The sequence below is a fragment of the Scyliorhinus torazame genome, chromosome 1, assembly GCF_047496885.1.
Source record: "Scyliorhinus torazame isolate Kashiwa2021f chromosome 1, sScyTor2.1, whole genome shotgun sequence".
Classification (NCBI taxonomy): domain Eukaryota; kingdom Metazoa; phylum Chordata; class Chondrichthyes; order Carcharhiniformes; family Scyliorhinidae; genus Scyliorhinus; species Scyliorhinus torazame.
The window spans coordinates 286,938,603-287,062,632 of NC_092707.1; the positions used below are offsets into that span (position 1 = coordinate 286,938,603).

Here is a 124,030-nt window from a genome sequence, read left to right on the forward strand (position 1 = left end):
ACACAAAGATGATTAATCTCCTCCAGACTTCTGAAGATCCTATGGGTCTTCACAGAAGCAAACGGCTCCCAGAGTTAGTTTAGTAAATATTGTGGCAATTTACACGATCAAGAACACACTGATTCAAAACTGCCAATACTAAAATACTTGCCAGGTTTCAAGCAACGCATCAAGATTTAATCATACTGATGCACAGGAAACATTAGCTTAAAATTTTTAAAAAGTAAAACAATTTTGGGGAATTAAAAAGGCATTGGCTTCTAGAGAGGGTATTAAAATGCATTCCAAATTGGATGACATTTCTTGGTGAATTAAGGTGAATGGCAGAGACAGACTTTCATTCATAGTGCATTGCAGAACTGTTAAGACATCTCAACATACATCACAACGACTCAAGTACTTTTGAAGTGTAGGCATTGCGGAAACGTAGGAAACAGAATCCTGGAATCCCTACAGTGCAGAATGAGGCCATTCAGCCCATTGGGTCCTCACTGAACCTTCTACCCATGTCCATCCACCCTGTAACCCCATAACCTAACCTCTACATTCCCTGGACACAGAAATTTAGCATGGCCAATCCATCTGGCCTGCACCTTTGGATTATGGGAGGTAACCAGAACATGCAGAGGAAACCCACGCAGACACGGGGAGAACGTACAAACTCTACAGAGTGACCCACGGCTGAAATTGAAACTGGGTTTCTGGAGCTGATGCAGCAGTGCTAACCACCGTGCCACTCTACATGTCCAGCAATGTGGATGCAGTAAGCTCCGACAAACAGTAATGCGATAATGACCAGTTATCTTTGTAATGTAACTTGAGGGATAAATATTGGCCAGGTTTCCGGGGATAGAGCCCCTAAATAAAACACCGTTGCTCCTGGAGGAGCAAAGGGAACCTCAGTTTAACATGTCAACCAAAGGACAGCACACCTCCAAACAATGCAGCGCTCCTGTACTGCACCGGAGTATCAGCTTAGATTTGTCCTCAAGTCTCTAGGGGAAGCTGCCAGAATCCAAGGCCAGACTGGTGCAAATTAGAAATGCTGTTCTATTTGCTGTGTTGACATTTTTCAACTAACACAAATTTTTTTTTAATGCAATTGCACAGCATTTCAAACTTCACACTTGAATATGTACCATTTTCCTTCCGAAATATCATTTCAGCTTCTTCAGTTCTTGTTTAATTTTCTAATAGAGGTAACAATTGAGAACACATGGCACTATACTAGTTAAAAGGTTATTCGAGGTGAAGGAGTGTGGTGGCTTGAAGGCACTCTTCAGTAAACATGCCAGCATTGCATTGCAGACTAACTCAGTGCAAAGCCTGGGAGTTCATCCCACTTACCGCACTCGCTTTGCTGCAGCGGGAGAGACAACCTTAAACTGATAGCATATTCATATTTTCACAGGTATCTTATGGAGTTAGTTCTTTAAACATCACATTATTTACACAGTGGACAGCCAAGTGTTCATCCATCATCAGATGTTAGGGGCTGGTTTAGCAGTGGGCTAAAACAGCTGGCTTGTAATGCAGAACAAGGCCTGCAGCGCGGGTTCAATTCCCGTACCAGATTCCCCGAACAGGCGCCGGAATGTGGCGACTAAGGGCTTTTCACAGTGACTTCATTTAAGCTTACTCGTGACAATAAGCGATTATTATTATTATGTTATGTGGAGATGTTTAACGTTTCAGTACCAGCAGAAGCCAGAAAATTGATCTGGCTGGAAATCCCATTTTTTCATCTCCATTTTTTAATTCTTGAATTCTCCATTAGCCTCAACTAACCTGGGCTGTACACATACACCCAAATCTACCAAGCAAAGGCCTAATGGGACATGTGGGGATGAGGTCAACAAATGTGAAACATTTAGGGCCAGGCGCCTGGTTAGCAGATTTCACTGGGAAAACAGATTTAAACCAAGTGTCGATGACATTCGCTACCACTGAACAGTTAATTAGTGATCAATGAAAATGGTGTAATATTAAGTTGCAAGTAGTGAAGAAATGCAATTCGTGTCAGACTCATTGATCTCATTTCTGGTGGTAAGACTCATCACCGGGAGACAGGCAGTGACTGCAGCGACTATCTGAGATTCACCGAGCCAATAGCCCGAGGAAATAGAGGGCAATCAAATCACACATTCAATCAGATTGAACTAGTTCTCATTCTGGTCATTGAATTCACCTCAGGTGGAAAAAGATTCATGATTTTAAAAAAAGGAGTTTAGACAGAAGACTGCAACTCCTGACTTGGAAGGTCTATTTAGATAGCTAGTAGCATTGTTGCGAGTAAACAAATCCCTGTCCACAGGCAGTTTTCTAATTTGATTGTCCAGCAGCGAGCATGCCCCCGTAGTTAAATGTGAATTTCTCAGGTGCTCTAAGCAGCCTCACGTACAAAAGACATCGGATTAATTTTTGGTGGCCAACTTTGCACTATTTTAATAACAACCGCTTACACAAGTTGTTCGTTCAACCTTTGGTTCTGAAAGTTGCACAATACATTTTTAAGAAACAGAGCAACCATTAGAAACGGAAGTTCACACAACACTCTCGCCAGTTTACTCATTCTTAAACACAGTGCTGGATCAAGCAAGGAGGATAATGAAAGTAACCCATAATGAAACTTTATTAAAGATCCAAGATAATTATGCAGGTACGGACCTTGCTAATTCAGCCATTTAGTGCTGCCACGTCAGATAGCATCACCTTAAAATAAGCTGAAGGGGACTTTGAATGGCTTCGAGTTTACCTACAGACTTCCAAATAGCTTGTAAATAAGATCACACATCCTCTCACATTAGGTTGTATACTACAGACAGACCAAGCTTTTCAACATATTTGATAGAGATCAGTGGTTGCAACTTTTATAATCGAAATTTGGCAGATAACAAATTGAGAAGTTTGGCACCAACATTTACACTATTCAGTTCTATAGAAATTTAGCAGAAAGGATCTCTTCCCCCACACAATAAGGTCATTAGAAGATGGAATGCATTTTACAGTAACTGCTGAAACCAAGTTGATCGCATTTGAGAGGCAGTTGGATAAGCAACTAGAAGAAAAACAAACATTAAAAGTTACAGGTAAAGTGCAGTGGATAGTTCAGATCAGCAGATTAGTACCAGCAGAAGCACGATGGTCCGAGTGACCTCCATCTGCACCCAAGATCCCAATTCTATGACTGTCTGAAACATTACGCGTCCCAACTCACCCGACACAATGACACCAATCTAAACAATGTATGCACAATTATCTACAAATCACTTTGCTTTATTTTGATTTATGCAGTTTATATGAAAAAGAGATCCAGTTATAATGACTCTTCTGGCACTGGGTAACCTTATATGCTGCAATTGTTAAAATATTTTAAAAAATATTTTATGAGTTCCAACATGAAGCGCTTCAGACACAATTGAGCGCTGATCAACTTAAATATCAGCTCTATCAATTTATAACTTCTAGTTTTTCATATTTTATATATATTTATATAATATAGGTTTAATTTTAGTTAACACAGCTACAAACTTTAAACCTAACACAAGGGAACCCAGTCCCTTTTGATTTGACAAGTTTTTGTTTTGTTGTAGCCTTGTGCCAAACGAAGAGTATTTTGTACGTCCATTGCCACATTACATCTCTTCATAGTATCAGAAATGTGCATCACTGCATACCACTATTTCAAAGAGGAAGCAACATACATAATTAAATCAGGCAAGCTGTCTTTTACTGTTTAAACACCCCACAACAGAAAAACCTCAGAACCGAAAGTAATAATTCCCCAACACAGCCCATCCCTGGACACTACAATGAAGGCTTGTTTAAAAAAAAAGAGAAAACACTAACATCATACTCTGGCCCCACTCCCTGAAGGTGAACCTACGTTAAAAATCATTAAGTCAATAGTGATATCCACTGCAATATAGTGGTGATGAAAGCTGCTTTCTTTCTTTAAATGAATGCAGTAGTTCCTCTTAGCCAGAACAGCGAACCACCGGGTGTTCTACAGACATGGTTAGCAGTCCAATGTTACTGCTGCAAATAAAAGGATAGGAGTTCTCCAAGTGCCGACAGGGCTGTCGATGCGGCAGACGAGACCTTTTCCCCAACCCAACCTGGCCCCCCCACTTTGCCTTTTTTTTTGTTTGTAAGGAAATGGTCAAGTTAAATGCTTTTAAATGTAGGGCGGTTGACAAACATTAAACAAAGCTCTCCCAGGAAACCAGCAGTACCAATGAACAAAAGCTGACCCCAGGAGTCAAAGGGCAGAAGCCTATTCATGTCAGACAGTCAAATGATTTAAAGATGAGCAAGAAAAAAAAAGCAGCAAGAACCGTTGGAACGAATGTGTTATTCTATCGAACAGTCACTCCAAGTTTCTCTAGCACACGCACACCCTTCTCCTGATACTCCTGTCGAGTCAACCAGAAGCTATCCTTATCCTTCATGATGTCTGCTAGGACAGCTCCACCCAAAAACACCATGTGTTTGCGCCGAGGTGGGTCTTCGATGCGGATCTTGAATTTCTGCATAAGGAGAAAAATATTCAGCAATGTTAAAAACTGCCAAATAACAAAGGAAATTTTTTAAACAAATTTAATTTCTCCTTCCAGACCAACATAAAAATACAATCCTGCTGGATCATTGGAACTATCCCCTTAAATACAGCTGGGTAACAGATTCCAATGTTTGCTTCTCACTTTGGTAAAAGTTGTGGCAATTATTTTGGGGTCTAACAGACTACTCCCACATTTGACTTGGATATTAATTAGTAGCATCAGTCCAATGCAAGTTTGCTCCAACAAAACATTCAAACAGCCGTCTGTTCGCATTTCATTTTTATGTAACAGAAGATATCAGAAGATATTAGAACACCTTCTGAAGGCCTCCCACATCGGAGTAAACCTTTGATCACCTTTTTTAGAAATGTATTTTATTACAAACATGTATCAAAATAGGTTACAGTGAACAAACACGCTGGGAAACATGCTTCCATACAATCAACTACACAGTCTGGGGGCGAGCAGTGGCGCAGTGGGCTGCCCTGCTGCCTCACGGCACCGAGGTCCCAGGTTCTATCCCGGCTCTGGGTCACTGTCCGTGTGGAGTTTGCACATTCTCCTCATGTCTGCGTGGGTTTCGCCCCCACAACCCAAAGATGTGCAGACTAGGTGGATTGGCCACGCTAAATTGTCCCTTAATTTGAAAAAATGAATTGGGTACTCGAAATTTATTTTAAAAAACTATACATCTGTACAGATTTTTCCTCTCCCCCCGCACCCCCCCCCCCCCCCCCCCCCCAACCCCCAATAACGAACAGCCCCTCAGAGTCACAAACATGCCCCATATTTTCTAACTGAGCCCCTTAACTCATACTTTATCTTCTCTAATTGCAGGAATTCGTACAGGTCACCCAACCGTGCTGCTATCTCGGGTGGCGATGCCGACGGCCACTCCAGCAAAATTCACCGCCATGCAACCAGAGAGGCCAAGACATCGGCCTTCCTCCTCTCCATCAGGTCCGGCTTCTGTGAGACCCCAAATATCACAACCAAAAGGGTCCGGATCCAACTCCTCCTCCACTATCCTGGCTAAGACCGCGAACACTCCCACCCAGAAACTTCCCAATTTTTTGCAACTCCAAAACATGTGCGCATGATTCACTGGCCCCCGCCCACACCTCTCACACTCCTCTGCTTCCCCCCCCCCCCCCCCCCACCTTAAACTGCATCAGGCTCATCCTTGCACGAGGAGGTCCCGTTTACTCTACGTAGTGCCTCACTCCATGCTCCCCCAATTGATCTTCCCTCCCAACTCCGCCTCCCATTTCTCCTTCATCTTCAGCACCTGCTCTCCTCCCTGCTCCCCCAGCCACTTGTATATATCCCCAATTCTTCCCTCCCCTTCCACATCAGGGAGCAGCAGTTGCTGCAGCAGGGTGTATCCCGGCAATCTAGGGAACCCCTTCCAGACCTTTCGCGCAAAGACCCTAACCTGCAGATACCTGAACTCACTCCCCCTCGGCAGCTCTACCCTCTCCCTTAGCTCCTCCAGACTGGCAAGCCCTTCCTCCAAATACAGATCCCTCACCTTGACCAGCTCCACCTCCTGTATACACTATCCATCCCCCCTGGCTCAAACCCATGATTCTCGCACAGCGGCGTTAGCACAGACATCCCTTCCACCCCAAAATGCCTCCTCAGCTGATTCCATATCTTCACTGTGGACTGCACCACCGGGCTCCCTGAATACCTACTTGGAGCCATTGGCAACGCTGCCGTCACCATAGCCCTCAAACTAGACCCCTTACAAGATTCCTCCTCCATCCTAACCCACTCTACCCCTTCTCCTTCCCACCACCGCCGCACCTTGTCCACATTTGCCGCCCAATAATAATGAAGCAAGTTTGGCAACACCAACCCGCCTGCTGCCTCTGTAGCAGGGTCCTCCCCACCCTCGGCACCTTCCCCGCCCATACAAAGTCAGAAATGATAGTGTCCACTTTCCGAAAAAAGGCCTTGGGTATAAAGATCGGGAGAGCTTGAAAGATAAACAAGAACCCCGGCAGAATATTCATTTTCACCACTTGGACCCTCCCTGCCAGCATTAAATGCAGTGTATCCCACCTCTTTAAGATCCTCCCTAGCCTCCTCCACCAGCTTCATTAAGTTCCACTTATGGAGCCCCGTCCATTCCCTCGCTACCCGAATCCCCTATTACCTAAACTTATCCCTCGCTACCGTAAATGGCATCCCGCTTAAATTAGCCCACTGAACCTTTGATCACTTAACCATTATCGCTCAGGAGAAACGCACAAAGTGCTGAATCAGCCAGGCTTCCCACTCGCAGAAATTCCACAGGAACTTCACGCAGAGACACAATCAGGGTCAGTGAAGTCCAGAGGCTTGCAAACACTCAGTCAAGGGTCACTTAGTGTTCACTTCGGCCAAGTCTTCACCACAGTCCATGGAACTGCATCACACAACAATGTAGAGAATACAATGACTGAAGGAAGTGGATTTGAAGAATCCATTCGGGAAATTATTTCATACTCGCCAAAGATTTTAGCCATTTTGCTGCTGATTGAGGAACAATCTCCCTATGTCTCCGTCTCTCTCACCACAATTGCTTCCCTGCAATCTCTGCTGTTCTAGACTGCATGTGCCTGGGTTTAATGGCATCCAAAGGACAGCGCCTCCTCAGCATTGCATCAAAGCAAAGATTAAACCCATTAATTTCTCACTCCCAGACAGACACTGCCCAGTAATGCACAGAGCAGTTTGCAATTCGGGGATAGGTGCATGGCATTTGTTTAAAAGGAACTATTTTAATTATTCATTTGTTTTTGGGAGCCGCTTTCAAGGTGGGCATATATTATCACCCATACCTTGCTGCCCTGAACTAACTGGGCTGCTAGGCAACTTCAAAGGCAAGCTGTAGTTGGTGTGGGACTGCAGTCACATAAGCACCTAGGCCAATAACGATGATAAAATTCCTTCTCTACAAGAGCAGGGATTCAGTCATGTTTTTATATCATGTTGACCGTTTATTTACTGCAAGATTATAATTTCCAGATTTTGTTCAAAAAAGTGAAATCGAGCCCAGGTTCAAACTAGAGTTCTCAGGTGGTTAGTAATATAGCTGCTGCTCCATCACACCGTGTACAGGACAGGGTCTCTGGGTGAGGTCAGTAATATAGCTGCTGCTCTATCACACCGTGTACAAGACAGGAGTTCTCTGGGTGAGGTCAGTAATATAGCTGCTGCTCTATCATACAGTGTACAAGACAGGAGTTCTCTGGGTGAGGTCAGTAATATAGCTGCTGCTCTATCACACCGTGTACAAGACAGGAGTTCTCTGGGTGAGGTCAGTAATATAGCTGCTGCTCTATCACACCATGTACAGGACAGGGTCTCTGGGTATTCAGCAATATAGTTGTTGCTCCATCACACCGTATACAGGACAGGGGTCTAGGTGAGGTCAGTAATATAGCCGCTGCTCTATCACACCGTGTACAAGACAGGAGTTCTCTGGGTGAGGTCAGTAACATAGGGAGGGGGAGAAAGAGAGAGAGAGTTTTTCTGGATATTGGATTAAAATAAATTGTACTGTATCATTTCACTAACTCCAGGCTCTTATCAACGTCCTGAGTGGAGAACTGGCGACAATATTTCTAACAACATCGCTTGACTTACAGAAAGTTTCTCCACGTCTCCTTTCAGTACACGCTCAAGATAGAGCTGCTTGAGCTCGCGCTCCAGGCGGGAAGGTAAACCCGGGTACATCGTGGAGCCACCTGAGAGGACAATGTGTTTGTAGAACTCTGATCTGAGGGTGAACAATCAGGCAGCAATGAATCACCAGGGCAACATGTGCAAAAACACAATACGTTGAAGTAATGTTTGACTGTTACTTGGTACAAATGTAAAAACTAAAATTTGTTGCAAATGTTGGAAAGGCAAACCGATTGTAGTAGAATGTAATATGTGAAGTCACTGTAGCGCACAAAGACTTACGAGAGAGACGAGAAGTGATGAAGTCGATTCAGGCTTTATTAAGCAAGACTTGACCCCAGCAGTTCAGCAACAGAATGAAGCGGCGGGGAGAAGCTCGGGTTCTTATACTCCGCCTTCAGGGCGGAGCCAGGAGTCAGCAGCCAACCAGGACCCGGGATCTGTCAGCCAATAGCATCACGGCTTCACAGTCCCACATGACCCCTAATACATACCACCACATTCACCCCTTGTTAAAAAGGAACCCGGCGGGGTGGTGGTTCGCATGGTGGTAGGGGTTTACAAGGCTGGCCCTGGAAGGAAAATTTCGGACATGTTACTACAGTTTTAGCCCTACACTGGGCTATGTACAAGTTTGTGAAACTATTTACAATATTAGCAAGAAAAAGAACATTTTCTTTGTTACAATACAACAACATTCTTGGTGTCACAAGGATTCCACGAGTCGAGCGGGCGGTCTGGTCTTCCTCGTCGATCGCCTCAGCCCCGGTGGTGGTGCAGGTGCTTGTTCAGGCGTTGTCGTCTCCGGGAGCGTTTCCGTGTTTGTTCCCGTTTTATCCCTGGGCGGGCACGGGAGGAGGACCGATCCCCCCGGGAAGGGGGCGGTCGCAGGGTGCGCCGGTGGCAGGGAGGGGATGATCGGTGTCGCGGGGGTGTGTGTGTTGCCGGCGGGCGCCAGGTCCCGCAGGGAGACCGTGTCCTGTCGGCCGTTGGGATACGCCACGTAGGCGTACTGCGGGTTCACGTGGAGAAGGTGAACCCTCTCGACCAACGGGTCCGACTTGTACGACCGCACATGTTTCCGGAGCAAGATGGGTCCTGGGGCCACCAGCCAGGTCGGCAGCGACATGGGGCGTTTGGTTAGTGGTACACAGCAGCGACCGGATGGAGTGGAGAGCATCCGGGAGGACCTCCTGCCACCGGGAAACTGGGAGATCCCTGGACCGTAGGGCCAGCAGGACGGTCTTCCAGACCGTGCCGTTCTCCCTCTCTACTTGCCCGTTCCCCCGGGGGTTGTAGCTGGTCGTCCTGCTCGAGGCTATGCCCTTGCTGAGCAGGAACTGGCGCAGCTCGTCACTCATGAAGGAGGACCCCCTGTCGCTATGGATATATGCGGGGCAACCGAACAGTGTGAATATGGTGCCAAGGGCTTTAATGACTGTGGCCGCTGTCATGTCGGGGCAGGGGATGGCGAAGGGGAAACGAGAGTACTCGTCCACCACGTTCAGGAAGTATGCGCTGCGGTCAGTGGAGGGGAGGGGCCCTTTGAAATCCAGACTAAGGCGTTCAAAGGGGCGGGAAGCCTTGATCAGGTGCGCTGTATCCGGCCTGAAAAAGTGCGGTTTGCACTCTGCGCAGATGTGGCAGTTCCTGGTGACTGTACGGACCTCCTCCACAGAGTAGGGGAGGTTGCGGGACTTTACAAAATGGTAGAATAGAGTGACCCCCAGGTGGCAGAGGTCCTCGTGGAGGGCTTGGAGGCGGTCTATTTGTGCGTTGGCACATGTGCCGCGGGATAGGGCATCGGACGGCTCGTTCAGCTTTCCGGGACGGTACAAGATCTCATAGTTGAAGGTGGAGAGCTCGATCCTCCACCTTAAGATCTTGTCATTTTTAATTTTGCCCCGCTGTGCGTTAACGAACATGAAGGCTACCGACCGTTGGTCGGTGAGGAGAGTGAATCTCCTGCCGGCCAGGTAATGCCTCCAATGTCGCACAGCTTCCACTATGGCTTGGGCTTCCTTTTCCACTGAGGAGTGGCGGATTTCTGAGGCGTGGAGGGTCCGGGAGAAAAAGGCCACGGGTCTGCCCGCTTGGTTAAGGGCGGCCGCCAGAGCTACGTCGGATGCGTCGCTCTCGACCTGGAAGGGGGGGTACTCGTCGATGGAGCGCATCGTGGCCTTTGCGATATCCGCTTTGATGCGGCTGAAGGCCTGGCGAGCCTCTGTCAACAGGGGGAAGGTCGTGGTCTGTATTAGCGGGCGGGCCTTGTCTGCGTACTGGGGGACCCACTGGGCGTAGTATGAAAAGAAACCCAGGCAACGTTTCAGGGCTTTGGAGCAGTGGGGGAGGGGAAATTCCATAAGGGGGCGCATGCGTTCGGGCCGGGGCCTATTATCCCATTGCGCACTACGTATCCCAGGATGGCCAACCGATTTGTGCTAAAAACGCACTCCTCCTCGTTGTCTGTCAGGTTCAGGGCGGTAGCGGTCTGGAGGAACTTTTGGAGGTTGGCGTCGTGGTCCTGCTGATCGTGGCCGCAGATGGTTACGTTGTCGAGATACGGGAACGTGGCCTGCAACCCGTGCTGGTCAACCATTCGGTCCATCTCCCATTGGAAGACCGAGACCCCGTTTGTGACACCAAATGGGACCCTTAGGAAGTGGTATAGATGCCCGTCTGCCTCGAAGGCTGTGTACTTGCGGTCACCTGGGCGGATGGGGGAGCTGGTGGTAGGCGGACTTGAGGTCCACGGTGGAAAAAACCTTATACTGGGCAATCCGATTGACCATGTCGGATATGCGGGGGAGAGGGTACGCATCTAGCTGCGTGTACCTGTTGATGGTCTGACTATAGTCTACGACCATCCTTTGCTTCTCCCCGGTCTTTACTACTACCACCTGGGCTCTCCAGGGACTATCGCTGGCCTGGATTATGCCTTCCTTCAGCAACCGCTGGACTTCAGACCGAATAAATTTCCGGTCCTGGGCGCTGTACCGTCTGCTCCTAGTGGCGACGGGTTTGCAATCCGGGGTGAGGTTTGCAAACAAGGACGGCGGTTCAACCTTGAGAGTTGCGAGGCCGCAGATAGTGAGTGGGGGTATTGGGCCGCCGAATTGAAATGTTAGGCTCTGCAGGTTACACTGGACATCTAATCCCAGTAATGTGGGCGCGCAGAGTTGGGGAAGGACGTAGAGCCTGTAGTTCTTAAACTCCCTCCCTTGCACCGTTAGGTTCGCGATGCAGAACCCTTTGATCTCTACTGAGTGGGATCCTGCAGCTAGGGAAATCTTTTGCGTGCTTGGATGGATGGTCAGAAAACAGCGTCTTACTGTGTCTGGGTGAATAAAACTTTCAGTGCTCCCGGAGTCGATCAGGCATGGTGTCTCGTGTCCGTTGATCAGCACCGTTGTTGTCGTCGTCTGGAGCGTCCGGGGCCGTGATTGATCCAGAGTCACCGAAGCCAGTCGTGGTAGTAGTGTCGCAGCGTCTTCTCCGGACCCCGTGGAGCCGTCGATGCTGGGGTCCTTTGTTTTCAACCAAGATGGTGGCGTCCATGAATCGCACGCGGCCGGGGGTGGACAAAATGGCCGCCCCCATGGATCGTACGTGGTCGGGGGTGGACAAAATGGCCGCCCCATGAATCGCACGTGGCTGGGGGGGTCACAAGATGGCGGCGCCCATCCTCCCCTCGTGGTGCCCGGGACCCAAAATGGCAGCACCCGCAGGTCGCACATGGGGCGCTGGGGAGCGTTTGGGATATGCTGGGCTCGTTCTTCTCCAGGGATTGCGGCGACCCCCCGGGACCGGCACACTGCCGCGTAATGGCCCTTCTTGCCGCAGCTTTTACAAATAGCTGCGCGGGCCGGGCAGCGCTGCCGGGGGTGTTTCGCTTGCCCGCAGAAATAGCAGCGAGGCCACATCTAGGGAAGCTGCGATGGCCCGTGCCTCTGAGAGTCCTAGCGACTCTCTTTCTAAAAGTCTTTGGCGGATTTGGGGAGAGTTCATACCAGCCACAAAAGCATCGCGAATTAGCATGTCCGTGTGTTCGATCGCGTTCACCGGCGGGCAGCTGCAGCCCCGTCCCAAAATTAGCAGCGCGGCGTAGAATTCTTCTAGCGATTCTCCGGGACTTTGCCGTCTCGTTGCAAGTTGGTGGCGCGCGTAGACCTGGTTAACGGGCCGAACGTAGATGCCCTTCAGTAATGCGAGCGCCATCGGGAAATCCTCTGCGTCTTCTATGAGAGGGTAAAGTTCCGGGCTTACCCTCGAATGCAGGACCTGCATTTTCTGGTCTTCTGTGATCCGGCCGGGGGCCGTTCGGAGGTAGCCTTCAAAACATGCTTGCCAGTGTTTAAATACTGCTGCCGAGTTCATTGCGTGGGGGTTGATCCGCAGGCATTCCGGGGCGATCCGGAGCTCCATAGTCTTTTAAGCTCGCTTAATAAATTGTAGCACACAAAGACTTACGAGAGAGACGAGAAGTGATTAAGTCGATTCAGGCTTTATTAAGCGAGACTTGTCCCCAGCAGTTCAGCAACAGAATGAAGCGGCGGGGAGAAGCTCGGGTTCTTATACTCTGCCTTCAGGACGGAGCCAGGAGTCGGCAGCCAACCAGGACCCGGGATCTGTCAGTCAATAGCATCTCGGCTTCACAGTCCCACATGACCCCCAATACATACCACCACAGTCACTCATTAGAAGATTTGGACAGAACCACGTAATTAGCGATGTAGAAAAACTTCAATAAGCCCAATGAACATTGTCCACATACCTGGTGTCAATGTCGGCTGCCTGGATAGTATTGAAAAGTAATTCAGCAACACCAACACCTTCAACATTGATGAGATGAGGCTGAAACAAAGCTTCTGCTGCTTCAAATCGCTCTCCTCCAACTTTTATAACTCGGCCATCTGGAAGCTGAAAAAAAAACAACCAACATTTGCTTTAGGAATTCAACGGCAGCAATGTTGTACGCACACAAATTGCGAAAGACAAGCCGACCTCTCTGCAATATGGGTCTTGATCGAAAGAAAGCTTGCTGACCGTAGAGAGATAGAGAGAGGAGTGAGAGAAGGGAGACACAGGAAGAGAATTTGAAGCGCAAGGAAAAATATTCTGGGTTGGTTGAAAGGGGGAGGAAAGCAGAAAGATCAAGAAATTATCTGGGGAGGGATCGCAAGTGTTTAACAGGTATTGTGATCACTTCTATTTTCTGCTTACTCAAAATAAAAATCAAATTAAGGATCAATTTAGCGTGGCCAATCCACCTACCCTGCACATCTTTGGGTTGTGGGGGTGAGACCCACGCAGACGCCATAAGACGTAGGAGCAGAATTAGGCCACTCGGCCCATCGAGTCTGCTCCACCATTCAATCGTGGCTAATATCTTTCTCATCCCCATTCGCCTGCGGGGAGAATGCGCAAACTCCACATGGACAGTGACCCGAGACTGGGATTGAACCCGGGTCCTCAGGGCCATGAGACAGCAGTGCTAATCACTGCGCCACCCTTATTTTCTGCTTACTGTTGAACAAATCAAGGACACGTTTACACTTTAAGTTCAGTGCTTACAGATGCTAGGACAACGGCATACCGAAAACAAGGAAGTCGCTAATTTAGATTCCCAGAATACACACCGTGTAGGACTCCACTAATACAGTTGTTTCCAACGCTAGTTTCTGTTCCTGTTCAATGTTGTATCCCACATAACACAACTTTTCCTTCATCATGCGAACCGTTTCAAAATCAGCGGAGTGGTTGAAGGCGTAACCACGCAGGAGGAGCAGCTGCAAAGGTAAAAGTGGTTCAATACCAACAAAGTCACCGCACAGCAAGAGACACTGGACTTTAAAAGCCAGGCAGTCTAGGTCAGACCAGCCACTAGGATTGATATGCAACATGAAACATTTGCAAATAAATTCTCAGCAATGATGTGTATACTTTTTGAATTGTGATAGAATGCTAAAAACACAATACTTTTCCATTGCAAAGACAGGATAAACAAAACAGTTTTGAAACTTGGTTCCATTAAGTTTCTAAATTCTGACACTGAATGATTAACAGTGTAAGGTATCAACAATTTCACCATGACCTAATGTACACAGTAATAACGAAAACCTTTCCAACTGTGACCCTCTCCCTAACCCTGCAGTTCAGCTATTCACAGTGTAGAATTAACAACTGCAGGACTTCATAGACAATTGATTCCCTTTGGGGGGGTGGAAAAGGGGTTCAGTTGATGAACGCAAAATCAATTTGCAGAAAGCTAGGTACCCCAGCAGTGAGATCATGCTTTTGTTGGTGGTGATACTGGGAGAACAGATCCTCTTTCCAAAGAAAACCCCAAACCATCAAGTAGCATAATGTTCCACTTGAACAATGCGGAGACCCACATCCCCCATTACATGCTCAAGCTATGGTGTGGGCCCTGAAGCCACAACCTTAGATTCAAGAATGACTGCTGTTCAAGCAACTAAAGAAAACTAGCCCGGACTGTTTAGCAGACACGGTTTAACGTCAGATTTTAATGGCTTGAATTGAAAGAATCCTCCAAAGTTTTCTAACATTGCACATTTGCAGCCTTAATACCAATGCTTGTGAAACCTAATTTTTTTTCTGGGATATTGAACACACCTTTTCTGCCTGGTCAAAATGTTCCCTTCACCGTTACACAGTATTGTCATCAGGTCAGATGTTTGGCCCCAAATTTTCCTGCGATGCTGAGATTAGAGTCATACTGTAAATTTCACTGTCTGCTCCACTGCTGCTGATTTAACTTGGTCTGCACTTTGCTGCATTTCAAATGAGAAAAAGCTGTCGAGGGCAGAGTGCTGAATTGGAACCAATGCCACTCTCCAAAGAGTTACTCGATAGACAATTCCCCATAGATAAAAGCATCCTGCCATGGATTAAACACCAGTACATCAATAATGCAATTGAGTTGTCTTTTGTGGGTATGCATTCATTGAGAACTTAAGTTAAACTACTGGCATAACAGATCAGTGTTTAAGGAAATATGGGTGAACAAAAAGGAACTGCTTTACGAACAAAGGACAAGTTGTCTGTCAACAACCCCAATCAAACACATTCTGATTAGCAAACATTACAATGTCATATCAGTCAGTCCAGCAATGTGCTGACAGAGCGTTTCAATTCAATTCCGAGAATGCATTTACGGTCAATTAATCAAATTGATGCCAGGCCTCCAGCATTATTATTCACAATTCTAATTGGCAACAAAGAGACAAAATATGAAGTGACGTCATGATGGTTGAAGTCAGTGGCCCGATAATTTTACCTTTCTTCTACTTGGTTCACGTTCCTATGCTCTGTGCAAATCAATCACAAGTCATTTATGCAATTCCACTTATTGTCACCAGGTGGCACTGCAGCACCATCTGGTGGTGTAGTTACAAACTACAATAGAAGATACATCTGGAGAAACTAAAAAGTACAGAAACACTGCACAAAATTCAACGCCAAGACCAAATGAGCATTAAGAGAACAATAATGATTGGTCTCCAACGGCTAGCATGAAGGCAACAGGACACAGTAGAGGGCCAACATCTTCCAAAAAAACTGGAAAATGGGCCCCGACATACTAACTTCCAAGAGCACACAGACTCTCAGAATAATTAGTGCAGAAATTTGGCCCATAGGGTCTGCACTGACCCTCTGGAAGAGCACCCCTTTCCTTGGCCCACGTCCCCAGCCTATCCCCGTAATCCACTAACACCACAGACCGTTGGACACTCATGGCCAATCCACCTAACCGGCACATCTTTGGACTGTGGGAGGAAACCGAAGCACCCGGAGGAAACCCACGCACACACAGGAAGAACGTGCAGAGTCCACACAGACACCCAAGGTTGGAATTAAACCCGGGTCCCTGGTGCTGTGAGGCAGCAGTGCTAACCACCGTGCCGCTCTCGTCCTTTGTTGGGAGTCTAGAGAAAGAGTTTGCCAGGAGCAGAGATGCGAGATGGTCGAGACCATAAAATGGTTCCGAAAGGAGAAATTAAGAGTTCAAGAGAAAGCCAGCTAAAACAAGAGACCGTAAGAACGGTCTCAAAGAACAGAGAAAAAGAACAACTCCCACGGTCCGAGGATGTGCAGGTTGGGTGGATTGGCCGTGGTGTCCAGGATTGGCTGTGGTGTTGGGTGGGGTTACTGGGTTGTGGGGATAGGGTGGAGGTGTTGACCTTGGGTAGGGTGCTCTTTCCAAGAGCCGGTGCGGGTGGCCTCCTTCTGCACTATAAATTCTATGATAATCTATGATTAATCTAGGACAAAGGTTCGGCACAACATCGTGGGCTGAAGGGCCTGTTCTGTGCTGTATTTTTCTATGTTCTATGTAAACAATACAGCTCAGGAACAGACCCTTTAAGACTGTACCGGTCATGATACCAACCTTTGCCAAAACCCTTAAGAACAAAGAACAAGTCTCCTTTGGCATTGTAAAGATTCTGTGCCCAAGTATTTTTTAAAAACTAATTACACAAAGTGAGGGTAGGTCGTCGAGAGTGAGAATGGGGAGATAATGAGAAATAAGGAAATGGCAGAATAACTGAACAGAGTGTCTGCTACTATCATCCCAGACCCCAACAGTGGCTAGGATACTGGACAGAAATCCTAACATTTGAACTTATTTTAAGACTGTGCAGAAAGAATGATTCACTGCAGGTGTGATTGCAGGAAAAAATAGGGCTTTGGCATTTCAAAAACAAAACTTTGTGAATACAAAATATTAAACTTTTAACTACACCCCCGAAAAGAACAGCTTTCAATTATCCCTTAACTCAACTATACAATTTCCCATTAAACAACAAGAAAATAAATATACAGCTCTTAATCCATCTTAAAATTAGCAGGGTATAGTGTAATACTTGCTTTAAAAGAACAGATTTGGTTCCAGTTGGAACCCCTTCAGATTCTGGATGAATATTTTCAAATAACTGCTTCAACTAGATGGTTTCAGCCTTTTCCTCATCTTCAGACAAGTTAGCTCTACTTGATATTATCACTCTTTTGGTTTTAGAAGCTATCCAACTTGGAAAGAATTGTGCACCATCAGTCAGTCAAATCAAAACTCAGCTCCTCTCTTTCAGCTTCTCCAAACTTACCACCTCTCGGGGCTCCACTCACAATGACCTCATCTCCCCAAGTTGAAAAACAAATCATCTCTGCAGAACTGCAAAAGCACAGCAACTCCCCAGGGACCTCCCTAGTCAAATCACAGTCCACTAGCCTAGACTGAAAAATGCATTCCTTCATCAATTTCACCTGCTATTCCCTAGAAGCAAAAAATCATTTTTAAAACCATGATCACTGCAGCCACACACAACACCCTCAGGCTTTTAACTCTTAACTTGTCCCAATATTTAGATAACAATATTCCCAAAAAATCTCCAAACGTCACACCTCCCCCCTTAAAAGAAAAACAATGTAAACACATGGCTTAATTTTTCTAAAACCCTTTTAATGTTAAATATTTCTCAAGAGATATTTCTCAAGAATCACTGAAACGACTACACAATGACATCAATAAGTTGCATCCAACCATCAGACTCACCATGGACTACTCTCCAAAATCAGTTGCATTCTTGGACACACTCGTCTTCATCAAGGACGGTCACCTCAGCACTTCGCTTTACCGCAAACCCACGAATAACCTCACGATGCTCCACTTCTCCAGCTTCCACCCTAAACACATTAAAGAAGCCATCCCCTATGGACAAGCTCTCCGTATACACAGGATCTGCTCAGACGAGGAGGAGCGTAGCAGACATCTACAGACGTTGAAAGATGCCCTCGTACGAACGGGATATGGCACTCGACTCATCGATCGACAGTTCCAACGCGCCACAGCAAAAAACTGCACCGACCTCCCCAGAAGACAAACGTGGGACACAACCGACAGAATACCCTTTGTCGTCCAGTACTTTCCCGGAGCGGAGAAACTACGACATCTTCTTCACAGCCTTCAACACATCATCGACGAAGGTGAACATCTTGCCAAGGTCATCCTCACACCCCCACTACTTGCCTTCAAACAACCATGCAACCTCAAACAAACCATTGTTTGCAGCAAACTACCCAGCCTTCAGAACAGTGACCACGACACCACACAACCCTGCCATGGCAACCTCTGCAAGACGTGCCAGATCATCGACATGGACACCACTATTACACGTGAGAACACCACCCACCAGGTACGCGGTACATACTCGTGCGATTCGGCCAACGTTGTCTACCTCATACGCTGCAGGAAAGGATGTCCCGAAGCGTGGTACATTGGCGAGACCATGCAGACGCTGCGACAACGAATGAACGGACATCGTGCGACAATCACCAGGCAGGAATGTTCCCTTCCAGGCGGGGAACACTTCAGCAGTCAAGGGCATTCAGCCTCTGATCTCCGGGTCAGCGTTCTCCAAGGCGGCCTTCAGGACGCGCGACAACGCAGAATCGCTGAGCAGAAGCTTGTGGCCAAGTTCCGCACACATGAGTGCGGCCTCAACCGGGACCTGGGATTCATGTCGCATTACATTCATCCCCCACCATCTGGCCTGCGAAATCCTACCAACTGTCCTGGCTTGACACAATTCACACCTCGTTAACCTGGGGTTACCCCACCTCTGGATCTGTAAAGATTTAATCACCTGCTAATGCTCGCATTCCAAGCATTGTCTGGCATCTTTGAATCTGTCTATATATATGTTTCTGGAACATACCTCTTCATTCACCTGAGGAAGGAGCAGCGCTCCGAAAGCTAGTGACATCGAAACAAACCTGTTGGACTTTAACCTGGTGTTGTAAAACTTCTTACTGTGATCACAAATATAGTCCATTTTAATGTTCTCACCAGTGTCAGAAATCAGATTTTCTCTCCTGCCACATGTAGAATTCGTAAAATACACGGTTATAATAAAACCCCCACCTGAATAGTCTTGGGTTTTGAATTTGTCCAAGAATTTTATGAATTACGGTTCGTATATACACAAGTGTCAGATAAATTGTTACTAACGGATGTTAAAATGTTGTAACGCCAATACCAAACACAAGGTCTCCTTTTTGATGGTTGAGTATTTCTTTTGGTAATGTTGTTTTCTAGACTAAAACCCGATTGGTCTTTCAATTCTGCAACAGTACAGTACCAAAGACCACCTCAAATGGTGTGCCAAATTTCTTTTTACCAAGGGGCAATTTAGCGTGGCCAATCCACCTACCCCGCACATCTTTTGGGTTATGGGGGTGAGACTCAAGCAGACACGGGGAGAATGTGCAAACCCCACACGGACTGACCCGGGGTCGGGATTGAACTAGGTCCTCTGCGCCATGAGGTAGTAGTGCTCACCACTGCGTCACCCTGGCTTGGCAAAATTAGGTGTCATCAACACTGGCACAGTGGTTAGACTTCAGATTATCAACTGCTTCCTGACATTCTGCTGTCCACTGAAACATTGTTTTTTTCCCCAGAAGTTCAGTCAGTGGAGCAATCGCTGCTGAAATTTGCCAGTAATTTCCGGTAGAAACCACTCAATGTCCAGAAATGTCAGAACTTCTCTCCTAGTCGACGGTATTGGAAGTTCTCTAATAGCGTTTGTCTTCACATTCCATAGAGCCACCTGACCACGTCCAATGGTATGGCTCAAGAAGTTGACTTTGCCGACTCACTCAGCCACATTTACCACCAATCCAGCTACCTTTAAATCGACCGAATAGTTGTTTCAAACGTTCCAAATGCTCCTTCAACATTTTACTGAACACCACCAAATCGTCAATGTACACTGCACAATTGTTGAGGCTGGAGATGACCTTGTTGGTTAATCTTCGCAATGTTCCTGCCACATTTTTCATTCCAAACGGTTTAACTCAGTTGGCTGGACAGCTGGTTCATGCTGCTGAGTGGGGTCAGCAGCACGGGTTCAATTCCCATATTGGCTCAGGTTATTCATGAAGGCCCCACCTTCTCAACCTTGCCCCTCAAACGTCATATGGGACTATGGTGATTTAGTTTATTCCATAATTAGAATGGCTCATTTCTCTTGGATCTATCCAAATTTCCCAACCCAAACCTCTCTTCCCTCTCCTGATCTAGATTTTCAGTCCTTCTCACTGATTTACCTCACCAATGATTGTGGTTCTTATTGCCATCCAGCAGCAATGTTAAAATGCGGTCATTATATTTGTATTTACCAGCAGCTGCCCAACACATCCACAAAGATCACAGAAAACAGGGTTATACTTTCCTGTCCAGCAGTTAATGCTGTTTCCCAAGACTGACCTGGGACTAAATAAGAGCATGTTCTGAATGCATCATCTCCTGGTTAGAGTACTGGCTGACCGCTCAATCAATGCCTGCTTCACTCACTGGCATGTGGAGTTCCAATTTAAGCACTGCTTGTGGGTCAAGCACAGTGCACACTCCGAGACAAAACGGTGCTGCAATCAGTTACTGTTGCTCAGTGCTCACTGCTTGTGGATTTTCCTTCAAATTGAACAGGTAACAGGTTGGCGATCCTGGCATCTGTGCTGTTAAATCCAGTTTCTGTAGACCAACAGCAGATCGTTTCCCAAAATGAGTCTTATTAGACTCAAAAAACTCTGGATCTCTCTGGTGTTTAATACTGAAGTTTACCCCAGGAATTCTTCACATCTGTCCTCACCCAAGAGAATGAGGATGCAGGTATGGAACTGGACAGGGTGGATAGGAAGCAGCTGTTCCCCGTAATTGAATGGTCAGTTTTGAGGGGACACAAGTTCAAGGTGAGGGGCAAAGGTTTAGGGGCGGATGAGAGGAAAGAAATTTTACCCAGAGGGTGGGACGGTCTGGAATGCACGGCCTGGGAGGATGGTGGAGGTGGGTTGCCTCACATCCTTTAAAAAGTACCTGGATGAGCACTTGGCACGTCATAACATTGAAGGCTATGGGCCAAGTGTTGACAAATGGGATTAGGTGGGTAGGTCAGGTATTTTCCGTGCGTCAGTGCAGGCTTAATGGGGCGAAGGGCCTCTTCTGCACTGTATATTCCTGTGATTCTGAGAATTTGTTTTTATTACAGATTAGTCGATCCAGCTTCTGCATTGTGAAAGGTCTCGACATCACCTCAATAGGTGGGAGCGGCAAAGCCAGAGGCCATCAATATAAGACCGTCACCTAGCAAGCCAGCAGTGAATGGAGAAGAAACTTCTGAGCAGAGAATGTGGAACTAATTCCACAGGGCTTTGGGAGGCGAGTAGTGTGGATGTTATTAAAGGGACAGTAGATGAACACAAAGTGTGTGTGGGGGGGGGGGGGGAAAAGAAAGGAGAGAGTTATGCTGATAAAGAGCAGCCTGGATCGGTTGGCCAAATGGCTTGCTCCAGTATTGGAAGTTCCAGGTTATCTAATTAAAAGATCAATATCAATGCAACTCAGCAGGGCGAAGAGTTTTGTCTCCAATAGGATTTCAAATGGAAGTCAGAAAAAATTAAACCTTCAAACAGACTCAAAGTGTCAAATGGTTAGACAGCATGGTGCAGATGTGTGAAGTTGACACAACAGTTATTCATTTTAGTATTTTGACAATGCGCAAGATCTGCCCCAGTGTAGCTGGGTTCTACAAGCATTTCCCCCACCACTGCAGCTAACCTTTCTGGTCACTGCCAAGAATTACCAAGGCTGAAATTTGGAAAGACTTGGTTTAGAACCAACGACCTTACAGCTCCAGTCTTGGTGAAGGGCAGTCATTCTGCATTTAGCCAGTCACCTGTGCTCCAAGTCTGCATAGTGGCGTAGGAGCAATGTCCAAGCTGCTCATAAGAACATAAGAACTAGGAGCAGGAATAGGCCATCTGGCCCCTCGAGCCTGCTCCGCCATTCAAGGAGATCATGGCTGATCTTTTGTGGACTCAGTTCCACTTTCCGGCCCGAACACCATAACCCTTAATCCCTTTATTCTTCAAAAAACTATCTATCTTTATCTTAAAAACATTTAATGAAGGGGCCTCTACTGCTTCACTGGGCAAGGAATTCCATAAATTCACAACCCTTTGGGTGAAGAAGTTCCTCCTAAACTCAGTCCTAAATCTACTTCCCCTTATTTTGAGGCTATGCCCCCTAGTTCTGCTTTCACCCGCCAGTGGAAACAACCTGCCCGCATCTATCCTATCTATTCCCTTCATAATTTTATATGTTTCTATAAGATCCCCCCTCATCCTTCTAATTTCCAACAAGTACAGTCCCAGTCTACTCAACCTCTCCTCGTAATCCAACCCCTTCAGCTCTGGGATTAACCTAGTGAATCTCCTCTGCACACCCTCCAGTGCCAGTAAGGAGACCAAAACTGAACACAATACTCCAGGTGTGGCCTCACTAACACCTTATACAATTGCAGCATAACCTCCCTAGTCTTAAATTCTATCCCTCTAGCAATGAAGGACAAAATTCCATTCGCCTTCTTAATCACCTGTTGCACCTGTAAACCAACTTTTTGCGACTCATGCACTAGCACACCCAGGTCTCTCTGCACAGCAGCATGTTTTAATATTTTATCATTTACATAATAATCCCTTTTGCTGTTGCTCCTACCAAAATGGATAACCTCACATTTGTCAACATTGCATTCCATCTGCCAGACCATAGCCCATTCACTTAACCTATCCAAATCCCTCTGCAGACTTCCAGTATCCTCTGCACTTTTTGCTTTACCACTCATCTTAGTGTCGACTGCAAACTTGGACACATTGCTCTTGGTCCCCAACTCCAAATCATCTATGTAAATTGCGAACAATTGTGGGCCCAACACTGATCCCTGAGGGACACCACTAGCTACTGATTGCCAACCAGAAAAACACCCATGAATCCCCACTCTTTGCTTTCTATGAATTAACCAATCCTCTATCCATGCTACTACTTTATCCTTAATGCCATGCATCTTTATCTTATGCAGCAACCTTTTGTGTGGCACCTTGTCTTTCTGGAAAGGCTTTCTGGAAATCCAGATATACCACATCCATTGGCTCCCCGTTATCTACCACACTGTTAATGTCCTCAAAACGTTCCACTAAATTAGTTAGACACGACCTGCCCTTTATGAACCCATGCTGCATCTGCCAAATGGGACAATTTCCATCCAGATGCCTCGCTATTTCTTCCTTGGTGATAGATTCCAGCATCTTCCCTACTACCGAAGTTAAGCTCACTGGCCTATAATGGCCTCATGTTTCACCAATTTAAAAAAAATAAATTTAGAGTACCCAATTCTTTTTTTCCCCCAATTAAGGGTCAATTTAGCTTGGCCAATTCACCTACCTGCGCATCTTTTTCAGGGCTGTGGCACTGAGACCCATGCAGACATGGGGAGAATGTGCAAACTCCACATGGACAGTAACCCGGGGCTGGATCGAACCCAGTTCCTCGCCGCCGTGAGGCAGCCGTGCTAACCACTGCGCTGCTCCTTGTTTCATCAAATTTAACTGCCCATTTCAAATGATTTTTTTAGAACATGAAACAATCATTCAACCATTACAAGCAAGGCAAAGTGGCACTGACTTATAAGCCCATTTCAAACCAAATGCCAATCATAATTGAAAGCCATTTTCCAAACTGCACACTGGTTTTGCATTCTGTAATTAACAGGAAGTGAATTTTTTCAGTCTTTCCCCAAGAGGAACTGATACCCAGTCTTTTCGACAGAGTGTCAGCAAATTTAGAAGCATAATCAACAAGCAGCAGACAGTGCAGGAAGGCAGAGAAACACTGTTTGGCTTTTTCGCACTGATACAATCAAACTCTTCTTGTCACCTTGATGAGGTATCGGGTAATGTCCCTGCCGGCAATATCGAGCCTCCGTGTTAGGTGTGGCAGTGAAAAGCCTTCATATACAGGGCAGATATGTGTCACGCCATCACCTGAGTCCACAACCACACCAGTCAGTAAACCTGAAAAAGTAGGAAGGACAAAGAGTTCATCAGGACAGAACCACTCAGAACATGACACTTGTGAATGAATGTAAACCATTGTTACTGGAAAGACAATACACTGGATAGATATCTGACTATCTCACAGTTGGGTGATGCTGTAATACAGTATGTTGCCACAAGCACATGCCAGAGAGGAGGGAGAGGGTTTGCAGGGAATGGGCAGACTGCACAGCACAAAACCTCTTGCTTTTTCTCAGGGGTTTGGTTAGCTATACTGATAGCAGCTCCATCCATTTTGCAAGGATACTGGAGCACAATGTCTCCCTCGTGATCTACTGGTTACACGCTCCCATTTATCACACCCTCAATGCCCTCGACAACATTTGGCAGTAGCTCAGCTTGCATCACAAAACACCATTCCTGTCTCTCCAGGCATCACCATGCTGTCAGACCATGTCTGATTAAGTCACAAACAAATCAAAATGTCTGGAGCCCGAATACCCGGAAAGCGTTTTTATTCACTAGTATAAACTCCACTCCCTCAAACCCCATCCCACGCCCAGACACTCATTCTCAATCAGCCTAAAGTGGGGTCATGGCATGGTTCAAGATTCAAACCCCACAGCAAGCCCTCACCATTATTTCCCACCTTGGTTCTGATTTCACGAATTAGTGTCAAGAGCTTCCGAGAGCTACTCCCACCAACAAACTCAATGGTCTAAAAGTCCTCCTTGGCGTGCAGACCCTTCACCTTTCATTCCCCATTTGAGTTGATCAATTCACACTTGACCAAAACGAGCATCCCTGTCATAGGGCCACTCTGGCTCATTGCCCCTAAACCAAAATCAAGTCTCTGTGCCCTCCAGACCTTTGATCGACTGACCCCCGCCCTCTTGGCATTTCTCTCACTTCACCAATGGTGGAGTCACCATAGGCCCTCAAGCCCAGGCCTTCTGGCCATGCTTTCAAACACCCCTAACTTTCATACCATTGCTCAGCAGGTCATTAACCACCACTCCACAATGCTGCTGGGCAAAATCTATGTTAAAACTGTGAAGAGAATTGTAAATTGGTGTTTTAGGGACAGGTGTAAAACAGAGTCAGGCACACCACTGGGCAGCAGCAGCCAATTCTCTCCTGTTTAGGGAGCAGCTCTGAAATAAATGTTTCTGTTTCACCACCAGAGAAACTGTAAATATTCAACCACTTCCCGAAACCACTTACGAAATGTCAGAATGCTGCTTCACCAGCACACAATTGGAGAGAATCAGTCCGGTTGACCCACTTTACAGCAAGTATCCAACTGAAATAAACCTAACCCAGTTCTCCGCCATGTTAAAGTTATCTCTGACCCAATTTAAAATGGAATTTCTACACAAGTTATTTTAGTGTCAGGTGCCAGTCTATGGATGATTGAGCAGAACAACTGGGATCATTGCAATTTTCTTTCGTGCTCGAGTTAGAGGAAGCCAGGAGGAGACATTTTAACATTCGGCATGTATTAGCAAGCGACCCAATCAGCGTCTGTTTAAAAGGATGGATTTTTAAATAATAATGCTGTCAAAGTCTTAAGTGAAATTTAGTCCTTGTTAAAAACACATTAAATTGCACAAGCCATTACAATCCCAGTTGGTGTTATAACTGGACGGGAAGATTTCAGAATGGAACCCTCGCTCATAACACTAACTCAAAAAACTAACTTATATTTTTTAATGCGGAGGAACAGAGTCACAGGGCTGCTCATTAGTTTTAACAAAGGGGAAAAAAAGTCAACATGGAAAACTTGGATTGGAATGCAATACTGTCCCTCACCCCCAGCAGTGCTAACCACTGTACCACCCTGGATTATAATCAAATTCGCCTTTACCCCCCGCCCTACCTTAGTTTAACAAGTACACAGATTTAAAGATTAACATGGATTACAAAGCACATCTTAATCTACACTGGTTTCTAACACCAAGTCTCTTTAAAGCACACAAGATGACTGTGGGCAAATCCACTCTGAACCCCAAGTGAATGTTTGCGGATATCTCCCCAGAATCCCCCAGATGATCGTCATGAGGGGTTTCAAATTCCACTCCCAAAAGCACGCTTTACAATCTTCTCATAATAATCCTTGCCCTTAGTAGTTTGCATTCCAATTCCAGACCACGTTTTTCAAATGACACTTTCAAGAAAGCTTCCATTCCACTTTTATCAGCGAATCCAGTCCAGGATTGTACACCACTCCTTTTAGGTTTGCTTTTACACAAGCTTGGAGATCCAGCCACTGATTTCCATATTTATTTCAACCTACGTTACACTGGCTGTAGTAAAACCTTCCTGAAAAACCAAACCTGAAAAAAAAACCTAGATGTCCTGCCCATGTCTCAAATTTTTTCTCAGTTCCGTCTGTCTTGACTGAACAGTGCTCTAGTACCTTTAACCAAAGGCTTCTTGGAAACTGCTCTTAATCTCTAGCTGTTCTTCGGACCTCTGCACTGTTTCTTAACCATAAAAATAATCTTTATTGTCACAAGTAGGCCGACATTAACACTGCAATGAAGTTACTGTGAAAATCCCCTCGTTGGCACATTCTGGCGCCTGTTCGGATACACTGAGGGAGAATTCAGAATGTCCAAATTACGTAACAGCACGTCTTTCGAGACTTGTGGGAGGAAACCGGAGCACTCGGAGGAAACCCATGCAGACATAGGGAGAACGTGCAGACTCTACACAGTGAGCGAAGCCGGGAATCGAACCTGGGTCCCTGGTGCTGTGAAGCAACAGTGCTAACCACTGAGCTACCGTGCTGCCCTGGTGGTACTCCATGGTATGGCTTTTGTTCTAGCAAAACTGAGAGATGTGCCCTCTCTAGCCTTCTGTACCAACACCTTCTAATAAAGCTGAGAGCTTCCTTCTCTCTCACTACCTATATTCAATTACAATCAAATTAGTTGAACTAAAACTTCAAAGCTTCTCTACCTTAGAAGGCCCCAATTGCTGAGCAACCACTGTTCGTTTATTTATACTTCACACCATAGCCCTCGCTAAGATCAATCGAATGACAGTTGAAACTTAACCAAACCCCACAAATTAAAAAAAAATGTAAAGTACCAATTAGTTTTTTCCAATTAAAGGGCAATTTAATGTGGCCAATACACCTAGATTTCATAGAATTGAGAGTGCAGAAGGAGGCCATTCAGCCCATCGAGTCTGCACCGGCTCTTGGAAAGAGCACCCTACCCAAGATCCACACCTCCACCCTATCCCCATAACCCAGTATCCCCACCCAACACTAAGGGCAATTTTGGACACTAAGGGCAATTTAGAATGGCCAATCCACCTAACCTGCACATCTTTGGACTGTGGGAGGAAACCGGAGCACCCGGAGGAAACCCACGCAGACACAGGGAGGATGTGCAGACTCCGCACAGACAGTGACCCAAGCCAGAATCGAACCTGGGACCCTGGAGCTGTGAAGCAATTGTGCTATCCACAATGCTACCGTGCTGCCCTCAAGAACAAATAAATCTACACTATCATTTTACCGTAATCCATGTACCTATCCAATAGCTGCTTGAAGGTCCCCAATGTTTCCGACTCAACTACTTCCACAGGCAGTGCATTCCATGCCCCCACTACTCTCTGGGTAAAGAACCTACCTCTGACATCTCCCTTATATCTTCCACCATTTACCTTAAATTTATGTCCCCTTGTAATGGATTGTTCCACCCGGGGAAAAAGTCTCTGACTGTCTACTCTATCTATTCCCCTGATCATCTTATAAACCTCTATCAAGTCGCCCCTCATCCTTCTCCGTTCTAATGAGAAAAGGCCTAGCACCCTCAACCTTTCCTCGTAAGAGCCACTCTCAATTCCAGGCATCATCCTGGTAAATCTCCTTTGCACCTTTTCCAAAGCTTCCACATCCTTCCTAAAATGAGGCGACCAGAACTGTACACAATACTCCAAATGTGGCCTTACCAAAGTTTTGTACAGCTGCATCATCACCTCACGGCTCTTAAATTCAATCCCTCTGTTAATGAACGCTAGCACACCATAGGCCTTCTTCACAGCTCTATCCACTTGAGTGGCAACTTTCAAAGATCTATGAACATAGACCCCAAGATCTCTCTGCTCTTCCACATTGCCAAGAACTCTACCGTTAACCCTGTATTCCACATTCATATTTGTCCTTCCAAAATGGACAACCTCACACTTTTCAGGGTTAAACTCCATCTGCCACTTCTCAGCCCAGCTCTGCATCCTATCTATGTCTCTTTGCAGCCGACAACAGCCCTCCTCACTATCCACAACTCCACCAATCTTCGTATCGTCTGCAAATTTACTGACCCACCCGTCAACTCCCTCATCCAGTCATTAATGAAAATCACAAACAGCAGAGGACCCAGAACTGATCCCTGCGGTACGCCACTGGTAACTGGGATCCAGGCTGAATATTTGCCATCCACCACCACTCTCTGACTTCTATCGGTTAGCCAGTTCGTTATCGAACTGGCCAAATTTCCCACTATCCCATGCCTCCTTACTTTGTGCAGAAGCCTACCATGGGGAACCTTATCAAATGCCTTATTGAAATCCATGTACACTACATCCACTGCTTTACCTTCATCCACATGCTTGGTCACCTCCTCAAAGAATTCAATAAGACTTGTAAGGCAAGACCTACCCCTCACAAATCCGTGCTGACTATCCCTAATCAAGCAGTGTCTTTCCAGATGCTCAGAAATCCTATCCTTCAGTACCCTTTCCATGACTTTGCTGACCACCAAAGTAAGACTAACTGGCCTGTAATTCCCAGGGTTATCCCTATTCCCTTTTTTGAACAGGGGCACGACATTCGCCATTTTCCAATCCCCTGGTACCACCCCTGTTGACAGTGAGGACGAAAAGATCATTGCCAACGGCTCTGCAATTTCATCTCTTGCTTCCCATAGAATCCTTGGATATATCCCGGTCAGGCCTGGGGGACTTGTCGATCCTCAAGTTTTTCAAAATGCCCAACACATCTTCCTTCCTAACAAGTATTTCCTCGAGCTTACCAGTCTGTTTCACACTGTCCTCTCCAACAATATGGCCCCTCTCATTTGTAAATACAGAAGAAAAGTACTCGTTCAAGACCTCTCCTATCTCTTCAGACTCAATACACAATCTCCCGCTACTGTCCTTGATCGGACCTACCCTCGCTCTAGTCATTCTCATATTTCTCACATGTGTAAAAGGCCTTGGGGTTTTCCTTGGCCCTACCCGCCAAAGATTGTTCATGCCCTCTCTTAGCTCTCCTAATCCCTTTCTTCAGTTCCCTCCTGGCTATCTTGTATCCCTCCAACGCCCTGTCTGAACCTTGTTTCCTCAGCCTTACACAAGTCTCCTTTTTCCTCTTAACAAGACATTCAACCTCTCTTGTCAACCATGGTTCCCTCACTCGACCATCTCTTCCCTGCCTGACAGGGACATACATATCAAGGACACGTAGCACCTGTTCCTTGAACAAGTTCCACATTTCACTTGTGTCCTTCCCTGCCAGCCTATGTTCCCAACTTATGCACTTCAATTCTTGTCTGACAACATCGTATTTACCCTTCCCCCAATTGTAAACCTTGCCCTGTTGCACGCACCTATCCCTCTCCATTACTAAAGTAAAAGTCACAGAATTGTGGTCACTATCTCCAAAATGCTCCCCCACTAACAAATCTATCACTTGCCCTGGTTCATTACCAAGTATTAAATCCAATATTGCCCCTCCTCTGGTCGGACAATCTACATACCGTGTTAGAAAAGCTTCCTGGACAAACTGCACAAACACCACCCCATCCAAACTATTTGATCTAAAGAGTTTCCACTCAAATGTTTGGGAAGTTAGTCACCCATGACTACTACCCTGTGACTTCTGCACCTTTCCAAAATCTGTTTCCCAATCTGTTCCTCCACATTTCTGCTACTATTGGGGGGCCTATAGAAAACTCCTAACAAGGTGACTGCTCCTTTCCTATTTCTGACTTCAACCCATACTACCTCAGTAGGCTGATACTCCTCAAACTGCCTTTCTGCAGCTGTTATACTATCTCTAATTAACAATGCCACCCCCCCCCACCTCTTTTACCACCCTCCCTAATCTTATTGAAACATCTATAACCAAGGACCTCCAACAACCATTTCTGGCCCTCTTCTATCCAAGTTTCCGTGATGGCCACCACATCGTAGTCCCAAGTACCGATCCATGCCTTAAGTTCACCCACCTTATTCCTGATGCTTCTTGCGTTGAAGTATACACACTTCAACCCATCTCCGTGCCTGCAAGTACTCTCCTTTGTCAGTGTTCCCTTCCCCACTGCCTCATTACACGCTTTGGCGTCCTGAATATCGGCTACCTTAGTTGCTGGACTACAAATCCGGTTCCCATTCCCCTGCCAAATTAGTTTAAACCCTCCCAAAGAGTACTAGAAAACCTCCCTCCCAGGATATTGGTGCCCCTCTGGCTCAGATGCAACCCGTCCTGCTTGTACAGGTCCCACCTTCCCCAGAATGCACTCCAATTATCCAAATACCTGAAGCCCTCCCTCCTACACCATTCCTGCAGCCACATGTTCAGCTGCACTCTCTCCCTATTCCTAGCCTCGCTATCACGTGGCACCGGCAACAAACCAGAGATGACAACTCTGTCTGTCCTGGCTTTTAACTTCCAGCCTAACTCCCTAAACTCATTTATACCCTTTTCCTACCTACGTCGTTGGTACCAATGTGCACCACGACTTCTGGCTGCTCCCCCTCCCCCTTAAGGATCCTGAAGACACGATCCGAGATATCCCTGGCCCTGGCACCCGGGAGGCAACATACCTTCCGGGAGTCTCGCTCGTGACCACAGAATCTCCTATCTATTACCCTAACCATTGAATCTCCTACAACTATTGCTTTTCTATTCTCCCCCCTTCCCTTCTGAGCCCCAGAGCCAGACTCAGTGCCAGAGACCTGGCCGCTAGGGCCTTCCCCCGGTAGGTCATCCCCACCCAACAGCATCCAAAACGGTATACTTGTTTTGAAGGGGAACGGCCACGAGGGATCCCTGCACTGTCTGCCTGTTGGTTTCTTTCCCCCTGACTGTAACCCAGCTATTCTTGTCCTGTACCTTGGGTGTGGTTACCTCCCTGTAACTCTTCTCTATCACCCCCTCTGCCTCCCGGATGATCCGAAGTTCATCCAGCTTCAGTTCCCTAACACGGTCTTTGAGGAGCTGGAGTTGGGTGCACTTCCCGCAGGTATAGTCAGCGGGGACACCGGTGGTATCCCTCACCACCCACATCCTACAGGAGGAGCATGCAACTGGCCTAGCCTCCATCCCCTCTTACCTTACAGAATATAGCTGCCCTGTGGACTAACTGGATCTCCGCCCTCCGACTCTGCTCCCAGTCAGTTGCACTCTCGGTAAACTCCTGGCTCTCTTCTCACTCTTTGCGGAAATGTAGGAAACAAAATGAAAGGAACACCTTACTCCCTCCTCACCCAACTCCCTCAGTCACCAAACTCTCACTATAGCACTCAAATGCACCAAATTCAGCACTCAGTGCAGACTTTCTGGTTCGCTTTTATACTGTGAATCTAGCCTCTGAAAACTGGCCTAATCCAATTAACTAATTAACAAGCTCCAGCTGCAAGTGCCTACAAGTAGAAGCTTTGTTTAAAGCTGATTGAAAATTCACCTTCTTCTAAACTAGACAGCAACTTTTAAGTTAATTAACTAAATAAAAGAAAGACTAGACTTTAGATAAAAATGAAGCCTTATACTCACTCAGTCACCAAACTCTCACTATAGCACTCAAATGCACCAAATTCAGCACTCAGTGCAAACAAAAACCTGCACATCTTTGGGTTGCGGGGGCGAAACCCATAAAGACACAGGGAGAATGTGCAAACTCCACATGGACAGTGACTCGGAGCTGGGATCGAACCTGGTTCCTTGGCACAGTGAGGCAATGGTGCTAATCACTGCGTCACCATGCCGCCCTGGAGCCACCCGAGTTGGCCACTTCCTGACTTAAAATGGGGAACAGCAAAGGCTTAAGGGAAATTCAGCCAACACAGGCAAAAACTAGCAGGTGTATGTTTACTGTGTATTAGACTCTGCAAAAACCCAGGCAGCATCGAAACAAGCAGCCATCTGCATAGTAATGTAGCAACCATCTGCATAGTAATGAGCGATCCCTGGGAACAATCAAAACATTTGAGGTAAACAAGGCCAAGCCAGACTCCTCGGCGCCAGCAGGAGCCAATACAAAAGAGACACTTAAAGACCGCCCAACGATCAGGGAACAGCTCCAGTATTGGAGAAATCGAACCAAGTGATTGGAACAAAGTCCAATCACTTGAAACCAGGTACGGGGACCGCCACGAAAGGCGGGAAGCCCCTGGGGACTATAAAGTAAAGCCCCCAAGTTCAAATTGTCCTTCTTGACAGGGTCACTCAGCAACACGAAGCAACCCTTGACAGTGACCTGTCCGGCGGCCTCCAAGAACGTAAGTTTCAAGTCAACGCTCGCTACGAGATAGGTGCTCCTAGCTACCAGTCCATACCAGCTTTGAATTCCGCAGACTCAGAACCCGAACGAAAGGCCATTTGTTCCCCTGACCTGGTGGGCCAGTCTGAAGCTAAATATTGGCCTGTTAGTGATAGAAATAGCTTAGAAAGTAGAGTTTATGCATGAGTAGCGATTTACTGTGTATAATAAATGTGCTTTGATTTGAATCTTACTAATTGGTGCATTGATCATTACTTGAACTTGAACCTCGTGGCGGTATCATAAAGATACCTGGCGACTCTAGAGCAAAGGTTATAAAACAGAGCCAATTGAACCAACCAAAAGTTAGCAACAACCCCCAACCAACTCCCACATAGAAACACCTTTGTCCAGCATGAATGTAACTATAGGTCTACCCTTCCACGAACAGAAACATTAAACTAAACCTACTTAAACCTATACCTTATTTCTAATGTTACCAATACAAAGATAAATCCCTTAAAACTACCTTTGTTTTCCCAATAACACAAACACAGGAGACGACATTACACACATGAACACGGATTACATTACACACACACTAACACGGATGATGACATTCATTCGCCCCAATTACGTTGGTTCACTCAGAAAGAACCTCCTATTTCTTTTGTGATTCCAGGGTTTTTGCTGCCACTCCTCTAAATGTTGGAAAGACCAAGGAACTGGTCATCGACTTCAGGAAGTGCAGCACGATACATATTCCCGTCTACATCAATGGCTCCGAAGTGGAGATGGTCGATAGCTTTAAGTTCCTGGGGGTCACCATCACCAACAGTCTGTCCTTGTCCACTCAGGTTGATGCAACATCAAGAAAGTCCAACAAGTCTCTACTTCCTGCAGAAGCTGAAGAAATTTGGCATGTCTGCATTGCCTCTCACAAACTTCTACAGTGTGATAGAGAGCATCCTATCCGGCTGCATCACAACTTGGTATGGCAACTGCTCGGTCCAAGAAACTGCAGACTGTGGTGAACTCAGCCCAACGCATCACACAATCTTGCCACCCCCACATTGATTCTGTATACACATCTCGCTGCCTCAGGAAGGCAGATAGCATCATCAGAGACCCCTCCCACCCAGGCATTGCATTCTTCCAGACCCTTCCATCAGGCAGAAGATACAGAAGTATGAAGACTTGCACATCCAGACATAGGAACAGCTTCAAGACTCCTCAACGACTCTCCCTCGGACTGATCTGTTCCCTGTAAGAACACTATTCACGACGCCCTATGCTGCTCTTGCTCATGTATTTGCTTTGTTTGGCCTTGTGTTCCGCACTGTAACCAATCACTGTTTGTTGATGTACCATTTGTCAATATTCTCTGTTGATTATTCTGGTGTCTACTCTGTACGCACTGTGTACATTCCCTCGGCCGCAGAAAAATACTTTTCACTGTACTTCGGTACATGTGACAATAAATCAAATCAAAATCAAATCAAATCCCAACCTGGAGAAGGATTTGACACTTTCTTCCATCAGTCTTTTTTAAAAAAACATTTTTATTCAACAAATTTTCACCATACAAAAAAAAAAAACCCCAACAATATATAAGGAAATCCCACCCAAACCCAGGAAACGCCTCCCCACAACCCTCCCTGATTCCCCCCCATAACAGTCAACGGTAACCAACTCTCGAAAGTGCATGATGAACAAACCCGTAGAACCCCTTCTCCAGGGTCAAAAACTCCAGCCGATCCCCCCACCATCCATGGCACAGGGTGGAGAGACTGACCTCCACTCCAACAAGACCGCTTACGAGTGATCATTGAGGCGAAGGCCAAAACATCTGCCCCATTCCCACCTGCAACACGGGCCGGTCCAATACCCCGAATATTACTTCTAGGGGACCAGGCTCTACATCCATATGCAAGACCCTTGAGATTGTGCTAAACACTGTCCTCCAAAACCTTTCCTGCTTTGGGAAGGACCAAAACATATGAACATTGTTCACGGGGCCCCTCCCACATTGCTCATAGGCATCCTCCACTCCCTCAAACAGACGGCTCATCCTTGATTTTGTGAATTGCGCCTTATGTACAACTTTCAGCCCCAGCCTCGCACACGCAGCAGAGACATTCACCCTCTGCAGCACCTCACACCACAGTCCCTCTTCCAGTGCCCCCCAACTCCTCCTCCCCCCACTTCACCTTAATCCCCTCCATGGACACCCTATTCTCCTCCAGGATGCTGCCGTAGATCGCCGAAACAACCCACCTCTCCAGGAGGCTGTCCCACTTTGACAAATTGGCCTTCACCCTCCCTACCAAAGTAGTGAAATTGTATTTTCGGAGCCATCACCAATCTCGGGCCACCTGCACCGCAAAGTACCTAAAGTGGGTTGCCGCCAAACAAAATGCCCCCCTTGCCCCTACACCTGGCAGAGGTGACTATAAAATACTCACTCTTGCCTAAATTCAATTTATACCCCGAGAACGTTCCGAGCAGATCCATTATACCCCCCACCTCCGTGCTCAGTTCAGAAATATACAACAGCAGATCATCAGCGTAGGACACCCAATGTTCCATATCTCTCAACACTGCCATTAATTAAACCCACTGTACCCGATCGAACGTCTTCTCTGCGTCCAGTACTACCACCACCACGGTCTCCTTTCCCTCTGCCAGAAATAGGACCACATTCAACTACCTCCAATTATGGCTACCTTCCCTTCATGAACCCAGTCTGGTCCTCCCAATCACCTTCAGGAGACATCCCCCCAACCTTGACGCCAGCACGGAGGCCAATATTTTGGCATCTACATTCGGTTGTGATATTGGCCTGTATGATCTGCACTCCACCGGGTCCTTGTCCTCCTTCAGCAGCAACAAAATAGAAGCTTGCCCCAACATTTGCGACAAGACATCCCTACCTATCGCATCCTCAAACATTCCCACCATCAGCGGCGTCAACCTATCCTTAAATTTATGAAAATCAACTGGGACCCCATCAGGCCCCACCACCTTCCCTGCCTGCATCCTCCCAATCGCCTCTTGCTCCCCCACAGGCCCCTCCATCCCAGCTCTATCCTCCTCACCCAGTCTTGGATACTCCAGCCCGTCCAGGAACTGCCCCTCCCCCGGTGGCTCCGATCTATATAGATTCCGATAAAACTTGTTGAATACTTGACTAATCTGCTCCGGGGCCACCACCAGCTTCCCCATCTTATCCCCTATCCGAACTATCTCCCTCGCCGCCGCCTCCCTCCTGAGCTGGCTGGCCAGCATACACCGCCTTCTCCCCGTGCTCGTAGACCGCCGCCCCCCTCACCCTTCTCAATTGGCGCACCGCTTTCCCTGGGCCAGTTGGTCAAACCTCGTCTGGGGCTCCTTCCTCATGGCCGTGACTTGGGGCCCCCCCCACATACCTCCGATCCACCTTCAGAATCTCCTCTTATCAATTTTTGCTGCTCTCCTTCCTCCTCCTTGTCCACCATAGCTTTGAACAAAATCATCTCACCCTTCACCACTGCCTTCAGAGCCTCCCAAACCAACTGCAAAACCTCTCCCACGCAATTAAATCCCACATATTCCTCTACCACCTTCCAAATCTCATCACAACAGTCCTACTCACAAACAACTCCACATCCATTCTCCACCCCGGCCTCTGGGCAACCCTTTCTCCAAAACCACATCCAACCAATGTGGACCATGGCCCAAAATCATTATTGCTGATTACTCCGACCTCCTAACGCCAGCCTGTAGCGCCTTCCCCACCATCCGACCTCCTAACCCCAGCCTGTAGCGCCTTCCCCACCATCCGACCTCCTAACCCCAGCCTGTAGCGCCTTCCCCACCATCCGACCTCCTAACCCCAGCCTGTAGCGCCTTCCCCACCATCCGACCTCCTAACCCCAGCCTGTAGCGCCTTCCCCACCATGAAAAAGTCGACCCTTGAGTGCACCTTGTGTACCGGGGAGAAAAGCAAATACTCCCGTTTCCTAAAGTGCTAGAACCGCCACAGGTCCACTCCTCCCATCTACCTCATGGGCCCAGCCGGCACCTTTGCTCCCCTGACTGGGCCAGCGAGCACGGCTGTGATCGGTCCCATATTCCAGTCCCCCCTATACTATAAACTAGTGGATATCCAGATCCGGGCTGGCACCCAGCACCCTCTTCACAAACCCCACATCATTCCAGTTGGGGCCATAGACGCTCACCAGTACCACCAAACTCCCCTCTAGCACCCCCGTCACTATTGGAAACATCCTCTTGCCTCCCAATACCGCTACCCCGCGAGCGAACCCAGAGTGGAAAACCTGACACACCTAACCCTACCAATTGCTCACCCTCAGATGCATCACCACCACAGCGGTTTTTAAGCTCTTCAAGCGTGTAATGAACCTCGATTTCTTCACCAGCCTTTCTAAGCCCCTCACGTTCCACGTCACTATTCTGACCCGGGGTGGGGGGGGGGGGGGGGGGGGGAGAGAAGAGAAGAGAGAGAAGACTCTCAACCCGCCAGCCCTTCCTATTCGCCATCATGAACCCAGACCTTGCCCTTCAGGCCTGACCTGCCCCATCCCTTTGTTACCGTTGAACTCTCTCTCTCTCTCTCTTCCCCCCCCCCCCCCCCAATTCACCCATTCACTTATTTTTGATAATACCTCCCAGTATCGATCCCATCTCCCCACCTCGAAATCCCTTCAACCAGGATCCAACGACTACGGCCCCTTACCCCAATCACACTCCCGGTTACTAGCCAATCTTCGTTTGCTAGTGGGAGGTCCCTGCTCAAGCTCCCCTCCTCCCAAGCCCCTCCCCCGTGACCAAGTCCCTGAAAACAAAAACAAACAAACCAAACAAACAAAATTAAAGCGCATGGGATTGGGGGAAATGTATTAAGGTGGATAGAAAACTGGTTGGCAGGGAGGAAACAGAGTAGGGATTAATGGGTCTTTTTCAAATTGGCAAGCAGTAACCAGTGGGGTACCACAGGGATCAGCGATTGGGACCCCAGCTATAATGATTTGGATGAGGGAACAAAATGTAACATCTCAAAGTTTGCAGATGATACCAAATTAGGTGGGAGGGTGAATTGTGACGAGTTTGCAGGGATCCTACAGCAAGATCTGGACAGGTTGGGCGAGTGGGCAAACCAATGGCAGATGCAGTATAATTTTGATAAGTGTGAGGTTATTCACTTTGGAAGCAAAAACAGGAAGGCAGATTACTCTGAATGGTTGTAAATTGGGAGAGGGAAGTGTGCAGCGGGACCTGGGTGTCCTTGTGCACCATTCGCTGAAGGTAAGCATGCAGGTGCAGCAGGCGGTAAAGAAGGCTAATGGTATGTTGGCCTTCATTGCAAGAGGTTTCGTGTATAGCAGCAGGGATGTGTTGCTGCAATTGTACAGGGCCTTGCTGAGGTCACACTTGGGAGTAGTGTGTGCAGTTTTGGTCTCCTTCTCCAGGTAGATCATACCAAACCTCACACTGTTGCAAGAGTGCTGCCTTTGCCCATCCGAAAGCTGCCCGCCTTCTCGCCAGTTACACCGTCAAGTCTTGGTATATTCAAATACCAACGCCTTCCCACTTCACCTCACACCTTTGCTTCGTCCAACTCGGGACCTTCTTGACGTGAAACTTATGGAAGCAGATTAGAACTGATTTTGGTGGTTAGTTTGCTTTAAGCTTGTGCCTGAGCGACCAATGTACCCTGTTCAGCTCATATCAGGAGGGTTCTTCCCCCTCCCTCAACAACTCGGCCAACATCTTTGTGAAGTACTCGGTCGGCCTCGGGTCCTGCACCCCGTCAGGCAGGCCCATGATTCGCAAGTTCTGCTTCCTCGGCCAGTTCTCCAGGTCCTTCACCTTGTTTGTACCCTTTGTTAGTCTCTGCAGCTCCTCACCCAGCCAGGTGAACTGGTCACTGTGCTACGACAGAGCTTCCTCCACCCCCTTCAACTTCTCCCCTTGCTCCCGTATCTCGGCCGATGTCTTTGACTCTGCCGCCTTCACCAGGCAATCGCCTGCTCCACCCACTCCTTCATTGCAGCCACCATTTCCTTACACAGCACCTCCATATGCTTGGATCCTCTTGAATTCTCCTGTCATTACCTTGGTCAGAGTTTCCACAGTGGTGGGAGTGGCCCCACCCAGCGATCCAACCTCATCATCTCTCCTCCTGTCAGGCTCACCCTTTCACTCGATGGCAAACTATCGTTCGCCCCCTTTTTTCCAGCGGCTTTCTTCTGGGTCTTCGACATCCCCCACCTTCCTGCACCAGCTTGTTCAAAAACTGCTGCCTGAAACCGGGCATTAAATCAGGAGGCACCCAACATGCAACCTCCACCTACATGCTGCCACTGGAAGTCCCCATCCATCAGCCCTTAACGTGGCTTTCAGTGGTTTGAACCTCTGCCCATGTCCTAACATTAAAGTTTGATTTGAAGCGTTACCGATTTACTTTTTAAATAGCATCAGATCACCTGTTAGGATTAAAATCCCAAGTCCACCCCAAACTTTTCTCAGCTATTGAATGATAAAAATGGGTTTCATGGTCTTCTCTGCACCACTCGATGAGGCTTGAATCTTTCAGTAACTCAAAATAAGACACAGCAGCCCAAGTATGATTCGATCAGAGTACTGTACAGCCTAAGATCACTTCCTCTCAATTATAATCTGCTGTTTTGAGTGTCTTATTAGACACTCTCTTTGCTTCAGTTCCCAGTCAATTAACTATTTGAGTTTTAAGCTTCCAGGTGTCCTGCATTTCACCCGAAGCCACTTCAACCCGATGCAAATGATACTCACACTGGCCATTTTTCTATGTTCAGTACTTGCTGCACTTAATCAATTCGTCTAAAAGTAAAGCTAAATCACCAACGTGCATTGCAAAAATATTTAAACTGATTTGTTTTGTAAAGCCAGGGCAACCACATCAGATTTAAGAACTCTCCCTTCTTGCAATCCCAGAAACTTACAGCATACACAGCCAGTCAGTCCTTGACCCAATCCTGCTTTTTGGCCACAGCCTGGTCAGTTTCTCACACTCGCCCACTACCAACCACTGTGCCACAGCTTTCCAGCCCTTTTATATTCTCACATCCATCGGGATATTAACTTTCCATCCTATTTGCCACATCAATTAGGAATCTGGAGATAATGAATATGGATCGAAGAGTATGGATTTTTTGGGGGAAAAACTGCCACTATGGCTTCTTTTATTAAAACTAGTCTCTGTTTGGGAATCATATTTCTTGGTATTCTGGAGTTGGAATATGAAGATCTGAGTTACAGTTTTGTTGATTGTCTTAGGGAGCTGGAGAGTAAAGCCTTGAATTTTTCCTTAAAAGCAGCAAGAAGGCTTTGCCACTTGCAAGATTATAGGGCTGGACGTTGCAGGTAAGTGGTTGCATCACAGGTGATGCAGGAGATTTGACAAATATATATATATAATATATATATATATATATATATATATATATATATTTATTTTTTAATTTATTTTTTATTTTACCTTTATTCAACAAATTTGCAACATTTTCATAATACAACACCCAAACAGCAACAAGCAACCCCCCAAACAAACAAGATGTCGTCCCCCCACAACAATCAACAGAAACTAATTCCTGAAAATGCATAATAAACAAACCTCTGCAATTGTAGAACCCCTCCTTCATCCCTGTTTGAACTTTATCTAGGGTCTAAAGCTCCAGTAAATCCCCCCCCCCGTCACGCCGAGGCGCAGGGTGGAGAGGCTGACCTCCCCCCCAACAAAGCCCGCCTTTGAGCGATGAACGAGGCGAAGGCTAAGACATGCGCCCCTGCACCCACCTACAGCTCGAGCTGGTCCGAAACCCTGAAAATGGTTTCTAGGGGGCCGGGTATGACACACACATGCAGGACCCCCAAAACTGACCTGAATACCGACCTTCAAAAATGTTCTAGTTTCGGACAGGACGAAAACATGTGAACATGATTTGCGGGGGCCCTCCCACATCGCTCACAGGTATCCTCTACCCCCACAAATAGCCTGCTCATTCTTGATTTAGTGATGTGAGCCCTATACATTACCTTCAACTGTATCAGCCCCAGCCTCGCACAAGAATTTGAGGCATTCACCCACCGTAGCACCTCACACACCACAGACCACAGACCCTCTTCAAGCACCATCTCCAGCCGCTCTTCCCATTTCATAGAACATAGAACGATACAGCGCAGTACAGGCCCTTCGGCCCACAATGTTGCACCGAAACTAAAGCCATCTAACCTACACTATGCCATTATCATCCATATGCTTATCCAATAAACTTTTAAATGCCCTCAATGTTGGCGAGTTCACTACTGTAGCAGATAGGGCATTCCACGGCCTCACTACTCTTTGCGGAAAGAACCTACCTCTGACCTCTGTCCTATATCTATTACCCCTCAGTTTAAAGCTATGTCCCCTCGTGCCAGCCACTTCCATCCGCGGGAGAAGGCTCTCACTGTCCACCCTATCTAACCCCCTTATCATTTTGTATGCCTCTATTAAGTCTCCTCTTAACCTTCTTCTCTCCAACGAAAACAACCTCAAGTCCATCAGCCTTTCCTCATAAGATCTTCCCTCCATACCAGGCAACATCCTGGTAAATCTCCTCTGCACCCGCTCCAAAGTCTCCACGTCCTTCCTATAATGCGGTGACCAGAACTGTACGCAATACTCCAAATGCGGCCGTACCAGAGTTTTGTACAGCTGCAACATGACCTCCTGACTCCGGAACTCAATCCCTCTACCAATAAAGGCCAACACTCCATAGGCCTTCTTCACAACCCTATCAACCTGGGTGGCAACTTTCAGGGATCTATGTACATGGACACATAGATCCCTCTGCTCATCCACACTTCCAAGAACTTTACCATTAGCCAAATATTCCGCATTCCTGTTATTCCTTCCAAAGTGAATCACCTCACACTTCTCTACATTAAACTCCATTTGCCACCTCTCAGCCCAGCTCTGCAGCTTATCTATGTCCCTCTGTAACCTGCTACATCCTTCCACACTGTCGACAACACCACCGACTTTAGTGTCGTCTGCAAATTTACTCACCCACCCTTCTGCGCCTTCCTCTAGGTCATTGATAAAAATGACAAACAGCAACGGCCCCAGAACAGATCCTTGTGGTACGCCACTTGTAACTGAACTCCATTCTGAACATTTCCCATCAACCACCACCCTCTGTCTTCTTTCAGCTAGCCAATTTCTGATCCACATCTCTAAATCACCCTCAATCCCCAGCCTCCGTATTTTTTGCAATAGCCTACCATTGGGAACCTTATCAAACGCTTTGCTGAAATCCATATACACATCAACTGCTCTACCCTAGTCTACCTGTTCAGTCACCTTCTCAAAGAACTCAATAAGGTTTGTGAGGCATGACCTACCCTTCACAAAGCCACGCTGACTATCCCTGATCATATTATTCCTATCTAGAAGATTATAAATCTTGTCTCTTATAATCCCCTCCAAGACTTTACCCACTACAGACGCGAGGCTCACCAGTCTATAGCTGCCGGGGTTGTCTCTGCTCCCCTTTTTGAACAAAGGGACCACATTTGCTATCCTCCAGTCCTCTGGCACTATTCCTGTAGCCAATGATGACATAAAAATCAAAGCCAAAGGTCCAGCAATCTCTTCCCTGGCCTCCCAGAGAATCCTAGGATAAATCCCATCAGGTCCCGGGGACTTATCTATTTTCAGCCTGTCCAGAATTGCCAACACCTCTTGCCTACGTACCTCAATGCCATCTATTCTATTAGCCTGGGTCTCAGCATTCTCCTCCACAACATTATCTTTTTCCTGAGTGAATACTGACGAAAAATATTCATTTAGTATCCCGCCTATCTCTTCAGACTCCACACACAACTTCCCATCCCTGTCCTTGACTGGTCCTACTCTTACCCTAGTCATTTGCTTATTCCTGACATACCTATAGAAAGCTTTTGGGTTTTCCTTGATCCTACATGCCAAATAATTTGAGGCTGAATTTCATGTTAATACCCTCCGTGAATACCTCATCCTCCTCCAGAATCTTCCCTTAAATCACCAAGACGACTCCCTTTTCTAGTCCCCCTGCTGACAACACTTCCTCCAACAATGAAGGAGCCGGTGCTACCGGGAAGGTAGGGAACACTTTCCTTTCAAAGTCCCGGATCTGCATGTACCGAAACCCAACCCCCCGTCAATCTGTATTTCACTCCCAACTCTTCTCAACTCGCAAATCGTCCCCAATGAACAAATCCGCCATTACAATGATACCTTTCTCTTCCCAACCTCCATATCTCCCATCCATCCTTCCTGGCCCGAACACGTGATTCCCCCTAATCGGCATCCCCACTGCCCCAGTCCTCAATTTAAAGTGTAGCCTAAAATGTCTTAAAATCCTCAGTGTAGTCACCACCACCTGACTCCCTGAATACTTTCCTGGGGCCATTGGGAGCAGTGCCGTTGCTAACGCCCGCAAACTGACCCCTTACAAGAGCCCACCTCCATCCTTACCCACATAGCCTTTCCCTCCTTACACCATCCGCTCCCTTCTCAGCCTTTGCCGCCCAATAATAATAAACCATTTGGGAGGCCCTTTCACCTTCCCCTCTGTAATACCACCTTTCTAATCCTGGGGGCCTTCCCACCCCTCCCCCCCTTGAAGAACGATTTAGGAAGAAAGACTGGCACACAGGAACAGAAACAGGAAGCACAGCAACAGTTGATTTTGACAGCCCGTACCCGGCCTGCCAATGACAAAGGGAGATTATCCCACCTTGCCAAATCTGCCTTCACCCTCCCACCAAACTAATAAAGTTAAACTTCCGGAGCTCTGCCCAGTCCCAAGCCATCTCCCCCTCCCCCCCCCAGATACTTAAAGTGAGACGTCGCCAAGCGGAATGGCAACCTTCCCACCCCCAGTGGGAAGATCATAAAAACCTCACTTTTCCCTAGGTTCTGGAGAACTTCCCAAACCTCTGGAGCAGCTCAATTATACTCCCCCCATCGATACCTTCAGCTCTGAAAAGTACAGGAGATCATCTGCATACAGAGACACCCTATGTTCTACCCCACCTCTCACTATCCTCTTCCACAACCCCGAGCTCCTTAAAGCAATGGCCACGGTTTCTATAGTCAATGCAAACAAGGGGGGGTGGGGTAAAAGAGAGGAGGAGAAGACATGGGCACCCATGCCTCGTACCCCGATGCAATGCAAAATATCCTGAATTCAAATTATTCGTACACAAACTAGCCTTTGGTTCCTTTTTAAAATAAATTTAGAATATCCAATTCGTTTTTTTCCAATCAAGGGGCAATTTAGCATGGCCAACCCACCTACTCTGCACATCTTTGAGTTGTGGGGGCGAAACACACGCAAACACGGGGAGAATGTGCAAACCCCACACTGATAGTGACCCAGAACCGGTATCGAACCTGGGACCTCGGCGCTGTGAGGCAGCAATGCTAACCACTGCACCACCGTGCCTTTGGTTCCTTATATAACACACGCACCCATGCCCCAAACACTGGCCCGATCCCAAACCTCTACAATACTGCCATCAGATAACCCCATTCTACCCGGTCAAATGCCTTCTCTGCATCCACCACCACCACTTCAGTCTCCCTTCCCTCTGCTGGGGAGAGGACCACATTCAGCAACCTCCTCACATTTGGAAACAACTGCCTTCTCTTAACAAACCCCACCTGGTCCTACCCAATCACCTTCGGGAGACACCCCTTCAGCCTCAACGCTAACACCTTCGCCAAAATTTTGACAACTACATTCAGCAGTGAAATGGAGCTATACGACCCACATTCCACCAGGTCCTTATCTTCCTTTAGCAATAACAAGATGGAGGCCTGTCCCATTGTTTGTGGCAAGACACCCCTGTCCATCCGCATCCGTGTCCGGACTACCTCCCCATCTGCTACCTCCCTTCGGTGTTGGCCCACGACCATGCAGCCTGCCTTCTCCCCATACTTGTATACTGTCCCTTCCACCTTTCTTAGCTGGACAAGTGATCGATCCTCGCTTGTAGCTCCTTCCTCTTAACCAGGAGACCTGGGTCTGCGCCCTCAGTGAGCTTCCCATCTACTTCCAAAATCTCTTAACAGTTTATGACGTTCTTCCCTCTCCACCCTACCTTCCATGGTCTTTAACGAGATCACTTCACCCTTTACTACCTTCAATGCCTCCCAGACATCCGATTACAAGAACTCCCATTTATAATTAAACATCACACACTCCTCGATCACCTTTCCAATCTTCTAATAGAAGCTCTGGGCTGCTAGTAACCCCACATCCATTCTCCAGTTCAGTCTCTGAGCTACCACTTTTAACAGTACCACATCCATCCAGTGTGGGGCATGATCCGGAATCACGATTGCTGAGTACTCAGATCTGAATTCCAGCCAATAGTGCCTTTCCCATGACAAAAAAATAAATTCTTGAGTACACCTTGTGCACCGGGGAGAAAAAAGAAAACTCTCGTACCTCTGGAGGTAGGGACCTCCATGAATCTACCCCTCCTAGCTCCCTCATAAGCCCAGCCAACGCTTTTGGGACAGCGAGCATGGCTGGAAGTTGTCCACCTTAGGATCCAACACCATGTTCCGAATCTCCCCCTACTATCAGCTCATGGTTATCCAGATCGAGGATGGCATCCAACACCTTCTTTCCACCCCCGCATCGTCCCAGTTGGGACCGTATGCGCACACTAATGCCACCAACTGACCTTCCAAAATGCCTGTCACCACTACATACCTGCCCCCCTGATCTGCCACCACCTTCTCCATCTGGAATCGTATTCTCTTGTCTACCAGTACTGCCACACCCCAAACCCTACTGTCAAACTTCGAGTGAAACACATGACTCACCAAACCCTTCCCAAGCTTCACCTGATCTTTCACCTTCAGGTGCGTCTCCTGTAGCATCACTACATCAGCCTTTATAATAACAATAATTGTCACAAGTAGGCTTACATGAACACTGCAATGAAGTTACTGTGAAAGGTCCCTAGTCGCCACATTCTGGCGCCTGTTCAGATACACAAAGCGAGAATTCAGAATGTCCAAATTATCTAACAGCACTTCTTTGGACTGTGGGAGGAAACCGGAGCACCTGGTGGAAACCCAGAAAGACACGGGAGAACGTGCAGACTCTGAAACAGACAGTGACCCAAGCGGGAATCGAACCTGGGACCCTGAAGCAACAATGCTAACCTCAAACATGTGAAAACCTTTGATCTCTTCACCGGTCCCTATAACCCCTCACGTTCCTATTCTGACTGAGGTCCCTCACTCACCCCCCCCCCCCATTTTATTCACTATCATCATATCTCTGGGTCCTGCCTCTCAGGCCAAACCCACCCCATCTTTGTTACCATCCAACCCACCAACTAGTCCCCCATATCAACCCTTTATGCAGCATCACTTCCCTCCCTCTTCCTTTCATGCCCCCCAGGCCCATCAGAACGTGCTCAACCAGACTTCGACAGCCGCAGCCCCCTTCCTCACCACACTCCCGTCCACCAGCCAGACTCTGCTTACTGGCGCGGCAGCCCCTACCCTCCTCCCAATCACCGCTTCCATAACCCAATCCCAGGGAGAAGAAAAAAAAGGGGACGCCCCATCAACACCCCCCCCCCCCCCGCCCCCAACCAACTAGCCCCACCAAAGTTAGTGCACTTTGCCCCCAAGTCCAAAATAATTATAACCAACTCAGAACACAGCCAGGCTACCCTCCCGCATTCAACCAACTCAAGACACCTACTTTCCTACCACCCAGTACACAAATGTTTTTTCCAACATTCTGTTTGTGACCTCTTCTATCTAAACAGGAAGATTGACAATTTAAACTGTCGTTACACAACAATGTTTATTTTCAGTTATGCTAGTTCAAAACCATTTCTCAGTGGTCAACTATGGGTCTCAACACCTCTCCTTACCAATCACAACTCCCGCCCCATGTTAAACTTCCAAAGGCCGCCCGTTTCACACCCTCCAACCCGTATCCTTTTTATTTAGAGGTGTTTTTTAAAAACCCTCTTGTAATTAACCAATGCTGTTCGTTATAAATTTAGATTTTTACATTTTCACAACTACATTGGACGATTCCCTTCCTTTAATGTGATATCCCACTTTTAACCTGGCTACATAGCAAAATTCATGACTTTAATATTTTACTGAGATTCAACAAATAGTCACTTTTATTTCTCGTATATTCATTCCAGAGGATATCTTACATCCATTGTAGCATTTTAGAAGATGAAGATAAAGGGTAGATTATCGTATTCAAAGTTGATGCAACAGAAAGTTGTTGCAGGCAATTATATTCATTGGACACAATGCTGTTGGCAGAAACATAGCAAGAGTGATAGACTTCACCCTCCAACTTTCTCAAATTCCACAAGAGATCTGCTAGCAAAGTTTTACAAAGGATAGGTTTAGTCTGATCAACGGCATTCTAATTTTGAAACAACTTTTGATGCATTAGCCTCAAGCTACAGGGCGGCACAGTGGTAAGCACTGCTGCCTCAGGGTGCTGAGGACCCAGTTCGATCCCAGCCCTGTATCACTGTCCGTATGCAGTTTGCACATTCTCCCAGTGTCCGCGTGGGTCTCACCCCCACAACCCAAAGATGTGCAGGGTAGGTGGTTTGGCCACGCTAAATTGTTCCTTATTTGGAAAATAAATGAATCGGGTACTTTAAATTCATTTTTTTTAATTTTTTTTTAAAATCAAGCTACATATTACATTTCATCTTAATTTAACTTTATTTCTCCCAATTCAACTGGATGGCAGGCATACATACCTTGAGCATACAGTGTGAGTACAGCTTGAATAGCAATGTAGACTCCACTAAATTGGTATGTTTCAAACATCACCTGAAACAAAGAAGAATTTGTAAGTAGCCAGCCTCAGTTTTCCATCCATCTTATCCATCCTACATTTTTAAACCAATTGACCAACAGCCAATAAGTATAACACACCCATACGCATACAAGGTTCCTCGTACTTTCCTGCCTGACTTTTATATATTCCTAAGATGATTTCTTGTTTTCGGCAATCTACTCTTGCTTGAAGCTGCACTTGAAAATTGAAAGAAGAAAGCCCACTTTTCCTCCTGACCTCAGATCATCGTTCTGTTTGGGCAGCTCAGCCTGTGGGGAAAATACAATTGCTCAGGTCCATCAAGGTTGGATTGTGATGATTTTCCACTCGTAGTAACTCAAACATGGATTACGGTGAGATGCTGAAACTCCTCTCTAACACTTTGTGCAGACATAATTTAGTCCATATCGTATTTGTTGCAGCATTAAGACCTGGGCTTTGATTTGCATGCAACCTGCTTTACAAAGCATGTAACAGGGAAGGAGTTATTTTAGGATTTGTCCACAATGTGTATCCAATTCTAAAATTAGAGAGCAGGAATTCTGAATCATGCAATCACTAATTTTCTGCCTGTAGTGAGGCTATTCGGCCCATCATGTCTGCGCCAGCCAACAACTAACTCCGCAGTCTAATGCCACTTAACACAAATAATCTGTCAGCCCTGCATCCCAACAATTTTAACTCAAAGGTCCAGTTCCTGGGAGCAATACTGTGCCAGAACTTTGCTATACTGGTTGTGATGCAGAGTAATTTGGGGTCAGCAGTTTCGACCATGCCATACTATTCACATTTGATACAGACTGGCAAGACTAGTATACACTGCAGGATTTTGTTGTCACTTGTTGGAAGTGAGAGATGTCAGCTTTCTGCATCCACTGCCAGGTCACATATAGAATGGTTTGAGGAGCAGGGCGTACTGTTTGGAGAGTACCCCTTAATGAACAAGAACTCCCTCCTCCATATATCAGAGAGTATTCTTGTTTTTTTTTTTGCAGAATTAAATTAATTTTGCATTAATTATCACGCAATGCATTCAATTTTTAATTTTAAAAACTTCATACTCCCAATAGTTTCACCTCCCTACAGTATTTCACATATAAAGACCACAGATTCCTTAAGCAGACAAATGAGTCAAAGCCAGTGTCTTAATACTGCAACACATACAAATATAGACAAAATGTCTACCCACCTGGTCCAATTATCTCTCACTCTCGAGTCCTTGATCATGACTCCCCATGTTTAACTCCAGAAAAGATCAATAAGTAGATCGCTAATTCTGATAAAGCAACAGTTTCTAAGAATTTGATGAACATTTGTCAGATTCAATACTTCAGGATTTAACTGTTATAATGCTTAAGTGCACACAATACCTGCACAAAGTCCATACCTTGGGTAGAATTCAACATTAGACTGTGGCCTTTTATTCCTCACTGATGTGCAAGGTTTGGAATCTTTCCAAACAGTAAAACAGAAAGCTGAACAAACCCACCATTGCGCTCTGTACAATCTATTCACTGGGCAAAGCAAGGGAGGAAGATGAAATAATCACCTTCACATATCACAACCATTGAACATGGGAAAGTGGGTTAAACCTGCCTCCACCATATTGTATTTTAGACCCTAACTACTTGCTGTGTGAAAACGTTTTGCACATCGCTTTTGCCAATAAGGTTAAAATCGGTGTCCTCTCATTCTCGAATATTTCACATGCGTGAATAGTTTTCTCCTTTCTAACCTGTCCAGACTCATGATCTTAACGTCACAGGGCAGCATGGTGGCACTGTGGTTAGCACTGCTGCCTCGAGCGGCACGGTGGCGCAGTGGTTAGCACTGCTACCTCATGGCACCAAGGACCTGGGTTCGATCCCGGCCCCTTGTCTGTGTGGAGTTTGCACATTCTCCCGGTGTCAGAACGGGTCTCACCCCCACAACCCAAAGATGTGCAGGATAGGTGAATTGGCCCCACTAATTTGTCCTTAATTGGAAAAATAATGAATTGGGTACTCTAAATTTATTTTTTATTTTTTTATAAAGATAACACTGATAAACATTAAGTGGTTCACTCATTATATGGCATATTGTTAACTAATGCACAAGGAACGGTGATGAACTCAACTCGCTGTATGACTGAAAGACCAAGATGCCACAACTGGGGCAACACAGTGGCGCAGTGGTTAGCATTGCTGCCTCGCGGCGCCAAGGTCCCAGGTTCGATCCCGGCTCTGTGTCACTGTCCCTGTGGAGTTTGCACAAACTTCCTGTGTTTGTGGGTTTCACCCCCACAACCCAAAAGATGTGGAGGGTAGGTGGATTGGCCACACTAAATTTCCCCTTAATTGGAGAAAATTAATTGGGTACTCTTAAATTTATTTTTTTTTTTAAAATATGCCACAGCTGGAACTAACATGGGTTAATCTCAGAAACAAGCAGAAACTGCATTGGATACTTGACACATTCTGACATATTACTGCTGCCACATCCGGCAAGTTGGACAAGTTAATTCTTCAATACTGATGGCTTATCAACCGTTAAAACAAAATTATGAACCAGAGTTCCTCAAGCAGGTCTAAACCACCCCAAGCCAGTCCCTGCTGATGTAGCATATTTTGCACAGTCAGAGGCTGTCAACTGCACAGAATCACCCATTGTCACAGAGGATCGTGTTCAGCAAGCTGGAATAGTAAGAGGGGAAGTCAGGTTGGCAACAAAAAAGAAACTGCTCAAGCACAACCTGAAGTTGTCTGACATCAATGTTAAACAGCAGGAAAAGGCTCAGTTGAATGCATGAGTTGGTGAGCAATGATACATTGCAGTGTCAGCCAGTCCAAACACTGAGCGTGGACCTCCTGAACAAGGATAAAAATAGCAAGATGAACATCAGCAGCTCATTCACAGTTCTGCTGCATTACCAATTTTCATTGTTCCACCATTGACATATGTGCCTCCAGTTGTCTCAGCCACAAACTCTGGAATTCCATCCCTAACCTCGCCATCTTTCGAATCCTTTAAGACGCTCCTTAAATCCTCCCTCCTTGACCATGTTTAAGGACACTTATTCCAAGATCACCCAAGGTAGCTCAATGTGAAATGTTGTTACTAAGATGGTCTGGGGAGCATAGAGGACATCTCACATCTCAATTAACAAAACCTTAATTAGCTAAACAAATTCAAGTAGCCAACAATTATTGCACTATTCTGTTATGTTTCTCAACATGGCAGACTACAGAACGCTTAGATCTAACTTCAACACTTTTGTCGTATTTATTGAACAGATTTTCCATGTGAATGATGTACAGACTTCACTCTGGAAAATGAGATTTATAGGCAGATGCAGCAAACCCCATCTCAGCTCCAAGTTCCTCCAAAACAAAGTGTGCAAACAACACCCTGCCAGTGAGGTATCCACCACCTTCTCCAGGATACTCAAGTAGAAACCAGACAAGTGGATGTGATGGAGAACAAGGCCCTGCTCACAGAATTCTCTCCTGCTGAACCAGTCTTCCACAAATAATGTTCAGCTGCTTTCCAAGGACTGAACAAATCCCTGGTCAGTTACGACTCAAATGAAAAGCTGGTCCTACCCAACCATGTCTTGGGGGAGGAAAGGTTGTTCAGAGAGCACAAATATTTCCTGCATACTGATCAAATTCCCAATGCCACAGGTCAATGACTGATGAGATATGCTAGAATGGCATTGAGAATAACTTTGCAATGAGTTTGACAAGTGTGATCAGAGAAGCTTGATCAAAGAGGTAGGTTTTAGGGAGTGTGTCTTCAGGAAGGAAAGAAGGGAGAGGTGTGGGGTGAAAATTCCAGATCTTTGGGTCCAGGCTGCTGAAAGTAAGACCAGTGGTGGGGCAGTTTAAGTTGAGAGTGCAAAAGAGGCCAGAATTAATATTCTGAGGATTGTGGAGCCGGGGGAGATTGCAGAGGAGGGGTGAGGCCATGGAGGGTTTAAAAACAAGGCTAAGAATTTTAATATTCAAAAAAATGTAAAGTGTCCAATTTTATTTTTCAATTAAGGGGCAATTTAGCGTGGCCAATTCACCTACCCTGCACATCTTTGGGCTGTGGGGGTGAAACCCATGCAGACACGGGAAGAATGTGCAAGCCCCCCCGGGATCGAACCCGGGTCCTCAGCGCCTGAGGCAGCAGTGCTAACCACCGTGCCACTGCAAGAATTTTAATATGAAAGCAAATTACTGCGGATGCTGGAACCTGAAACAAAGGCAGAAAATACTGGACAATCTCAGCAGGTCTGTCAGCATCTGTGGAGGGAAGAGGGAGCTCATATTTAGAGCTTGGATGACTCTTTGTCAAAGCTGGTATTTTCTGATGAGGAGAATTTTAAAATCAATACATTGCTTGACCAGGAGCCAATGAAGGTCAGTGAGCACAGGGATGATAGGGGAACAGAAGTTGCTGCAAGTGCAAATCTAACTTAACTCAATATTCCGAGTCTCAGAGGTGACAGTGAAAAATCGAGCAGCCTATCAGAGAAAGGCAAGCGTCATTTCACTCAAAATGAAAGAGCAGCACAAATTTGGATTAATAATTCATTGATATTGAATCTTCTATACAAGAACCACATCATTGCTACTTTTCTTCAGCGTGAAAACTATTTCTGATGCACAACTTAATCATTCATGAAAAAACCCAGTGAGGCTCTGCCCCCTTCAATACTCAGATCGGTCAGGCAAAAGCCCAGCTATCGCACAGCTCAAGACACATGTACCAAATGGCAAACATTAGTCAGCAGCTGCACCCACTCTGATTTCACTGCAATGCTTGCAGGCACAAGGACATTTGGAACGAAGTGAGTGTTGTTGAGTGGAGTGGGCACCAACGTCCACAAACATTTATGGCTTTGATGGGATCTCAAGAGCTAAGAATTGTGCCAGGTCTGCAATGGATATTCAACGCCAGTTGCAGAACTGCCCCACCAACCACCACACGCTACCTCCGAGCACAAAGTGCATCCACTACAAGCACTCCATGGAAACCCCCAATCAACAAGGCCACTGAATTGAACAATGAGTAGCAAAAGCGGTCAGGTTGGCTAACCATTTGGGGGTAAAAGAAATTAGTTCCCCGACCAGAGTCTAGTGTCAACAGTCACCATCGCTCTCAGAGCTGAGGCGCCAAACAATCGGCCCACTACCTCATCAGGTGTCGTAACTCACATTTTGGGAACTATATAGTTCTGTACCAATGAATACATACACATGATTATAATGAAATAAATAGGCTGTGGGTAAACATGTCATAAAGATTAACAATACCAAAACCATAATACACTACTCTCTGCTCTCAAACTAAATACATGAGACTGGCTAACTAGACTAGTTACAGTGCAAACATAGATCAAATTTCAGAGCATTCCAAACTATTTTTAGCTTGATAAATAAACCAAGCCCACAGTGACATGACCAAGTTCATTCCTAAAATCTCTGTGATGGGAGACGGTCGGATAAACCAGCTAAGTTGCTTTCCCGATTCCCTCAGACAATATGCATCTTCCTGGGTTAACTGTCTACACAGAAATTGTCACAATTTTCAACATCGACCCAATTAGCCTAAATTTTATATTTATAAGCTCAAGTTAACACGGAGGAAATGCACCAACCTGAATCTGGAAAGAAATCCTGTTTTCAATGAACGAATGAGGCTGTGTCAAAAGCTTGTTTACAGAGTTTGCACTGGAGGCTCGCACCCAACAGTCAGTCATTCCAAACCGCTTCCCAAGTACCTTCACCACACACACACACACCCAATTGTTGCACAACATTTAACTTAATTTAAGTAATTTCCTTTTTAAAATCAGTACAAAAAGGGCTTTGGAAAAGGTTAATCCATCCAGTGGAGCTGACAAATAGTTTAACCCTTCTAGTAATCTGTAAACTGTGAAAAACAGCCATACTTTTTTTGAAATTATGAACTGACTGTATGCTCAACATCTGACCTGCCTTTTCGCCTCAATGAGATTATAATTGGTCAATATGAAGAAATATCCTGAGGTGCTAAAAGTCCCTTGGCAAATTCCAAGTACAGCCTTCTGGGTCCAGATGAGGCCAGATAATTGTTGTGCTAGCAGCCTTTAGAGAGTCAGAGGAAGAAAAAGAGCCTCGGAAACAAGTCAATTGTTTTTCCCATCTCCCTGAAATCTAAGTTTTTCTCAAAAATTTGTATTTCTCAAACATTCTTACCTCTATTATCTTTTCTCGATTTTTTGTGGGGTTCATTGGTGGCTCAGTTAGAAGAATCTTGCAATTCTTGGAGTCTACATCTAATTTCTCAGGGCCAAATGTGTAATCCCACAGATGCTTCATGTCATCCCAGTTTCGAACAATGCCATTTTCCATTGGATAGTTAACCTCTAACATAGAACGCAACTCACTGGCTTCATCACCCACCATCAGATCCTGTGAAAAGAAAATGAAAGATGATAAACTCCAGACTGAGGTCACCATCAATAACTTTCAAGAATAAAGAAAGCCCAACTTAAAAAACAAAACAAAACCACCAGGATATTTGGAGAGCAACAATTTTAAGGAAGTACAGCAAAATAAATCTGCATTGGGCAGGTTATTGGCTGAATGAACTTGTTGAGTAAAATGCTCAGTTGGCTCATTTTACGTCTGAAAAACCAAGAAAGTTTTGCAAACTTTGGAGAGGAAACATAGTGCCCACTTGCAAGGAAGGGGGTCTGGAAAGCTTTCCTTGGGACAGTGTGATGAGTGCAGTTTTGAATGAATGAGGGGCAGCATACAAGAAATGTCTTTTGGAGATAGGCACAGCATGAAGTAGGGCCGTGGGTGAGGAGTGATGAAAGATCATGGCTGAAAACAGCTTGGTCCATGATAGACATCCCAGGAATAGAGCTACCATTGAAGTTGACAATGGGTCGCAGTGCTTAAAATGCAAGCGGGTAAATCCATCAGTGATTACAACTGCACTGAACTCAAACAAGTCGCAAATCAAACCAAAATATTTCCGATTGAGTTCCGGAGTCGGGAGGTCATGTTGCAGCTGTACAGAACTCTGGTCCGGCCGCATTTGTAGTATTGCGTACAGTTCTGGTCACCGCATTATAGGAAGGACGTGGAGGCTTTGGAGCGGGTGCAGAGGAGATTTACCAGGATGTTGCCTGGTATGGAGGGAAAATCTTATGAGGAAAGGCTGACGGACTTGAGGTTGTTTTCGTTGGAGAGAAGAAGGTTAAGAGGAGACTTAATAGAGGCATACAAAATGATCAGGGGGTTGGATAGGGTGGACAGTGAGAGCCTTCTCCCGCGGATGGATATGGCTGGCACGAGGGGACATAACTTTAAACTGAGGGGTAATAGATATAGGACAGAGGTCAGAGGTAGGTTCTTTACGCAAAGAGTAGTGAGGCCGTGGAATGCCCTACCTGCTACAGTAGTGAACTCGCCAACATTGAGGGCATTTAAAAGTTTATTGGATAAACATATGGATGATAATGGCATAGTGTAGGTTAGATGGCTTTTGTTTCGGTGCAACATCGTGGGCCGAAGGGCCTGTACTGCGCTGTATTGTTCTATGTTCTATGTTCTATGAAACATATATTAATCAAAGGCCCTTTAAGCAAAATACTCTTGCACAAAATATTTGAATTCTCTTAGTATTAACATCAGGCATATTCAGTTATTTTTAATGGAAAACTTGTGGTTTATTTTCATTTATTTTTTCCTTTTCACCCAAGGACACTGATGTTACAAAAAACACAATACCCAGAATTCCTTTTAACATTTAGGAGGAAATGGTTTACATTAGGAGTGTAACGACTTTCAAAACCAAATCGATACAATCTGTGTCCATAAGAATTCAGAGATTGTTTGACAGCAACAAATGGGAAAACCGCTAGCCTATTTCTCTCCATTCCTGGTCAACATCAACTCCAATCTTTCCACCGCTGTCCTGATTGAGATCATCAATCCTTCTACATGACAATGCTGGTAAGAGATCTCTTGAAGGCAATCTTAAGGTGAAATTCCTGTGGTCTCAATTAGTTTATAACCTCTTATAAACTGGGATAAGTTGTTTGCTATAGAGTGCAAATGCATAAAAAACAAATGCACATTAAAGGCAGGCAGCGGCTGTGGAGGGGGATTGGAGTTTGGGGGGGGGGGGGAAAAAGAGAGAAACGGACGATGGCTATGGGACAGTATTTTGCATTGCAAGTATTACATCCTACATGATTGTGCATCTTTATATCTGGGTGGACGAGAATGGGCTTATTGATACTGTATGGGTGGGAGTATGAAAATACAAGACAACTGTTCAACAGAGCTATTCCATAACAGAGATCTTAGACAAAAGCAAGAATGTATAGAGTTTTCCTTCTATCTGTTTTCTGGCCAAAGGACTTGAAATGCAAGCTATGCACACGGCATTGGTACAACCAACTGACAAATTTGATACAATACTTGCACTGGATACATTGCTATTTGCTGACGACAATTTGCAGACTGCCTGTACGAAAGGTTCTGCGTTTAAGCACAGTACAGGAAGCACAAATTAACAACCAGTCATGCTCGAACAGTTTAATGGATGTACAAATATTGACTAGCACAAAGTAGAAAGCACTTCATGACCACAAAATGAGCACACAAACCTAGTCAGATATTAACTTGGATTCTGATAAAAATGATGAACGAAAGGAAAGCATTCATCAAATTTTGAAGTGATCCATTAAGTACATGCAATCAGTTTTAGGCAGACAAATACATTCAATTCTGGAATTAGTGACGGAACTGTAAAATAAGATACACAATTAAACCACCTTTAAGAAAAAAATAATCTCACCAATGCAAGTCTCAAACACAGCATACACAAATGTGTAGCATAAGTTTTGGATAAAACAGGTACAATATTTCTTGCTAGTTGGCCCACAACAAAGTGAATCTGCATTTATACAGGAATGCATCAACTCCTCCACCCGAGCAGCCAACATTCCATTGTCACTGAAAGAATGGGCAAAGTACTTGCGTCCAGGGGAATGCTAATGTTAAGCCCCAAACAACCAAATGCTATCACTTACACACATAAAAACATGGATAAATTCAGTTCAAATACATGCTTCAAAGCAAAATAAAGGTATTGTGGCAAATTCATGCTGCAGTGTGAAATACTAATAACCTCTACAGGCTTATTGCAATTTTTAAAGACAGAAAATTATTACTTTCTTTATTCAGGAGCCTTACCAAAATGGAATTTAACATTCCAACAGTCAGCATGAAATAATGGCAGGTCTAAATGTTCTTATAGCAAGACTTATTTTACAGGTGTTTCATTTATCAACCACCACCTCCTTAGTGTCGGCTAACCTGTTCCATTCACTATTGTTTATTCTTGGGTTTCTGGTCTGCAAATTGTCAGGAGGAAAGACATGGCCATAACTCAGAATGACTAGCCCTTCTAATTTCCCCAACTGTTTTGATAATCTGCTCAACTCCCCAATACTTGCTGGGCAGATTAGAAAAGGCTTTGCAGGTGCTAAGCTCGGTCTACCACTTTTATGACGTTATTTTATTGGTGCACTCATAGCATATAAACACATCTTTAAACAACCACCTTTTCTTGAGAATTATCTTACCTGAACTATTTAAGTGAATTTCGCAAGTGCTTTAGATCCTCGACCTGTTTTTTTAACCTTGGATTACGCAAGGGTTTGAGGAAGAAGTTTTCAGCTTTAGGAAGGGTGATGCGGCTTTCCTCTAAATGCCCACCACATGCCTATGAAATCCCAACAGCGCTCCACAGCTGAATGACTTATCATGCTGCCTACTCCCAGGTCCTTTTCCAATGCAAGGGTTCAGGGAAAAGGCAGGGAATGGCACCAAGTCATGATGCTCGTTTGGAGAACCGGTGCAGACACAATGGACCAAATGGCCTCCTTTTGCTCTGTCATAATTCTGTGATTCTGCTCTTTGGGAGGTGGCATTCGGCAGGGATAAGGGGGGCGGGGGTTGGAAGAGAGAGAGAGAAAGGAAGAAATGCAATTGCAGTGGATGACATATCCATGATTTTCCTACCAACGACATCTGATCTTTACCCAGCACCTGCCCAAATAGCCTGGAAAAGATCAGGAATTTGCGACGTGAGTAACACGTAATCCTGTGCTTGATCACCCTGATGCAATGCACCAGTCGACCAACATGTCACCAATGCAAAATCTGTCTAATCCATGCTTTTAAAACTTAAGTAGAACAGATAAGTTAACTTTCTGGCATAAGAGGAAACAGCAATTGACAAAAATGCTGTCTTGTTAGATGTTAAAAAAAGCTGCAAAATGTTAACGAAAAGGAATTATTTCAATGCAAAGTTTAGATGTTTTGATTGCAATACCAAAATAAAATGAAATGTAAAGATGGATCACACCACACTCCAACAACTTACTTACCATCTTTTTGTTATTCTACTTCAACAGGTGAAGAAAGAAGGAGAGAGAGAGAGAAAGAAGGTAAAAACAAAGGTCAGAAAAGGTCTGAGTGAAAACATCACTCCCGGAACTCAAAAGATGCAAAGTGCCTTCCAAAATTAAAAGAAGAAAATGACAGCATTTTGAGAAACCTCCCAATCAGTTGGTGTGGAGTCTAATGTGCAGCTAAACTCACTGTTCAGTGCCATTCCTTAAAAAACAAGTTACTCAAGAAATATTTAGTTTTGCAAAATGAATTTCAAGCGCACATTAGTTCCGCAATAACAAAAAGGTTATTTTTCTAAGTGTTACAGAATCAATACTATCAATCACACTGACCTGTTCCTCCATTTCTCTCAATTTGCAGAAAATTTTCCTTCTTGAAGTTAACTACATTGTTGCTTTTGTATTCAACAGAATAATCTTTTCATTATCTTATCTGAGACTGTGGGGCTAATACTGAGCGAGCATCTGAATTACAGCCTGGGAAATCATTTACACGACTATTTGAAATTCTTTCAATGAGAAGCAACATTTCTCACATTTTGTGCGAATCTTATGAACTTGCTCAACTTTTTAACCCTTTTCACCAAGGGCGGTGCGGACAACGTTTCTGGTTTGCAAACATATTCATCAAGTATGCACATTGCTGCTGCCAAAAAAATGGAAAATCCTTTCAAAAGGTTTTGTCAGGAGTTTGATTAAATTTAGAAAATATTGAGAGGTAAGAGGGAAAGCAAGAAGGTGGAACAGAGAACTGTTTACCCTCATTCAAAAAAAACACTTCGGAAAGACTACGCTGCATTTTTGGGCATCAGTATTTAACCTCTCTACTTAATGCACAAATTTGAAGTTGTACTGCAAACTGTTATTTCCATTGTATATTGTATTTGTGATAGCCAAGACCGGCAACTACAGGTCAAAACGTAACAGATTATCTTAACTTTGCTTGCGAAACATTTAATTATCTGTATACCTACAAAGCCTGGACATAATCTCAGCTTTAAATATTTAAATTTTAAAAAGATTAACTGAACACTCTTGGAAGCATCTTCTGAGAAGTTCCTACTGGTTTTGTAAGGTATGTTATTACAAGAGGGGTTTTGCCCTTCACTTTGTCATACAAAAGGAATGATCAAAGACATGCCAACACACTGGAATAAAATGGTTAAGAAAAACTGTGGTCACATCAAATTAGCAACTATATAGCCCTCCAGACCCTTTCTTACCTTGATCTCGATATTCCCAACTTTGGCAGTGGAGCGGATAATGGGACGGCCCACCAGCGCTGGAAAGATGTGCTCTGGAAAATTGGAGCCAGCATAGCCACATTTCACAAACTATACAAAGGGGACAAATGGGAAAAAATCATTTAGCTTCTTGTAGTCATGTCATTTTGCAGTTAATCATCCATCAACAAAGGAAATGCAGATGGAAATAAAAAAGACAATTTGGACTTCTTGAGAATAATCTCTTCAAGATTAGCATTTACACATTTCACTTTCAATATATATTATGTACCAATACTTGCACATGCATTAGTGCAGCCAGGAGCAAGTCCATTTAAGTTGTTACTCCCCCAAATGTCTCCTGGATAACTTCATAAATAACAAAAAAAAAATGGAAACACCAACCAACACAAATCTGTCTTTTTTGTATTCACTGTATGTGGGGTCGATGGCAAGGCCAGCTTTCTCCCATATCTCAATAAAAGCAAATTACTGTGGATGCTGGAATCTGAAACGAAAATGCTGGAAAATCTCAGCAGGTCTGGCAGCATCTGCAGGGAGAGAAAAGAGCTAACGTTTTGGCAGTCCGATGACTCTTTGTCAAAGCTTTGCCAAAACGTTAGCTCTTTTCTCTCCCTACAGATGCTGCCAGACCTGCTGAGATTTTCCAGCATTTTCTATTTCTCCCATATCTAATTGTCCTAGAGGAGTTGGTGATTAGCCAACTTCTGAAATTAGCTTAGTGATTTGCTAGGTCATTTCAGAAGACAATCAAGAATCAACCATATTGATCCTACAAAAATTACTCTGACACAAGCATTTTTATAGCAAATGCAATGGAGTGAAACATCCTGAGGCACTTCAAAGGAGCAAGCATCAAACAAAATTCAACAGAGCCACAGGAAGGAATTTGAGGGAGTGATGACCAATGACTTGGCCAAAGAGCATAGTTTTAAGGAATGTCTTATAGAAAGAGGAAAGGGGCAGAAAGGTTTAGGGAGGGAATTCTAGAGCTTGGCACCTTGGCAGCTGAAGGAACCATATTTGGAGCGATGAAAATTAGAGTTGTGCAAAAGGCCAGAAAAGCAACTTCAACACCACGGCAGCACGGTAGCATTGTGGATAGCACAATTGCTTCACAGCTCCAGGGTCCCAGGTTCGATTCCGGCTTGGGTCACTGTCTGTGCGGAGTCTGCACGTTCTCCCCGTGTGTGCGTGGGTTTCCTCCAGGTGCTCCGGTTTGCTCCCACAGTCCAAAGATGTGCCGGTTAGGTGGATTGGCCATGATAAATTGCCCTTAGCGTTGGGTGGGGTTACTGGGTTATGGGGATAGGGTGGAGGTGTTGACCTTGGGTAGGGTGCTCTTTCCAAGAGCCGGTGCAGACTCGATGGGCTGAATGGCCTCCTTCTGCACTGTAAATTCTATGATAATCTATGAAAAAACACCAATGACTTTGTAATAGAAAAAGGTAGATGTGATGAATTAATTGGTGTTTGAGCTTCAATTGCCTACTGTAGTATCACATTCCATTCACTAATAACCTTTGGTGAAGTAGAAATTTCTTCTAAAATTCTCCCTTTTATCTTAAGAAACTGACAGCTGAAAGACAACAAGAAAGGATTAACACAAGCAGTAATGTAAGAAAATAACTGAAGAGTGCAAATTCTCTGCCTTAGTGATTTCAACCCTAGGCTACACAAAGGGAAGCAAATTGCAGATGTAAGACTCAAACTTTCCAAAACACTGGGTTCAAAAGTTGAACTTGAAGCTTTTTTGAGGTCATGAGCCTGGCAGACAGAGGGGAGCACCTATGGCTGTTGCCCGTATGGACTTCAAGAAAGCATTTAATAAAGTTGCACAAAAGAGATTATTCGCAAAAATTTAAGTGCACGTAAATCAAGGCAATCTTTTTTTTAAAATATATATTTTATTCAAGATTTTTGGCCAAACATAACAGTACGTAGTGTTTCTTTTACACAACAATAAAGCAATATAAATAAGTGGCCAGTTTTAAACAAATAAATAAATACTATATAAACAAAAACTGAATGGCAACTGCCTTGTCCAAAATAAATACTCTCCAAAAATACAATCCAACAGCCCAATATACAATTACCTATAACAAATACCTATACATATTATACATATACAATAACATCTGAGAGTCCGTCCGATTCTCACCCCCCCCCCCCCCCCCCCGGGTTGCTGCTGTTGTCTACTTCTTTTCCATTCCCTATCTTTCTGTGAGGTAATCGACGAATGGTTGCCACCGCCTGGTGAACCCGAGCCGAACCCCTTAACACTAACTTAATCCGTTCTACCTTTATAAACCCTGCCATGTCGTTTATCCAGGTCTCCACACCCGGGGGTTTGGCTTCCTTACACATTAACAATATCCTGCGCCGGGCTACTAGGGACGCAAAGGCCAAAACATCAGCCTCTCTCGCCTCCTGCACTCCGGGCTCTTCTGCAACCCCAAATATAGCCAACCCCCAGCTTGGTTCGACCCGGACCCCCACCACCTTCGAAAGCACCTTCGCCACCCCCACCCAGAACCCCTGCAATGCCGGACATGACCAGAACATGTGGGTGTGATTCGCTGGGCCTCTCGAGCATCTCGCACACCTATCCTCTACCCAAAAACATTTACTAAGCCGTGCTCCAGTCACATGCGCCCTGTGTAACACCTTAAATTGTATCAGGCTTAGCCTGGCACACGAGGACGATGAGTTGACCCGACATAGGGCATCAGCCCACAGCCCCTCCTCAATCTCTTCCCCCAGCTCTTCTTCCCATTTCCCCTTCAGCTCATCCACCATGATCTCCCCCTAGTCCCTCATTTCCCTGTACATGTCCGACACCTTACCATCCCCCACCCATGTCTCTGAGATCACTCTATCCTGCACCTCCTGCGTCGGGAGCTGCGGGAATTCCCTCACCTGTTGCCTCGCAAAAGCCCTCACTTGCATGTACCGAAATGCATTCCCTTGGGGCAACCCATATTTTTCCGTCAGCGCTCCCAGACTCGCAAACGTCCCATCTACAAACAGATCTCTCAGTTGTACTACCCCAGCTCTTTGCCATGCTCCAAATCCCCCATCCATTCTCCCCGGAACGAACCGATGATTGTTTCTTATCGGGGACCGCACCGAAGCTCCCGTCCTTCCCCCCTACCATCTCCACTGCCCCCAAATTTTCAATGTAGCCTGTGGTGTATTTCTTTGGTGAGAACGGCAACGGTGCCGTCACCATTGCTTGTAGGCTAGTCCCCCTGCAGGAAGCCCTCTCCAATCTCTTCCACGCCGCTCCCTCCCCTTCTCCCATCCACTTACACACCATTGAAACATTGGCGGCCCAGTAGTACTCACTTAGGCTCAGTAGTGCCTGCCCCCCCCCCCCCCCCCCTACTACGCTGCAAGAATCCCCTCCTCACTCTCGGGGTCTTCCCAGCCCCCACAAAACTCTTCTCGATTCTTTTGAAAAAAGCCTTCGTGATCACCACCGGGAGGCACTGAAACACAAGAAGGAATCTCGGGAGGACCACCATTTTAACCGCCTGCACCCTACCTGCCAATGACAGGGACACCATGTCCCATCTCTTAAAGTCCTCCTCCATCTGTTCCACCAGCCTCGTTAAATTAAGCCTGTGTAATGTACCCCAATTCTTGGCTATCTGGATCCCCAAGTACCGGAAGTCCCTTGTTACCTTCCTCAACGGTAAATGCTCTATCTCTCTGCTCTGCTCCCCTGGATGCACCACAAACTCACTTTTCCCCATGTTCAGTTTATACCCTGAAAAATCCCCAAACTCCCCAAGTATCCGCATTATCTCTGGCATCCCCTCCGCCGGGTCCGCCACAAATAGCAACAAATCATCCGCATATAGAGATACCCGGTGTTCTTCTCCCCCCCCCCCCCCCCGAGTACTCCCCTCCACTTCCTGGAACCCCTCAATGCTATGGCCAGGGGTTCAATCGCCAGTGCAAACAATAACGGGGACAGAGGACATCCCTGCCTCATCCCTCTATGGAGCCGAAAATAGTCAGACCCCCGCCCATTCGTAACCACACTCGCCATCGGGGCCCAGTACAGCAACTGTACCCACCTGATATACCCATCCCCAAAACCAAATCTCCTCAGCACCTCCCACAAATAATACCACTGCACTATCAAATGCTTTCTCGGCATCCATCGCCACCACTATCTCCGCTTCCCCCTCTGGTGGGGGCATCATTATTACCCCTAGCAGCCTCCGTATATTTGTATTCAGCTGTCTCCCCTTCACAAACCCAGTTTGGTCCTCATGAACCACCCCCGGGACACAATCCTCTATCCTCATTGCCATTACCTTGGCCAGAATCTTAGCGTCTACATTCAGGAGGGAAATGGGCCTGTAGGACCCGCATTGCAGCGGGTCTTTTTCCTTCTTTAGGAGGAGCGATATCGTTGCCTCTGACATAGTCGGGGGCAGCTGCCCCCTTTCCCTCGCCTCATTAAAGGTTCTCATCAGTAGCGGGGCCAGCAAGTCCATATATTTCCTATAGAATTCAACTGGGAATCCGTCTGGTCCCGGGGCCTTCCCCGCCTGCATGCTCCCAATCCCTTTCACTACTTCCTCTGTCTCAATCTGTGCTCCCAGTCCCACCCTCCCCTGCTCCTCCACGTTAGGAAATTCCAGCTGATCCAGAAAGCACATCAGTCTCACCTTCCCATCCGGGGGCTGAGCTTCATATAATCTTTCGTAAAATGCCTTGAACACTCCATTCACTCTCTCCGCTCCCCGCCCCATCTCCCTCGCTGCTCCCCTTTTCCTCAGTTGGGAGGCCAGCAACCTGCTCGCCTTCTCCCCGTATTCGTACTATACACCCTGTGCCTTCCTCCATTGTGCCTCTGCATTACCCGTAGTCAACAAGTCAAATTCTACATGTAGCCTTTGCCTTTCCCTGTACAGTCCCTCCTCCGGTGCCTCCGCATATTGTCTGTCCACCCTCAGAAGTTCTTTCAACAACCGCTCCCTTTCCCTACCCTCCTGCTTTCCTTTATGTGACGTAATAGATATCAGCTCCCCTCTAACCACTGCCTTCAGCGCCTCCCAGACCACTCCCACCTGTACCTCCCCATTATCATTGAGTTCCAAGTACCTTTCAATACACCCCCTCACCCTTAAACACACCCCCTCATCTGCCAATAATCCCATGTCCATTCTCCAGGGTGGACGCTGTTGTTTTTCTTCCCCTATCTCCAGGTCTACCCAATGTGGAGCATGATCCGAAATGGCAATAGCCGTGTACTCCATCCCCGTCACCTTTGGGATCAATGCCCTTCCCAAGACAAAAAATTTATTTGTGAATAAACTTTGTGGACATAGGAGAAAAACGAAAACTCCTTACTCCTAGGTCTACTAAATCTCCAGGGGTCGACTCCTCCCATCTGCTCCATAAAGTCCTTAAGCACCCTAGCTGCAGCCGGCCTCCTTCCGGTCCTGGACCTCGATCTGTCCAGCCCTGGGTCCAGCACAGTATTAAAATCTCCACCCATTACCAACTTCCCCACTTCTAGGTCCGGGATTCGTCCTAGCATACGCCTCAAAGTTGGCATCATCCCAGTTCGGGGCATACACGTTCACTAATACCACCGCCTCCCCTTGCAATTTGCCACTCACCATTACGTATCTGCCCCCACTATCCGCCACCATAGTCTTTGCCTCAAACATTACCCGCTTCCCCACTAGTATGGCCACCCCCGTTTTTTGCGTCTAGCCCCGAATGAAACACCTGCCCCACCCATCCTTTGCGTAGTCTGACCTGGTCGATCAGCTTCAGATGCGTCTCCTGAAGCATAACCACATCTGCCTTAAGTTTCTTTCGGTGTACGAGTACCCGTGCCCTCTTTATCGGCCCGTTCAGCCCTCTCACATTCCACGTGATCAACCGGGTTGGGGGGCTCTTTTACCCCCCCCCCCCCCCTTGACAACTAGACATCTCCTTTTTCAATCCAGCTCCTCACCCGGTTCCCACGTAGCCGTATCTCCCCCAAGCGGCGCCCCCCCGCCCCGACCCCCCGCCGCCCCCCATACCAGCTCCCCCTTCTCCCCAGCAGCAGCAACCCAGTTAACTCCACCCCCCCCCCCCCCCCCCCCGGCTAGATCACAAACTAGCGTAATTGCACCCCCATGTTGCTCCCAGAAGACAGCAAACTCTGGCCGACCTCGGCTTACACGGTGCGAGGCCCCCTCCTTCCTGCTTCCCTGTTCCCTCCGTGATTACCATAGCGCGGGAACAAAGCCCGCGCTTCCCTTTTGTCCCCGCCCCCAATGGCCGGCGCCCTCAGCTCCTCATCCTCCCTCTCCCCCTCCTCCAGGACATGGGGAAGAGAGAAAAGTTACAGGGTCGCAGGATTAACAACCTGGGAAGTCATCTCTTCCCCCTTTTCCCCCCCTTCACCCCCCATATTCACCCCCCCACTTTGTCCCAAACGTTCTTTTTATGGCCCGCTCACTCCAGTTTCTCCTCGACAATAAATGTCCACGCCTCATCTGCCGTTTCGAAGTAGTGGTGTTTCCCTTGATGTGTGACCCACAGTCTTGCCGGTTGCAGCATTCCAAATTTAATCTTCAGTTTGTGCAGCACCGCCTTGGCCCGATTAAAGCTTGCCCTCCTTCTCGCCACCTCTGCACTTGATATGCACTTGATATACGCGGATCACCGCGTTCTCCCACCTACTGCTCCGAGTTTTCTTTGCCCATCTGAGGACCATCTCTCTGTCCTTATAATCAGAGAAATCTCACCACTATGGCTCGAGGAATTTCTCCAGCCCTCGGTCTTCGCGCCATAACTCGATAGGCTCCCTCCACCTCCAGCGGACCCGTCGGGGCCTCCGATCCCATTAACGAGTGCAGCATTGTGCTCACATATGCCCCGACGTCCGCCCCTTCTACACCTTCGGGAAGACCAAGAATCCTTAAATTCTTCCTCCTCGCATTATTCTCCAGCACCTCCAGCCTTTCCACGCACCTTTTGTGTTGTGCCTCGTGCATCTCCGTTTTCACCACCAGGCCCTGTATGTCATCCTCATTCTCAGCAGCCTAGATCAAGGCAATCTTGTAAGAGATCCGAAAACATAGAAGTAGGCTATTCAGCCCATTGAGTCTTCTCCGCCATTCCATGGGATGATAATTGGTGTGTTAATCCTCACCTCCACTTTTCCACTTTATCCCCATATCCCTGGATTTCCTTACTTATTAAAAATCTGTCTATCTCAGCCTTGAACATACTTAACTACTCAGCCTCTGCAGCCCTCTGCGGTAAAGAATTCCACGGATTCACTACCCTCAGAACAAATTCCTCACCGTCTTAAATGGGCGACCGCTTATTCTGAGGTTATGCCCGCTGGTCCTAGACTCGCCCACATGGGGAAGCAACCTCTTAGCATCTACGCTGTCAAGCCCCCTGAGAATCCTGTATATGTCTCAATAAGATGGTTTCTCATTCTTCTCAACTCCAATGAGTAAAGGCCCAACCTACTCAACCTCTCTTCATATGAAAATCCCTCCATACCCTGGATCAACCTAGTGAACCTTCTCTGGACTGCCTCCAATGAGTGTATCTTTCCTTGGATAAGGGGACCAGAAATGATCACAATATTCCAGTTGTGGTCTAACTAGTGCCTTGTATGGTTTTAGCAAGACTTCCCTATTTGTATCCACCATTCCCTTTGAAATAAATGCCAACACTAAGGGCATTCAAATGGGCATTGGATAGACATATAGATAAGGGAATAGTGTAGATGGGCTTTAGAGTGGTTTCACAGGTCGGCGCAACATCGAGGGCTGAAGGGACTGTACTGCGCTGTAATGTTCTATGTTCTAACGTTCAATTTACCTTTCCCAGGACCTAAACTTGCATGCTTTGTGATTTATGCACACAGACCCAAATTTGGATTTGTTTGTCATGTGTACCGAGGTACAGTGAAAAGAATTTTTCTGCGAGCTCAATAGATCATTAAGTACATAAAAGAAAATACATAATAGGGCAACAATAGTACACAATGTAACTACATAGACACTGGCATCGGGTGAAGCATACAGTGGTGTAATATTAACCAGGTCAGTCCATAAGAGGGTCTTTTAGGAGTCTGGTAACAGCGGGGAAGAAGCTGGTTTTGAGTCTGTTTGTGCGTGTTCTCAGACTTTTGTATCTTCTGTCTGATGGAAGAAATTGGGAGAGCGAGTAAGCAGGATGGGAAGGGTTTTGATTATGCTGCCCGCTTTCCCCAGGCAGCGGAAGGTGTAGATGGAGTCAATGGATGGGAGACAGTTTTGTGTGATGGACTGAGCTAAAGTTTCTTCCGGTCGTAGGCCGAGCAGTTGTCATACCAGGCTGCGATGCAGCCAGATAGGATGCTTTCTAATCCCTCTGTGCTGCAGCTACCTCCATTTAAATAATATTCAGCTCCTTTATTCTTCACATTACCCTACATTATATTCCATCTGTAAAGTTTTCCCCCATTCACTTAACCTTCCTATATCCCTCTGTAGGCTCTTTGCGTCATCCTCACCACTTGCCTTCCCACTTATTTTTGTGACATCCACAACATGGCAACAGTACGTTCACTTCCCTCATCCAAGTCATTAATACATGATGTAAATAATTGGAAGCCCCAGCACTGATGATCCCATTGGCACTCACTAGTTGCAGGTTGCCAATCGGAAAATGTCCCTCTTATCCCAACTCGGTCTTCTATCAGTTAGTCAATCCTCTATCCATGCTAATATTCTACCCCCAACACTATCAGCTCTTCTCTTATCAGGTAGCCTTTTGTGCGGAACCTCATCGCACACTTTTTGGAAATCCAAGTATATTACATCTACTGGCTCCCCTTCAATTACCCTGCTCATTACCACCTCAAATTCTGATAAATGTCAGGCATGATGCTCCAAATGACCAATGTTGAGCTAACTGGTGTCGTGCGAGAGTACCTTTACGAAATGAGTGTTTAAGAAATATACCTTTAAGAAATGGGTGCTTATCAGTGATGTCAGAGTGTAGGTGGAGCTGGGCTGTCTGTCAGCTTTTCACTTTCATTTTAGGCTGTTTGCTGCAGGGTGCGTTTTAGTTTCGTTTTCAGTGTTGGAGCTGAAGCCAGACAGAGCAGGTGTACTGTTGATCTCTCTGCCATGAAAAGACTATCCCTTGATCATTTGGTGAATTCAGAATTATAAATGTTCTCAGAAATGAATGTAAACCTGATGTGCTTCTGTTAAAAGATGTTTATTTTGTCTTCTGGATGTTGTTTGGGAAGTTCTTAAGCATTACTTAGTGTTGCATTCTTTGGGGGTTGTATTTGAATTAACGGTTGCTAAGATGTTCACTGTATGTTTTAAAAAGGTTAACTTGAATTCATAGAATAAACATTTGTTTTGCTTTAAAAAATACTTTTCCATTTCTGCTATACCACACCTGTAGAGTGGGCAGTGTGCTCCCCATACCACAATCTATTAAAAGTTGTGGGTCAGATGAACTCCATGATGCACTTTGGGGTTTGCTAACCCTGGTCCATAACACTGGCCTATAGTTACCTGTTTTTTGTCACCTTTCCCTTTTTGAATAAGGATGTGGCATTGGCAGTTTCCCCAATCCTCTTTGGACCTTTCCAGAATTTAAGGATTCTTGGAATATTATTAATCTCTATAGCTTCCTTTCATGTGGTATTGTCTCACACATCACATATGATGAATGAATTCAGTTTTATAATCTGGAGACTTGTGCATGTACACAAGGGAAGATTAGATCAACCGTTCCGGAATACGCTGGTCACTAGCAGGACTCATCGTCAACCAAGATTCATACAGTAGCCAGCAGGACCGTCCCAAAAATGACACTCAACCCAGTGGCATTTACAGAATCAACATTTTATTCCACAAGTATCTCCAAAGTATAGTTTGCTGGAGGTGTAAGAGATCAGATCCAAGCATCCTTTTTCCAAAACAAGCGTCTGGCTTTTTTTTGCATCTAAACAGACTGCATTAACTGTCTCCCGTTTGCTCATGCGATGCTGCAGACTCCAGGATCTGCTGATTGCAATAGTCCAACTTCACTTCCTGATACACATGCTCGTGACTTTGACCTCTCATCCCTATCGGGAGTTGGGCCGTTACCCTGTGACCAATGTTCACTTGCATGATCTTCTGGGGCACCTTTTTCCACCAGCATCCATTGCAGAGTCCAAGCCATGCCCTTCAGTTGTGCTACACTCAACATGAGCTGCCTCCAGCATAAAGTGACAAGTAGGTTTAGTCCTTTCAGAGTCCCATTGGTTAACTCTACCTGATGCTGCAAAACTTTTGTCAAGATGTCTCACATACCAAGAAACTGGCCTTCACGGAACATGCTGAATTGAGCCTCCATCACTGTAGTCATCTTCTGAATTCCGCATGTGAAAGAATAGTAATTGCTTCAAGACATGAAGGTTTGTTAGCAAACCTCGGCTCGGGAAAGGAGAGTGATGAGACTGAAGATCAACCCTGGCTTGGACAGTGCGGCTCAGGCTATTTCAATAAATATGCCGGTAGTAGCCATTGGGCACTTTCTCCAGTGGTCAGGACCACCGCGGGAAGGCTGCAAACGATCACTCAGTGAGCCTCTGGACACTGCCCGCAGGTCATAACCCGCACTTTGAAAAACCTTGTCCATGGGGATCTCCTACTCAAATTCTTCACTAAACCCACCTCATTACCAGGTCATAATATAGCCTATTCTTGTTGGATCCACAAAATATTATTCTGGAAACTGACCAAAATACACTACGAATTGTTCCTCATGGCCACTCAGTGGTTAGCACTGTTGCTTCACAGCACCAGGGTCCCAGGTTCGATTCCTGGCTTGGGTCACTGTCTGTGCAGAGTCCGCACATTTTCCCTGTGTCTGCATGGGTTTCCTCCCACAATCCTGAAAGATGTGTTTGTTGGGTGAATTGGACATTCTGAATTCTCCATGTACCCAAACAGGCGCCGGAGTGTGGCGACTAGGGGATTTTCACAGTAACTTCATTGCAGTGTTAATGTAAGTCTACTTGTGACACTGATAAAAGATGCCAAAATTAAAGTCATCCATGATTATGAACTGCCTTTTTTACTTGCCCTCATTATTCCCTGATTTGTTCTCCATCCTACAGTAAGGGAGCCTACAGAGTCTATAGTAGAGCTTACTCCCACCACACCTTCTTCCTCGTTATTTCTTACCTCCACCCATACGGATTCTACATCACCAATCCAAGATAATTTCTTGTTTTCGTACTTATTCCAGCTCATACTAACAAAGTTATCCCACCCTCGTCTTCCTGCCTGTCCTTAATATCACATACCCCTGAATATTTAGTTCCCAGCTCTGATCTCCTTGTAAAATGTTTCTGTAATGGTCAAGATCATACCCAGGTTGGGAGGAAGGAGAGCAGGTATAAAAAGTTCATTCTCGAGCGGCACGGTTGCACATTGGTTAGCAATGCTGCCTCACAGCGCAGAGGAGCCGGGTTCGATCCAAACCTCGAATCACTGTCCGTGTGGAGTTTGCACAGTCTCCCCGTGTCTGCGTGGGTCTCACCCCCACAAAGCAGATGCAGTGCTTAGCACTGTTGCTTCACAGCACTAGGGTTTAATTCCAGCCTCAGGTGATTGTCTGTGTCGAGTTTGCACTTTCTCCCCATGACTGCATGGGTTCCCTCCGTGTGCTCCGGTGTCGTCCCACAGTCCAAAGATGTGCAGGTTAGGTGGATTCACCATGCTAAATTGCCTCTTAGTGCCCAAACGGTTAGGTGGGGTTAAGGGGATGGGGTGGAGGCATGTGGTGCTCTTTCCAAGGGACGGTGCAGACTCGATGGGCCCGAATGGTCTCCTGCACTGTAAATTCTATGAAATTTTAGGACTTGACTTTCTATGAAACTTAGGGGAATGGCCACGCTATTTTGTCCCTTAATTGGGAAAAAAGAATTGGGTACTCTACACTTTTTTTTTTAAAAAGCTCATTGCAATTGGTGGATTTTGACCTGTGACACAAATCACAAAGTGAGGAAATAGGCTTGTGTAAGTTTTATTACGATAAAGACCAATCTAGGTTTACCGGGTGATGCCACACATCCCTCGTCTGAACAATCTTCACGGTTTTCAGTTCAGGAAAGGTTTAGTGGCCTTGGAGAGGGTACATCCCAGTTTCAATGATCATATCCTTGATAAACTTGTGTTAACATTGCTTACATTTGTGATCTTATCATGTTTTAAATGGTTGTGATTCAATAAGTTAGATACCGAGAAAATTCAATTTCCATAATGCAGTGTCACAGAGCATAGTTCTCAGCTGTGGGCTGGACGTTTGTTTTGTACAAATTCATTATCATCTTCTTGATTCAATATCCACTACCCAAATATGAAATCATTGTCCTTTCCATTAAATGAATGTTGACATTGTAGCCCTTCATCCAGAAAGCCCCCATATTAGGATACAAGCATTTGATAAATGACTCCAGTGTTTTGCACCTTCATAAACCAATGCAGAAGTTCATTTCATGTATCAGTCATTGAAGCACTTCCTGATATCAGTCCTACATTTGTCTTACTTGCTTCAACCTTCCCTCCCCCACCACTTCCTCTACGGTTATGGTTTTAGCAGTATTTTACAAGTTTTTCATTACCAATATATTTTCAGTACCGCCAACTAAGTTACTACTTCGTGGTCACCAACTTTCAAAACTGAAAAACCCAGTTTTCTCCAACGTTCATGAACACTAAAGGCTGGATCACAGGAACTAATCATAAAGCTCTCCCACTATTTCCGAAGTTCTGCAAAAACCTCCTAGTCTCAATAACCAGAAACTGAACTCAGTATTGCTGTTATCATCAGAGCACAGCGAGGGCAACTTCCTCTAACATCCACTACCTTATATAGTTTAACATTCATCGGCTGCCTTGATTTGAAAATCATCATTTCTGTTTTCAAATCACTGTGGGATCACCCCGCTATCTCTGAAAAATCTCTTTCAGCCTGCAAGTCTTCAGGATCTCTGCACCCCTCCAATTCTGGTCCTTTGTGCATCCTCCATCTTCAGCTGCCGTGTCTTCAGCTGAATTCCTTCCTTAAACTTTGTTCTCCACCTCTCGCTCCTCCTTTAAGGCACCCTAAGTCATACCCTTCATCAAGCTTTTGCTCACCTGCTTCCATTATCTCCTTATGGGCACGCCCTGTGTGTATGAGCTGTCACTTTATTTGGTAACCTTCCACTGAAGCACAGTGAAATGGTTTACTATGTTAACAGTGCTATAGAAAGGCAAGCAGTTGGTGCAGTAACTGTGACATCATTCATCTGCAGTTCTGCTTTTAAAGATCTGGACTCTGTTCCTCAACTTGAGAATTTTACCATTTGAGGGCATGTCAACGACTTCCTCTATAATGCTCCATTTCTCATTTATCTACACTGAGCTATATGTGTCACTTATCTGCTCACTCCAGCTCATCTTCCTGGACCACCTCATGTTCTGCAGTCCCCAAGGGGATTAATATATCAACCAAATTCTTTGTATTAATCCATGTTAAAATCAGTGGCATATATCAAGGGCAGCACAGAACCCAGAGGTACCTGCTACATCTAGTACAGACCTTGTTCACTTTCCAATACCAAACCACAATTGCAGTAGTCACTGATACAGGTTTAACTGGTCCCGCCCCACCAGGGCGAGACCTTGCTGTGGGCTCTTGCGAAAAATAATACTTTGGAAACATGGTGTTTTTCCTGTGACCGGTCAGCATGTTTTATGAAAATAAGCCACTGATCTACAGATTAGTGCAAAGGAAGGAAGCTCACTGCCGCTTTACTGTAGAACCACAATCAAGTCCTAAATAGTTGAAGACTCATTTACACAATGAGTGGGAAATTCCAAAAAAAAGGAAAATGTAGCCAGACAAGCATACACAGCAATAAAATGGTGATACCCAAGGCAAGATTAAATTGTTACACATATTGAGATTTTCAACTTGCATCAGATTTGAAGATGGTGACCACCAGTGGAGTTTTCATTTTGATCCCCAGCATTTCCAAACACTGGGAAATTGTTCTTGTAAAGTTAGGTGCACTAGCGCAGTAAATCTTTGCTAGCAAAACATTGATGTTCCAGCATGCATTATGGAACTTTACAACGCGCTTCAAACTATACTGACTGATTACTATACTTTAACCGTTACCTTCTGACCGACAGGCAGCATTAATGGGGCAATTGTTTTTTTTAATGTGTTGTGCAGAGTGCACAGGGCAAACCCTTAATCCATCTCATTGCTTGCTCCAAAAACCAATTCAAATTGAAGCCAATTCATGGTCTCCACCAGAAAGACATACGAGATCCAAGCTGACACGAAAACACATTACATCTCACCTTGGATTTGATTTGATGCTTGATCTTAGCCAAAATGAAATGAAAAATGAAATGAAATGAAAATCACTTATTGTCTGTCACAAGTAGGCTTCAAATGAAGTTACTGTGAAAAGCCCCTAGTCGCCACATTCCGGCGCCTGTTCGGGGAGGCTGGTCCGGGAATTGAACCGTGCTGCTGGTCTGCCTTAAACGCCAGCTCCTTAGCCCTGTGCTAAAAGCCGAGAAGCGATCAATGGGACAGCAAGCACTTCATTCTCACCACTGCACAAACTAAATGGTGCATTCAAACAAAGCAAACTACCCAGTTAGATACACCATTTAATGCTTCCATTTTAACAGCTTCAGATAAACGTTGCACAAATATGCAAGATATAATATGGAATCTTTGCGAACAGCTGAACCACATGTAACAGACTAAATGCTTTCCACAGCTTAGTAATGGGTTTGGACACAAAAATTATAGTTGTGACTGTGCTCATTGTTTTTTTTAAATTTAGAGTACCCAATTCATTTTTTCCAAGGGGCAATTTAGCGTGGCCAATCCACCTACCCTGTACATCTTTGGGTTGTGGGGGTGAAACTCACGCAAACACGGGGAGAATGTGCAAACAGTGACTCCGAGCCGGGATCGAACCTGGGACCTCGGCGCCGTGAGGCAGCAGGGCTAACCCACTGCACCACCCTGCTGCCCTCGTGTTCACTTAGTTAATATTTCAAAATTATTCTCTGCAATTTTAATCGCTCCACCTTGCCTTCAGTTGACTGGGCCCAAAGCTTTGGAATCTCCTTATTTTAGACGTTCCTTAAAACCCACCTCTTTAAGCAAGCTTTTGCTCAACCACCTCATGTGACTTGATCACAGAATAATTTCCGGCAGCCATTTTCAAAGTCAGGGTTGTGGGTGGGTCACAGAGCTATCCATCACGGCGTTCCCGATGGCAGGAATTAATGTGCAACATTCGGCTTTTAAAAATGACGGCCCCAACCAGCTTTCCAAATGCGGGCATGCTGCACATGTATGCCCGCTCATCAGTGCGCATGCCCGGAGCCCAGCAAGAAACACCATCTCCTCCTGAAGTCAGCGTTCTGACCCAGAAGACTTTTCTTTAAATTCAATGCAGTCTTCCTGCCTGAAGCGACGGCAGAGGGCAGGTTACGCATCCCAAATACGTGCTCTGGGCACGATTCAGATTCCTCCATTTTGTCAGCAGCAGACTAGCAACAGGACTGCAAAATTTAAAATGGATCATATTGTAATAAGGAAGAGGGGGCCAGAGACACAAACAGTACAGGATCTCACATCTAAACCTGCTGGAGAGAACGGCTCAGGAGAATCCACAGCATCTCAGAGCAGTGTCCCGGGCCTCTGATGAACAATCCATACAGAAATGTAACACTGAATGACAAAGCAAGTAAGTGAAATCATGAGGACCAAGCAGGCTCAGCTGTCGCATTAAAGGTAAGCAAAAATGGTGGGTCACCAAAGTTGGCCGACATGGGTCGCGACGAACAGCCGATTGGTCAAAATGGGTCCCCAGAAAAAAAGTTTGAAAAACACAGATATACGGGACAGAAGGAGGCTATTCGACCTACTGAGTCCATTCAGACTCCCTGCAGAGCAAGTCATTCAGTCTAAATTCAACCATTCATTCGCCACAGCTTTGCAAATATATTTCTTGCGAGTGCCAATTCAATTTAATTTTCAAATCACTGAAGAATGATCTATTGTCAAAAGGAAACAATGTTAAGATGCTACATAATCCGAGTTACTGTTGACTGGAGGGAAAGGACATGTGACTAATTAAATTAATGACCAACACAACTGCCTTCATTGGAGTTAAAATTGTTCAAAAATCAAAACACCCTGTTGATTTTTTCAAGTGTTAACTCTAATTCAAGGAAACCTACACATGCGCTGAGTGTGCATTGAGTAACTAATGGTTTGTGAGGGTCAGCACGCTGGTCACCTCAGGAGGTAATCACAGCCACACCCAGTCCCATTACTGCTTCCGCCTGATATCAATATGCAAACCCTCTCCAGCTGTAAACAGACAGCTGACCGGAATAAAGAGTGGAACCCTTGTCCATTTCCACCTTTCCCATTCAATGCAGTATGATCAAATACAATTCCACAACTCCTGTCTTGCTGAAATTAATAACCTCAGTCCATAATATGGGATAAAACAAGGCGTGCACAATTTACAAACACCAAATAATGCAATCACCCATTTACAAAGTTTTCTTCCCCAAAAGCACAAATCAATGGGTAAACTACATTTTCAGGCATATCGTCTGTACCCTTTCACAACATACCACAGTCGACGCAGTCTATACATGCTCTAAGGTATGTATCAGCTCATAACCACACTGAAGAATGTGGCTTGAGGCCAGTGCACACTCTTCCTGTCAGTTGATGTTTGCAGTTTTCTCCCCAAGGGTGTTCACTAAGTCAGCAAAGATATTTTAGCACAGGAAGTAGCTATGCAGCACTATTTCATTAATCCAGAGGCCACAGTTCCATTTAATCACTTGTTACACTGGAAAGGAAAACAGTTATTGTTCAAAAAGCATTTGTTTCAATTACTACTATGAATAAAATGGTCAATTTCTTGTGAAGTGGGTTCTGAAATGGAAGATAGTATGTTTAGCACAGGGCTAAATCGCTGGCTTTGAAAGCAGACCAAGGCAGGCCAGCAGCACGGTTCAATTCCCGTAACAGCCTCCCCGAACAGGCACCGGAATGTGGCAACTAGGGGCTTTTCACAGTAACTTCATTTGATGCCTACTTGTGACAATAAGCGATTTTCATTTCATTTCAACTCACAGGAAAGCTTCATGTAACTCAAATCACAAAATTTAACCAAGAGGAGCCCAAGTGCTTCTTACCATTTGTCACTATGCCTATCAACTAAACTGTTCACAAAAGCTAGCAGAGTGAGTGCAGAAAGTTCCATCACACATGAACATACAAAGACATTTTGAAGTAATTGTAATATACCAAAAGATTTGCTCAAGTGATATCCACAAACCTTCTCAAGGCACACACTTTTTCAAGTCTCCTTGTTTGGACATCAACCTGCACAATGAACACCCCAATCTACAGGAGCATTCTCAAAAACCAGGTACAGGGAGCCAACGTTAAACTTTGTGCATAGCAATTACAAAGAGTAGCAACCAATAGTCAAACCCACAAGAGAAGGCCTAACTTCATTTTTTAAAAACAATAAAACGGAGATTTGTCTGGTCTCAATAGTTTTCCTTTCTAGTGACACAACATAGAAGACCATTCAGCTCATCATGCCAGCGTGGCTCTTTGAAAGAGCTACACAATAGTCCTACTCCTCTACTCTTTCCCTACAGTATTTTCTGTACCCATTTATCGTCTTTTGAAAATTATGATTGCATCTGTTTCCACCACCCTTGCAAGCAGCACATTCCAGACCCCACCTCAGTCTGGTTCAGATACCTGGCAGCAATGAGTAGTGGCTCAGCCACTCCCAATTCTGCTGACCAATGAGACAGTTGGGAGAGACAATGCTGTCACTCTGGAACCTCCTCCCTCCCGAGAACCTTCCAAAATTCCTGTACTTCTCCAACTCAGGACCCCTTGCTCATCGCCTGTTTGCATTTTCCAAGTAATTGGTAGCTATGCTGCCCAAGCTCTAAAATTGTCTTCTTGAACCGAACAGTCACTCTCTCCTCTTCAATCCACCCCTTGAAACCGATCACCTTGAACCCTAACCCGAATCTCCTGTCCCAATATCGCCTTTCATGGCTCAGTGTTAAATTCTATTTGATGGTCATTCCAGTGAAGTGCCTGGGGTTGCTTTACTTGTAGTTCGAGCACAGTGAAGTACTGTGCATAGTTCTAGTCTCACAATTACAAAACGGATATAGAAGCACAGATGATGTAAAAAGATCCCCAAATATGATGCCAAAACTGATGGGTGGTAACCATTAGGGAAATCTGAATAGGCTAGTGAACTTTCCTCCTTGAAAGACTGAGGGGGTAACCTGATATGAGGTCTTAAAAATTTTGAAATGATTCGGTAGGCATTGAAATGTTCCCAGTGGTGGGGAAGAATTTCAGCTGGTTTAGCACGGTGGGCTAAACAGCTGGCTTGTAAAGAAGAACAAGGCCTGCAGCACGGGTTCAATTCCCATATCAGCCTCCCTGAGCAGGCACCGGAATATGGTGACTAGGGACTTTTCACAGTAACTTCATTTGAAGCCTACTTGTGACAATAAGCGATTTTCATTTCATTTCAGCTATAAATATATGACAGTCACTTATGAATCCGGTAAAAAATGAAAAGAAACTTCTTCAACCAGAGAGTGGGGAGAATGTGGAAATTGTTACCACAGGGAGTGGCTGAAGGGAACAGTTTCAATGCATCCATGGGGAAGCTAGGAAAACGCATAATGGAGAAAGTGACAGAACGATGCGAATAGGAAACAAAAGACTTGTATTTCTATAGCATCGTGTACTACATACATCAGGAAAGTCAAAATAATTTTTAAGCAACTTGGGGCAGCAAGGTAGCATTGTGGATAGCACAATTGCTTCACAGCTCCAGGGTCCCAGGTTCGATTCCGGCTTGGGTCACTGTCTGTGCGGAGTCTGCACATCCTCCCCGTGTCAGCGTGGGTTTCCTCCGGGTGCTCCGGTTTCCTCCCACAGTCCAAAGATGTGCAGGTTAGGTGGATTGGCCATGATAAATTGCCCGTAGTGTCCAAAATTGTCCTTAGTGTTGGGTGGGGTTACTGGGTTATGGGGATAGGGTGGAGGTGATGACTTGGATAGGGTGCTCTTTCCAAGAGCCGGTGCAGACTCGATGGGCCGAATGGCCTCCTTCTGCACTGTAAATTCTATGATAATCTATGATAACTCAATAAAAAACATTTCAAAAAAACAAATAATTTTAAAGCTAATACATTACTTTCTAAGGGTAATCCCGATACCGGAAACACCACAGTCAAACTGCGCGAAGCAAGATCCCACAAAGATAAACTTGAAAATGATCAATGTCCTGTTTTTTGTGATGTGGATTGATGGAAGGTTACCCCAGGACATCAAGGAGCTCCCCTGCTCCTCTTCAAACTGTGGCGTGAGACCCAGTTTAACGTGTGAGCGGACAGAGGGCACCTCCGACACTGCAGCACTCCCTCCTTACTGCCCGAGGAATCTCAGCCTGGCTTCCTGTGCTCCGGCCCCTGGAGTGGGGGCCTCGAACTCAGAACCTGCTGACCCGAAATGCGAGTGTGTTACCCAGCGAGGCGGGCGGCACATTGAGATCAAGAGGGCCGAGTGGCCTCCGTGCGGGCGCCATGCCGAGCGGAACCATTTCCAGGCGCTACATCAATGTAGGGAGTTGTTGCAGGAGGCAGGGCCCGAGGCGCCTCTCACAGAGCCGTGCCCGCCCCTCACCCCTTCCCCAGTCCCGGGGGCCTAGCCCTCGGCCCCGCTTGCTGACCCCCACCCCCGGCGGACACCTACCCCGGTGCCGTTGTCGCACACCACCACCTTCCTGCCCTTGCTGTCCATGGTCCCGAGCCGCCTCCAGCTAAAACTTTCCGCCTCACACCGGAAACCAGCGCCTCCCGCTCCCGAGGGCGCGGCCACACGTGACCAGCCACTTCCGCTCGAGGCGGGGACATGGCGATGACGCAATGTGATTGGCAGGTCGAGCATGGGACACACTGAATAAAATTATTAAAACAATAGTTAATCCGCTGATTTTATCACTTGGATTTTTCCCGTTGGCGGCCGAGTATCAAAAGATAATATATTTAATTGGTCGGAGAGGATCATGAGAGATCAGCAGGATGAACCAATTAGCGAGCAGAGAATCGGGTTGCTATGGCACCGGCTCAGCACAATGGACCAATCAGCAAGCAGAGGATCAAGTTGATTTGGCACCGGCTGGGAGGATGGGCCAATCAGGAGCAGAGGATTGGGTTGCTATGTCGGCAGGAAGGGCCAATCAGTGAGCAAAGAATTGGGTTGCTATGGTGCTGGCTGAGCAGGATGGGTCAATCAGCGAGCAGAAGATTGGTTTGCCAGAGCACTGGCTCAGCAGGATGGACCAATCATTGAGCAGAGGATCAGGTTGCTATGGCTGTGGGTCCTCCAATTCAGTCAATCAGGGACAGAGCATCAGATTGCTATTGTACCAACTCAACAGGATGGGCCAATCAGTAAGCAGAGGATTGGGTTGCTATAGCAGCGGATCCACCAATTGGACCAATCATTGAGCAGAGAATCAGGTTGCTATGGCGGTGGGTCCTCCAATTTGGCCAATCAGCGACAGAGCATCAGATTACTATTGTACCAACTCAGCAGGATGGGCCAATCAGTGAACAGAGGACCGGGTTGCTATAGCAGCGGGTCCGCCAATTGGACCTATCATTGAGCAGAGGATCAGGTTGCGATGGCGGTGGGTCCTCCAATTTGGCCAATCAGCGACAGAGCATCAGATTGCTATTGTGCCAGCTCAGCAGGATGGACCAATTAGCGAGCAGAGGATCGGGTTGCTATGGCGCCAGCTCAGCTGGATGGGCCAATCAGTGAGCACAGGATCAGGTTGTTATGGTGCTGGCACAGTGGGATGGGTCAATCATTAGGGCAGAGAATGTGGTTGCTATGGCGCTGGCTCAGCAGATTGGGCCAATTAACAATCAGCAAGCAGAGGATTGGGTTGCTATGGCAGCAGGTCAGCAGGATGGGCCAATCAGCAAGCATTGGATCGGGTTGCTATGGCGGCGGTGAGGACATGAGCTTTCTCTCTGGCGTCTCTTGTAGGTGGGGAGTGAGGCTACTCACTGTATCCAGCAGGCCATGGCAGGTAATCCACAAACCCCATCTGAGGGACGGTGATCCGGGGGGAACATCCAAACTCACCCCAGGCCATGATCTGGGGCTCTTAATATCTCATCCAAAAGACAGCTCCACCACTTGTCAGTACTGACACTCTTACAGTGCTGCACTGCGTCAGTACCAACCCTCAAACAATGGGGCACTCCTTCAGTACTGAACTCTGACATTGCAGTACCCTGACCTTCTACTTGCAGCATTCCATCAGTACTGACTCTCCAACAGTACAGTGCTCATTTAATAATAATAATTTAGCACAGTGGACTAAACAGCTGGCTTGTAATGCAGAACAAGGCCAGCAGCGCAGGTTCAATTCCCGTACCAGCCTCCCCGAACAAGCGCCGGAATGTGGCGATTAGGGACTTTTCACAGTAACTTCATTGAAGCCGAGTTGTGACAATAAGTGATTAGTATTATAATTATCTTTATTAGTGTCACAAGTAGGCTTACATTAACACTGCAATGAAATGACTGTGAAAATCCCCTAGTCGCCACACTCCAGTGCCTGTTCAGGTACACTGAGGGAGAATTCAGAATGTCCAATTCACTTAACAAGCAAGTGTTTCAGGACTTGTGGGAGGAAACCGGAGCACCCGGAGGAAAACCCACGCCGCACAGACAGTGACCCAAGCCGGGAATCGAACCCAGCTCCCTTGCGCTGTGAAGCAACAGTGCTACCATGCCATCCATTTAGGACCGAGCAGTCTTTCCCCCCCCCCTCCAAAGAATCCAGCGCTCCCTCAGTACTGACTCTCCAACATTGCAGCATTCCCTCAGTACTGACCCTCCAACAGTGCGGCACTCCCTCAGTACTGACCCTCTGACATAACGAGGCACATCCTTGAGATTGTAAATGTTATATATAAATGCAAAATTTAGTTTCTTTAGTTAAGCGGTCTTTTAATTGAGCTCACTATGCTCCAAATAGCACACCTGGTAATGTGTAAAAGAGAGATTTGCATTTATACAGTGCCATTCAGGACCTTGGGACATGCCAGAGCACTTTACAGCCAATGAAGTATCTTTGCAAATGTGCACTGTAATGGTTTGTGCAGAAATTCAGTACAAAATTTAACTGCATGAGATGAATCATACCGCTGTAAGGTTACACTGCGGGTCACAGTGTTGTGTTACAGTGTTTTCTTGTACAGAAGCAATTTTTAACTTGCCCAGCCTGCTCTGTGCCTGTGCACTGCTGTTGTGCCATGCAGAAGCAAGGCAATAGTATATTTAAGAGAGGGTTAGTTGGAAACAAAGTATTTGTCCAGAACTATTCTGAAGCCATACCTGGATAATGTGTATGCTTGGGGAGATTTGTTTTCACAGCTGGCTTGAAATCCATGTGCACAAGAGCAGATAGTCTGCTCACAGCAATGCAAATAACGGTTGTCAAAGTTACTGCTTGTGAATCTGTTATAACCCCCATGGAGGCCACGGGTGTAGACCATTCGGTTCCCCGTGACCTCCACAGAATATGAACTTCCCCGGTAATGGGGCGGAGCTTCCCCTTTAACGAGGGGAGCCCTCACAGTTTAAAAACCCCGACAGACCCTTCGAGGAGAGGAGTATTTGTGCATAGTTAATAAAAGATATCGTTTGCATCCTATTTGTCATTTCATGCATATTCTCTCGGTGTGGATAGCACACTGGCAACAAGTGTAAAGCGGAGCTGCCGTCGGCACCAAGTGCTGCAAAACTGGACCATCTCATTTAGGCCTCCGGTGACCTCCAACCTGTTCCCAGAGATGGCCCACGTTGAGAAGCTGGAACCGATCAAGGCAGGTACGGATGACTGGAAACAGTACATCGAGCGTATGCAATACTTTTTCTGGACAAATCGATTATAGTGGATGAAAGGCAGATGGTGGTTTTACTCATGGCTTATGGCGGACCGTCCTACGGCATAATCACAAGCTTGACCCACCCAGATGTGCCAGATAACCGATCTTTTGCCTCTTTGGTGTCAGGAACTATTTCCATCCAAAACCCCCACTAATCATTCAACGGTCCCATTTCCTTACCGCCACGCAGGCCAAGGACAAATCGACCAGCGACTTCTTGGCTCTGTTAAGGAAACTGGCTGAAACCGGTGAGTTTGGCGCGGTTTTAAATGAGACTCTGAGAGACCCTTTTGTCTGTGGCCTTCGCGACCCAGCAATTCAAAGAAAACTTTTGGCTGAGACCCACTTGAACCTGCAACGAGCGGTCAAGATAGCCATCTCCCATGAGACGCTGAGCAGGGTGTCCAGGGCATGGCTGTCCAGAATTTAGGCTGCCCAACCGACCGCCGATCGGTCTTTCCATGACCTGAGGGGATGGTCCCCAAAGATGGTGCAGACCTCGCAGAGAAGCCGGCCTCACACTTGCGTTTTCCCCCGAGCATGAGTACCCAGATGTGAACTAGCACCCGCTGGCCATCGTGACCGGACTGATTGATGGCCCCACAAAGGCCAGCAACCTCCCCCGCTTGGCTGGGCCCGATCGGCATCCACGTGACTACATAGAGGAGGAAGACTACCAGCAGCTGCACTGCGTGACGTTTCCACAGGTTGCTCCCATCCACCTGACCTTACAGGTTGTAGCCACCTAAAATGGCTGATTCCCTATTAATTTGGCCAAAACCCGATTTAAAATGGCTAACCGAAAAGGCTGATGGGAAAAGCAGCCAACAGGACACAAACGGACAGCTGCAGACAGAATAGCATATTCGGCTCTGGGGAAGTCGGCCCAGATCGATACTCAAGACCATTTGCAGCACATCAACCCAGACATCTGCAGTTTAATCGGCTATCCCCGGGAACAATTGCAACATATTAGCAATTGAATGCCGGGCCAGACCTGTCGGCGCCTGCAGTGGCCGAAACAAAGACAGGTGAACGACCACCCCCCGATCGAGGAATCACCCCGTTACTGGACGTATCGAACCCAGTGATTGGGAACAAGTCCAATCACTTGGGACTCAGGGTCAAGGGCCGCCCCAAGAGGCGGGAAGCCCCTGGGCCCTATAAAGTGAGGGGCCAAGTTCAGATCGCTCTCTCTCCCTTCTTCTCCTGCTCGAGACCTTCGCAAGAACATCAACCAGAAACTGTAAGTTTGACTCCAGCGATCGCTACCCGATAGAGACTCCTAGCCATCGACCCGTATCAGCCTTTTGAATCCCGCGGGCCAGATCCGATTCGATAAGCCATTTGTTTCCCTGACCTGGTGGGCCCTTCCTAAAGTTAAGTATTGGCCAATAGTGGTAGGTTTCTATATAGATAGTAGGATTATTGTGTAAGCATTACTTGTTGTATATAATAAATGACCGTTGATTTCAATCTTACTAAGTGGTGTGCTGACTTATTAATCATAACTCGAGCTTGAACCACGTGGCGGTATCAGAAAGATACCTGGCGACTCGTGAGCAAAGGTGACATAATCAGAGGTAATAAAACTAAGGCTAAAAAGAGCAACAAGGTGAACGGACACTCCATCCAAATGGAGCTGGATACCGGTGCAGCCACCACACTTTTGACAAGATTCAGTTGGGCCACCAGCCTTTGGCCTTGGGAGATATTGGCGCCCAGTTGGTCACGCATACAGGGGATCCTTTGGTGATTGAGGGCACATTGGTGGTCCCTGTCACGTACCAACAGCAGTCAGCAAGCCTACCACTGGTGATGGTGCATGGCAATGGGCCGGGTTTGCTGAGTCGCGACTGATTGCGGCACCTACGTTTGGATTGGCAGCGGGTTTGCTGCATGTACCTGCATGGACCAGAAGGGGTCTTGGCGAAGTTTCCCGGCGTGTTCCAGGAGGGCCTGGGCACCATGCAGGGGCCATGGCCAGGATCAGTGTGGACCCGTTGGCACAGCCATGCTATTTTCGCACCCAGCTGGTCCCGTACATCCTGAGGTCGAAGGTAGATAGTGAATTGGATTGGCTGGAGTTTTGGGGTATAATACGTGCCATTCAGTTCTCGGATTGGGCTGCCCCGGTCGCCCCTGTGATGAAGCCCGATGGCTCTGTGTGCCTGTGCAACAATTAAAAAACGACAGTGAACCGGGTCTCTCGTTTGGACCATTATCCGGTCGCCCTCGAGGACTAATATGCGAAGCTCAGTGGTGGTCGTACATTCACAAAGCTGGACATGAGCCACGAGTACGTCAAATTGGTCTTGAACCCCAACTAACAATGTTTTGTGACGGTCAACACGCACCATGGCCTGTAGGAGTACAGCTGCTTGCCTTTCAGAATCTCCTCGGTATGTGCCATTTTTCAGCAGGTTCTGGAGAACTTCCTGTGCGGTTTACCCCAGGTTGCAGTTTACCTCGACAATGTCCTTAATCACTGGCTCCTCCAACCAAGAACATTTATAAAACTTGGACGAAGTTTTGTGGCATTCCAGGAAGCCGACATCTGCCTCCACTGGGAGAAATACTTCTTCAACGCGGCTGAGGTCACGTACCTCGGCTACCACATGGACCGCCATGGCTTGCACCCTGTTGAAGACAAGGTGAGGGCCATTTGACAGGCCCCTGTACCAGGCGGGCCAACAGAACTCCGCTCCTTCCTGGGACTGGTCAACTACTACTGGAAGTTCATCCTGAACCTGGCCACCTTGTTGGACCTCTCCACCGGCTGTTGGAAAAAGGGCCAACAGTGGGAATGGGCCCAATCCCAGAAAACGGCATCTTTCTGAAGTGCGGAGACAGCTATTGTCCTCCCAGCTGTTAACACATTTCACCTCCTCCAAGCCCCTCAACTTGACCTGCGAGATATCACGTTATTGGGTCGGGGCCATCCTCGCCCATCGCATGGCCGATGGTGAGAGCTCCCCATCGCGTTTGCGTCCAGGACCCTCGCGGACGCCGAACAAAACCATGCGCAGATCGAAATGCAGGGTTTGGCCATTGTTTTCAGTGTAAAGGGATTCCACCAGTATATCTACGGACATACCTTCATGGATTCGACGGACCATAAGCTGTTGCTGGGTTTGTTCAAAGAGGATCGGGTGATGCTCCCCATTGCATTCGATCACATTCAGCGTTGGGCCTTGTTGCTTGCTGCATATGAATGTACGCTGAAGCATCAGGCAGGGGCGAAGATTCCCCACACGGATGCATTGAGCCGCCTTCCCCTCCCCCCTAAATCACCAATGCCAGTGCCAGCCAACAAGCTCATCGCTACCCTCCATTTCATGGACTCTTTACCAGTCACAGCGTCGTGCATCCGAAGTTGGACCCAGATGGACCCACAGCTGTCCCATGTCCACCACATTATTCAGTATAGGGCCCAGCTCCTGGCTTTGCCAGACAATTTGAGGGCTTTCAAGGCCAAAATTCAGGAGCTGAACATCAAGGACGATGTCACCCTTTGGGGAACTTGGGTAGTGGTTCCGAAACATGGGCACAGCCTGCTCCTGCAGGACCTCCACAGAGGACACCCTGGGGTAAGGAAAATTAAAATGCTGGCCCGCAGCTCCGTCTGGCATCGAGCGGTTGGCCAAAAGTTGTGTACCTTGCCAGGAGCACCAGAGATTGCCCCCGGCAGCGATGCCCCACCCATGGGAATGGCTGAGTCGCCCTTGGTCCCGCCCCGACATTGACTTTGCAGGCCCCTTCCAGGGGTCATGTTCCTCATCATTGTGGACGCTCAGTCCAAGTGGCTGGAGGTCCACTGGATGCAGGCAACCACCGCGAGGGCCACTGTCGAGCAACTGCACCAGAAGTTTAGCACACACAACATTCTGGAAGTGCTAACCACTGTGCCACCCGTAATTAATTAATTAAATAAAAGTTAAAATCAGTTTTGGTGACCATCAACCTTGATCGTCAGATCAGCCCATCAGGCTCATTAATGTCTTTTAGAGGAGGAAATCTTTTCAATTGTTGGCCTTGATAGCGAGGAGATTTTTACTGCAATTGCATGGGCATTGGTGAGACCACACCTGGAATATTGTGTGCAGTTTTGGTGTCCTTATCTGAGGCAGAGGAAGACTGTTCTTGCTATTGAGGGAGTGCAGCAAAGGCTTACCAGGCTGATTCCTGGGATGGCAGCACTATCATACGTCGGTTAGGATTATATGCATCGGACTTTAGAAGAGTGGGAGGGGATCTCACAGAAACTTGGACAATTCTAAAAGGATTAGACAGGGTAAAATCAGAAAGAATGTTGCCAATGGTGGGGGAGTCCAGAACTAGGGGTCATAGTTTTAGGATGAGTGGTAAACCTTGAGGTGAGGATAGATTTCTTCATACAGAGAGTGGTGAATCTGGAATTCACTACCACAGAAAATATTGAGGCCAAAATGTGTAATTTAAAGAAGGAATTAGATATAGCTCTTGGTGGGGCAGCGCGGTGACTCAGTGGTTAGCACGGCGCCAAGGACCCGGGTTCGATCGCGGCCCCGGGTCACTGGCCCATGTGAAGGTTGCACATTCTCCCCGTGTCTGTGTGGGTCTCACCCCCACAACCCAAAGATATGCAGGGTAGGTGGATTGGGCACGCTAAATTGCCCCTTAATTGGAAATTTAAAAAGAAAGATATATCTCTTGGGGCTAAAGGTTGGATCAGGGTATTGAACTTGATGATCAGCCATGATCATGTTGAATAGTGGAGCAGGCTCGAAGGGCCGAATGGCCTACTCCTGCTCTATTTTCTATGTATGTTTCTATTTCATTTATCCAATTTTTGGACTATCAGTTTGAACCAAGGGCAGGGGAACAGAAGGAATGTGTGAAGATTTCAGGTGAAGACTTGGAGAAAGTGAATAGTTTCAAGTACTTGGGGTCGGTCAGTGATGGTTGAAAATGTACAGAAATAGAAATTAAGGAATGGATTAGCTCTGATTAGAGAAATTGAAGAAGTGTAGGGAGTTTTATGCGATAGAAAAGTATCACTGAAACCAAAAGGAAGAATCTACAAGAGGGTTATGAGACCAGCCTCATTATGTAGTCTGGAACTGTCTTTGTGGAGTTTGCACATTCTCCCCATGTCTGCGTGGGTTTCACCCCCACAACCCAAAGATGTGCAAGTTAGGTGAATTGGCCATGCTAAATTGCCCCTTAATTGGAAAATAAATAATTGCATACTGTAAAGTTATATTTTAAAAATTATGTATTCTGGAAAACCTGGGCAACATCCAGAAGAGAGGAACAAGGACTGGGTGCTAATGAGATGCGGATGCTGAGGTGGATGTGTGGAGCAAGGAGAGAGGACAAGAAGGAGATCAGGAACCAGCACATCAGGGGGTCAGTGAAGGTTGTGGGAGCATCGAAGAACGTAGCTGAGAAGAGTTGAAATGCTACGGTCACTTTCTCAGGAGAGAGAGAGAGAGAGAGGGAATGTGGTGTGGTGAGGTGAGCAATGGAGGAGGGAATACCAGGAAGAAGGAGAAAAGGAATGTCTTAAGACCAAATGAAAAGATGCAGTTGCGAGAGATTTCAACACACACAGCAAGATGGGAAGAGGAATGGCTGAATGACAGGAAGAGATGGAGAAGAGTGACCAAACAGCACTGTGATGATCCCAATGGGAAAAGCCAAAAGAAAGAGGAAGAGGAGGGAAGGAAATCTGCTGCCCTTACTGGTCTATTCTATATGTGACTAGAGCGATGTGATCTATTTTTAACTGCTCCCCAGTTGTGTTGAAGAAAGCGGCTCACTATCACCCTCTCATGGGCAATTGGGGATGGGCAACAAATGCTGGCCTTGCCAGTGACGTGCCACATCCCATGAATGAATTAAAAAATCACTTGTGCCTGTAGGTGGCAGTGGTCAGCTGGTTTCCTCTGTGAATAATACTGAAAATGTTTCATGAGCTATGTCCTCGAAATCCGGATGGAATACAGGTATAACCACATTTCTGCCTTGCCCACCATTCAGGAGATTGCAATGATTTAAAATTACCGTCCAAGTTTGAGAGGAAGAACCTGGAATCAGATGTAACGGCATTACAATTAAATAAAGGTAACTACAGACATGAGGTAGGAGCTGACCAATGTCGAGTGGAAGGGGAGCCTAGCAGGGAAGATAGTGGAACAGCAATGGCAGGAGTTTTTGAGGGTTATTCGGGAGACACAACAGAAATTCAGCCCAAGGAAGAGGAAACATGCTGGGGGGGGTGGGGGGGGGGGGGTGGGGGGGGAGCGAGGCATCTATGGCTGATGAGGGAAGTAAAGAACAGCATAAAAGAAAAATAAAAAGCATACAAGGTTGGGAAGATTAGTGGGGAGCCAGAGGATTGGGAAGCCTTTAAAAGCAAGCAGATGGTAATTAAAAAAGCAACAAGAGGGGAGAAGATAAAATATGAGTGTAAGCTAGCTAGTAATATAAAAGAAGATAGGAACAATTTTCTTCAGCATATAAAGGGCAAGATAAAGGCAAGAATAGTCACTGGGCCACTGGAAAATTAGGCTGGAGAAATAGAAATAGGAAACAAAGTAATGGCAGAAGAACTGAATAGTTACTTTGCATCAGTCTTCATGGTGAAAAACACCAGAGCTCCAAGAGAATCAGGGGGCAGAGGTGAGTGTAGTGGCCATCACTAAGGAGAAGGTTCTGGGGAAACCTAAAGAACTGATGGTGGATAAATCACCTGGACCAGATGGACTACACACCAGGGTTCTAAAGGAGTTGGCTGAGGAGATTGTGGAGGCATTGGCAGTAATCTTTCAGGAATCACTGGAGGCAGGGAGGGTCCCAGAGGACAGGAAAATGGCTAATGTAACACCCCTGTTAAAGACGGGAAGTTGGCAGAAGACACAAAATTATAGCCTGAATTTGGTCATTGGTAAGATTTTAGAGTCCATTATTATAGATGAGATTGCAGAGTACTTAGGAAGTGCGTGATAAAATAGGACTGAGTCAGCCTGGCTTTGTCAAGGGGAGGTCATGTCTGACAAAACTGTTTGACTTTTTTGAGGAGGTAACAAGGAAGTTAGACAAAGGAGAAGCAGTGGACGTGATCTATTTTAATTTCCAGAAGGCCTTTGACAAGGTGCCATATAGGAGACTGTTAGATAAGCTAAGAGCCATGGTGTCAAGGGTGAGATACTGGCATGGATAGAGGATTGGCTGACTGGGAGAAGGCAGACAGTAGGGATAAAGTGGTCTTTTTCAAGATGGCAGCCAGTGACTAGAGGTGTGCCTCAGGATCGGTGTTGGGACCATAACTTTTCACAATATACATTAACGATCTGGAAGAAGGAACTAAGGACACTAAGGACCCTATTGCAAAGTTTGCAGATGATACAAAGATATGCAGAGGGACAGGTAGTACTGAGGAAGCTGCAGGGTGGAGGGAGCTGTAGAAGGACTGGAACAGGCTAGGAGAGTGGGAAAAGAACTGGCAGATGGAATACAATGTGGAAAATTGTGAGGTGATGCACTTTGTGAGGAAGAATGGTTGCATCAACTATTTTCTTTTTCTTTAAATTTAGAGTACCCTATTCTTTTTTTTCCAATTAAGGGCAATTTAGCATGGCCAATCCACCTATCCTGGGTTGTGGGGGTGAGGGCCACACAGATAAGGGGAGAATGTGCAAACTCCACACAAACAGTGCCCTAGGGCCGGGATCGAACCCAGGTCCTTGGCGCCGTGAGGCAGCAGTGCCACGCACCGCACCACCGTGCCACCCTAAGCATAGACTATTTTCTAAATGGGAAATCAGAAGCACAAAGGAACTTAGGAGTCATAGTTCAAGATTCTCTTAAGGTTAACGTGCAGGTTCAGTCAGCAATTAGGAAAAATGCAATGTTACCATTCATGTTGAGAGGGCTAGAATATAAGACCAGGAATGTACTTCTGAAGCTGTATAAGGCTATGGTCAGACCGAATTTGGAGTACTGTGAGCAGTTTTGGGCCCTGTATCTAAGTAAGGATGTGCGGCCTTGGAAAGAGTCCGGAGGAGGTTCACAACAATGATCCCTGGAACGACGAGCTTATCATATGAGGAACGGTTGAGGACTCTAGGTCTGTACTCATTGGAGTTTAGAAGAATGAGGGAGGATCTTATTGAAACTTACAGGATACTGAGAGGTCTGGATAGACTGGACATGGAGAGGATGTTTCCACGTGCAGGAAAAACTAGAATCCAAGGGAACAGCCTCAGATTGAAGGGATGATCCTTTAAAACAGAGATGAGGAGGAACTGTTTCAGCCGGAGGTTGGTGAATCTGTGGAACTTATTGACGCAGAAGGCTGTGGTGGCCAAATCACTGAGTGACTTTAAGACAGCGACAGATAAGTTATTGATTAATAAGGGGATCAGGGGTTATGAGGAGAAGGCAGGAGAATGGGGATGATAAATATATCAGCCATGATTGAATGGCGGAGCAGACTTGATGAGCCAAGCGGCCTAATTCTGCTACTATGTCATATGGTCTTAAATATAACAACATAAGAACATGATACACAGTTCAAACAAAAAAAGACAATTGGTTCATTTTTGTTCCAGTTATCTTATGAAGGGGTTTTCTTGGAATTAATTTTCTAAAAAGGAAATTTGTCATATTTCAGTGTGGGTCTGGAGTCACACATAGACCGGACCGGGTAAGGACAACAGTTTTGTGCAGTTCTGGTTGGCTCATCACAGGAAGGACGTTATTGCTCTGGAGAGAGTGCAGAAGAGGTTTGCAATAATGTTGCCAGGGCTAGAAAAGTGTAGTTATGAGGAGAGATTGGACAGGTTGGGGTTATTTTCCTTGGAACAAAAAAGGCTGAGGTGTGACTTAATTGAGGTGTGCAAAATCATGAGGAGAAGAAATAGAGTGGACAGGATAAAATTCTTTCACTTGGTAAGTGGCAGAAAGTGTAGAGGGGACATGAGGTAGAACTTTTTTACGCAGAGAGTAGTGGGAGTCTGTACATAGTTCGTTGGTTACCTGTCCACGTGTTAATAATAAATACTTGTTATAGCGAACCACACATGTTCGATTTGTGTCTTCATGATCAGGGGAGCCATAGAACACAACATCAACAACTACAGGCAGTGGTTAGAAAGTCAGGACTTAAGGTAACTTGTAGTTCTAGCAGGAGAATAACATTGTGGTCAGTGTAGCACTGAGCTCCTCAGAAACCTGGAACTGAAGGGATATGTTAAACTGATCTATCAGCATCATACAATAGTACAGCATAGAAGCTTGTCTTTTTGGCCTGTAGAGCCTTTGACGGCTCATTCAAAGAAAAATCTGAAGAATCTCACTTTGATAGGTTAGCTATAGATGAGATAGAAAAAAGGTTTAATTGAGAAATCATTAAGAGTAATTAACTAAATCATATTAACCATGAGAGTGAGGAAAGCCGAATAGCTGGGAACTAATCAGATAAGACTCAATTTTCACATTTTGCAAGTTGCTTGAGACTTGCTAGAGAATCCAAGGCCAGTGACGTCAACTGGCCCAAAAGACTCAATTGGCTGCTTTCCCAAGCCTGGACAGTTCCGTTTAATATGGAAAGATGTGTCATTTGAAACATGGAAGTCTGGCAATACCTGATCCAAGAGAAACATGAGAGAATATAGGGGAAAATCCCACAAAAGGTTAACAGCTGCTGCCAGGAGAGGATTGTAAAATGCAGATAGCCTTGGTCAAACAGGCTTAGCAAACAAACAGGATTTTTGTATGAAGCTAAAAACAATGGCTCACACCTTCATTGAAATGAACCATCTTAGTAAGCATCTGGAAAAGCATGGATGAGGGTTTCAGTTGAGTTAGGTGATAAATGTAAACCTTTCAAGTTATAACCAAGTGGATTTTTAGCATTACGTTAAAAGCAATGATTCACACCTTCATTGAAGTAAAATCAGCAGATAGAAAAGAATGACTAGGGGGTCAAATATATAGGTGTGAAGCTCTGCTGAAATCAGGTAAATTAAAGAAAACTGGAGACAACCTGTCCACAAGAACACAAATTAGACCCAAATCAAAGTCAAAATTATGAGCTGGGGACACAATTCGATAATAAAACTGGAGAAATGACAGGAATCAAAATTCACACCCCTATTGAAATCAATGCATTTTGAACATCACAAAGGAAACAATGTAATCAGAGATCTATGAGCTGAGGTCATGTCAAAATGAATACTTAGTCTTGTTAGAAAAAATTAGATTAAAGGTACCTTTTACAATCCAAGTGAAATAAAAGTTACTTTACAATAAAGTCATAAAAACTTAATAACTGTTAGAAAATATATAAACCCTGAGAAAGGGACAGAGAAGCAGAGAGGGAGAGAAGCAGAGAAGGAACAACAGAAGCAAGAAGAGTCAGTTTGCAGTCAGCTCGGTCATGGGAAAGGGACAAAACAAAGCAGCCAAGCTAAAACAGCTAATACATCCAAGGAAGACCAGAATTTAAAGAGGAGGCAGAGTCAGCTCAGAGACAGCCAACAGAGCCAGCTCTCACAGCTCGGTACATGGGAAAGATAAGGCATAGCAACCGAGCTAACCAGCGAATACATCTACAGAAGACCAGACTTTAAAGAAGATTGATTGTCAAGGTGGCCTGAAGGTCCCTTCAACCAACCAGAAGGATCCAGAAGCAAGATCTTTTTACTTTTCTGTAAAGACTGTGATTGCATCTTTTAAAAGAAAAAAAATATATAATAAAATAACTTAAAGTTTAACCTGAAACAGTGGTTATTACAAAAGTCTACTTTACTTACTTAGCAATGCGGGACCCAGGATCGATGCTACTAAGTGGTAAGTAGATGAAATCTTGTGTGAAGGTATGGGTTATACCGGGGAATAACTTGAAAACATAGTTTGACCTGAATAGCACCCACCAAAGCCTGCACAGGAGTCAGGGAGTGAGAATCCCTATTCACCATTTAGAATGTTGGCCCTTTTTGGTATAGGGTGACTTCTAAGAATAGTGGTGAGTTTTCATGGTAACAGTCAGTCAGGGTGTTGAAGAAATTATAAGTCAGCACTTCGAGTTTTCGCCAAATGTCCATAATTAAAGACGAAGTTTGTGGGGGGGGGTTGGAGAGACCACAGTCATTCTAAATGTCCCCCCTTTACAGAGGTAAAGGCAGACAATTTATATGATACAATAAGCAATATCTAGGACAGAAAGCATTCTTTAGATTAGCAAGAGAAAGAAAACTGAGCAGGCCAGAGTTAGATTTTAATAACAGGCCTTGGGTTCCTTGCCTAAGAAAAATAATAATTATATGCTGTCAGCAAAACAATGTGCAGCTGTACGCTTGTTTACATTGTATGACCTTCTGACTATTTCATACAGAACTCTTGACTGAAATTAGGCTAAATATCCATCATGCTTTGTCAAGTGTCTATTTCCATGAAATATAGTCAAGTAGGTGGTTAAAATGAATACAGGGTATTAAGGCAACTAAAGCGCCAACTAAAGTCCCTTCGACACAGGGTCATAATGACTTTTCGAAAACTGTGGTAATCTAATTAATGTTCGAGGCATAATTGGCAAGCCAGAGTATGGAAAATTACACCAAAATATTTATCTCTTAAATTGACAGACAGACAGTGAATTATAAAGTAGTTAAAGCCAATCAGAGATGAAAAGAAGGCGAGACTTTAAGATAACAATCTTCTTAAAAATCACTTTTTGGGATGGAAAACTCCATTCCGGAATCAATCTATCTATTTCTGAAACCTAATTTCTTTGCTTGCTTCTGCTAAATCACCATCTTCCTTTTGTTTAAATCAATCAGTCATTTTTATACTTTGTATCATGATTTGAAGAAATTACCACAATTTGTAATTGTATTTTAAACTCAACCACTGTTTTCACTAAAGACAATCTATCTGACCTAAGTTTGTATTGTAACCAAGTTTACCAGTTGACACTAAAGCTGACAAATAAAGTTCAACGAAACTTTGCCAAAAAGCACAGCCTGAATCTCTGTTATTTGGGAACTAAGAAGGGATAACGCTTATCCAGGGTTCCGAATAGACACAGAGATCCATCAACTAGCGCTGCGAGCAGCCGACCATGCCAACTCGCAACTGGCGCTGCAAGACGAAAGGAGGGAGAAGTGGACCGAAGACCGTGCCATTGACGAGAACCGAATCATTAACGACGAGGCCCAAAGGCAGAATTGCTGACCAGAAGACCGAACTTTGACTTTGATCCGAAGATCGGCGGGACTGAGGGAAGAAATCACCTTTACCTCATTAAAATCTTAAGCCACAATGGCTCGCAAAACTTCCCCCTACCAACAAAAGAACCGTAAAAGAAAAGACTGTGCAATTGGGTAAGGGTGCAAATCTACTATCAGACATCTTATATCGGTGTAATTTGGTATATGGTACGGCGCTACAGGTATATGAATTATGATCTACGACTCGCAGAGTCCATGATTTGCGGCCCGGGTCAGAAACCTATTCGAAAGAGTTATGGGGGACGAGAGTCCAAAGTGCGATTGGAGTCCTCCTACATGTGAGCGTGCTAAATCAGATGTCCCCACTGCTTTGAAGGGTGGAGCAGAGCTCCCCACAACCTCTAAGGGCAGCTGAGCTCCACCAGATGTGTCTACTGATGATATGTTCGGAGATCTTAAATCTTCTATTAATCGGCAGTTTGAATTGTCCGACGCGAATACGGAAATCAAATTAAAATACAACATTCCCAAGGGCTAATGGTCGCTTGAAAATATAAAGAGATTTTGGGGAAAAACTACCCGAATGGTCCTTCAGCGTGTTATATGATTTCTTGGGGTAATGGGACAGCTCCGTAGGCGACAGGAGACAATCGCCAACACAAACCACAATCGCGAACTTAAAACTGCCAAAGATCAAGTCCAAGCAGTCTGTGAGCGATTGCAGAAATCAAAACCTAAGCTTGAACAATTAGAAACCCTATTGAGCGAACACGAAAAAACTAAAACTTCATTAACCGACTCGGACTCCAGAGTTCAACAATTACTATCACAAATTGATGAATTGCATTCCCAAAATGCTGGGCTACAAAAGGAAAATACGCAGTTACTTAAAGAAAAGTTTACTCTGGAAACTGAAATGGACGACATGATGAGTCATACCAGATTGCTGAGAGCAAATTTGACAGCTTTGAAGCCGGAAAACCCTCAGCTATTTCTCAATTCTCCAGTCCAAACAATTCCGCCACAGGCGGAGTCAGGATTAATTCAGACCCCGATTATACCGGCATCAGCTCCGGCATTGCTGCCAGCCGCTGCTGCCATGGCAACTATGAATCCTCTGACACAGACTCCACAGCTGTGGTGCGGCCAACAAAACCCATGTCCGTTCCGGGTTCAATGGCCCTTGGCCCCACGAACGGTCAACCTCAGCTAGTCACCACAGGCGCCTGCAAGGCAAGTGTGGTCAGCCAAAACACCCAGCTAACCCAGATTCAAAAGCCTCCCGGGGCAGCTTCAGCAGGCTCCGAGATTGTTATCGCTATATGAGGCGCTGAATAAAGGAAACTAGTTAGCTTGGACGATTACAGTGACGCAAACAACGAATCTAGTGGCAGGACAGGAACATTAGGACTCGCCCCATTAGCCACCAAATGGGTTAAGGTTGAAGCGACCGAAACAAGCGAAAACGATGTAACAATCACTAAATCTCAATACGCCCGACCCGATAAAGTTGATCCATGGTCCAAAGAACTCCCGCACTCTAAAAAGGGGGGGTTAGCCACCTGGAACAGCGAAAGCGCTTACAGAATATTTACAGTCGCCATCCGTTAGATAGTGTACAGGTTCTGTCTGTGATGGTTAATGCCCGTGAGAGTCAAATACTCTTGAAAGAAGTTCGGGCAGCCCTAGGCGATGATTTTTTAAATCTGGAAGCGGGATGGCAGGCAATTAAAGAGTGGCTATTAAGATTCAACCCACCTAGGGGCAGCATGGTGGCGCAGTGGGTTAGCCCTGCGGCCTCACGGTGCCGAGGTCCCATGTTCAATCCCGGCTCTGGGTCACTGTCCGTGTGAAGTTTGCACATTCTCCCCGTGTTTGCGTGGGTTTCGCCCCCTCAACCCAAAAATGTGCAAGCTAGGTGGATTGGCCACGCTAAATTGCCCCTTAATTGGAAAAAATGAATTGGGTACTCTAAATTTCTTTGAAAAAAAGGATTCAACCCACCTAAAACTGACTGGAGTAAAATAACTTCCTGTGTTCAATTGCATTTGCAGGATCTCACAGACTATGAGGAACGATTTAGAACAGTTTGGAAGGAGCAATCGGAGTGGAACTCCAGGAAGGAGAGAGGATTTAGGATACAAGTAGCCTAGGACCATTCCAAACCGCTTTTGACGCTGAAGTGTCTAATGCCCTAAACGTGGTTTTTCCTGAATGAGAGCTAGTGGGTACTACCTTCAGGACCTTCATAGAACAATGTATTCAACTCGACGGTGGCTTGGAAGTTAAAGTCCGAGCTCTCCGTCCGAGCCCTCAGTCCCAGCCCAAAGCAGCAGCCGCTGCAAGTAGCACAGCAACCCCAGCAGAAATGACTACTACTCCTCCTCCTCCTGTAACACCAACACGGCCCCTGTTCTTGCTCCGATAAAGGATTCAAGGAAAATGGAAAAATGTCATTTTTGTGGTGAAGACGGCCATTGGGCAAAATCATGCCATTTCAGAATACAGGGGGACAAAGGACATGATTACAATCGTGACTCATACTCCCGAGACCCGCCCTGTGACTCATACGATTAAGACCCGTCCCGTGACTCACACTACAGGGATCCACCCCGAAACACATCTCACCAGGATTCATACAGAGACCAACATAAGCTCCGCCCATTTACACCACGTAGAGACGAACTCGATGACGATGATGCTTTTGTCGACAGGGTCACCAGATTAGCCCCACAACACAAGAGGGTGCTGCTCGATGCAGCAAAAAATTAACTGATCCCACTCTCAGTGAGTCCATTCACGTAGCGTTACACGCTTTACTTGAGAACAGAAAGGATGGACTGTAGATATCATTGAGAGTGGGAGGCCAACAAATAGAATTTCTTCTTGACACTGGAGCTGAATTAACCTGTCTTCCCCAAAAATTTGCTCACTTGTTTCCCTTAAAAAGGCATGTGATTGAAGCTTATGCAGCAGAAGGTGATCCATCAACCCTTCAAGAAACAGAGCCGATGTTGCTTCAATTTGGCCCACATGAACTAATGGCCTCCATCTGCATAGACCCAGTAACCCAGGCCCTTCTGGGCGTGGATATACTAGGCTAATTAAATTCTCTTAATTTTGAGAATGGAAAAGTCACATGGTCCATCAGACATCTCAAAAAGAGCCAACTGGAGCACTACCCAATTTGGGCAAAGGACAAAAATGACTGTGGCCTATTAAACATGGAACCAACATCAGCAGTTTTGGAAGCACCTAATCTTTACTTCCACTGTGCAAGACCCGTAAATCCATCATCTTTGCTCCCGCTTCCAGAGGAGCAAAAGTGGGGAGAAGAAGAAGAAAATGACTGTGTGGAAGTAACAGAGGCTGCTCCAGCCAGGAGGGCTACAGCCACCCATACAGCCAAAGTCCTATGCAAAGACTATATTCCCAGATGGGGAATATCAGCTAGCTCTGACTCAGACAATGGAGCCCACTTTACAGGTGCTGTTTGCCAGGAGGTGTGCAGGTTACTGAACATCGATTGGAATCTACACTGCCCTTATCACCCAGAATCACCAGGACAAGTGGAACACATGAACCGGACTTTTAAAGAACGATTGTCCAAATACAACCAAGACGGCATTGTGGTAAACCACTGTTGTACTTATATTAGAGGATGTACGATAGAACCTGCACTACAGGTTCGCCTGTGGCCCCTGCCTGCCTGTCCTCCAGCTCGCAGCCATTTCGCCAACTGTGGGAGGCCACACATCTGATACCAATAAAGCCTCAGTTTGGATTCAACTTTCGTCTTTAGTCAAATTGATTGTGCCTCAATTTATTGGTATCAGTTTCGAAGGATGGACCTCCGTATTAAACCAGATCGGCTGCAGCTGGATCCGCACTCAAGCGACGCCAGAAAGGATTTCCAGCATTGGCTAGCTTGCTTTGAAGCGTATATCAACGCGGCGCTGACCCCTGTTCCAGAGGCTCAGAAGATCCAGATCTTATATTCCAGGCTGAGCTCCAAAGTCTTCCCGCTGATCCAGGATGCGCCAAACTACGCCGAAGCCATGACTCGACTCAAAGACAATTACGAGCAAAAGACAAACACGCTCTTCGCCAGGCAGGTGCTCGCAACTCGTTCTCAACTACCGGGTGAGTCCATAGAAGACTTCCGGAGGGCCCTAATCTCACTAGTCCGGGACTGTGACTGCCAGGACGTTACAGCTGAGGAACACTCAGACCTCCTTATGAGGGACGCCTTTGTGACTGGAATTGGGTCAGATATCATACGTCAGCGGCTCCTAGAAGGGGCCACGCGCGACCTCGCAGAGACTAAAACACTAGCGCTTTCCATGACGATCGCCCTGTGCAACGTCCAGTTCTATGCCCCCAACCATGCAGCTCACCCCTCCTACGCTTCATGGACCTCACAGGCAGCCGCCTCAACGGGGGCACTGCCCATCCAATATGCCTGCGCTATACGCCAGCCAGCAAACCCAGGGGACGCCAATGCTACTTTTGCGGCCAGCAAAAGCACCCCCGCCAACGCTGCCCGGCCCGCGCTGCCCTTTGTAAAGCCTGCGGGAAGAAGGGCCACTTCGCCGCGGTGTGCCAGGCTCGCTCAGTGGCCGCGATCGCCTCCACCCCTCCCAGTCACAGACAATGGGCACCGCCATCTTCTCCTCCCCCCGAGACCATGTGCGATCAGTGGGCGCCGCCATCTTCTCCTCCGCGCAACACGTGCGTTTTATGGGCGTCGCCATCTTGCTCCACCCTCGCAATGTGCGTTCCATGGGTGCCGCCATTTTGTAACCCCCAAGATCTCCAGGCACCGCCATCTTGTCTACCCCTCAGCACATGGACACCACCAGCGTTCCAAGATCTGAACTCAACGACCGCCCCATACCCGACGACCAAACAAGGCTCGCCTCCATGTCACTCGACCAGTCTCGCCCGCATAACCTGACCAACGCATCCACCAGCGGGAAAGTCGACGGCCATGTGACCTCTTGCCTGCTGGACTCCGGGAGCACTAAGAGTTTTATACACCCGGATACGGTAAGGCGCTGCTCCCTCACGATACACCCCGCCAATCAAAAATTCTCCCTGGCCTCCGAATCCCATTGCGTAGCGATCCGGGGGTACTGTACGGTCACGCTCACAGTCCAGGGCATAGAATTCCATGGCTTCCGCCTCTACGTTCTCCCTAACCTCTGCACTGCACTTATCCTCGGCCTGGATTTCCAGTGCAACCTCCAGAGCCTAACCCTTAAATTCGGCGGACCCTTACCACCCCTCACTGTGTGTGGTCTCGCGACCCTAGGGGTCGACCCACCTTCCCTCTTTGCTAATCTAACTCCAGATTGCAAACCCGTCGCCACCAGGAGCAGACGGTACAGCACCCAGGATAAGACCTTCATCAGGTCCGAAGTCCAGCGGTTGCTTCGGGAAGGCATCATCGAGGCCAGCAACAGCCCTTGGAGAGCTCAAGTGGTAGAGGTTAAATCTTGGGAGAAACACCGAATGGTCGTGGACTACAGCCAGACCATCAACAGGTACACGCAGCTCGACGCGTACCCCCTCCCACGCATATCTGACATGGTTAACCAGATTGCACAGGACCGGGTCTTCTCAACGGTGGACCTGAAATCCGCCTACCACCAGCTCCCCATCCGTAAATCGGACCGTCCATACACCACCTTCGAGGCAGACGGCCGTCTATTTCACTTCCTTAGGGTCGCCTTTGGCGTCACTATCGGGGTCTCGGTCTTCCAAAGGGAGATTGGCCAAATGGTCGACCGGTACGGCTTACATGCCACGTTTCCGTACCTAGACAATGTCACCATCTGCGGCCATGATCAGCAGGACCACGACGCCAAACTTGCTAAATTTCTCCGCACCGCTACTTTCCTAACCCTCACTTACAACAAGGAGAAGTGTGTGTTCAGCACAAACCGCTTAGCCATCCTCGGCTATGTGGTCCAGAACGGAGTTCTGGGGCCCGATCTCGACCGCATGCGCCCCCTCATGGAGCTCCCCCTCCCCCACTGCCCCAAGGTCCTCAAACGCTGCCTGGGGTTCTTTTCATATTACGCGCAGTGGGTCCCAAACTATGCGGACAAGGCCCGCCCACTCATACAGTCCACCCAGTTTCCCCTGAGGGCCGAGGCCCAACAGGCCTTCGCCCGGATCAGAGCTGATATTGCCAAGGCCACAATGCACGCTGTAGATGAAACGCTGCCCTTCCAAGTAGAAAGCGACACATCAGACATCGCCCTTGCCGCCACCCTCAATCAGGCAGGCAGGCCCGTGGCATTCTTTTCCCGCACCCTTCACTCCTCTGAAATTCGGCACTCATCCGTCGAAAAAGAGGCCCAAGCTATCATTGAAGCTGTGCGGGATTGGAGGCATTATCTGGCCGGCAGGAGATTCACTCTCCTCACTGACCAACGGTCGGTAGCCTTTATGTTCAACACACAGCGGGGCAAGATCAAAAAGTATAAAATCTTGCCGTGGAGAATCGAGCTCTCCACCTATAATTACGAGATTAGGTATCGCCCTGGCAAACTCAACGAGCCCCCAGACGCCTATCCCGAGGTACATGTGCCAGCGCACAGGTAGACCGACTCCGGACCCTGCACGGCAGCCTTTGTCACCCAGGGGTCACACGGTTGTATCACTTCATTAAGGCACAAAATTTGCCCTACTCCGTCGAGGAAGTAAGGACGATCACCAAGGACTGCCAGGTCTGTGCGGAGTGCAAGCCGCACTTCTACCGGCTGGACCGCGCATGCCTGGTGAAGGCCTCCAGCCCCTTTGAATGCCTCAGCATGGACTTCAAAGGCCCCCTCCCCTCCACCGATCGTCACACATATTTCCTCAGTGTGATCGACGAATACTCCCGGTTCCCCTTCGCCATCCCTTGCCCCGACATGACGTCTGCCACCGTCATTAAAGCCCTCAATTCGATCTTCACTCTGTTCGGTTTCCCCGCCTACATCCACAGTGAATGGGGATCCTCATTCATGAGTGATGAGCTGTGTCAGTTCCTGCTCAGCAGGGGTATCGCCTCCAGCAGAACGACAAACTACAACCCCCGGGGAAATGGACAGGTAGAAAGGGAGAATGGGACGGTATGGAGGGCCGTCCAGCTGGCCCTACGGTCCAGAAATCTCCCGGCCTCCCACTGGCAAGAGGTCCTCCCTGATGCACTACATTCCATTCGCTCGTTACTCTGCACTGCCACTAACAATACACTGCATGAACGTCTTTTTGCCTTCCCCAGGAAGACCAGGGGTGTCGCTCCCGACTTGGCTCACAGCTCCGGGAACCGCGCTTCTCCGTAAACATGTGCGACTCCACAAGGCGGACCCGTTGGTGGAGAGGGTACACTTGCTCCACGCAAACCCCCAGTACGCCTACGTGGTGTTCCCCGACGGCCGCCAGGATACTGTCTCCCTCAGGGACCTGGCATCAGCAGGTTCCACCCCCAAACTGCCCCCATCGCCTCCGGCATCACCCTCTCCTCCCCCGTCGCTCACAACACCACCACCCCCAGGACCGTCCGTCCTCACCCTGCCCACGCCCGTCGATGAAAAGGATTTTGGCACGCTCCCGGAGTCACCTTCGACCAGGTCAGCACCAACATCGCCGTCACCACTTTGTCGCTCTCAAAGAACCATCAAGGCTCCGGACCGGCTGAACCTCTGACCGGTCCACCGGATGCCAAGAGACATTTGTTTTGCTCTCTAAATATTAAAATCATGATTGTATATAGTTATCCACCACCCCCGCCGGACTCAATTTTAACAGGGGATGAATGTGGTAAACAACTGTTGTACAGGTTCTATAGGTTCGCCTGTGGCCCCTGCCTGCTGGCTCTGCCAAGGAGGTGTGGTATAAATATGCGTGTCCTCCAGCTCGCAGCCATTTCGCCAGCTGTTGTGGGAGGCCACACATCTGATACCAATAAAGCCTCAGTTTGGATTCAACTTTCATCTATAGTCAAATTGATCGTGCCTCAGGCATGAATTGGATTCAAGCCTTGCCACTAGTATTATGCAGTATCAGAGCAACCCCAAACAGAACCACAGGCCTAAGCCCATTTGAGGTTATCACTGGCAGACCCATGTCCCTGCCAGGCTCCAGGTGGGCAGCATGGTGACGCAGTGGGTTAGCACTGCGGCCTCACAGCACCGAGGTCCCAGGTTCGATCCCGGCTCTGGGTCACTGTCCTTGTGGAGTTTGCACATTCTCCATGTGTTTGCATGGGTTTCGCTCCCACAACCCAAAAATGTGCAAGCTAGGTGGATTGACTACGCTAAACTGCCCTTTAATTGGAAAAAATGAATTGGATACTCTAAATTGAAAAAAAAAGAAGTAGCTCCAGGAGAATTCACTTATTTGTTACCGTTTATATCATAGTTCGTTAGTTATCTTTCCACTTGTTCATTTTGTTAATAAACTATCTTACTAGTCAAAGAATTATATGTTCTGTGTGCATCTATACCTGACATTGTCAAACTCGGGGGCGTAGGCGGGTGTCGGGAGGGTTGCGGAACCGTCCATCGTGGCGCTCCCGATCGCTCAAATCTGCACGCGACAGCCGCAGCAGCTGGCTGTTAATAACACCGGCTGCAAGCGGCCTTCAAAATGGCCGCAAACATGTAAAAAAATGCAGCCGCACTGCGCATGCGTGCCAGATCATCGGCGCGCATGCGCAGTGTGGCCGCTTTTTTTTAAACGGTCGCAGCTTTTTATTTTACAAGTTCGGGGCGTTTTATTCATTTCTTTTATTCACTTTATTTTTTTATTTTTTTTACAATTTGGGGGGGGTTTTATTTGGTAAAATTTTACAGGAAAAAACATTTACAGGAAAAAAATTTTGGACAGATGGAGACTCCATACTTTCCGACACCGCTTGAAGGCTTCACCTTCATCCAACAGGTTCCATTGGAGGGGCGTGTACGAAGGCTAAAGGGACCCAAAACCATTTCCTCCATTTTTGTCAACAGCAAACAAGGTAAGAGAAAATGGTGGGTTGCGCAGGTTAGCCGGCGTGGGTCGCAAAGGTCAGCTGGGTTGGGTCCCGAAGGTTGGCCGATCGGTAAAAATGGGTCCCGGGAAAAAAGTTTGAAGAACACTGATCTATACCATGGCCACAACGCAGAACATAACAAGGCGCACTGCCCGAATGTAACAAAGTTCAAACAGAAACTTAAAAACACCAAATAAGAATGCAATTAAAGGTGTAAATAGAGCACCCCAACACCTGCAGTGCTCATCGGGCACGGAAGGCCTCGATGGTTCCCATGGACACCGCATGCTCCCTTGCTTTTTTTTTTTTTTCGACTTTTTTTTTTATTCAATATTTTATTGAAAATTTTTGGTCAACCAACACAGTACATTGTGCATCCTTTACACAATATTATAACAACACAAATAACAATGACCTATTTTATAAACAAAAAATGAATAAATAATAAATAACAAAAATGAAAACTAGCCCTAATTGGCAACTGCCTTGTCACAAGTAACACTCTCCAAAAATATATAATTATCTGTAGCAACGACCTATACATACTATACAGTATATATTAACAACCCTGAGAGTCCTTCTGGTTCCTCCTCCGCCCCCCCCCCCCACCCCTCCCCCCCCCCCCCCCCCCCGATCCTGGGCTGCTGCTGCTGCCTTCTTTTTCCCATTCCGTCTATCTTTCTGCGAGGTATTCGACGAACGGTTGCCACCGCCTGGTGAACCCTTGAGCCGACCCCCTTAGGACGAACTTAATCCGCTCTAGCTTTATAAACCCCGCCATGTCATTTATCCAGGTCTCCACCCCCGGGGGCTTGGCTTCTTTCCACATTAGCAATATCCTGTGCCGGGCTACTAGGGACGCAAAGGCCAAAACATCGGCCTCTCTCGCCTCCTGCACTCCCGGCTCTTGTGCAACCCCAAATATAGCCAACCCCCAGCTTGGTTCGACCCGGACTCCTACTACTGTTGAAAGCACCTTTGTCACCCCCATCCAAAACCCCTGTAGTGCCGGGCATGACCAAAACATATGGGTATGATTCGCTGGGCTTCTCGAGCACCTCGCACACCTATCCTCCACCCCAAAAAATTTACTGAGCCGTGCTCCAGTCATATGTGCCCTGTGTAATACCTTAAACTGAATCAGGCTTAGCCTGGCACACGAGGACGACGAGTTTACCCTGCTTAGGGCATCTGCCCACAGCCCCTCCTCGATCTCCTCCCCCAGCTCTTCTTCCCATTTCCCTTTTAGTTCATCTACCATAGTCTCCCCTTCGTCCCTCATTTCCCTATATATATCTGACACCTTACCACCCCCCACCCATGTCTTTGAGATCAGTCTGTCCTGCACCTCTTGTGTTGGGAGCTGCGGGAATTCCCTCACCTGTTGCCTCGCAAAAGCCCTCAGTTGCATATACCTGAATGCATTCCCTTGGGGCAACCCATATTTCTCGGTCAGCGCTCCCAGACTCGCGAACTTCCCATCCACAAACAGATCTTTCAGTTGCGTTATTCCTGCTCTTTGCCACATTCCATATCCCCCATCCATTCCCCCCGGGGCAAACCTATGGTTGTTTCTTATCGGGGACCCCCCCAAGGCTCCAGTCTTTCCCCTATGCCGTCTCCACTGTCCCCAAATCTTCAGTGTAGCCACCACCACCGGGCCTGTGGTGTAGTTCCTCGGTGAGAACGTCAATGGGGCTGTCACCATAGCCTGTAGGCTAGTCCCCCTACAGGACGCCCTCTCTAATCTCTTCCACGCCGCTCCCTCCTCCTCTCCCATCCACTTACTCACCATTGAAATATTAGCGGCCCAATAATATTCACTTAGGCTCGGTAGTGCCAGCCCCCCCCCATCCCTGCTACGCTGTAAGAATCCCTTCCTCACTCTCGGGGTCTTCCCGGCCCACACAAAACCCATGATGCTCTTTTCAATCCTTTTAAAAAAAGCCTTCGTGATCACCACCGGGAGGCACTGAAACACAAAGAGGAATCTCGGGAGGACCACCATCTTAACCGCCTGCACCCTCCCTGCCATTGACAGGGATACCATATCCCATCTCTTGAAATCCTCCTCCATCTGTTCCACCAACCGCGTTAAATTTAACCTATGCAATGTGCCCCAATTCTTAGCTAGCTGGATCCCCAGGTAACGAAAGTCCCTTGTTACCTTCCTCAACGGTAGGTCCGCTATTTCTCTACTCTGCTCCCCTGGATGCACCACAAACAACTCACTTTTCCCCATGTTCAATTTATACCCTGAAAAATCCCCAAACTCCCCAAGTATCCGCATTATTTCTGGCATCCCCTCCGCCGGGTCCGCCACGTATAGTAGCAAATCGTCTGCATACAAAGATACCCGGTGCTCTTCTCCTCCCCTACGTACTCCCCTCCACTTCTTGGAACCCCTCAACGCTATCGCCAGGGGCTCAATCGCCAGTGCAAACAATAATGGGGACAGAGGGCATCCCTGCCTTGTCCCTCTATGGAGCCGAAAATATGCAGATCCCCGTCCATTCGTGACCACGCTCGCCACTGGGGCCCTATACAACAGCTGCACCCATCTAACATACCCCTCTCCAAAACCAAATCTCCTCAACACCTCCCACAAATAATCCCACTCCACTCTATCAAATGCTTTCTCGGCATCCATCGCCACTACTATCTCCGTTTCTCCCTCTGGTGGGGCCATCATCATTACCCCTAACAACCTCCGTATATTCGTGTTCAGCTGTCTCCCCTTCACAAACCCAGTTTGGTCCTCATGAACCACCCCCGGGACACATTCCTCTATTCTCATTGCCATTACCTTGGCCAGGACCTTGGCATCTACATTTAGGAGGGAAATAGGTCTATAGGACCCGCATTGTAGCGGGTCCTTTTCCTTCTTTAAGAGAAGCGATATCGTTGCTTCAGACATAGTCGGGGGCAGTTGTCCCCTTTCCTTTGCCTCATTAAAGGTCCTCGTCAGTACCGGGGTGAGCAAGTCCACATATTTTCTGTAGAATTCGACTGGGAATCTATCCGGTCCCGGGGCCTTTCCCGCCTGCATGCTCCTAATTCCTTTCACCACTTCTTCTACCTCGATCTGTGCTCCCAGTCCCACCCTTTCCTGCTCTTCCACCTTGGGAAATTCCAGCTGATCCAAGAAGCCCATCATTCTCTCCCTCCCATCCGGGGGTTGAGCTTCATATAATTTTTTATAAAATGTCTTGAACACTCCATTCACCCTCTCCGCTCCCCGCTCCATCTCTCCTTCCTCATCCCTCACTCCCCCTATTTCCCTCGCTGCTCCCCTTTTCCTCAATTGGTGTGCCAGCAACCTGCTCGCCTTCTCCCCATATTCGTACTGTACACCCTGTGCCTTCCTCCATTGTGCCTCTGCAGTGCCTGTAGTCAGCAAGTCAAATTCTACATGTAGCCTTTGCCTTTCCCTGTACAGTCCCTCCTCCGGTGCTTCCGCATATTGTCTGTCCACCCTCAAAAGTTCTTGCAGCAACCGCTCCCGTTCCTTACTCTCCTGCTTCCCTTTATGTGCCCTTATTGATATCAGCTCCCCTCTAACCACCGCCTTCACCGCCTCCCAGACCACTCCCACCTGGACCTCCCCATTATCATTGAGTTCCAAGTACTTTTCAATGCACCCCCTCACCCTTAGACACACACCCTCATCTGCCATTAGTCCCATGTCCATTCTCCAGGGTGGGCGCCCTCCTGTTTCCTCCCCTATCTCCAAGTCCACCCAGTGTGGAGCGTGATCCGAAATGGCTATAGCCGTATACTCTGTTCCCCTCACCTTCGGGATCAATGCCCTACCCAGCACAAAAAAGTCTATTCGCGAGTAGACTTTATGGACATAGGAGAAAAACGAGAACTCCTTACTCCTAGGTCTGCTAAATCTCCACGGGTCTACACCTCCCATCTGCTCCATAAAATCTTTAAGTACCTTGGCTGCTGCCGGCCTCCTTCCAGTCCTGGACTTCGACCTATCCAGCCCTGGTTCCAACACCGTATTAAAATCTCCCCCCATTATCAGCTTTCCCATCTCTAGATCCGGAATGCGTCCTAGCATCCGCCTCATAAAATTGGCATCATCCCAGTTCGGGGCATATACGTTTACCAAAACCACCGTCTCCCCCTGTAGTTTGCCACTCACCATCACGTATCTGCCCCCGTTATCCGCCACTATAGTCTTTGCCTCGAACATTACCCGCTTCCCCACTAATATAGCCACCCCCCTGTTTTTCGCATCTAGCCCCGAATGGAACACCTGCCCCACCCATCCTTTGCGTAGCCTAACCTGGTCTATCAGTTTCAGGTGCGTTTCCTGTAACATAACCACATCTGCCTTAAGTTTCTTAAGGTGTGCGAGTACCCGTGCCCTCTTTATCGGCCCGTTCAGCCCTCTCACGTTCCACGTGATCAGCCGAGTTGGGGGGCTTCCTACCCCCCCCCTTGTCGATTAGCCATCATCTTTTTCCAGCTCCTCACCCGGTTCCCACGCAGCTGTATCTCCCCCAGGCGGTGCCCCCCCGCCCATCCTCTCCCATACCAGCTCCCCCCTCTCCCCAGCAGCAGCAACCCAGTAATTCCCCCCTCCCACCCCCCCCGCTAGATCCCCCGCTAGCGTAATTACTCCCCCCATGTTGCTCCCAGAAGTCAGCAAACTCTGGCTGACCTCGGCTTCCCCCCGTGACCTCGGCTCGCACCGTGCGACGCCCCCTCCTTCCTGCTTCTCTACTCCCGCCATGATTATCATAGCGCGGGAACCAAGCCCGCGCTTCTCCCTTGGCCCCGCCCCCAATGGCCAACGCCCCATCTCCTCCACCTCCCCTCCTCCCCCCATCACCACCTGTGGGAGAGAGAAAAGTTACCACATTGCAGGATTAGTACATAAAACCCCTCTTTGCCCCCCACACTCGCCCCACCACTTTGTTCGAACGTTCTTTTTAATAACCCGCTCATTCCAGTTTTTCTTCCACAATAAAAGTCCACGCTTCATCCGCCGTCTCAAAGTAGTGGTGCCTCCCTCGATATGTGACCCACAGTCTTGCCGGTTGCAGCATTCCAAATTTTATCTTCTTTTTATGAAGCACCGCCTTGGCCCGATTAAAGCTCGCCCTCCTTCTCGCCACCTCCGCACTCCAGTCTTGATAAACGCGGATCACCGCGTTCTCCCATTTACTGCTCCGAGTTTTCTTCGCCCATCTAAGGACCATTTCTCTATCCTTAAAACGGAGGAATCTCACCACTATGGCTCTGGGAATTTCTCCCGCTCTCGGTCCTCGCGCCATCACTCGGCATGCTCCCTCCACCTCCAACGGACCCGCCGGGGCCTCCGCTCCCATTAACGAGTGCAGCATCGTGCTCACATATGCCCCGACGTCCACTCCCTCCACACCTTCAGGAAGACCAAGAATCCTCAGGTTGTTCCTCCTTGCGTTGTTTTCCAGTGCCTCCAACCTTTCCACACATCGTTTCTGATGTGCCTCCTGCGTCTCTGTCTTCGCCACCAGGCCCTGTATATCGTCCTCATTCTCGGCTGCCTTTGCCTTCACGACCCGAAGCTCCCGCTCCTGGGTCTTTTGTTCCTCCTTTAGCCCTTCGATCGCCTGTAGTATCGGGGCCAACAGCTCTTTCTTCATTTCCTTTTTGAGCTCTTCCACACAGCATTTCAAGAACTCTTGTTGTTCAGGGCCCCATGTTAAACTGCCACCTTCCGATGCCATCTTGGTTTCTGCTTGCCTTCCTTGCCGCTGTTCTAAAGGATCCACTGCACTCTGGCCACTCTCTCCTCCTTTTTCCATCCGTATCCAGGGGGGATTCCCTTCTGGTTTACCGCACAGTGTTTCTAGCCGTCAAAATTGCCGTTGGGGCTCCTATCAAGAGCCCAAAAGTCCGTTTCACAGGGAGCTGCCGAAACGTGCGACTCAGCTGGTCATCGCCGCACCCGGAAGTCCCATGCTCCCTTTCTAGGGACAACCAGCCACGAATGTAACTGCCAAAGAGGGGCAGACATTGTGGTTGAATGACCCCCTCGCTTGCCCGCTGCCTAGAGATATAAATGGCGTGCTTTGCCAGGCCCAGGAACAGGTTCACAAGGAGGTCCCCTGCCTTCCCTGCCCCTCTCTGCACCAGATGACCATAGATCAGGAGTGTGGGGCTGAAGTGCAAACAATACTTCAACAAAAGATTTGTCAGAAAAGTAAAAAAGACGTGGTCCACGGACTCCACAAAGCCACAAAACTGGCAGGCTTCTTGGGAGTCCATGAATTGGTGCAATCAGTGATTGTACGGCACTGCAGTATGCAACGCCCTCCACCTCGGGTCCTCCATCAAGGGGCCTCCAATGGGGACCTCCGCCGGTGGTCAGCAACAAGGCACGCCATGGTGTGACCAGGTGATGGGTGAGGGTAAGGAGGTGAAGGGTGTGCAGCAGCAGCCTATACAAGAAACCCCTCCGTGCAGTACGAGAAAGCACAGAGGGCATTTCCGTGAGGCGGCTAGGATTGTAGGAAACCAGCCCCCGATGGAGGCTTCGGGGCCTGGGGTTAATGTGGAATTCTGTCCGAACAGTGTTTGCTCAGACTAGATACCCCCACACAAATAATAATCTTTCTTATTGTCACAAATAGACTTACATTAACACCGCAATGAAGTTACTGTGAGAATCCCCTAGTTGCCACACTCTGGCGCCTGTTCATGTACACTGAGAGGGAATTCAGAATGTTCAATTCGCCTAACAAGTACGTCTTTCAGGGCTTATGGGAGGAAACCGGAGCACCCGGAGGAAACTCACGCAGACAAAGGGAGAATGTGCAGACTCCGTACATACAGTGACCAAAGCGGGAATCGAACCATTGAACCTGGCGCTGTGAAACCACAGTGCTAACCACTGTGCTACCTGCGCGTCCTCGAGACACGAGTGCCATTGGGTCCGAGCACGACCGTTTTGAGGTTCCAGATGGCATTGGCTGCGAGCCAAACGTCCATCGGTGCGCGTTGTGCGAACTCGTGGGGTGTCATCCAGCCCACCTCTCCGCTACCCAGCAAGTCTCCAATCCTGGTCACCCCTACAGTCACAGCTCGCTCCTCCGCCAGCCACTCGAAATGGTATTGGTGGGTGCGCGGATTCCTGAGCAGCGGCTCCCTTACGAAAGCCACCACTCCTGATGTGGGAGAGTTGCAGTGCGAGGCGGCCATGCTCCAGACTTTGAGAAAATCCTGGTATGTAGGGGCTGGTTTAGCACAGTGGGCTAAACAGCTGGCTTGTAATACATAACAAGGCCAGCAGCGCGGGTTCAATTCCCGTGCCAGCCTACCCGAACAGGCTAGGGGCTTTTCACAGTAACTTCATCGAAACCTACTTGTGACAATAAGCGATTATTATTATTGTTATTAAAAGACGGGCAGTCTCTGCATAGGGTAATGAATACCCAGCAGATCCAAGAACAGGAATTGCACGTTGTAATTCAGGCCGTGCACCTGGCGGAAGAAATGCATTGCCAGGGCACACCATTGTGGAGTGGGCTCAACGTAAAGGTATCGCTGAAGGCGGATGGACGGCACCTGGGTGCGAAGGCACACCAGCGCCTGACTGCCCTCCCGAAGTGGGAGACTCAGAAACTCAGCAGCGACCCAGTGCAGTCTCTTGTCCCAGAAGAGCTCGACAAGCATTCTCTGGAGCTTTGTGACAAAGTCAGCGGGAGCGGTCAAAGTGACCAGCCAGTACCACAACATGGAGGCTATCATCTGGTTTATGACAAGAATTCAAACCCTGTAAGACAGCATTCGGAGTAGTCTTGTCCAGCGTCTCAAGCGAGCGGTGACCTTGGCCTCCAGCTCCCGCCAGTTAGCCGGCCAGGATTCCTCAGCCAGGCAAAGATGGACTCCCAAGTAGAGGAGGCTGGTCCTGCTCCAGCTGATAGTCCTGAGCTCCTCAGAGGTGGGGGGGGGGTCCATCTGCCACAGACCGACGAGGGATCTGGAACACTTGGCCCAGTTGATCCTGGCAGAGGACGAGGCAGAATACACAGCCTGGCACTCTCACATCCTCCGCAGGTCAGCAAACATGAGGAGTATGTCATCACCGTAAACCAAGAGGATCACCCCAATGACCGGCCCGCACAGAACCAGTCCGACAACCTGTTCCGCAGGAGGCGCAGGAAAGGCTCCAGGCAAATAGAATAGAGTTGGCCAAACAAGGGGCAGCCCTGACGCACTCCTCTCCCAAAGTGAAGGGACTCCGTTAGGGACCCATTAACCTTTTTTATTAAAAAAATATTTTAATTAAAGTTTTGCAGAATTTTTCACAATAAAATAGTAACAATAATAACAAAACAAACTAGAGTGAACATTAACATAGTGCAAAAAGAGAATATACAATAACAATTAAATAGGCATTACCCCACGCGACTCAGTCTTCCCACACCATCCCAATGAAGCACTCTCCTGTCCACTCGGAGTATCTCCTCCACCAGTCTCTCCCTCTCTGCTCTTTCTCTCTTTTCCCTATGGGATCGAATTGAGATGAGCTCCCCTCTGACAACTGCCTTCAGAGCCCCCCAGACCGTTGCCACTGCTACCTCACTTTTGTGAGGGCCACGAAGAATCCAGCACGAGTTTCAAGGATACTAAGAAATAACATTTATTTACAATAACATATATATACACACAACAGCAGCAACCTCGCTTGCTGCTTACTCCTTCCTGCTGGTTCCAAACTGGCCAGCTTTATTTATACAGGGAGTCTGCTAATGATTTCTCCGTCCCCCTCATTGGGGAAGCTCATACTCCCACAGGGATTGTCATTAGTCCCCAGCCAATGGTAAGCAGACAGGTTATAACACTCACCCATGTTGTTTGTTTCCAGGTAATCCTGGATGTTCTTGCTAATCTGCCCGCAAACCTCTTCGTCCGCCAGCAGCCCCACATCCAGTCTCCAGAGTGGGCGCTGCCCTCTCTCCTCACTAAGCCGCAGGTCCACCCAATGCGGGGCATGGTCCGAGACTGTATTCTGTCCCCGCAACCTTTGGGATTAACACCCTGCTCAAGACAAAGAAGTCTATGCGGGAATAAACCTTATGAACGTGGGAGAAAAAAGAGAATTCCTTCGCTCTCGGCCACGCAAACCTCCAGGGATCTCCCCCCGCAATCTGCTCCATAAAACCCTTCAGTTCCTTAGCCACTGCCGGTCGCTTCCCTGTCCTGGACTTCGACCGGTCCAGCTCGGGGTCAATGACTGTTAAAGTCTACCCCCATGATCAGGTTGTGTGACTCTAAATCCAGGATTTAGCCTAGCATGCGTCTCATAAATTCCACATCATCCCAATTCGGAGCATAGATGTTCACAAACACCACCCGGACCCCCTCCCACTTTCCACTCACCATTATATACCTGCCCCCCTTATCTGCCACAATTCTCCCAGATGCCACACCCTTACTGATCAGAATTGCTACCCTCTGGTCTTCGAATCCAGCCCTGAATGGAACACTTGGCCTACCCATCCCTTTCTCAATCTCGTGTGATCTGCGAGCTTTAAATGTGTCTCCTGGAGCATTGCTACGTCTGTCTTTAACCCCTTCAGATGCGCGTACAAGCGCGCTCTTTTGACTGGCCCATTCAAACCCCTCACATTCCAAGTGATCAGCTTGGACGGGAGGCTACCCCCCCCCCCCCCCCGCCCCCGCCCCCGGCCGACTAGCCATCGCCCTTTTTTGGCCAACCTCGAGCCCGCGCCCTTCGCTTCCTCGGGCGCCCCCACAGGGAGCCCCAGACCCTCAATTGGTACCTCAAAATTTATACCTCCTCTGTCAGCAAAGCAGCATCCCCCCCTCCTCCCCAACAGCCCCACGACCCAAAACCTCTCGTCAAGCACCAGCTGAGCACTTGCTCACCCCCCACTACGCTCCCAAGAGTCAGCTGACACATGCTGACCCCGGAAGTTCCCGCACCTGGCGCCGATCAGACTGTCGCCTCATTGTCCGGACCCCTCTCCCCACATGAATAAACCGATTAAACTACCTCTCCAGCCCCAGTGAGTAAATAGTAATACAAAACGAAAAATAAACAGAAGACACTAACATTGCCCCGTGAGGAGACACTTGTTGAACCAAGGCTCCAACGTCCTGAAAAATCGCACTAAGTACAGGGCCCCCTCCCCCCTCCTTATCTCAACTTTGCCGAAAACACTGCACCCAACATTGTATACAATCTTATATTAGAAATGGTACCGTGTTACCCAACCCCACCGCCGCATTGCACCAAAGCTTAACTGTCCTTTCATTCGAGTCCAGCTTTTCTTGTTTGACGAATGATAACGCCTCGTCCGGCGTCTCAAGATAGTGATGCTGTTCCTTGTATGTGACCCATAGCCTCGCTTGGTGTAGCATCCCTAATTTCACACCCTTGCTGAAGAGGGTCGCCTTCACCCAATTGAATCCAGCACGCCTCTTGGCCAGCTCCGCACCCAGGTCCTGGTAGATGCGTATCACACTATTCTCCCACCTGCTGCTCCGTTCTTTTTTTGCCCACCGCAAGACACGTTCCTTGTCCGAGAAGCGATGAAATCTCACCACCATGGCCCTCGGCGGTTCATTCGCCTTGGGCTTCCTTGCGAGGGTTCTGTGTGCCCCGTCCAGCTCCAGGGGTCGAGGGAATGCCTCCGTCCCTATCAGTGTCTCCAGCATCTTGGACACAAATGCTCCCGCATCCGACCCCTCCACACCTTCGGGGAGGCCCACGATTCTCAAGTTCTGTCTCCTGGACCTGTTTTCTAGGTCCTCCAGCCTCTCCTGCCACTTCTTATGGAGGTCATCCTGCGCCTCCACCTTGAGGGCCAATACGACCAACTCGTCCTCATGGTCGGATAGCTTTTTCTTCATCTCCTTAATCGCTTTCCCTTGTGTCGCCTGAGTTGCAATAATTTGGTCTATTGATGCCTTCATCGGGACCAGCATGTCCTTTTTAAGATCAGCAAAGCATCCCCTAAGGAACTCCTGTTGCTCCTGTGACCACTGAGCCCATGCACCCTGGTCTATACCGGCCGCCATTCCGTGCCTCGGCGCCCGCTCCACACGCTTCTGTCTGTTGGGACTTAAACGCTTCACCCGGCCACTCCTGGTCCAGCTATCCATACAACAGAGAGGGTATCCTTTTGGCAGTGTTCGCTTCACCAATCTGCCCCAAAAAGTCAGTGAAAACTCCTGAAAAAAGGTCTGAGCGTCCGTTCCAGGCGGGAGCTGCCGATTGCACGACCTACTCCTCCATGGCCGCCACCGGAAGTCCAGGGACCCATTAACCTTAACGAGACACTCTGTGGCAGCGTACAGAAGTCGGATCTGGGCCACAAAATGTGTTCCGAACCCAAATGGTTGCAGAATCCTGAATAGATATTTGTGGTCCACCGTATTGAACGCCTTCTCCTGATCAAGGGACAGGTAGGCGCTCGACATGCAAGCCCTTTTCGAATGATGGACCAGGTCCCGGACCAGATGGATGTTGTTGTGGATTGTGTGGCCTAGGACTGTGTAGGCCTGGTCAGGGTGGATCATGTGGTCCAGCATGGTACCAAGACGCAAACACATGGCCTTGGTGAATGTCTTGGAATCCGTGCTGAGGTGGGAGACCAGACGCCAGTTTTTAAGATGGCGGAGATCCCCCCTCTTTGGCAGCAGGATCATGGTGGCCCTGCGATTCGAGAGGGGCATCTTCCCGGTTGCGATACTTTTCCCCTAGACCCCCATATAGTTGCTCCCCAGGATGTCCCAGCAGAACTCCATGGTCAGCCCGTCCAGCCCTGGGAGTTTGCCTCAGGACAGGCTGTTGAGGGCGTCGGTCAGCTCCACCAGGGGTATAGGGGTATCAGACCTCCCGGCACCCTCGGGGCTGACCTGCGGCAAGTCCTCCCACAAAACCCTGCCAGCATCCTTGCTGGACGGATCCAGGGAGGAATGAGCGCTGTAGAAACTTCGGACCTCCTTCGGATCCGAGATGAGGGACCCGTCATTAGCCAGCAGCCTAGGAGCTGTTGATGGACCCAGTGCATTTTCCAGCAAATAGAAGAAAGTGGAGCCACGGTCCATGTCCATGCCCTTCCTCTCTCTGTACACCAGGCGCAGGGCCGTGTCCTCATCGGGCTGACCAGACATGACTCCAGGTCGCGCCCCTCCTTCTCCAAATCCTCGACCCTGGATTTCTGCTTCTTTCTTGACCCCCTCGCATACTACTTAAAAAAAATATATATATATTTTATTCAAATTTTTCGGCCAAACAAAACAGTACAAAGGTTTTTCCCCTTTTTACAACAATAAAACAATATAAATAACAGTGACCGTTTTTAACAAATAAATAAATAATGTATAAACTAAATGGCAACTGCCATAACAAAAATAATAGTTCTCCCAAATAATAAAATCAAGCAATCCAACATACATAATCAAGTACAAATATCTATACAAAAACACCCCTGAGGACCCACCCGGCCCCCCCCCCCCCACCCCCCCCCCCCCCCCCCCTCCCCCCTGGGTTGCTGCTGTTACCTTCCCATTTCCTTTATTGTTCTGCGAGGTAGTTAATGAACGGTCGCCACCGCCTGGTGAACCCTTGAGCTGAACCCCTTAGTGCGAACTTTATCCGTTCTAGTTTTATAAACCCTGCCATGTTGTTTATCCAGGTCTCCACGCCCGGGGGTTTGGCTTCCTTCCACATAAGCAATATCCTTCGCCGGGGTACTAGAGATGCAAAGGCCAAAACATCAGCCTCTCTCGCCTCCTGCACTCCCGGCTCTTCTGCAACCCCAAATATAGCCAACCCCCAGCTTGGCTCGACCCGGACCCCTACCACCTTCAAAAGCACATTCGCCACCCCCACCCAGAACCCCTGCAGTGCCGGGCATGACCAAAACATGTGGGTGTGGTTTGCTGGGCTCCCCGAGCATCTCCCACACCTGTCCTCTGCCCCGAAAAATTTACTGAGCCTTGCTCCGGTCATATGCGCCCGATGCAAAACCTTGAATTGTATCAGGCTAAGCCTGGCGCACGAGGACGAAGAGTTTACCCTACGTAGGGCATCTGCCCACAGCCCCTCTTCAATCTCTTCCACCAGCTCTTCTTCCCATTTTCCCTTCAGCTCATCCACCATGATCTCCCCCTCGTCTCTCATTTCCCTGTATATATCCGACACCCTACCATCCCCCATCCATGTCCCTGAGATCACTCTATCCTGAATCTCCTGCGTCGGGAGCTGCGGGAATTCCCTCCCCTGTTGCCTCACAAAAGCCCTCAGTTGCATATACCGAAATGCATTCCCTTGGGGCAACCCATATTTTTCCGTCAGCGCTCCCAGACTCGCAAACGTCCCGTCTAGGAACAGATCCCTCAGTTGCACAATCCCAGCTCTCTGCCATGCTCTAAATCCCCCATCTATTCTCCCTGGGACAAACCTATGATTATTTCTTATCGGGGACCGCACCGAGGCTCCCGTCATTCCCCTATGCCGTCTCCACTGCCCCCAAATTTTCAGTGTTGCCACCACCACTGGACTTGTGGTGTATTTCTTCGGGGAGAACGGCAACGCGCCGTCGCCAGTGCTTGTAGGCTGGTTCCTTTGCAGGACGCCATCTCCAATCTCTTCCACGCCGCTCCCTCCCCTTCTCCCACCCACTTACACACCATTGAGATATTGGCGGCCCAATAGTACTCACTTAAGCTCGGTAGTGCCAGTCCCCCCCTCTCCTTGCTACGCTGCAAAAACCCCCTCCTCACTCTCGGGGTCTTCCCAGCCCACACAAAACTTATGACACTTTTCTCGATTTTCTTGAAAAAAGCCTTTCCTGACCATAGGCACTGAAACACAAAAAGGGATCTCGGGAGGACTACCATTTTGACCGCCTGCACCCTACCCACTAGTGACAGGGGCACCATGTCCCATCTCTTAAAATCCTCCTCCATCTGTTCCACCAATCGTGTTAGATTTAGCCTATGTAAGGTTCCCCAACTCCTGGCTATCTGGATCCCTAAGTACCGGAAATCTCTTGTTACCTTCCTCAGCGGTAAATCATCTCTTCCCCTACTCTGCTCCCCCGGGTGCACCACAAACAACTCACTCTTCCCCATATTCAATTTGTACCCCGAGAATTCCCCAAACTCCCTGAGTGTCTGCATTATCTCAGGCATCCCCTCCACCGGGTCCGCAACATACAGCAATAAATCATCTGCATACAATGATACCCGGTGTTCTTCTCCTCCCCTGAGTACTCCCCTCCACTTCCTGGAGCCCCTCAGTGCTATGGCCAGGGGTCAATCGCCAGTGCAAACAGTAACGGAGACAGGGGACACCCCTGCCTCGTCCCTCTACGGGACGGAAGTAGTCAGACCTCTGCCTGTTCGTGATCACACTTGCCACCGGGGCCCAATATAGCAGCTGTACCCATCCAATAAACCCTTCTCCAAAACCAAATCTCCTCAACACTTCCCACAGGTAGTCCCACTCCACTCTGTCGAATGCTTTCTCAGCGTCCATCGCCACCACTATCTCCACCTCCCCCTCTGGTGGGGGCATCATCATCACCCCTAGCAGCCTCCGTATGTTCGTGTTCAGCTGTCTCCCCTTAACGAACCCAGTTTGATCCTCGTGGACCACCCCCGGGACACAATCCTCTATCCTCGTCGCCATCACCTTGGCCAGGAGCTTAGCATCTACGTTCAAAAGGGAAATGGGCCTGTAGGACCCACACTGCAGCGGGACTTTTTCCTTCTTCAAAAGTAACGATATTGTTGCCTCCGACATAGTCGGGGGCAACTGCCCCCTTTCCCTGGCCTCATTAAAGGTTCTCGTCAAAAGCGGGGCCAGTAGGTCCATATACTTCCTATAAAATTCCACCGGGAACCCATCCGGTCCCGGGGCCTTCCCCGCCTGCATGCTCCCAATCCCCTTTATCACCTCCTCCACCTCAATCTGTGCTCCCAGTCCCGCCCTCTCCTGCTCCTCCACCTTCGGGAATTCCAGCTGATCCAGGAAATGCATCATTCCCTCCTTCCCTTCCGGGGGCTGAGCCTTATACAACGTCTCATAAAATGCCTTAAACACCCCGTTCACTCTCTCCGCTCCCCGTTCCATCTCTCCCTCCTCATCTCTCACCCCACCTATCTCCCTCGCCGCTCCCCTCTTCCTCAATTGTTGGGCCAGTAGCCGGCTCGCCTTCTCTCCTTACTCATACTGTACACCCTGTGCCCTCCTCCACTGTGCCTCTGCCTTACCCGTGGTCAGCAGGTCAAATTCCACATGTAACCTTTGTCTTTCCCTGTACAGTCCCTCCTCCGGTGCCTCTGCATATTGCCTGTCCACCCTCAGAAGTTCTCTCAACAATCGCTCCCTTTCTTTACTCTCTTGCTTCCCTTTATGTGCCCTTATGGATATCAGTTCCCCTCTGACCACCGCCTTCAATGCCTCCCAGACCACTCCCACCTGAACCTCTCCGTTGTCATTAAGCTCCAAGTACCTTTCGATACACCCCCTCACCCTTAGACATACCCCCTCATCCGCCAATAAGCCCATATCCATTCTCCAGAGTGGGTGCTGTCCTTTTTCCTCTCCTACCTCCAGATCTACCCAATGTGGAGCGTGGTCCGAGATGGCTATGGCCGTATACTCCGTCCCTGTCACCTTCGGGATCAGTGCCCTTCTCAGGACAAAAAAGTCTATCCGTGAATATACCTTGTGAACATGGGAGAAAAATGAGAACTCCTTACTCCTAGGCCTAATAAATCTCCAGGGGTCTACTCCTCCCATCTGCTCCATGAAGTCCTTAAGCACCTTGGCCGCTGCCGGCCTCCTCCCGGTCCTGGACCTCGACCGGTCCAGCCCTGGATCAAGCACCGTATTGAAGTCTCCCCCCATTACCAACTTTCCCGCCTCCAGGTCCGGGATACGCCCCAACATACGCCTCATGAAGTTTGCATCATCCCAGTTCGGGGCGTATACGTTCACCAGAACCACCGCCTCCCCTTACAATCTGCCACTCACCATCACGTATCTACCCCCACTGTCCGCCACTATGGTCTTTGCCTCAAACAGTACCCGTTTCCCCACTAAAATAGCCACCCCCCTATGCTTCGTATCTAGACCTGAATGAAACACCTGTCCCACCCATCCTTTACGTAGTCTAACCTGGTCTGTCCGTTTCAGGTGCGTCTCCTGCAAAATAACCACATCTGCCTTTAATTTCTTTAGGTGTGCGAGTACCCGTGCCCTTTTAATCGGCCCATTCAGCCCTCTCACGTTCCACATGATCAGCCGGGTTGGGGGGCTCTTTACCCCCCCCCCCCCTTGTCGACTAGCCATCCCCTTTTTTAACCCAGCTCCTTACCCGGTTCCCATGTACCCGTATATCCCACCGACGGTGCCCTCCTGTCTCGACCACCCCGCCCCATAACAGCTCCCCCTTCCCCTTAGCAGCAGCAACCCAGTTAACTCCCTTCCCCCCCCCTCCGCTAGATCCCCCTCTAGCGTAATTACACCCCCCATGTTACTCCCAGAAGTCAGCGAACTCTGGCTGACCTCGGCTTCCCCGTTTGCCCTCGGTCTCTCACTGTGCGAGGCCCCCACCTTCCTGCGCCCCTGTTCCCGCCATAATTACCCTAGCGCGGGAGCAACTCCCGCGTTTCCCACTCGGCCCCGCCCCTAATGGCGCAGTTCCCTTCTCTTTCCCCTTTCCTTCCCACCGGCGCCTACAGTTCCTCATACTTCCCCCCCCCCCCCCCCAAACGAGGGGAAGAGAGAAAAGTTACAGGATTGAAAAATTAACAAATTGAAAAATCATCCCCCTCCTTCCCCTTCCCCTTCCTCGCCCCACATAATCACCCCACCACTTTATCCCAGAAGCTCTTTCTCTCGCCAGACTATTCCAGCTTCTCGTCCACAATGAATGTCCACGCCTCTTCTGCCGTCTCAAAGTAGTGGTGCTTCCCTTGGTGTGTGACCCACAGTCTCGCCGGTTGCAACATTCCAAATTTAACCTTCTTTTTGTGAAGCACCGCCTTAGCCCGATTGAAACTTGCCCTCCTTCTCGCCACCTCCGCACTCCAATCCTGGTATACGCGGATCACCGCGTTCTCCCACCTACAGCTCCGAGTTTTCTTCGCCCACCTTAGGACCATCTCTCTGTCGTTGTAGTGGTGGAACCTCAGCACTATGGCTCGAGGTATTTCTCCAGCCTTTGGTCTTCGCGCCAGAACTCGATAAGCTCCCTCCACCTCCAAAGGGCCCGTTGGGGCCTCCGATCCCATTAGCGAGTGAAGCATCGTTCTCACATATGCCCCGACGTCCGCCCCCTCTGCGCCTTCGGGAAGACCCAGTACTCTTAAATTCTTCCTCCTCGAATTAATCTCCAGGGCTTCCAACCTCTCCACACACCTTTTGTGCTGTGCCTCGTGCGTCTCTGTCTTCACCACCAGGCCCTGTATTTCATCATTTTCAGCAGCCTTTGCCTTCACGACCCGAAGCTCCAGCTCCTGGGTCCTCTGCGCCTCCTTTAGCCCTTCAATCGCCTGTAGCATCGGGGCCAACACCTCCTTCTTCAGCTCTTCCACACAGCGCCGCAGGAATTCCTGTTGCTCCGGGCCCCATACCAAACGGCCACCTTCCGACGACATCTTGCTTCGAGCTTCCCTTCCTTGCCGCTGTTCCAAAGGATCCACTGCAATCTGGCCGCTATCCTCTCCTTTTTCCATATATATCCGGGGGGATTCCCTTCTATTTCACCGCACAGTGATTTTTGCCATTAGAAATTGCCGTTGGGGCTCCTAATAAGAGCCCAAAAGTCCGTTCCAACGGGAGGTGCCGAAACGTGCGACTCAGCTGGTCATCGCCGCACCCGGAAACCCCTCGCATACTCCTGACAGACGATACGCAGGTGAGTCTTGCCCACGTCCCACCATAGCCTCAAGGAGGGAGAAGCCTCCCTGCTTCCTTCTCCAGCCGGTCAAGAAGCGATGTAACAAGCCCGGGAACCGCACATCCTCCAGCAGCTGGTTGTTACACTGCCAGTACGTGGACTGTGACTGAGCGCGAGCCAGGGCGAGCTCCGCTCACACCAGGCGGTGGTCCGAGCACATCTGCTACACAGAGGGGCAGGTACACCCTGGAAATGTAGAGGTGGTCCACCGCCATGTAGGTCCCGCCCATCGTGAATCCCTTTTCAAGGGTGAGGTGGACCGCCCTCTTGGCCCTCAGGAAAAGCACAACCTTCCCGTACATACGATGGGTGGCAATAATGGCCCGAGGGGCCAATGACCCTGGCCATTGCACGACACACGTTTTACTCCCCCCCACCCCCCCACCAAGTTTCCGGGTTAGCAATCTGAAGGGTGGCGTGGCTGCGGGAATCGTGGAGACCAAAGAGGCCACCACCCCTGCATAGGTGACTCTGGATTGTCCCGCCATCGGCATAGGTGGAGTGGCCATCAGGGCAAGTGCCATGCTCATCCTAATGTGGGCTTTTTTGTGTCAGTGTGGATTGGAATATAAGACAGGGAGTTTAGGGGAAGAGCGAGGTGGAACAATGTACTCTCCCCCTAGGAAGGTCTGTAGAGGAACGCGGAAAGGAAAGGAAGAGAGAGAAAGGGACACAGTGGGAAGACAGTGGCACATGAGGGTGGGGCACCATGGATGGATTGGTGCCTGAAGTGGGAGACTCCGGAGGCTCCTGTGAAGCTGCAGGGTGGGAAGATAGGTGAGCACAAGCAGATCTTCAGCCCCCAAGGGGCCCCAGCAAAAACACAGTCCGTGCTCCCACCCAAAGACAACCACACTGATGTAAGTAGGTGCTGGTTTGGGAGACCTTCTGGAATTACTGCAATCTCTACAGGAAGTTACAACATTTTGATCCAGTGAAATTAAAGAAATGGTGAATATATTTCCAAGTCAGTATGGTGTGTGACACGAAAGGGAATGTGTGGGTGATGTTATTCCCATTTACTTGCTACCTGGGATCATCTGGTAAATGAAGATTTAAGAATTGGGAGCTTCTGAAAGTGGGGGAGCAGTGTCATACTCGTGTTGCAAGATTGGTCAGGGTTTGAAATCGTCAGCACTGATCTTCCATCATATAATGATTTTGATTGGATTTATTTATAGTCACGTCTACCAAGGTAAAGTAAAAAATATTATTTTGCTTACAGTCCTGGCAGATTGCACCATCCATGAATACATAGAACATACTATAATAATTACAGAACATACTATAATTACAGAACAGACTATAATGAATAAATAAAAAATAAATAACCTTTATTGTCACAAGTAGGCTTACATTAACACTGCAATCCACGGCGCCGAGGACCCAGGTTCGATCCCGGCTCTGGGTCACTGTTCGTGTGGAGCTTGCACATTCTCCCCATGTTTGTGTGGGTTTCGTCCCCACAACCCAAAGATGTGCAATTTAGGTGGATTGAACACGCTAAATTGCCCCTCAATTGGAAAAAATGAATGGGGTATTCTAAATTTATAAAAAGAAACACACTGCAATGAATTTACTGTGAAAAGCCCCTAGTCGCCACATTCTGGCGCTTGTTCGGGTACACAGAGGGAGAATTCAGAATTCTCAGCTGGTACGGGAATTGAACCCGCGCTGCTGGCCTTGTTCATCACAAACCAGCTGTCTAGCCCACTGACCAAAACAAACCCGAACAGCTATAAAAGATGTTAGAAGAGGATCTGTAGAGGATGGCTCGCAGAGACTCACCGCGCTCCAGCGCCATCTTGGATTAAAAAAAAAAAATCCACGCAGCCTATTATTTTCTTTGTGCCCAATGTCTGTCAGGAAGAGGAAGAGCTAGTACGATTCCCTTGTAGTTGGTCTCCTTGGCTCAGTACTGGTGTTTGGAGAAATGCTCGATCAGCTCTCTGATCTCTTCGCTCCTGCTGCCCAGCCCAGGCCCGGTCAGGCTGACCTGCTGCCACAACACACAGGCCTCACCCCACTCCCCGATCCACACAGCTTCCACTGTTCTCTCCTCAGAAGCCAGCCTTTCCCCTCAAAGATGGCTAAATCAACATGTCTTATTGATTGACTAGGAGAGTATAACCATGCAAGTCTACAGGATGGCCATTCAGTGTATTGTGCAGTACTTTTTACGAGTTATCCAATAACCTCCACTCCCTGTGTTCTTTCTCCCATAACATTTCAACCTTTTCGCCATACAAATATTAAATCAGTTCAATTCTGAAAGTTGCTGCTCTTCCCCCACCTTATGAACCTTGGAATGATTGCAGTGTTATTTACAAAGTAGTTCTGAGAATATCTTATGATGTGCTTCTTCAGTTACCAATGGTTACTCACACTGCCAGTGTGATAGCTCTTGCTTCATGATTGCCTAACTGTGTACCTTGCCCCAGCCCCCATCACCAATCATTCCCACCAGTCCCC

The 124,030-nt window shown here is 47.4% G+C and overlaps 1 protein-coding gene across 2 annotated transcripts; it reads right to left on the bottom strand.

The window, feature by feature from the left end:
* Positions 1-2,418: 2,418 nt before the first annotated feature.
* On the bottom strand, positions 2,419-79,283 carry LOC140421981 (actin-related protein 2). 2 transcript variants are annotated; one of them, XM_072506957.1, is made up of 10 exons: positions 79,144-79,283; positions 59,233-59,343; positions 57,986-58,000; positions 53,769-53,984; positions 47,483-47,555; positions 24,028-24,164; positions 13,877-14,026; positions 13,012-13,157; positions 8,199-8,331; positions 2,419-4,529 (listed from the first exon to the last, which is right to left on the bottom strand). In XM_072506957.1, the coding sequence occupies exons 1-10, from the start codon at positions 79,189-79,191 to the stop codon at positions 4,359-4,361; spliced, it is 1,200 nt and encodes a 399-aa protein (XP_072363058.1). In that variant the 5' UTR covers positions 79,192-79,283; the 3' UTR covers positions 2,419-4,358. The 2 variants fall into 2 exon arrangements, with proteins under 2 accessions (XP_072363058.1, XP_072363059.1); XM_072506958.1 differs by lacking the exon at positions 57,986-58,000.
* Positions 79,284-124,030: the final 44,747 nt, after the last annotated feature.

Bases quoted from the DNA above. Each gene is read 5' to 3' on its own strand.
- LOC140421981 (XM_072506957.1), bottom strand. From the start codon at position 79,191: ATGGACAGCAAGGGCAGGAAGGTGGTGGTGTGCGACAACGGCACCGGG. The intron at 47,556-53,768 runs GTAAGAATGTTT...TCTTTGTTTCAG, and splicing joins ATCGAGAAAAGATAATAGAG to GTGATGTTTGAAACATACCA. The intron at 14,027-24,027 runs GTGACAAGAAGA...TTACCTTTGCAG, and splicing joins TTACCCGATACCTCATCAAG to CTGCTCCTCCTGCGTGGTTA.